Source organism: Bufo bufo, chromosome 1 (genome assembly GCF_905171765.1).
Source record: "Bufo bufo chromosome 1, aBufBuf1.1, whole genome shotgun sequence".
NCBI lineage: Eukaryota > Metazoa > Chordata > Amphibia > Anura > Bufonidae > Bufo > Bufo bufo.
In genome coordinates this window covers 384,707,452-384,851,630 of record NC_053389.1, presented here as the reverse complement: position 1 = coordinate 384,851,630, position 144,179 = coordinate 384,707,452, and the positions used below count along the sequence as shown (strand labels likewise).

The following is a 144,179-nucleotide window of genomic DNA, read 5'->3' as shown; positions in this document are numbered from 1 at the left end:
ATGTTTTTACACCACCCTCACCGTTTCAAAAAAGAGGGTGTGGTGAGGGTGGAGTGTGGACAGGGCCATAGGCCCCAACACAAATATTATCCTTTACATCAGAAACCCGCGTTAATAATGACTGAAAACTACACCAGGTATGGCGCACAGACTGCCATAGGAGGCATTTGCTTTATAAATTAAAAGCCTCCCCTGGCAACACAGGCCCTATGAAGACCGGCGTAGCACATGCCTGTTTTGATAAATCAGAGTAGGTGTGTTTGAATTGCGACAAATGTGGCGCATTTTACAAGTTCTAGCCATTTAAAAGTTCTAGGTGCAATCACATTAGTAACTTTGCCCCAATGCATACCTCCCAAGTGTCTTTTGGAGGGACAGTCCATCTGTCCCTCTTTGACCCTTAAATGTCCCTCTTTTTGACTTGGGGAATTAATGCATAAATGTGCATTAATAAATTTACTAAATTGCTCCTTACTAAACTATCTGTATGGTTTATCCTGTATATTAGAGTCTTATGGAATTAGACCATAAGGCTACTTTCACACTGGCATTTTGGTTTCAGTTTGTGAGATCCGTTTCAGGGATCTCACAAGCGGTCCAAAACGGGTCCGTTTTGCGCTAATGCATTCTGAATGGTAAAGGATCCACTCAGAATGCATCAGTTTGCCTCCATTCAGTCTACATTCCGCTTTTGAGGCGGATACCAAAACGCAGCCTGCTGGTGTCCGTCTGATGAAACTGAGCCAAACAGATCCGTTCTGACACACAAGGTAAGTCACTGGGGACAGATCCGTTTTCACTAACATAATATGGCACAATAGAAAACGGATCCGTCCTCCATTGACTTTCAATGGTGTTCAAGACGGATCCGTTTTTGCAATGTTAGAGAACAGATGCATGCGGTTGTATTATCAGACCGGATCCATCTCTGCAGATCCATGACGGATCTGCACCAAACGTGAGTGTGAAAGTAGCCTAACTTCATTATTTGGTGCAATTTCTACCTTAAAATATCGATAATATGATGATTTATGTGCTAATATTTAAATGGATATTGAAGCGCAAGAAAAAATTGTCCCAGGGGCTCCACATGCTGTAAAAAAATAAAGGAACTTACACTCGCCTAACCGATGCCCAGTTGCTGCAGTTGTGATGGGGGTGAGTAATTATGGTTTGGGCAGAGTTAGAGGCATGGCCTAGTATGAAAAAAATTGCTGCGATGCGTACCGGCATATATTGTCCCTCCTTTGCGATTTTCAAAATTTGGGAGGTATGCCAATGTGTTTCAGTATCTGGTTTTATAGGTGATCCGTTCCCTTTAATATTGCTCGTCCATGTTCTTTCAAAATAAAAGAGTGGAATAAGCCATTGCCAGACTGATCTGGCAGAGGCTTCTTCCAACAGGAATAAAGCATTGGACAGGCTGAAATTGAGCCAGGTTATGACTGGAGCCTTATAACTGCAGGTGACGCCCATACAGGCAGACTAGGAAGTTGCTATGGGGCCCGTGAGTGTGAAGGGCCCGACTTTCCAACCCTACATACACAGCTCCCTTCCTCCTTGCCAGTGCAGCGGCCCCCATCTGCCTTATTCCGCCACCAAACTGGTCAATAAGCAGGTAGATGCTGTGCTCCCTGCTTTGCTTATTGACCAGCTGAATTTTCGGGGCCATGTCCTGACCTGTCCTCCACTTTTCACTGCCTCACCTGCCTGATGCGTCTAGCATCATCACAGCAGCAGAGCACCGAGAGAGTTGGCCCTGCAAGTTCAGCAGAGCTCTACTGCTCTGACCTCCTGAACCACTGACCTGCAGAAGTAGGGAATTGACTCTTCCAGCTATGGTGACCACACAGAGCCGGTACAGACACAGCACTAGGGTCCATTCACACGTCCGTAAGTGTTTTTGCGGACCTGCAAAACACGGACACCTGCAATGTGCGATCCACAATTTGCGGACCGCACATCACAGACACTAATAGAAAATGCCTTTTCTGGTCCGCAATTGCGGACAAGAATAGGACATGTTCTATTTTTTTCAGGAACGGAATTGCGGATCCCGAAAAAACGGATGCGGATCCAGAAAATGCAGATTCGCATCCGTTCCAGCCCCAATGAAAGTGAATTGGTCCACAAATTGCGGAACGAATGCGGACCCAAATTACGGACGTGTGAATGGACCCTTAAGCACACAACAGTGTTCATGGCTGACTGCTGTGTCTGCTGGCTGAGGCTAGGTGTGTAACATATGAGTAGAAGGGACAGGGTTAGGGTCCATTCACACATCCACAAAATGGGTCCGCATCCCTTCCTCAATTTTGCGGAAGGGGTGCGGACCCATTCGTTTTCTAATGGGGCCCGCAAAAGATGCAGACAGCACACAGTGTGGGGTCTGCATCCACACTTCCGTTCCGCGGCCCCGCAAAAAAATAAAATATGTCCTATTCTTGTCCGCAGCCGGCCATGTGCCGGCCATGTGCAGTCTGCAAAATGCAGAGCACACATGGCTGGTGTCCGTGCTTTGCGGAGACGCAAAACAATTGCGGACGTGTGAATGGACCCTAAGTAAGAGTGCTGGTGTGCGTCATATACTGTATGTGTGTGTGTATGTGTATATATATATATATATATATATATATATATACAGTACAGACCAAAAGTTTGGACACACCTTCTCATTCAAAGAGTTTTCTTTATTTTCATGACTATGAAGGCATCAAAACTATGAATTAACACATGTGGAATTATTTACATAACAAACAAGTGTGAAACAACTGAAAATATGTCATATTCTAGGTTCTTCAAAGTAGCCACCTTTTGCTTTGATTACTGCTTTGCACACTCTTGGCATTCTCTTGATGAGCTTCAAGAGGTAGTCCCCTGAAATGGTCTTCCAACAGTCTTGAAGGAGTTCCCAGAGATGCTTAGCACTTGTTGGCCCTTTTGCCTTCACTCTGCGGTCCAGCTCACCCCAAACCATCTCGATTGGGTTCAGGTCCGGTGACTGTGGAGGCCAGGTCATCTGGCGCAGCACCTCATCACTCTCCTTCATGGTAAAATAGCCCTTACTTTCAAAGTTTTCCCAATTTTTCGGCTGACTGACCTTCATTTCTTAAAGTAATGATGGCCACTCGTTTTTCTTTACTTAGCTGCTTTTTTCTTGCCATAATACAAATTCTAACAGTCTATTCAGTAGGACTATCAGCTGTGTATCCACCTGACTTCTCCTCAACGCAACTGATGGTCCCAACCCCATTTATAAGTCAAGAAATCCCACTTATTAAACCTGACAGGGCACACCTGTGAAGTGAAAACCATTTCAGGGGACTACCTCTTGAAGCTCATCAAGAAAATGCCAAGAGTGTGCAAAGCAGTAATCAAAGCAAAAGGTGGGTACATTGAAGAAACTAGAATATGACATATTTTCTGTTGTTTCACACTTGTTTTTTATGTTTATAATTCCACATGTGTTAATTCATAGTTTTGATGCCTTCAATGTGAATCTACAATTTTCATAGTCATGAAAATAAAGAAAACTCTTTGAATGAGAAGGTGTGTCCAAACTTTTGGTCTGTACTGTGTGTGTATGTGTATACACACAGTGGATATAAAAAGTCTACACACCCCTGTTAAAATGTCAGGTTTCTGTGGTGTAAAAAAATGAGACAAAGATAAATCATTTCAGAACTTTTTCCACCTTTAATGTGACCTGTAAACTGTACAACTCAATTGAAAAACAAACTGAAATCTTTTAGGTAGAGGGTAGAAAACAAAAAGAACTAAAATAATGTGGTTGCATAAGTGTGCACACCCTCTTATAACTCTTAATTAGGAGTCAGCATACACTTGCCATCGTTTAAAGTGCCTCTGACTCCTCCATCCTCCTCCTAAAGTTGCCTGACTCCTCCATTACGCGCATGTGAGGGTGTTATTGTGGCCAGTGACTAGGTTGACAGGACGCTGGGTCCTGGATTCCCGCATTTGTTCTTTGTGGGGGTCCAGGATACACAGCAGTCTTGACCTGGATTCGAATATGTGAATTTCTCATGAAAGTTTATTTACTTGGTTATCCGATCATGTGATTCGTCTCATGTGACTATCTATGGGAGGCCGAAACTTACACATGGACATGCGCACACCGGCCGGAGGACAGGCTTGGCCATCTTGGTTGTGGTTCTGGCTTGTCTCTCTGCGCACGTAGCGTCGCGAGACTTGTGTTTCTGACGCATGCGCAGAGAGGGAACGGGGACGCCGCCGGGACCATGATGCCGTCACAGCACGGTGCATCAGCTGATCGTGAGTTTTAACGTGGTGATTAGGGATAACACACCTGCACTAATGAAGGGTATTTAGGGTTTATGCCCTATATTATACACAGTATGAATTATTTTATACACTTCATGTATGTATTGTATTTTGTAACATTGCGGCATAATGTATGTATTTTGTTGAATATGATGAATCACGTAATATATGAATTTTCTTGTGTATGGATAAATTGGCTTAAATTGAATTGTGTAATTGATGCACCTTTAAATTGCATGTTTGCAACACATATGCACATAGCTTGAGAAAGACAGCAACAAGCTGTTGAAACGTGGCTGCTGACTCTGGAGGAATAAACTTTGGTGTGCTGCTGGCCTTCTTTTTCATCTGTATACTACATTGGATCCCGGTGCTGATTCACATTGGCCTGATTTTGCACCCGCTATTGACAGAGTGCTGCATCCTCATTTTCTTCATATATATATATATATATATATATATATATATATATATATATATATATATATACACACAGTGGATATAAAAAGTCTACACACCCCTGTTAAAATGTCAGGTTTCTGTGGTGTAAAAAAATGAGACAAAGATAAATCATTTCAGAACTTTTTCCACCTTTAATGTGACCTGTAAACTGTACAACTCAATTGAAAAACAAACTGAAATCTTTCAGGTAGAGGGTAGAAAACAAAAAGAACTAAAATAATGTGGTTGCATAAGTGTGCACACCCTCTTATAACTCTTAATTAGGAGTCAGCATACACTTGCCATCGTTTAAAGTGCCTCTGATTAACCCCAAATAAAGTTCAGCTGCTCTAGTTGGTCTTTCCTGAAATTTTCTTAGTCGCATCCCACAGCAAAAGCCATGGTCCACAGAGAGCTTCCAAAGCATCAGAGGGATCTCATTGTTAAAAGGTATCAGTCAGGAGAAGGGTACAAAAGAATTTCCAAGGCATTAGATATACCATGGAACACACAGTGAAGACAGTCATAATCCAGTGGAGAAAATATGGCACAACAGTGACATTCCCAAGAACTGGACGTCCCTCCAAAATTGATGAAAAGACGAGAAGAAAACTGGTCTGGGAGGCTACCAAGAAGCCTACAACAACATTAAAGGAGCTGCAGGAATATCTGGCAAGTACTGGCTGTGTGGTACATGTGACAACAATCTCCCGTATTCTTCATATATCTGGGCTATGGGGTAGAGTGGCAAGACGAAAGCCTTTTCTTACAAAGAAAAACATCCAAGCCAGGCTACATTTTGCAAAAACACATCTGAATTCTCCAAAAAGCATGTGGGAAAAGGTGTTATGGTCTGATGAAACCAAGGTTGAACTTTTTCGCCATAATTCCAAAAGATATGTTTGACCCAAAAACAAAACTGCACATCACCAAAAGAACACCATACCCACAGTGAAGCATGGTGGTTGCAGCATCATGCTTTGGGGCCGTTTTTCTTCAGCTGGAACTGGGGCCTTAGTTAAACTAGAGAGAATTATGAACAGTTCCAAATACCAGTCAATATTGGCACAAAACCTTCAGGCTTCTGCTAGAAAGCCGAACATGAAGAGGAACTTCATCTTTTAGCATGACAACGACCCAAAGCATACATCCAAATCAACAAAGGAATGGCTTCGCCACAAGAAGATTAAAGTTTTGGAATGGCCCAGCCAGACCCCAGACCTGGATCCGATTGAAAATCTGTGGGGTGATCTGAAGAGGGCTGTGCACAGGAGATGCCCTCGCAATCTGACAGATTGAGTGTTTTTGCAAAGAAGAGTGGGCAAATCTTGCCAAGTCAAAATGTACCACGCTGATAGACTCATACGCAAAAAGACTGAGTGCTGTAATAAAATCAAAAGGTGCTTCAACAAAGTATTAGTTTAAGGGTGTGCACACCTATGCAAAACCATATTATTTTATTTTTATAATTTTTCTTCCCTCTACCTAAAAGATTTCAGTTTGTTTTTCAATTGAGTTGTACAGTTTATAGGTCACATTAAAGGTGGAAAAAGTGCTGAAATGATTTATCTTTGTCTCATTTTTTTTACATCACAGAAACCTGACATTTTAACAGAGGTGTGTAGACTTTTTATATCCACTGTGTGTGTGTGTGTGTGTGTGTGTATATATATATATATATATATATATATATGTGTATATATATATATATATATATATGTATATATATATATATATATATATATATATATATGTATATATATATATATATATATATATATATATATATATATATATATGAAAAATGGCGGCACTGGCTCCAAAGGAGAGGTACGGGTGCACGTCTCAAGGGGAATGGACTTGTAACCCCAATAAATGTATCCAGAAAAAAGAGCGGCACTCCGGTAAGTAAAAGCAAGTGAACCCTTTATTCACCCAGGTGGTGCAACGTTTCGGCTCCAAACATGAGCCTAACTCAAGCAAAGATACAACTCAAATAATGGTGGTTATATAGGAAAATACAAATCATGTGATCACATATCACCCGGTGGGTGTGTTTACAAATCATGAAAACAATATAGAATACATACATACATATAGTGTCGCATAGTACATAAAAAATACAAATCATTAATAAAAAGCACGATCAGGCGTGCTGAATATATCAAAAGTAGTGCAAAGTTTATATAGGTCAGGTACATCAAACTTGATCAAATAATGTGTCCACACTAATTATACATAAGTGTAAATAATAAAGGGGGAGGAGCAAGGAAGTGGTATCGCAGACATACCCGATCAGCAGGGAGGCTCATTCAGCGCCACTATGTCGGCGTTGTAGACATCTCTATGCGCAGGCGTGGCACAGCACCAATAGCAGATGTTAGACACGCGGGAGACGCTATGAGTCATCAGAGCTGGCCGGCACTCACACGTCACTCGGACGTCATTCCAGTCAACCGCGATGTATTGCCCCATGCGCATGCTGAATGAGCCTCCCTGCTGATCGGGTATGTCTGCGATACCACTTCCTTGCTCCTCCCCCTTTATTATTTACACTTATGTATAATTAGTGTGGACACATTATTTGATCAAGTTTGATGTACCTGATCTATATAAACTTTGCACTACTTTTGATATATTCAGCACGCCTGATCGTGCTTTTTATTAATGATTTGTATTTTTTATGTACTATGCGACACTATATGTATGTATGTATGTATTCTATATTGTTTTCATGATTTGTAAACACACCCACCGGGTGATATGTGATCACATAGTAACATAGTAACATAGTACATAAGGCCGAAAAAAGACATTTGTCCATCCAATTCGGCCTGTCATCCTGCAAGTTGATCCAGAGGAAGGCAAAAAAACCCTGTGAGGTAGAAGCCAATTTTCCTCACTTTAGGGGAATAAAAAATTCCTTCCCGACTCCAATCAGGCAATCAGAATAACTCCCTGGATCAACGACCCCTCTCTAGTAGCTATAGCCTGTAATATTATTACACTCCAGAAATACATCCAGGCCCCTCTTGAATTCCTTTATTTTACTCACCATCACCACCTCCTCAGGCAGAGAGTTCCATAGTCTCACTGCTCTTACCGTAAAGAATCCTCTTCTATGTTTCTGTACAAACCTTCTTTCCTCCAGACGCAGAGGATGTACCCTCGTCACAGTCACAGTCCTGGGGATAAATAGATGATGGGATAGATCTCTGTACTGACCCCTGATATATTTATACATAGTAATTAGATCTCCCCTCAGTCGTCTTTTTTCTAACGTGAATAACCCTAATTTTGATAATCTTTCAGGGTACTGTAGTTGCCCCATTCCAGTTATTGCTTTAGTTGCCCTCCTCTGGACCCTCTCCAGCTCTGCTATGTCTGCCTTGTTCACTGGAGCCCAGAACTGTACACAGTACTCCATGTGTGGTCTGACTAATGATTTGTAAAGTAGTAGGAATATGTTCTCATCACGGGCATCTATGCCCCTTCTGATGCAACCCATTATCTTATTGGCCTTGGCAGCAGCTGCCTGACACTGTTTTTTGCAGCTTAGTTTGCTGTTTATTAAAATTCCTAGATCCTTTTCCATGTCAGTGTTACCGAGTGTTTTACCATTTAGTATGTACGGGTGACTTGCATTATTCCTTCCCATGTGCATAAATTTACATTTGTCAGTGTTAAACCTCATCTGCCACTTATCTGCCCTAGCCTCCAATCTATCCAGATCCCTCTGTAGTAGTATACTGTCCTCTTCAGTGTTAATCACTTTACACAGTTTAGTGTCATCTGCGAAAATTGATATTTTACTATGCAAGCCTTCTACAAGATCATTAATAAATATATTGAAGAGAATGGGGCCCAATACTGACCCCTGAGGTACTCCACTAGTGACAGTGACCCAATCTGAGTATGTACCGTTAATAACCACCCTCTGTTTTCTATCATTGAGCCAGTTACTTACCCACTTACAGACGTTTTCTCCGAGTCCGAGCATTCTCATTTTATATACTAACCTTTTATGTGGTACAGTGTCAAATGCTTTGGAGAAGTCCAGATACACGACATCCATTGATTTGCCGCTGTCAAGTCTAGAACTTACCTCCTCATAGAAACTGATTAAATTAGTTTGACATGACCGATCCCTCACGAAGCCATGCTGATATGGCGTTATTTGCTTATTTCCGTTAAGATGCTCTAACATAGCATCTCTCAGAAAACCTTCAAACAGTTTACCCACAACAGATGTTAAACTTACCGGCCTATTGTTTCCAGGCTCTGTTTTTGGACCCTTTTTGAATATTGGCACCACATTTGCCATGCGCCAATCCTGTGGGACATTCCCTGTCAGTAAAGAGTCCGGAAATATCAGAAATAAGGGTCTGGCTATGACATTACTTAATTCCCTTAGGATACGGGGGTGTATGCCATCCGGTCCTGGCGATTTGTCTATTTTGATCTTTTTAAGTCGCTGTACTTCTTCCTGGGTCAGACAGGACACTTTTAATGGCGAATTTATTTCAACATTCAGCATTTCATCTGACAGTTTATTTTCCTCAGTGAATACATTGGAGAAAAAAATATTTAACAGCTTTGCTTTCTCCTCGTCGCTCTCTGCGACTCCCCCCTCATTACTCTTTAAAGGGCCGACACCTTCAGATTTATACTTTTTAACATTTATATAATTGAAGAACATTTTAGGGTTAGTTTTACTCTCTTTGGCAATTAATCTCTCGGTCTCTAGTTTGGCCGCTTTTATTTGTTTTTTACATGTTCTGTTTTTTTCCTTATAGTTTTTCAGTGCTTCCGTGCTACCCTCCTGTTTTAGTGTTTTATATGCTTTCTTTTTGTCATTTATTGCTTTCTTTACAGTTCTGTTTATCCACATTGGTTTCTTTTTGTTCCTTAACCTTTTATTCCCATACGGTATGTACCTCTCACAATGAGATTTTAGGATGTTTTTAAAGATATCCCATTTTGTGGCTGTATTTTTATTTTTGAGGACTTTGTCCCAGTTAGTTAGGCCTATGGCCTCTCTTAGTTGGCTAAATTTAGCTTTTTTGAAGTTTGGTATTTTTGTTCCTCTCTGTAGAAACGCTCTTTTGAATGATAATTGGAAGGTTATTACTTTATGGTCACTATTTCCCAGGTGTCCCCCAACCTGCACGTCTGTTGTTCTGTCAGGTCTATTGGTTAATATTAAGTCCAGTATGGCCGTCCCTCTAGTCGGGTCCTGAACCAGTTGGGAGAGATAATTGTCTTTGGTTATTGCCAAGAATCAGTTTCCTTTATGAGATATACAAGTTTCAGTTTCCCAGTCTATATCTCGGTAGTTAAAGTCCCCCATAATAACCACCTCATTATGATTTGCCGCCTTGTCTATCTCGTTTAGTAGTAGATTTTCTGTGGACTCTGGTATATTAGGTGGTTTATAGTAGACTCCTATTAGTAATTTATTGTTGTTTTTAGCTCCATGTATCTCTACCCACAGTGACTCCACATGTTCATGTCCCTCACTTATATCTTCACGGAGTGTGGGCTTTAGACAAGACTTTACATAAAGGCAGACCCCTCCCCCTCTCCGGTTTTGACGATCCTTTCTAAACAGACTGTAACCTTGTACATTAACTGCCCAGTCATAGCTATCATCCAGCCATGTCTCAGTTATTCCCACTATGTCATAGTTCTCCTCACACATCCCTAATTCCAGTTCACCAGTTTTATTAGTCAGGCTTCTGGCATTAGTATACATACATTTGTATTTTCCTATATAACCACCATTTATTTGAGTTGTATCCTTGCTTGAGGAAGGCTCATGTTTGGAGCCGAAACGTTGCACCACCTGGGTGAATAAAGGGTTCACTTGCTTTTACTTACCGGAGTGCAGCTCTTTTTTCTGGATATAGATAGAGATAGAGATATATAGATATATATATATATATCTATATATACACTGCTTAAAAAGAATAAAGGAAACACAAAAATAACACATCCTAGATCTGAATTAATTAAATATTCTTCTGAAATACTTTGTTCTTTACATAGTTGAATGTGCTGACAACAAAATCACACAAAAATTAAAAAATGGAAATCAAATTTTTCAACCCATGGAGGTCTGGATTTGGAGTCACCCTCAAAATTAAAGTGGAAAAACACACTACAGGCTGATCCAACTTTGATGTAATGTCCTTAAAACAAGTCAAAATGAGGCTCTGTAGTGTGTGTGGCCTCCACGTGCCTGTATGACCTCCCTACAACGCCTGTGCATGCTCCTGATGAGGTGGCGGACGGTCTCCTGAGGGATCTCCTCCCAGACCTGGACTAAAGCATCTGCCAACTCCTGGACAGTCTGTGGTGCAACGTGACGTTGGTGGATAGAGCGAGACATGATGTCCCAGATGTGCTCAATTGGATTCAGGTCTGGGGAACGGGCGGGCCAGTCCATAGCATCAATGCCTTCGTCTTGCAGGAACTGCTGACACACTCCAGCCACATGAGGTCTAGCATTGTCTTGCATTAGGAGGAACCCAGGGCCAACCGCACCAGCATATGGTCTCACAAGGGGTCTGAGGATTTCATCTCGGTACCTAATGGCAGTCAGGCTACCTCTGGCGAGCACATGGAGGACTGTGCGGCCCTCCAAAGAAATGCCACCCCACACCATTACTGACCCAATGCCAAACCGGTCATGCTGGAGGATGTTGCAGGCAGCAGAATGTTCTCCACGGCGTCTCAAGACTCTGTCACGTCTGTCACATGTGCTCAGTGTGAACCTGCTTTCATCTGTAAAGAGCAAAGGGCGCCAGTGGCGAATTTGCCAATATTGGTGTTCTCTGGAAAACGCCACAACCCCCACCTGTGGACGTCGGGCCCTCATATCACCCTCATGGAGTCTGTTTCTGACCGTTTGAGCAGACACATGCACATTTGTGGCCTGCTGGAGGTCATTTTGCAGGGCTCTGGCAGTGCTCCTCCTGTTCCTCCTTGCACAAAGGTGGAGGTTGTTGCCCTCCTACGGCCTCCTCCACGTCTCCTGATGTAGTGGCCGGTCTCCTGGTAGCGCCTCCATGCTCTGGACACTACGCTGACAGACACAGCAAACCTTCTTGCCACAGCTCGCATTGATGTGCCATCCTGGATAATCTGCACTACCTGACCCACTTGTGTGGGTTGTAGACTCCGTCTCATGCTACCACTAGAGTGAAAGCACCGCCAGCATTCAAAAGTGACCAAAACATCAGCCAGGAAGCATAGGAACTGAGAAGTGATCTGTGGTCACCACCTGCAGAACCACTCCTTTATTGGGGGTGTCTTGCTAATTGCCTATAATTTCCACCTGATGTCTATCCCATTTGCACAACAGCATGTGAAATTGATTGTCACTCAGTGTTGCTTCCTAAGTGGACAGTTTGATTTCACAGAAGTGTGATTGACTTGGAGTTACATTGTGTTGTTTAAGTGTTCCCTTTATTTTTTTGAGCAGTGTATAAACAAAAAATACACAGCAGCACTAGTCCAGTAGTACGGGTGCAAAATCCTCCCAGCCGCAGGCTCAACGGCTAGCAGATAGACATACGTTCAAAAGATGAGGCAGCACTGCAGACATAAAGTGAAAAAATGATGGACCCTTTATTACCCCTCTGCAACGTTTCAACTGCTCAATGCAGTCTTTATCAAGCATAAAACATGGTGTCTCACAGGGGTGTATATATACCCAGAATACATAGCAGCAAATCAAGTGATAATCAATTAATAAATAATATAATCATAAAAACAAGTGCAAAAATACATACAATATCTTCATATAGTGAACAATGTATCAATAATATAGTTTACATGATGTGTTCCAATGTGCAAATCAATAATATTCATAATTAGTACAAACATATACCATAAACTGTGTAAATTGTACTCATTAAAACATCCCAGTCAAATGTTTGGTACAAACTCACATTGGGTCCCGAAGGAGGGGGTTTTACCTTTGCCTTAATTGTGTGAACTGCCCATTTATGATCAAGGGGGACAGATTTATTCACCCTGTAACAGGAACCCACTATGACATTCGTCAATTTTTGACATGTGACAGTACATATGTTGTTTATGTGCTTCGTGTCCATGTGGTCTCCTATATGTTGGGGAGACCACATGTGACATGAAGACACATTTAAACAATCATCGTTTTTCAATCGGACGCAAGAGGAAAGACTTGCCAGTTCCAAAACATTTTGTTGAGGCAGGGCATCGGGAGAAGGATTTAAAATTCATGATATTGGATCAGATCAATCTGTCAAGGAAGGGGGGTGATCGGACATTGGCTCTCAAACAGAGAGAGCTACGTTGGATTCATCGCCTTAATACTCTGAGACCAGTTGGTCTTAACGTCGAGTTTAAATGGAATGTGATATAGATATGGTTCCTCATCATTCTGCTGGTTTTTATTTTTCTTGTCCTGGGTGTGTGACTTCAATTGGTGTCATTTATTGTACATCTAATTTTGACAACTGGATTTAAAGTTATCCTTTTTCTTTTCTTTTCTTTATCTTTAAATTTTTTTCTATCAATGCTTTTGCAGCGGTTTGGACAGATGGCGGATGCGGAATCCTGGGCCTTTTTCTACATGTTGTGGGAGGGAGGTGACTCATGGGGCACAATTATTTTTAGATTAATTATTACTATTGATTACTCTGGCCGCTTGTATAGGGCTTTTTGCAAAGTGAGTGGTGGTCCTAATTTACCTGGTTGTAGAGTCTAGGGGAGATATTGGGTCTGGAGGTGTTTGGGCATGGACGTGTCCTTGACCTCCGTCCCGTTATAGGCCCGTGGTGATGATCATGGAAATGATATAACTACTGGTCTCTCTCTATTTACTCTCAATATGTATGGCATTTATCTTATAGGGCTTTCCCCCTGTGTGTCTTGATACTAAAAGGTACCACGATCGCTCCAGACTATAACCTGAATACAGCGACTAGTTGGGTGTCCTTATCTATTTAATTATGTCATTTAATTTTGACATCCATTCTATTGGTCTTTTGACCTTTTTTCTCTCTGTTGTGCCTTCTGTTTCCCCCTCTCCTTGATGTCATGACTGCGTTGTCTCCTTTCTTATGGCTGGGATTCGCTTTGCCTGCGGTGTGCGTCCGGCTGTTGCTGGGGCAACGACGCCAGTATTACTGGCGGTGTTGGCCTTTGTGCACTTGCCCCTACCCGCTGGCGTGGAGATTCCAGGCGCTGCTCTCGGACTGGTCTCGCGATGGCTGCGTGAGTCATGTGGATGGTCAGGTGATCAATCACGTGACCCGGGTGGCGTCTCCTGGCTCTGTCTGTTTGAGTTGCGGTTGCTAGGTTTCTGGACATGCGCAGTCTGACTTGGAGGAAGCGGATTTTGTCGCCGCTATTCTGTCCCCGCTGAGTGAGTTTTTATCTTTATTAACTATAGCTATTGCTAACACTTATACACAGGTGATGTAACACTGTTTTAATGAGTACAATTTACACAGTTTATGGTATATGTTTGTACTAATCAGGAATATTATTGATTTGCACATTGGAACACATCATGTAAATTATATTATTGATACATTGTTCACTATATAAAGGTATTGTATGTATTTTTGCACTTGTTTTTATGATTATATTATTTATTAATTGATTATCATTTGATTTGCTGCAATGTATTCTGGGTATATATACCCCTGTGAGACACCATGTTTTATGCTTGATAAAGACTGCATTGAGCAGTTGAAACGTTGCAGAGGGGTAATAAAGGGTCCATCATTTTTTCACTTTACGTCTGGAGTGCTGCCTCATCTTTTGAACGTGTGTGTGTATATGTATATATATATATATATATATATATATATATATATATATATATATACACTCACCTAAAGAATTATTAGGAACACCATACTAATACGGTGTTGGACCCCCTTTTGCCTTCAGAACTGCCTTAATTCTACGTGGCATTGATTCAACAAGGTGCTGATAGCATTCTTTAGAAATGTTGGCCCATATTGTTAGGTAAGCATCTTGCAGTTGATGGAGATTTGAGGGATGCACATCCAGGGCACGAAGCTCCCGTTCCACCACATCCCAAAGATGCTCTATTGGGTTGAGATCTGGTGACTGTGGGGGCCATTTTAGTACAGTGAACTCATTGTCATGTTCAAGAAACCAATTTGAAATGATTCGAGCTTTGTGACATGGTGCATTATCCTGCTGGAAGTAGCCATCAGATGATGGATACATGTTCTCATTCTGTTTACGCCAAATTCGAACTCTACCATTTGAATGTCTCAACAGAAATCGAGACTCATCAGACCAGGCAACATTTTTTCAGTCTTCAACAGTCCAATTTTGGTGAGCTCGTGCAAATTGTAGCCTCTTTTTTTTATTTGTAGTGGAGATGAGTGGTACCCGGTGGGGTCGTCTGCTGTTGTAGCCCATCCGCCTCAAGGTTGTGCGTGTTGTGGCTTCACAAATGCTTTGCTGCATACCTCGGTTGTAACGAGTGGTTATTTCAGTCAACGTTGCTCTTCTATCAGCTTGAATCAGTCGGCCCATTCTCCTCTGACCTGTAGCATCCACAAGGCATTTTTGCCCACAGGACTGCCGCATACTGGATGTTTTTCCCTTTTCACACCATTCTTTGTAAACCCTAGAAATGGTTGTGTGTGAAAATCCCAGTAACTGAGCAGATTGTGAAATACTCAGACAGGCCTGTCTGGCACCAACAACCATGCCACGCTCAAAATTGCTTAAATCACCTTTCTTTCCCATTCTGACATTCAGTTTGGAGTTCAGGAGATTGTCTTGACCAGGACCACACCCCTAAATGCATTGAAGCAACTGCCATGTGATTGGTTGACTAGATAATTGCATTAATGAGAAATAGAACAGGTGTTCCTAATAATTCTTTAGGTGAGTGTATATAGAGAGAGAATGATATATAGATAGTGGGGTTTTGCTTTGGTAGATGGGGTAAGCGGGCGCAGTACAGAGGCAAAATACAAGTTCTTAACTCAAAACGTCACCCCCCCCCACCCCCTTTGTTCCACCCTGAGGGGGTGGACACACGCCAAACAATGCACCCGGGACAGGGCATCCACGTTTCCCTGCAACTGGCCAAAAACCATCTGGTGACCCAGGCATTCCTGTCTTTGGCCTGGCTCATCCACTTGAGAGGGTAGTGGTCGGTCACCAGGCGGAACTTTCTCCCCAAGAAATAGTAGCGGAGAGACTCGAGTGCCCACTTGATAGCCAGGCACTCTCTCTCCGCTATACTGTACCTGGTTTTTGCTGGGGTGAGCTTGCGGCTTAGGAAGACAACGAGATGCTCCTCCCAGTTTACTTCCTGAGACAGTACAGCACCGAGGCATACTTCGGAGGCATCCGTTTGTACCACAAACTCCCTCTTGAAGTCAGGCGTCGCTAAAACCAGTGACCCACACAGGGCCGACTTCAAAGTGGCAAAAGCCTCTTCCGCCCGATCATCCCAGCGCACCATCATTGATTTTCGTCCCTTCAAGAGCCCTGTCGAGGGCGCGGCTAGAGTAGCAAAGTGGGGAACAAACCTCATGTAATAGCTCACCATTCCCAGGAATTACTTTATTTGCCTAGTGGTGACAGATCGGGGCCAATTCCGTATCGCCTCAATTTTGTTCACTTGGGGGTTGATGGCTCCGCGCCCAATGACATACCCCAGGTACTTAGTCTCTTCTAACCCTATCGCACATTTTTTTGGGTTAGCGGTTAGCCCAGCTTTCCGAAGGGAGTCCCCTACAGCCTTTCCCAGTCGGTATTGTGGATGACAATATTGTCCAGGTAAGTCGAAGCGTACGGACGATGTGGACGAAGCACAATGTCCATTAGTCGCTGAAAAGTGACGGGGGCGCCATTGCAGACCAAAGGGTAAGACCTTATATTGATACAGCCCCTCAGGCATGATGAAGGCAGTTTTCTGTTCGGCAGCCTCCGTTAAGGGCACCTGCCAGTACCCTTTCATGAGGTCCAAAACATAAAAATACCGGGCTTGTCCTAACCTCTCGATGAGCTCATCCACACAGGGCATGGGATACGCATCGAATTTGGAAACCTCGTTAAGTTTTCGAAAGTCGTTACAAAACCGCAACATCCCGTCCGGCTTGGGTATCAATACTATAGGACTGGCCCACTCACTTTTTGACTCCTCAATGACGTCTAGCTGCAACATTAGCTGCACCTCCTCCGATATGGCTTATCGCCGAGCCTCGGGTACCCTATATAGTTTTAATCAGACTTTTGCCTGAGGCTCAGTGACAATGTCATGCTGGATTATGGAAGTGCATCCAGGGAGGTCTGAGAACACATCTGTGTTCCTGCTGACGAACTCCTTGGCCGCCTGAGTCTGTTTAGAGAACAGGCTGTCAGCAACCGCTTTCCTTACATCAAACATAGGGGCCGGAACCTCTCCCCCTAGAAAACTCGGCCGCGGGCTATCGTCAGTACTGGTCGCCCTATCCTTCCACGGTTTGAGTACATTCACATGGTACACCTGCAATTTTCTCGAGTACCTCGTAGAGCCCCTGCCACCTAGTCAGGAACTTACTGTCCAAGATCGGCACCAGAACCAAAACCCGATCACCTGGGTTAAAGATCCGGACCAGAGCATGCTGATTATAGACCCGACTCTGGGCTCGCTAAGCTGCCTCCATATGCTCCCTAACAAGAGGCAACACTGTCTCTATCAGATCTTGCATCTGGGTAACATACTCAATGATACTTTTATGTGGAGTGGGTTGTTGTTCCCACGCCTCTTTGGCCACATCCAAGAGGCCGCAATGGTGTCTGCCATATAGCAGTTCGAAGGGTGAGAACCCAGTAGAGGCCTGGGGTACCTCTCGCACTGCGAACATGATAGGGCAGAAGGAGGTCCCAGTCCTTCCCATCTTTAGACACTACCTTTTTCAACATATTTTTTTTATGTTTGGTTAAACCGTTCTACCAGGCCGTCCGTTTGCGGATGGTAAACGGACATCCGTAGTTGTTTTATGTGCAGCAACTTACAGAGTTCCCTCATCACCTTGGACATAAAAGGGGTCCCTTGGTCGGTCAGAACCTCTTTAGGTAGTCCTAGTCGGGAAAACATCTCCATTAACTTCTTAGCTATGAGTTTGGCCGAGGTATATCGCAGTGGCACCGCCTCTGGGTACCGAGTGGCATAGTCTAGAATGCCACTTCATGAGTTCATCTGCCAGCCCCTGTGGTTAGAGACACCAGGGCGGTGGGATAGTTTTTTAAGTCTCCATGGATGCACATGACCCCGACTTTCCGGCCAGTATACCCGCTGACCGTACCAGGGGAGCCCTTACTAGGGACACTAGACTCCCTGAGTCCAGCAGAGCCTCCACTCGAGTGTCTCCTACCTCCACCTGGTACAGGTAGTTTAGAGTATTTGGGGTATCTGCTGCACACAGCTTCCTGGCATATAGCGACTGACTGTAGCCATAGTTAGTATCCATGGGTTCTACCTGATGGGGACAGTCAGCTCTTACATGGCCCAGCTCCTGACACCGCCAGCAGACTATCGGAGCCAGGTCCGTAGAGGGTACACCCCAGGTGGGTTTGGTTGGTACAAGTCGCCGGGTCCGGGATCGAGATTTACGGGGTTTGACTGCCCCCTTCCCAAAAGAACCCCTTAGTAGCCTCGTAGCGCTCCACCAGGTCCACCATTTCTAGGGCGTTGCCAGGAGACAGCTGGGCAATCCAGTGCTGGAGAGGGGGTGGCAGAGCCCTCCAGAACATATCAGCCAATAGTCTATCCAGCATAGCCGTGGGACATCACATCAGACTGTAGCCACTTTTGCAAGAGGTGGAGTAAGTCATAATACTGGGTCCTCGCAGGCTCAGCCGGCTTAGGCTACTTTCACACTGGCGTTTCTGGGTCCGCTTGTGAGATCCGTTTCAGGGCTCTAACAAGCGGCCCAAAACTGATCAGTTTAGCCCCAATGCATTCTGAATGGATAAGGATCCGTTCAGATGCATCAGTTTGCCTCCGTTCAGCCTCCATTCCGCTCTGGAGGCGGACACCAAGCAGCGTTTTGATGTCCGCCTGATTATGCAGAGCCAAACGTGCAGCATACGGGTAGGTTACCCGACACTGCTAGATTATATGTGTATTTCCCTTTAAGCCAGTTAGGCCTGTTGCAAGCAATTCTTGTTCCTGTCAGCAGAGGGAGCTCCCAGTTCAGTATAAATAGGCTAGGGCCTAGCCTAGGAAGGGAGTTCAGAAGCTTCTAGAGTCAGTGCTGGGAGAGACAGAGGCAAGTCCAGAAAAGCAAGAGGTACTAAAGATAACAGAGGAGGTACTTGATCATTATAAAACCAAGGATATAAGCCAGAGCTAGGGCATTGGGCCTTGGAGAAGAGTTTCTATGTTCCAGGATCAGTCAGGAATAGAGTGCAAGCCGCCTGTACTGCAAGTCCTGTGTTTAACACTCTGAAGTCACCTTGCTATATATTGCCTGCATCAAATGTATTGAAACCAACTGTCTTCAAAGGAACTGCGCTTCCATCTATGTCCATGTATGATGACTACTAAAGTTGGAGTTCTGTTTTAACATCACGTGGTTCCTCAGTTATTCCTGCTATCAGCAAACGGCGTGCCACCGTTTAATTGGCACTGGCATCACGAACATTACCTATCATTACCTGCCCTTGCAGAGAGTCAGCTGTCTCAGGTTAGTGGTCACAATTGCACTACAACACCCAGGAACACTATTAACCCTATTTTGAGTACGCTGCACCTCTCTTTTGGCGTCACGAACAGGATACGCACGCTTTCTAGTGCAAGAAGCGTGAACTTTGTGCCTTATACAGTTGCCCTGTGACCAAAGTGACAAATTGCCTGTTTTATTAAAGTGGACTTTGTGGACTGAAAAACATACCAAAAGTGTCCCTAAAATCTCCAAAAAACACTGTGCAGTGTTGTGCTATCAAGAGGAAGGAAATCGCCACATCGGAGTGTGGTTTTATGGACTTTTTACAACCCTGCTTGCTGTCAGGGAATGGTGACCAAGATGGCCACCGGCCGCCTGGAGTAAAGTTTCCCGCGCTGCTGAGGACCTTTGTGGGCGGATCCCTTCAAAGACACAGAAAATCCCGCCCCTCGTCATCATCGCACCGCCGCGGCCCGTTTTCTTCTACGTCACCGCGTACTCAGGACGTCCGGGATCTCTCGAGACTTGGCCTGCGCAAGCCCGGCGATACCGGTAAGAACTTGTAACCGGAGGGAAGGGGATTGTTCCGGCCCCTTTAGTCACCAGCGGCCACATCTCAATAGACTAACATGTCAGAACCGGGAGAGCTTGCAGCTCCTAATCATCCCATCGCCCCCAGCATGATGCCCTTTACCATGCCTTACTATTTCGGGGCCCCATGGTTTCCCCGCTACAGAGGAGAGACCCATACCCTGAGAGACTTTAAAGAAAAGTTGCTGGCATTATTCAAACTGTACCCCATAAATGCCGATCAGCAAATGGAAATCCTGCTAGCGCAGCTGGCGGGAGCTGCCCGCAGGGAGGTATTATCCTGGCCTGCTACTGAGCGGAGTACTCTAGAACAGATATTCACCCGCCTCAGGGCCACTTTTGAAACCAGGACTGCCTCAGAGATAAAGATGCACTTCTTTGGCAAGAAACAGAAGTCCGGTGAGTCCCTCCGTGACTATGCCCTATCACTTCAGGAGGCTTTAGGGGCTGTAATTCAGATAGATCCCAAAGAGGCTGATAATCAGGACCAGACCTTGAGGGAACAATTTATCAACGGGGTGTCTAGTGAGCAAATAAGGACCCAACTAAAGATGCTGTCCGCCCAGCACCCTAACAGTACCTTTCTAGACTTTAAAGAACTGGCTATAAAAATTCTGGGGTCAGCAGTATCTCCGGAGTTGAGCACCCTACCTGAGTCACCAGCCTGCAGGCCAAAACCGCTTATCACTAACCAAGCTCAGGCCGGTCAAGCTGTTCAAGCTTCAGCTACCGATACTATCGCCATGCTGACAGAGCAGGTAAATCACCTCACTAAAAGCCTAGAGAGAGTGTGCAGAAAAATAGAGGAATGGGAAAAACCCATAATGTCAGAAGAAGAGTTCCTGTCACCTCTTAGGCCGTTCCCACCTCCATACCAAGAGACTCACCCCAGGGATCCTGGGAGGCGTAATAGAGATCGCAAGAGGCCCGTGTGTACATACTGCAAAAAGGCGGGACACACAGAATCCACATGCTGGCAGTTAAACGGGCAACCCCTGAGGCTGAGGACCACCCCTCGGGAGGTAGAACACTAGGTCCAGAGGATCCAAATTGGATGCCACGGTATGTAGGATCCCATCCTAAAATCAACATAGAGATCAACGGGGTCTCCTTTGAGGCCCTATTAGATACTGGGTCTCAGGTCACTACCATTCAGCTGCCTGCATTTGAAAAGTTCTGGGACACCGACCAATTAACCCAGCCGCCTGAATCCTGGGTAGAGATTATCGCCAGCAATGGCAAACCAGTAAAGATTCACGGATACTGGGAACCCACCCTGCAGGTGGGAGAAGTAACCTTGCCTCAACAGGGCGTGATAGTAGTACAGGCCGGCGACAGAGGAGGACACCCTGTCATTCTAGGCACCAATGTCTTCAAAAACTGTTATTCAGAAATACTTGCCGTATTACATCAGACTTTGCCCACTGCTTCCTCTGCATCCAAGAGGGTAATTCAAAAGACTATTACTGTGTTAAGTGCCCAGCAGAGGTTTGCTAATGGGAAAGGAGAAATTTGTACTGCCAGGATTAGTGATATTAAGCCTGTGACTTTGCCTCCTAATTCTCAAACTCTTTTATGGTGTCGTGCTGTCCTGGGAGTCCAAGGCCGAGATTATCCAGCCCTGGTGGAACCAATCCAGATGGAGGATTACCCTTATGTGAGAGCTGCCAAGTGCCTGGTGAACGTCTCCCAAGGTAAAGTACCTGTCCGTCTGATTAACCTGAGTGATCATCCTGTTGCGCTTACTAAGCATTGCTGTGTTGCCCAGCTGTCCCAGGTGTCCTTCCAAGACATCATTCGTCTTCCAGTAACAGAAAAGCCGCCAGCTGCAGGCAGTGGACGCCCGTCAGTGACCCAGCCACAAGTGCCCTGGTGGGAAGAGCTCCATGTAGGGGACGAGACTACCCCCCAACATCAACAAGAAGGGATCCTACAGCTTGTCAAAGAGCACCACCAGGCCTTCAGTAAACATGCTACTGATTATGGAGAGGTTAGTGCCATACAACACACCATACCTACTGGCTCTCATCCTCCTATCAAGGAGAGATACAGACCTTTACCGCCTACTTCATATCAGACTGTAAAATAAATGATCCAAGAGATGAAAGACTCTAATGTAATCCGGGACAGCCGTAGCCCGTGGGCTGCACCCCTGGTCCTTGTAAGGAAAAAGGATGGTGGTATCCGTTTCTGTGTGGATTATAGGAAAATTAATCAAATAACCCACAAAGATGCATACCCACTGCCCCGCATTGAGGAGTCACTAACTGCTCTGGGATCCTCTGCCTATTTCTCCACATTGGACTTGACCAGTGGCTACTGGCAAGTACCCATGGCCCCTGCAGATAGGGAAAAGACTGCTTTCACCACTCCCATGGGCCTGTTCGAATTCAATTGTATGCCGTTCGGGTTATGTAATGCCCCAGGAACTTTCCAGAGACTAATGGAGCGGTGTTTGGGTCACAAAAACTTCGAAACAGTGCTGCTGTATCTAGATGACGTCATTGTGTACTCAAAAACATATGAAGACCATCTGAAACATTTAGCAGAAGTATTTGAAATCCTTATCAAATATGGCCTGAAGGTAAAGCCATCCAAGTGTCACTTGCTCAAACCTGCAGTAAAATACCTGGGGCATGTGGTAAGCGGAGAGGGCGTGCAACCTGACCCTGATAAGTTAGCGGCTGTCCGTAATTGGCCGGTTCCTACTACCGTAAAGGAAGTGAGGGGTTTCCTTGGTTTTGCAGGCTACTATAGACGGTTTATCCCCCATTTTGCTCAAATAGCTGATCCTATCCAGGAACTCTTGAGGGGGCAACCCAAGAAAAGTCCTAGAACTCCTGTGCCCATTGAGTGGAATGAGGAAAGAGAGATAGCGTTCCAATTGCTAAAAAAGAAACTGACCGAGCCTCCTGTGTTAGGTTATCCAGATTATAGCAAGCCTTTCCATCTTTATACCGATGCTAGCAAGCGAGGCCTGGGAGCTGTGTTAGCCCAAATCCAAGAGGGAAAAGAGAGAGTGATAGCATATGCAAGCCGCTCCCTGAAAGGAGCTGAGAAAAATGACCAGAATTATAGTTCCTTCAAACTAGAGTTCCTGGCATTAGTGTGGGCAGTGACGGAGAAATTCAAAGATTATCTAGCTGCCACCCCGTTCATTGCATTCACTGACAATACCCCTCTGGCGCATCTAAATACAGCTAAATTAGGGGCCTTGGAGCAGAGATGGGCCTCTCGCCTCGCCAACTATGATTTCTCTGTAAAATATCGTGCTGGACGTACTAATGATAATGCTGATGCTTTATCCAGGCTTCCCACAGAGACAGCTCCTGATGATGTGCGAGATGCTTGGGAAGATGTAGAGATGCCGGCCTTCTATAACAAATTTGCTCAACAGGATCAGGCTCGAGCTACCAATGACAGAGCTGCAGTTCCTTCACCCTCCAGTAGGCCTGATCCTAAAGAAGAAAGGTGGGTGAAACTACAGTCTGAAAGTAGAGTGCTGGGTGAGTTGTTGGACTTCATTACTAGTGGCAGAGCCCCTGAGAGGATTCGGCGTAAGAGTGCAGATCCTGAGCTCATCAAACTGTGGAGACAGCGCCATCAGCTCTTCATACAAAAAGGCCTATTGCTACGGAGGAGCTTAGACCCAGTGTCCAACGAAAGAGTACACCAGATTCTCATACCCCGACGAGATGCAGGTATGGTGTTGGAGATGTACCACAATCAATCCGGTCACTTTGGGGTCCAAAAGACTGAGGCTAATATCCGCCAGCGGTTTTACTGGGTGGGCATGAGAGAAGACATTGAGAAGTGGTGTCGGGAGTGTGTAGCCTGTGCCTTAAAACGTAGTGAGCACCATGATCAGAGGGCACCACTGAGACCCATTGTAAGTACCCGTCCTCTTGAACTTGTCGCCATCGACCATGTGAAACTGGAGCCTAGTCGCTCAGGGTATGCTTATGCCATGACTATTATTGACCATTTCACTAAGTTTGTTGTAGCGGTGCCTGTGAGAGACCAGACAGCCAAGACTACAGCCGAACTGTTCTGGAAGCATTTCCTCCTGCCCTACGGATGTCCAGAAAAGATCCTCACCGATCAAGGACCTGCTTTTGAGTCCCATCTGTTCCATGAACTGTGCCGCTTACACAACTGTAAGAAGATCCGGACAACGGCCTACCATCCTCAAGGTAATGGATTATGTGAAAAAATGAATCAGACCTTGATAGAGATGCTGAGGGCCGTACCTCCTGAAACCAGAGGAGATTGGCCTAATCTGTTGCCACAGCTCATGTTCACGTACAATCATACCATCCATTGTTCCACTGGGTATACCCCTTTTTATTTGATGTTTGGGCGCCAAGGGACATTGCCTGCTGATCATTCATTGGACATACATGTACCTGATTGCATTAACCCATTACCTAACACCGACTGGGTTGCTGAGCATCAAAGGCGATTGAATACAGCCAAAGCCATTGTTCAGGAACGTATGGACTATGCTAGGGACCGACAGCAGAAAGACTATGATCAAGCAGCCCATGCAGAACCCTTGACAATAGGGGCTGTGGTATGGTTAAAAAATAACCGCCGTACCAGTAAACTAGACAGTAAATGGGAGCGAAGTCCCTATGTTGTCACTGCAATCCCAAATGTTGGAACTCACACTTATGAGATCACCCGGGAAGGCAGGGGATCCCAAATTGTACACCGAAACCGGTTAAAGCTCTGCCTGACACCAGAACCTAGTGCCGAGAGTTCTAGATCTGAATCCCCTGTGTCAGAGTCATCAGTACCGCCCGAGGATCCTATGCAGGCTGTCAGTAACCTAAGGTATGACTCTGATCCCATGCATTGGCTTCTGACACCATGGTTGAACTTGTTGGTGCCCGCTCCGGCACCTAATGTATCTTCACCTCCAGAAGAGCCGGTTCAAGATGCCCCGGATCCAGCCCCCCTTCTAGGGGATATTGTTGTTCCTGTTGTTCCTGTTGTTCCTGTTGTTCCTGACCAAGGTCTCACTGATGGAGACCCTCCTGTTGCTCCTCTCTCTTCTACCTCGTTGCTAAGGGAAGAGGAGACCCCTGTGTTGAGGAGGTCCACCCGGATGACCAGGGGACGTCCGCCAGTCCGTTTAGGAGACTTTGACTATGCTGGTGGTGTCTCCTCCCGAGCAGTTGCTACTGGTAATACTTTACTTGACATTTGTGCGCAAGAATGGACTCCTCCACGTGAGCCCTTGCCTGTGATACACCCACAGGATACTCCTGGGTAGTTCCGTTAATATACTGCCACCAAAGAAGAATGGACTAGCCTGGTTCACCCTAAGTCCGCTGTGCCAGGTCAGCGGCCGTGTCTAAGAAGTAAGAAGACGCCCCTTTCCCTTGTGTCATTTGTTCATGGAGTTACAAATGTTAAATAATTATTTATCCTATTTATGATGTCATGCTTAAGTTATGTACCATGTTATGCAGGAAGGTGTGTGTGAGTACGAGGCCTTACTCACGTTAAAGTCTGGGGGTGTGCAGCATACGGGTAGGTTACCCGACACTGCTAGATTATATGTGTATTTCCCTTTAAGCCAGTTAGGCCTGTTGCAAGCAATTCTTGTTCCTGTCAGCAGAGGGAGCTCCCAGTTCAGTATAAATAGGCTAGGGCCTAGCCTAGGAAGGGAGTTCAGAAGCTTCTAGAGTCAGTGCTGGGAGAGACAGAGGCAAGTCCAGAAAAGCAAGAGGTACTAAAGATAACAGAGGAGGTACTTGATCATTATAAAACCAAGGATATAAGCCAGAGCTAGGGCATTGGGCCTTGGAGAAGAGTTTCTATGTTCCAGGATCAGTCAGGAATAGAGTGCAAGCCGCCTGTACTGCAAGTCCTGTGTTTAACACTCTGAAGTCACCTTGCTATATATTGCCTGCATCAAATGTATTGAAACCAACTGTCTTCAAAGGAACTGCGCTTCCATCTATGTCCATGTATGATGACTACTAAAGTTGGAGTTCTGTTTTAACATCACGTGGTTCCTCAGTTATTCCTGCTATCAGCAAACGGCGTGCCACCGTTTAATTGGCACTGGCGTCACGAACATTACCTATCATTACCTGCCCTTGCAGAGAGTCAGCTGTCTCAGGTTAGTGGTCACAATTGCACTACAACACCCAGGAACACTATTAACTCTAACTTGAGTACGCTGCAAACGGATCCGTCCTGACTTACAATGTAAGTCAATGGGGACAGATCCGTTTTCACTGACACGGTGCAATTGAAAACGGATCAACCTCCCATTGACTTTCAGTGTAAGTCAAAACGGATCTGTTTGCATTATCATGAACAATGGTAATGCAAACGGATCCGTTCTGAACGGATACAAGCATTTGCATTATCGGTGCGGATCCGTCTGTGCAGATACAAGACGGATCCGCACCTAACGCAGGTGTGAAAGTAACCTAAAACCCCCACTGATGTACCCGCTGGGCCCGGACCAACACATTCACCCCCAGTTTTGCCAAAATCTCACTCTTTACTTTTTGGTAGTCGGCCGCTTGATCATCCAGCAAGTCAAAATACACCCGCTGGGAATCAGATGCCACGAATAGAGCGACGACCTCAGCCCACTGGTCATGTGGTAGCTTTTCCCTAATGGCCACTTTCTCGTACATCGCCAGGTAGGTTTCGATGCCATCTGCGGGGTCATCTTAGGAATCGTGGCACAGACTGCTTTTTGGGCATCATGGACGCTCGAGGTTGCTCCTGCTGTCTGCAAAGCCATCATGTGTTGTAGCAGCAACTGGTTAGTCTCCTGCTGCTTATTAGCCTCGTGTTGCTGCAGGTTTGTCTCTCGCTGCTGCAGATTAGCCTCCATGAGGGCCTTCACAACAGCCCCCATTTTGTTGTGTGGCACTGCTTGTAATACAGCTGGTCTAATGTACGACATATAACCGTGCCTGAAAAATGCAGAAACCAAAAATATATCGGCGTTCACGCCAGTCTCACTGCTCTTGCCCGCATTCTCCACCAATTGTGGGGGTTCGTTCTGGTAGATAGGGTAAGTACGGGAGCAGTACAGAGGCAAAATACAAGATCTTAACTCAAAACATCAGTGTTTATTCACACGTGAGGCAATTGCACAAAACAACATGTAACTTTGCAGTCTTGGTGTTAACACAAGTCACCTTGCTGGCAGTTCTGCCTCCAGTAGTCCACAGCAGGCTTTAGGGGGCATGTTTGCCCAGCATGCAGCTCTCAGCCCTCCAGCACAGCACAAAACTTCAGATCCTAAAAACAGAGACATCTCTGCTGAGCCCAGCTGCCTATTTAAAGGGTTTCTGTCACCCTGCAAAACTCATTTTTTTTTTTTTGGATAGTTAGATTCCTCATAGTGCGATATAGGAGAATATAATGCTCTTACTTACTTTCATGCGGCCGATTCTTTATAAAACGAACTTTTATAATATGTAAATGAGGGCTCTACCAGCAAGTAGGGCGTCTACTTGCTGGTAGCTGCTGCAGAAATCCGCCCTCTCGCCGTGTTGATTGACAGGGCCAGCCGTGATCTCCTCCTCCGGCCGGCCCTGTCAGTAATTCAAAAATCGCGCGCCTCGCGTCATTCGGCGCAGGCGCTCTGAGATGAGGAGGCTCGTCTCCTCAGCACTCCCTCAGTGCGCCTGCGCCGATGACGTCTTCTCTTTCGGTGATGTCATCGGCGCAGGCGCACTGAGGGAGTGCTGAGGATACGAGCCTCCTTATCTCAGAGCGCCTGCGCCGAATGACGCGAGGCGCGCGATTTTTGAATTACCGACAGGGCCAGCCGGAGGAGGAGATCACGGCTGGCCCTGTCAATCAACACGGCGAGGGGGCGGATTTCTGCAGCAGCTACCAGCAAGTAGACGCCCTACTTGCTGGTAGAGCCCTCATTTACATATTATAAAAGTTCGTTTTATAAAGAATCGGCCGCATGAAATTAAGTAAGACTATTATATTCTCCTATATCGCACTATGAGGAATGACAGAAACCCTTTAAGGACAGCCAGGTGCTGCCAAAACCCGGACCAGCACTCAAACTCTGGTCCGGTATTTGACCTCACCTGGCCGGAAATCAGGCCAACCGCACATGCTGGGAGGAAAATACCTGCCTTGCCAGACACAACCCCTCACTGTGTCAATAATTTTATATATATATATATATATATATATATATATATATCAAACTGGTGTAAAGTAGAACTGGCTTAGTTGCCAATAGCAACCAATCAGATTCCACCTTTCATTTTTCACAGCTCCTTTGGAAAATGAAAGGAGAAATCTAATTGGTTGCTATGGGCAACTAAGCCAGTTCTACTTTACACCAGGTTTTTGTTTTTTTAACTGCTTCCTGCTCTTCTATGTAAATGTGTAGCACAGTGATCTCCTTTTGGTGTCGGCTATATAGCTGATACATTGCTGAAACTGACAGGACTGGAACTAGCTCCAGTTCTGCCATTTTAACCCTTAAGATGCTGCGTTTGGACATTACAAACACAATGCACATAAAACAGATCGATGCTGTTCTTATTAGATTACTGTAACCTTTTTTTTAAACTTTTTTTGGGGGGGATTCCGAGTTTTGCTATGGGGCCCCATGATTTCTATGTACTCCGCTCCATTGACTACATAGGCTGCTTGCCTTTACCGGCCAGCCAGCGACGTTTTGCACCATTCAATGAACTCATCAACTAGAGTAAGGCCCCATTCACACGTCTGTGTGTAATAAGGCTACTTTCACACTTGCGTTTGGGGTTCCGCTTGTGAGTTCCGTTTGAAGACTCTCATAAGCGGCCCCGAACGGATCCGTACAGCCCCAATGCATTCTGAGTGGATGCGGATCCGCTCAGAATGCATCAGTATGGCTCCGTTTCGCTCAGCAGGCGGACACCCGAACGCAGCTTGCAGCGTTCGGGTGTCCGCCTGGCCGTGCGAAGCCAAACGGATCAGTCCAGACTTCCAATGTAAGTCAATGGGGACGGATCCGTTTGAAGTTGACACAATATGGTGCAATTTCAAACAGATCCGTCCCCCATTGACTTTCAATGCAAAGTCAGGACGGATCCGTCTGACTAACTTTTAGACTTAGATTTTCTTCTGAAATATAATGCAGACGGATCCATTCTGAACGGATACCATCGTTTGCATTATAGGAGCGGATCCGTCTGTGCAGACACCAGACGGATCCGCTCCGAACGCAAGTGTGAAAGTAGCCTAAGATGGTCAGTGATTCATTAGTGAAGATTTCTATGGAGAATCTGTGTTTGGTCTGTGTCCGTTTTTTGCTTTTCGCGTGTCATCCGTGTTCCACGGACACTGCAAAGCTGAAAATTAATTTTCAGAACATGTCCTCTTAATGGTCCGTGAAACACAGATGGTATCCATGTTGCGTCTGTGTTTTTCACAGATCCATAGACTATAATGGACCTGAAGTTTCAGTAAACGCTGACAAAATAGGGCATGCTTCCATGCTAAAACCATGGAGCGTGCTGAAACACTTGTGTGTGAAAACACACATTAAATGAATGAGTACGTGTGCTGTCCGTGGAGAACAGAGACAGCACATGTCCGTGAATCATTGACGTGAAAATGAGGATAAGTAGGTACTGTAGATTGCCAACTATTTATTCAGAGGTGCTGAATATGATACGTTTACATAAAGCGCTAAGTAGGCACTATTTATGGCATTACTTTACAGTGGGCAAAATAAATGGCAGTATTTCAGATTTGGTCTCTTAGGATGCATTATCTACAGGTGGAGCAGTTTTATACTTTAGGGTGATATCACATCATGTCACAAAAGCCATTGAAAGCCACTGCAAAAGTCAATTAAAATGTATTGCCATTGTTACTTGTTAAGAATCAAGGTGACAATTTCTAGATCTGTATGTAGCACAATTTTATATTACGTACCTAAAAGGTGCTTGCAGTAGTTCCTTGGTCTTATTGTTGTCTGTATTGTAGGTGTGTTTGTTGTGGGTTCAGCTTTCTGTTGCTGTTTTGGGTTTTGTGATTTTCTTACTGTCTAGGTGGACTAAGCAGTTCAGAGTCAGTTTCTGCTAGGTTTTACTGCTCTTTACCTACATTCACTGCTCTCCACCTGTACACCATTGCTATCTGTTCCATTGCTGAAGTCCATCTCTCTCCTCTGTTGCCATCTTCATCCAGTTTTCTGTCATCAATCAGTGAGGTTTTTTTTATTCTTTATTTGTTGCCTGTAAATCTGATATGCTTCGTATATCTTTTTTGACGACCATCTCGTTGTTACGCAATTCTGCTCTACTCAAGTGCTTGGTGTATCTGAGTATCAAGTGCCATAGTTAGGACTTGGGAAAGGCAACTGCTATCAGTGCAGTCACATTCTGCAGTCTAGAAAACAACCAGTGTCGTTACAGTCTTCAGGTTTTTGTGAGAGAATACAAGGGCTATTTGAGGTCGGTATGTACATCTTTTATAGGGGCGCAATAAGGAGGTTGGTGGGGTTCTAGAAGATGACAGCAGTGCTGCAATCCTTTCATTCTCTGGATCGGTGGGAGCCCCAGCGGTCGGACGCCCACCGATTATAAAGAGGTGGTATATCCTAGCGATCACTTTATAAGATGGGAATACCCTTTTAAATGATCTAATTAATTCTACTGCATCTAGAGGAAAGAAGGTTTGTACACAAACAGAGAAGAGGATTCTTTACGGTAAGAGCAGTGAGACTATGGAACTCTCTGCCTGAGGAGGTGGTGATGGTTAGGGATGAGCGAACCCGAACTGTATAGTTCGGGTTCGTACCGAATTTTGGGGTGTCCGTGACACGGACCCGAACCCGAACATTTTCGTAAAAGTCAGAGTTCGGGTTCAGTGTTCGGCGCTTTCTTGGCGCTTTTTGAAAGGCTGCAAAGCAGCCAATCAACGAGCGTCATACTACTTGCCCCAAGAGGCCATCACAGCCATGCCTACTATTGGCATGGCTGTGATTGGCCAGTGCAGCATGTGACCCAGCCTCTATATAAGCTTGGGTCACGTAGCGCTGCACGTCACTCTGCTGTTACAAGTGTAGGGAGAGGTTGCAGCTGCGACGTTAGGGCGAGATTAGGCAGTGATTAACTCCTCCAAAACACTTAAGACAGTGATCGATCTACAGCTGTGGATCATTGAACTGATGCTATTCAATTGCTCACTGTTTTTAGGCTGCCCAGAGCGTTTTTCAGTCACTTTTTTCTGGGGTGATCGGCGGCCATTTTGTGCCTTGTGGTGCGCCAGCACAAGCTGCCACCAAGTCCATTTAACCATCAATAGTGTGGTTATTTTTTGCTATATCCTACATCAGGGACAAGCTGCCACCAAGTCCATTTAACCATCAATAGTGTGGTTATTTTTTGGCTATATCCTACATCAGGGGCAAGCTGCCACCAAGTCCATTTAACCATCAATAGTGTGGTTATTTAAATCTATCCCTAAAAGGGTATATTAGATTCAAGGTGCTGATAGGGTCATTCTCAATAACTTCATACACACGCTACTGTGCATATCCAAGTCTAATTCTGTCCGTAAACGTATACCTGTCACCCAGCGCCTAAATAATAGGCCTCAAATTTATATTCAGCTAAATCTCTGGCTATTGCTGTAGCTGGTTAAGTTATATTGTGTCCGTCAAAGCACAGTTTTTGTTCTGGTTTGAAATACAATTCCCAACCTAGCAATTTCCTAAATTAGTGGTTTCTGCTGTATCAGGCCTACTTTAAATCTATCCCTAAAAGGGTATATTAGATTCAAGGTGCTGATAGGGTCATTCTCAATAACTTCACACACACGCTACTGTGCATATCCAAGTCTAATTCTGTCCGTAAACGTATACCTGTCACCCAGCACCTAAATAATAGGCCTCAAATTTATATTCAGCTAAATCTGTCATTACTGCTGTGCCTGTATTAGTGTAATACGGTACCTAAATAGATAGCCAGATAGTGTTAGGTGTCTGTAAAAAAAGGCCTGAATTTGAATTCAATACATTGGGCCAAATAATATTTTTCTTATTGTGGTGAACGGTAACAATGAGGAAAACATCTAGTAAGGGACGCGGACATGGTCGTGGTGGTGTTAGTGGACCCTCTGGTGCTGGGAGAGGACGTGGCCGTTCTGCCACAGCCACACGTCCTAGTGAACCAACTACCTCGGGTCCCAGTAGCCAGCAGAATTTACAGCGATATTTGGTGGGGCCCAATGCCGTTCTAAGGATGGTAAGGCCTGAGCAGGTACAGGCATTAGTCAATTGGGTGGCCGACAGTGGATCCAGCACGTTCACATTATCTCCCACCCAGTCTTCTGCAGAAAGCGCACAGATGGCGCATGAAAACCAAGCCCATCAGTCTGTCACATCACCCCCATGCATATCAGGGAAACTGTCTGAGCCTCAAGTTATGCAGCAGTCTCTTATGCTGTTTGAAGACTCTGCTGGCAGGGTTTCCCAAGGCCATCCACCTAGCCCTTCCCCAGGGACGGAAGAGATAGAATGCACTAACGCACAACCACTTATGTTTCCTGATGATGAGGACATGGGAATACCACCTCAGCACGTCTCTGATGATGACGAAACACAGGTGCCAACTGCTGCGTCTTTCTGCAGTGTGCAGACTGAACAGGAGGTCAGGGATCAAGACTGGGTGGAAGACGATGCAGGGGACGATGAGGTCCTAGACCCCACATGGAATGAAGGTCGTGCCACTGACTTTCACAGTTCGGAGGAAGAGGCAGTGGTGAGACCGAGCCAACAGCGTAGAAAAAGAGGGAGCAGTGGGCAAAAGCAGAACACCCGCCGCCAAAAGACTCCGCCTGCTACTGACCGCCGCCATCTGGGACCGAGCACCCCAAAGGCAGCTTCAAGGAGTTCCCTGGCATGGCACTTCTTCAAACAATGTGCTGACGACAAGACCCGAGTGGTTTGCACGCTGTGCCATCAGAGCCTGAAGCGAGGCATTAACGTTCTGAACCTTAGCACAACCTGCATGACCAGGCACCTGCATGCAAAGCATGAACTGCAGTGGAGTAAACACCTTAAAAACAAGGAAGTCACTCAGGCTCCCCCTGCTACCTCTTCTGCTGCTGCCGCCTCGGCCTCTTCTGCTGCTGCCGCCTCGGCCTCTTCCTCCGCCTCTGGAGGAACGTTGGCACCTGCCGCCCAGCAAACATGGGATGTACCACCAACACCACCACCTGCGTCACCAAGCATCTCAACCATGTCACACGGCAGCGTTCAGCTCTCCATCTCACAAACATTTGAGAGAAAGCATAAATTCCAACCTAGCCACCCTCGATCCCTGGCCCTGAATGCCAGCATTTCTAAACTACTGGCCTATGAAATGCTGTCATTTAGGCTGGTGGACACAGACAGCTTCAAACAGCTCATGTCGCTTGCTGTCCCACAGTATGTTGTTCCCAGCCGGCACTACTTCTCCAAGAGAGCCGTGCCTTCCCTGCACAACCAAGTATCTGATAAAATCAAGTGTGCACTGCGCAACGCCATCTGTGGCAAGGTCCACCTAACCACAGATACGTGGACCAGTAAGCATGGCCAGGGACGCTATATCTCCCTAACTGCACACTGGGTAAATGTAGTGGCGGCTGGGCCCCAGGCGGAGAGCTGTTTGGCGCACGTCCTTCCGCCGCCAAGGATCGCAGGGCAACATTCTTTGCCTCCTGTCTCCTCCTCCTCCTACTCAGCTTCCTCCTCCTCTTCTTCCACCTGCTCATCCAGTCAGCCACACACCTTCACCACCAACATCAGCACAGCCCGGGGTAAACGTCAGCAGGCCATTCTGAAACTCATATGTTTGGGGGACAGGCCCCACACTGCACAGGAGTTGTGGGGGGTATAGAAAAACAGACCGACGAGTGGTTGCTGCCGGTGAGCCTCAAGCCCGGCCTGGTGGTGTGCGATAATGGGCGAAATCTCGTTGCAGCTCTGGGACTAGCCGGTTTGACGCACATCCCTTGCCTGGCGCATGTGCTGAATTTGGTGGTGCAGAAGTTCATTCACAACTACCCCGACATGTCAGAGCTGCTGTATAAAGTGTGGGCCGTCTGTTCGCGCTTCCGGCGTTCACATCCTGCCGCTGCTCGCCTGTCTGCGCTACAGCGTAACTTCGGCCTTTCCGCTCACCGCCTCATATGCGACGTGCCCACCAGGTGGAACTCCCCCTTGCACATGCTGGACAGACTGTTCGAGCAGCAGCTGGACAGACTGTGCGAGCAGCAGCAGGCCATAGTGGAGTTTCAGCTGCAGCGCGCACGGGTCAGTCGCACTGCGGAACAGCACCACTTCACCACCAATGACTGGGCCTCCATGCGAGACCTGTGTGCCCTGTTGCGCTGTTTTGAGTACTCCAACATGGCCAGTGGCGATGACACCGTTATCAGCGTTACAATACCACTTCTATGTCTCCTTAAGAAAACACTTAGGGCGATGATGGAAGAGGAGGTGGCCCAGGAGGAGGAGGAGGAAGAGGGGTCATTTTTAGCACTTTCAGGCCAGTCTCTTCGAAGTGACTCAGAGGGAGGTTTTTTGCAACAGCAGAGGCCAGGTACAAATGTGGCCAGACAGGGCCCACTACTGGAGGACGAGGAGGAGGTGGAGGAGGATGAGGATGAAGCATGTTCACAGCGGGGTGGCACCCAACGCAGCTCGGGCCCATCACTGGTGCGTGGCTGGGGGGAAACGCAGGACGATGACGATACGCCTCACACAGAGGACAGCTTGTCCTTACCTCTGGGCAGCCTGGCACACATGAGCGACTACATGCTGCAGTGCCTGCGCAACGACAGCAGAGTTGCCCACATTTTAACGTGTGCGGACTACTGGGTTGCCACCCTGCTGGATCCCCGGTACAAAGACAATGTGCCCACCTTACTTCCTACACTGGAGCGTGATAGGAAGATGCGCGAGTACAAGCGCACGTTGGTAGACGCGCTACTGAGAGCATTCCCAAATGTCACAGGGGAACAAGTGGAAGCCCAAGGTGAAGGCAGAGGAGGAGCAAGAGGTCGCCAACGCAGCTGTGTCACGGCCAGCTCCTCTGAGGGCAGGGTTAGCATGGCAGAGATGTGGAAAAGTTTTGTCACCACGCCACAGCTAACTGCACCACCACCTGATACGGAACGTGTTAGCGGGAGGCAACATTTCACTAACATGGTGGAACAGTACGTGTGCACACCCCTCCACGTACTGACTGATGGTTCGGCCCCATTCAACTTCTGGGTCTCCAAATTGTCCACGTGGCCAGAGCTAGCCTTTTATGCCTTGGAGGTGCTGGCCTGCCCGGCGGCCAGCGTTTTGTCTGAACGTGTATTCAGCATGGCAGGGGGCGTCATTACAGACAAACGCAGCCGCCTGTCTACAGCCAATGTGGACAAGCTGACGTTCATAAAAATGAACCAGGCATGGATCCCACAGGACCTGTCCATCCCTTGTGCAGATTAGACATTAACTACCTCCCCTTAACCATATATTATTGTACTCCAGGGCACTTCCTCATTCAATCCTATTTTTATTTTCATTTTACCATTATATTGCGGGGCAACCCAAAGTTGAATGAACCTCTCCTCTGTCTGGGTGCCGGGGCCTAAAAATATCTGACAGTGGCCTGTTCCAGTGGTGGGTGACATGAAGCCTGATTCTCTGCTATGACATGAAGACTGATTCTCTGCTGACATGAAGCCTGAATCTCTGTTATGGGACCTCTCTCCTCTGCCTGGGTGCCAGGGCCTAAAAATATCTGACAGTGGCCTGTTCCAGTGGTGGGTGACATGAAGCCTGATTCTCTGCTATGACATGAAGACTGATTCTCTGCTGACATGAAGCCAGATTCTATGTTATGGGACCTCTCTCCTCTGTCTGGGTGCCGGGGCCTAAATTATATGACAATGAACTGTTCCAATGTTGGGTGACGTGAAGCATGATTCTCTGCTATGACATGAAGACTGATTCTCTGCTGACACGAAGCCAGATTCTCTGCTATGGGACCTCTCTCCTCTGCCTGGGTGCTTGGGCCTAAATATCTGACAATGGACTGTTCCAGTGGTGGGTGACGTGAAGCCTGATTCTCTGCTATGACATGAAGACTGATTCTCTGCTGACATAAAGCCAGATTCTCTGCTATGGGACCTCTCTCCTCTGCCTGGGTGCCTGGGCCTAAATATCTGACAATGGACTGTTCCAGTGGTGGGTGACGTGAAGCATGATTCTCTGCTATGACATGAAGACTGATTCTCTGCTGACATGAAGCCAGATTCTATGTTATGGGACCTCTCTCCTCTGCCTGGGTGCCGGGGCCTAAATATCTGACAATGGACTGTTCCAGTGGTGGGTGACGTGAAGCCTGATTCTCTGCTATGACACGAAGACTGATTCTCTGCTGACATGAAGCCAGATTCTCTGCTATGGGACCTCTCTCCTCTGCCTGGGCCTAGATATCTGACAATGGACTGTTCCAGTGGTGGGTGACGTGAAGCATGATTCTCTGCTATGACATGAAGACTGATTCTCTGCTGACATGAAGCCAGATTCTCTGCTATGGGACCTCTCTCCAATTGATATTGGTTAATTTTTATTTATTTTAGTTTTATTTTAAATTATTTCCCTATCCACATTTGTTTGCAGGAGATTTAACTACATTTTGCTGCCTTTTGCAGCCCTCTAGCCCTTTCCTGGTCTGTTTTACAGCCTTTTTAGTGCCGAAAAGTTTGGGTCCCCATTGACTTCAATGGGGTTCGGGTTCGGGACGAAGTTCGGGTCGGGTTCGGATCCCGAACCCGAACATTTCCGGGAAGTTCGGCCGAACTTCTCGAACCCGAACATCCAGGTGTTCGCTCAACTCTAGTGATGGTGAGTACAATAAAGGAATTCAAGAGGGGCCTGGATGTATTTCTGGAGTGTAATAATATTACAGGCTATAGCTACTAGAGAGGGGTCGTTGATCCAGGGAGTTAGTCTGATTGCCTGATTGGAGTCGGGAAGGAATTTTTCCCCCTCAAGTAAGGAAAATTGGCTTCTACCTCACAGGATTATTTTTACATTCCTCTATCTAGATTAACTTGCAGGACAACAAGCTGAACTGGATGGACAGATCTTTTTTCAGTCTTATAAACTATGTATGTTAATGCCTCTAGGGAAATATCACTGCATACAGATTTGTGATAGCATGGGAGCTGTATGAAGCCCTGTGCTATGAGCTCCCCCTAGTGGTGAATGCAGGAAGACACATTTATCATGCAATTCTTGCTGTGTCAAATGAAGCAGGGGATTTACAGTTCTGGATCAGAGAAACTGAACTGACCCCTATTTGAAACCTATTTAGATGAAATAACATTACATCTTAGGTTAGCTTTACCTTAAACAGCTTCCATTAAGCTCTTCACCATAAGGAACCCCACTCCCTTTAAAGAGGTTGTCCAATCTCAGCCTTTCATGGTCGAGATGAGAATAACCACAGTAACCAATAGGCCAGGGGAGTTACGGAATTGACCAAGCGGCCGACACTCTGCAGTCTCCATAACTCCCATAGTTATGTAGCTTGCCGTACTATGCTGTTTGAGTAGCTCTCATTCGCTGCTATGAGAGTTATAGAAATACCAGAGTGTCATCCGCTTGGATGTTTCCATAAGTCCGTCCATCCTTTTGGAACTGCTTTTGTCTCTGTAGGGATTTATGGATTTTTATTTAACCCTTACCGGACCTCCACTGTACATCTTTAAAAATGGCGCCGGGTCTCGCAAATGCTGCAGGCGCCATAACCACTGGGATTCCGCTGTTTTACACAGCAGAAGCACGGGGTAATGTCTGTAATTAGCAGTAATGCCGATCGAGGACATTTAACCCCTCAGATGCCTTGGTCAAATGAGACCATGGCATCTGGGAGTGCTATAACTGGGAGCTGTGTGCTTCCTGGCTGCCTTTCTCTGGCTGAGATCGGGGAAAGTGGCCGTATACTAATAATAGACCTAAGCCTGTACAAGGCTTACGTGACGATTACTGGTATATTCCCATGCAGGCCTGTAGGTAGCAGCACTGCATTAGAATATACTGAAATCAGTATTCTGTATTGAACAGATATGCAGTACAAAATACAAGACATAAAAAAGTTAAAAAAAGAAAAAGTTTCAAAGAATATTTAAAAAGTATAAAAATTTAAATCACACCCATTTCTCTAGATTTAAAAAAATACATAAAAAAAAAAATATAAAAATATTTATCCAGTACGGCGAACAGTGTAACGGAAAAATCGAAATGGCGGATTTGCCATTTTTTGTCACTTCACCTTCCCCAAAAAATTTGAATAAAAAGTGATTTAGAATAAAACTTAACATTTAATTAGAATATTTAGAAAAATAGGTCCCAAGATAAGAGATATCAACAAATTATATAAATATACAGTCGGAGCACCACGGCGGTATGCCAAACAGATGTAGATAGTGCCAAAACCAAATATACACCAATGTAAGATGCTTGGCGGCACCAAGATAATAACCGGTTGGTCCTACCGCTCAGATGGGGTGTTCCAGGATCAGCAATTGTCCGGCCGGTGTTAATAGATATGCACACCGTTGCTGACGGCAATTGCGTAACACAGGGTGGTTTGCAGAACTGGCTGGCCCTAGAAATACCCTAGAACCCTACACTGGCATATGTGACCGGATGACGGAGACCCGCCACCAGTCACCTGCAGGAACCTCACCCTGGAATTGTGCGCCCTAGAAAGCCCTTGCTTACCTGGTCTCCGTCATCCGGTCACATATGCCAGTGTAGGGTTCTAGGGTATTTCTAGGGCCAGCCAGTTCTGCAAACCACCCTGTGTTACGCAATTGCCGTCAGCAACGGTGTGCATATCTATTAACACCGGCCGGACAATTGCTGATCCTGGAACACCACATCTGAGCGGTAGGACCAACCGGTTATTATCTTGGTGCCGCCAAGCATCTTACATTGGTGTATATTTGGTTTTGGCACTATCTACATCTGTTTGGCATACCGCCGTGGTGCTCCGACTGTATATTTATATAATTTGTTGATATCTCTTATCTTGGGACCTATTTTTCTAAATATTCTAATTAAACGTTAAGTTTTATTCTGACCACTTACTACATAATTTTTCTGTTTGACTCAGGTGGTCACCCTCATTATCTAAATTGCTATTTTTTAAAAAGTGATTAAAAAAAAAACACACACACTCCATGGTATCAATAAAAACTACAGATCGTCCTGCAAAAAAGAAGTCCTCACACATCTCCATAAACATAACAAAAAAAAAGCGTGGTCAGAATATGGCAATGAAAAGAAAAACTATTTTATCTAAAGTTTTTCTTTTTTTTCCATTATTAAAACACAAGAAAAACGATATATGTGGTATTGCAGTAACTGACTTGGAGAATGAATGTAATATTTTATTGCAATAGAGAATGCAATAAAAATAAAACCCATAAAAGTGTGGTGGAATTGTGGTTTTTCCCAATTCCATCTCATTTGGAATTGTTTTTCTAGCTTCCCACTACATTATACGCAGTAGTATATGGTGCCATTTAAAAGTACATGTCCTGCAAAAAACAACCCCTCATACTTCTGACTCTTCAAGGAAAGAACCTTTTATGTGGCACACAAAGGGCAATGACAGTCCCTTAGGCCTCTTGCACATGAACGGTATGCCCTCCGGTATCTTCGCTCACTAAGTTATAGTAGGCGGTGTCTGCCCTTGTTCTGTGGGCGTCTCCTTCTCCTAGGCTGTAGCGCTGGCCAATCGCAGCGCACAGCTCACAGCCTGGGAGAAAAAAAACTCCCAGGCTGTGAGCTGTGCGCTGCGATTGGCCAGGGCTACAGCCAAGGAGAAGGAGACGCCTAGCAGAACAAGAGCAGACTCCGCCAACTATAACTTAGTGAGCGAGGATACCGGAGGGCATAACGGGAGAACGGAGCGGCGCCCAGGGGTAATAGTGTTGTGGTAAATATTAATAGTTGTAATCCGCTCGCATCAAAGTTTGTGTAAGGAAAAAGGTGAATCCCTTCTCTCAGCCCCGGTCAGAGACAAACCCAGGTGTTGATTGAAAATTCTGAGCAACTCCTCCGCCCTCCTCAGTCTGCTCACCTTTATTTACTAACAAAAGGTGTAAAAGGGGCTGGCCCAAGACAAGGATACAGGAAGTGATAATATGCAGGAAGTAATGTCAAAGGACAGGAATAGTAAGTGCAGTGAGATCCCTGGGTGCCGCTCTCCATGGCAGCATACTTAGTTCACAATGTTTTTCAAGGTGAAAGGTCCTCTTTAAGGGAACATAAAAGCAAACAAATATCATAGTAACATAGTAAGGCTAAAAAAAGAGATCCGTCCATCCAGTTCAGCCTGTTAGGGCTCATTCACACAACCATATGGCTGTGTTCCCCGTATTGCCGACTGAAAATTGCGGGATGCAATACATGGGCAGCCGTTGCGTGAAATCGGGGCTGAGGATGCGGACGCATTGACATGAATGGGTCCGCTAAATACTGCAAAAGATAGGACATGTCCTTTCTTTTGCGGAGCGGAAGCAAGGATCGGAAGCCCATGGAAACACTCGGAAGAGCTTCCATGGGCTTTTGGGTTCGTGCTTCCGCACTGCAAAAGATAGTTGCAGTCTGCAACACAGGCACGATGACCATATGGCCCTGTGAATGACCCCTTATACTGCAAAGATTATCCAGGGGAAGGCATAAAACCCTGATGAGGCAGAAGCCAATTTTCCTCATTTTAGGGGAAAAAATTCCTTCCCGACTCCAATCAGGCAATCAGAATAACTCCCTGGATCAACGACCCCTCTCTAGTAGCTATATCCTGTAATATTATTACACTCCAGAAATACATCCAGGCCCCTCTTGAACTCTTTTAGTGAACTCACCATCACCACCTCCTCAGGCAGAGAGTTTCATAGTCTCACTCCTTTTCTATGTTTGTGTACAAACCTTCTTTCCTCCAGACGCAGAGGATGTCCCCTCGTCACAGTCACAGTGCTGGGGATAAATAGATGATGGGATAGATCTCTGTACTGAACCCTGATATATTTATAAATAGTAATTAGATCTCACCTCAATTGTCTTTTTTCTAAAGTGAATAACCCTAATGTTGATAATCTTTCAGGGTACTGTTGTCCCCCCAATCCAGTTATTACTTTAGTTGCCCTCCTCTGGACCCTCTCCAGCTCTGCTATGTCTGCCTTGTTCACAGGAGCCCAGAACTGTATACACTACTCCATGTGTGGTCTGACTAGTGATTTGTAAAGTGGCAGGACTACAGTATGTTTTCAGCTCATTGGTAAATTTGTTCAGGTCTTTTGCTGCGTTTACATTCTGCGATCAAGCACACACTTGCTTGCTCGTTAGTGCTGCTCGTCCTCATATAGCTACATTGTTTCTGGTCAGAAGATCACAGTTTAGGACACATGATCTGCTGCGCAGAAACAATAATTTAGCTGTCCACATGGATGATTGTTTCACCCGATGACTGAGCGTTGATCTGCGGCACCTTGATGGGCTGATTATCGGGAACGAGCCTTTGTAGGAATGTTCGTCCCCAATAATCTGCCTGACAATTGAGCAGTGAGCCTGTCTTTACATATCAATCTGATATGTGGGAAAAAAAGCCAATGAATCTTATTATGAGCAGAATATAAAACAAGGTGTGTATTTTAAGAAATATCTGTGGGCACTATACTGCGTGTTATATTTCTGGGTTTCCTGTAAGCCCAACTTGCTTTGTACTGTACATACATTTGTGCTTTGTCTTTGAGCCCGAGAAAGAATTCCCAAGAACGGTTTCGTTTTCCTTGGTAACTGTTGCCATGGTAATATAATGGGAACAGAGTGGCACATACAGTACATTTGTGTGTGTGTGTCTGTGTGTTTGTGCGTATATAAATATATATTTATACACTTCTTATTTATGGCTAGGATGAATTGTAAGTTCCGTAGCTTTATTAACGCTCTTAACCTGCACAAGAGGAGAATTGTGATTTGTAAGAGCTTTACATAATTAGATCTCTATTTGAATCATTTACTATACAATAAATTATGCTGAATGAAAGCTAAAGCTATTAACAATTACATTCAGGCATCTTGCAGGAGGGACTACATTTAGTAGCAATCCAGTAAGATGGTGTATGTGAAGCACATAGATCTTCCATCACTCACGGCAACATGGCACATACACTGCAGAGTACAGCGTCAGTTTAAAGAGGTATACACATTATTTAAAGGGTTTGTCTCACTTCAGTAAGGGTGGGTTCACACTAACGTTAGGGATTCCGTTATGACTTTCCGTTATAACATGGTTATAACGGAATGCCCAGACAGAATGCAAAACGGAAGCCTTTAAAAGGCATTCTGTTTGCTTTCCGTCCTAATAGAAGTCTATGGGAAAGCATAACGGATCCGTCTGGGTCCCGTTATGCAAGACGGAAAACAAAGTCCTGTCGACAGGACTTTGTTTTCCGTCTTGCATAATGGGACCCAGACGGATCAGTTTTGATTCCCATAGACTTCTATTAGGAATTAGGACGGAAAGCAAACGGAAGTCCTTTTAAAGGCTTCCGTTTTGCATTCCGTCATAATACAAGATCCGTCCTTCCATCTTATGGATTCCGTTATAACCATGTTATAATAGAAAGCCATAACATAATCCCTAACGTTAGTGTGAACCCACCTGTGGCGAAACCGACCTCGCCACTGGGTTTTGGAGAGGACTGGCTGCTGGCCTCTTGCCCCAAGATTATAGGCCATATACTAACTTTTAAACCCCTGAACCTATTTAAGTGAATTTTGGATAGGTTTGTCCCCACGTTATACTGTTTGAATTAATGTAAGTTATATGTATGGCCAATGTAAACTCACAAAGTTGTAACAATCTATAATAATTGTAACTTGTCAGCTTGGGAGGAAAATGCTGGGTGTGTTTCTATTGTGCCATTGTCCCATTGTGTGTTTAAATGGTGATGTCTGTCCTGTTGTATCTACATGTGTATTGGCGATCTCCCTTTGTTCTGAGAGATAATTGGATTGCTCCTCAGGTTGTCTCCAGACAGAGGGGAGGAGACCATGATGCATTGTGGGGATATGTTGTCCTATGTCACAGTCTTCATTCTGGTCCTCTGGGGGCATGAACGATTGGTTGCTGTAGTTACATTGTATGTGTTGTAAATTACTGATTGGTTGTATTTCAAACCCTTGTGGGCAGTACTATGTTTGTGGTTTATGAATAAAAGAGGCTGTACGTGAAGTACAGTCAGACCACTGCTTGACCCTCAACACGGAGCCTTGTCTCGTTATTGGGGGGATTCACTGTATGCTGTTAGAAGACCGATTGCCAGAAGTGTAAGCTGACCCCTGTTCGTCTGCTAGCAGCTATTCGTGAGGTTCCAGTTTGGAGTGCTATTTTGTATCCAGTTCGGGAGTTGGTGTCCTGCAGTAGCTGTGCCTGTCTCTCAGAAAGGGGCTTATCGCCTAAACGGATTTTAACCCCTTGTCTGCGGAAACGGTCCGTTACATTGGTGGCAAGCAGCGGGATCGTTCCTACAGCCAGAAGGACAGCTACAGGAGACACCATTTCTGTGGATTCTACAATTTAAGGACAATGCATGTCCCAGTACAGCGTCCCTGACAGCAGCAGGATGGAACCAGCAGTGTTATACGAGGAGGAGGACCTGGATGGCCGGGATGCATTAAGGAAAGGCATCTGGTACCAGGCCCTGGATAATCTACAATACCAGCGGGGTGAGAGTCTCCCCAATGAAGAGCAGCGGTTGCAGAAGCAAGTGGCCCTGCGGATGCCCTTCCTGGGAGAGCAGCCCCTGGAGGAATGGGTGAAGGAACTAGAGCACCGGGTATGGCAGGAGCTATGGCTGGAGGATGCCTACCGGGCGCTTTGGTGGTATATGGCACAGTATATACCCTGGACAGCCGAACATGACAAGCCAGAGGGAGAGGAGTTTTATGGTCCTGGCTTGTTATGGGAGTCCTTTGCAGAGCCTGACTTCGGGAGCCCTGTACAGTCCAGACTTCAGGACATTTTCTATGAGAGGGAGGCTAAGCATAAGTGGGATGACACCCATGAGGTAGAGCAAGACCTGGCTCACCTAGCAACCCTGGAGTGGGAACTGGAGCAGGACTACCGAGATCTCTTCCACTCCATTGAGAAGGCTCAGCAGGACGGTAAGGTGACAGACCCAGATCCAGACCCATTCAGCTGGGCAGATATTGTAGAGTGTTACTGGGAAGGACCCCAGGTGGCCGGTAGAGATGGGACCGAGGTCTCTCCACCGGTCCTGCGGGGAATTGGGAGCCCAGTCTCCATTCCCCAGCGGCAATGTGGAGTGCAGGGAGAGGAGCGCAGCGCCCTCCCTCCCCAGCGGAAGGCTGAGTTACAGGGGGCAGAGGTAGTTGTTCCTGCCCCCCAGCAGCAGAGTGATATGCCGGGAAGGCAGTGTGAAGTGCAGGGAGAGGAGAGCAGCGTCCTCCCTCCCCAGCGGCAGGCTGAGGTACAGGGGGCAGAGGTAGTTGTTCCTGCCCCCCAGCAGCAGAGTGATATGCCGGGAAGGCAGTGTGAAATGCAGGAAGAGGAGAGCAGCGTCCTCCCTCCCCAGCAGCAGGCGGAGTTACAGGGGGCAGGGACAGTCGGTCCTGTCCCCCAGCGGCAGAGTGTCCAGCAGGGAAAAGAGAGCCCAGTCTCCTTTCCCCAGCAACAGGACACTGTATTGGGAGCGGAGACGGTCGGTCGCCCTCCCCAGCGGCTGGAAGTATGTATGGGAGAGGAGCTTGTTACCCCCTCTCCCCAGCGGCAGCTTAACGCACCAGGGGGAGACAGTAAGCCCCACAACAGTGCAGATGGGACCGTGGTCTCTGCACTTAAAGCACAGGGGGTAGAGAAAGTCGGTCTCCCCCTCCAACAACCAGGCTCCAACCAGGCTTCTTCCGTGGTAGCGCTGGCACCAGGGCAGAGTACCGCTGATACCTGCCCACAAAGCAACCTCCACTCCAAGCCAGGGAGCAACACAGAGACCGAGAGTACCAGCTTCCAACATAACCTTGGTGGACTTACTGGACAGAGACAGGCTACTAAAGTCAACAGGTCCAGTATTTGGTTGTGGGTGGGCTGCCAGACTAACTCAGGTACCGACCGGCGTGAGGTCAAGTATCTGGTTAGTCTTCCCTGGGGGGGGGAGATGTGTGGCGAAATCGACCTCGCCACTGGGTTTTGGAGAGGACTGGCTGCTGGCCTCTTGCCCCAGGATTATGGGCCATATACTAACTTTTAAACCCCTGAACCGATTCAAGTGAATTTTGGATAGGTTTGTCCCCAAGTTATACTGTTTAAATTGATGTAAGTTATATGTATGGCCAATGTAAACTCACAAAGTTGTAACAATTTATAATAAGTGTAACTTGTCAGCTTGGGAGGAAAATGCTGGGTGTGTTTCTATTGTGCCATTGTCCCATTGTGTGTTTAAATGGTGATGTCTGTTCTGTTGTCCTCACATGTGTATTGGCGATCTCCCTTTGTCCTCAGAGATAATTGGATTGCTCCTCAGGTTGTCTCTGGGACAGAGAGGAGGAGACCATGATGCATTGTGGGGATATGTTGTATTTGTCCTATGTCACAGTCTTCATTCTGGTCCTCTGGGGGCGTGAATGATTGGTTGCTGTAGTTACATTGTATGTGTTGTAAATTACTGATTGGTTGTATTTCAAACCCTTGTGGGCAGTACTATGTTTGTGGTTTATGAATAAAAGAGGCTGTACGTGAAGTACAGTCAGACCACTGCTTGACCCTCAACACGGAGCCTTGTCTCGTTATTGGGGGGATCCGCTGTATGCTGTTAGAAGACCGATTGCCAGGATTGTAAGCTGATTCCTGTTCGTCTTCTAGCAGCTATTCGTGAGGTTCCAGTTTGGAGTGCTATTTTGTATCCAGTTCGGGAGTTTGGTGTATCCTGCAGTAGCTGTGCCTGTCTCTCAGAAAGGGGCTTATCGCCTAAACGGATTTTAACCCCTTGTCTGCTGAAACGGTCCGTTACACCACCCTTAATGGCATTTATCATGTAGAGAAAGTTAATACAAGCCACTTACTAATGTATTATTATTATCCATATTTGTTGAGGGAAGTGTCATATTCCAGTATATATATGTATATATGCCCTGACATATATGCATATATATGGGCCCTTTTTCTGGGCCCATCCAGGTAGGATGTGTATGCATACATAGAGATGTATGTGTGCCCCCTTGGCATCATACATCTCTATGTATATAGGGTATATTATAGGGGCGGGTTTCAGGGGTATGGGTACATATATATCTATAGATGTGTCCCAGACATCTGTGGATATATATGTACCCCTATGATGTGTCAGTATTTAGGTGGGCTTATTCCTGCCCCCTATGTGTATGTTATGTCCATTCATATATGTTTATAGATGTGCCTCAAGCATCTATAAACATATATGGCCGTAATCCCGCTCAAAATGCGCCTGCTGGGGGGGGGGGGGGTTGGAGGAGACCGACAGTTGGACAATTATGTCCAATGTCGGCCTCTACAAAGGACAGAGGATCAATAAGATCCTCTGCCCTTTGTCACCATCATCGGCCGCGCCGGAGATGGTGCGCCTAACAGAGACATGGGAACAAAGAGTTCCCATGCCCCTGTGGGTGGCTGACCTCCGGCGCTGTAATTACAGCGCCGGAGATAGGCGTCCGCTCCACCGGCAAGAGGATCAAAGGATCCTCCCGCCTGGAAGCGCGCTCCGAGATCCTCGGGCCGGCGCGGTGACGTCATATCACCGCGCCGGCCCACGTGTTGAGGCCGGCGGTGCGCATGCGCACGGCGGCAATGGTGGAACTGGGAGCTTAAATAGGCTGGCGGCGCTCCGCTCAGGAAGCAGGTAAGACCACCCGGAGCAGGAAGAAGCATCCCCTGGACATACGAGCCCCCCTGGACAACGAGCATTACACCGCTAAGTATCTATATCCCCCTGCCCTATACCACCAACGATCCCCTGCTATATTCCCTGATTCCCCTGCATTAACCCCTATACCACAAACGATCCCCTGCATTCCCTGCATTAACCCTTATACCACCAACGATCCCCTGCTATATTCCCTGATTCCCCTGCATTAACCCTTATACCACCAATGATCCCCTGCTCCCTGATTCCCCTGCCCTGCATTAACCCTTACACCGCCAACCCCTGTGTTCCCTTGGTTTCCCCATATAACCCTTGGTTACCCTTACCTTCCCCTGCAGCTCATTTACCCTTACCCCTGAACCCTTGGTAACCCTTACCTTCCCCTGCCCTGAGCCTAATCCCCCTGTGTTCCCCCAGGATCCCTCATATTCCCCGCTACCCTGGTATTACCCCTGAACACAACCCTTATACCTATCCTAGTATTGCCTCTACCCCTGATACCCCTTCCCGGCTGCCCTGCTTACCCCAGCAGCAGCAGTGTTTATATTTACCCCTTGTTATTCCCCATAGGGAGAGTATATTGACAGGATTGGGTGGGCTTCTGGTAAAGTGTATGTGTATTATTGTAATTATAGTTAGATACTGGGAAGGAATTCGGACTGTGTTAGCATAGTCAGAACCGTATTAGTGTGTTGTTATAGTGTGTGTACTTATATTGCTGTGTGTTGCCATAACTATATATATCTATTCCCTTGATATAGATATATATAGTTATAAACATAAATATTCCTTTGTAGTAGTAAGGCACCGCAGCAATAGTTGTAGTGGTTGTTGGTAATGTATTATTAGTGTATTACCTGTGTTATGTTCTGTAAGGATTAATAAATACTGTATTATTTATACCTATTGTGTAACGTGTGGTTACTAAGCGGTAGTTAGTAAGGCGCATGCAGCTAGTTTAGTGATTAGCGTAAGGCAATCAGTAGTGATTTGTTGTTAATTTAGGCATAAATAGGCGGAGTCATCACTAGACGACTCACGCCTATTTATGAATATTAATTATTGATATTTGCATAAATATCAATAATTAATATCCCCTTTAACAATATTGCTTCCTTTGCTGGCTGGATTCATTTTTCCATCACATTATACACCGCTCGTTTCAATGGTTACAGACCACCCTGCAATCCATCAGTGGTGGTCGTGCTTGCACAATATAGGAAAATGCACTAGCCTATGTGTGCTCCCATGGTCCGGACCACCAGAGAGGCTGACGCTTTCTCCTATAGTGTGCAAGCACGACCACCACTGATGGATTGCAGGGTGGTCTGTAACCATGGAAACGAGCAGTGTATAATGTGATGGAAAAATTAATCCAGTCATCAAAGGAAGCAATATGGAGAATCACAATACATTAGTAAGTGGCTTGTATTAACTCTCTCTACATGATAAATGCAACTTACTGAAGTGAGACAAATTTAGGGATTTGGCATATCTCTAGGATATACCATGATATTATAATTAGTGAGATATGACCTTTAGGACCCCCATGGAAACAAAGGAACAGACATCCCTTCAACAATTTTCCTGCACACTGGTACCCCCAGCTGTTGTTCAGGGTAATGCACCACAACTCCGCTGACTTGCATGGGAATTCAAGCCCCTTTATTCCAAGGATGTGAGGATACTAGCAACATACCATTGGAAAACAATATGCAACAAGACAACCTTTTATCAAAGGGTTTTCTGACAGTTTTATACTGATAAGTTATCCTCAGGGACCCCCTGCCGATCGAGTGAGCGTTGCGGCCTCCTCACAATTTACCAAGCACAGTGTCGTACGTTGTATAGGGTCTGTGCTTGGCATCGCAGCTCAATCTCATTCACTTAAATGGGGCTAAGCTGCTCCTAGGCCATGTGACTGATAAATGTGACGTCACTGGTCTAGAGTAAGCTGCAAGAAGGCCAAGGCACTCACAGGAACACTGGGCCTCCTCAAACAGCTGATTGGCTGGAGTCCTGGGCGTCGGACCCTCACCAATCAGATACCAATGATCAATCATGAGGATAGGTCATCAAATATTTGGAAAACTCCTGTAAACACAAGCTGATCCAGCTTCTCTAACCCAACCTAATTAGCAGGGAGGCCACATCTGGCTCTAAATTTCAAAGCAGATGAATAGTCAACCATATAATACAGTGACATACCAGTTCTCCCGGAGCTGCTCTCCATTCTGGCTCATACAGGTGGGTACTAAACAGGAATGTCCACAGCATTCAATAAGCATGCTGCCACCACACAACTTGATGAGCAGCTTTCACCCTCACCTAGTGTGTCCTTCCCTTGTAGATTGTAAGCCCTCATGGGCAAGGTCCTCACCCCCTCTGCAGCAGTCTGTTAATAAGTTCATGATTATTGTGCTTGTTTTGGTTTATATTATGTATGTATACCCCCTTTTAGATGTGCAGCATCTTGGAATTAATGGATCTTTAAAAGATTTTTTTTATTTATTATTATTTTACCATCTGGCATTCCTTGCATGCCTAGTGTTTTGTTTTTTAGAGGAAAGTATGTGCCGCCCTGTAATATCACTTCCTCTGTAGAATTGTATGGGGGGGAAAAATGCCATGCAAAAACACCTTTAAAGACTGTAAACCCTTTTTTTGTTAGGCACCAGTAATAAAACTGTTTAAATTGAGGTCTATGGGAGCAAACAAAAGCAAAAAGAGTATAAGGATGACCCCCTTTTTAGGGACAAAAATGGATATAGAGACAAGCTATTCATATGGACCCCAGACCTCATATCAAGAGATCTCCTGCACGATGACACCTCCTAGAATCACATATTGGCAGGGGGCCATCCATAAGCTTCTTTCACACGGGCGAGTTTTCCGCGCGGGTGCGATGCATGAGGTGAACGCATTGCACCCGCACTGAATCCAGGCCCATTCATTTCTATGGGGCTGTGCACATGAGCGGAGATTTTCACGCAGCACTTGTGCGCTGCGTGAAAATCGCAGCATATAGTATATTGTGCGTTTTTCACGCAACGCAGGCCCCATAGAAGTGAATGGGGCTGCGTGAAAATCGCAAGCATCCGCAAGCAAGTGCGGATGCGGTGCGATTTTCACACACGGTTGCTAGGAGACGATCGGGATGGAAACCCGATCATTATTATTTTCCCTTATAACATGGTTATAAGGGAAAATAGCATTCTTAATACAGAATGCATAGTACAAGAGGGCTGGAGGGGTTAAAAAAATATATATATAAAACTCACCTTAATCCACTTGTTCGCGCAGCCCGACTTCTCTTCTGTCTTCATCTTTGCTGTGCACAGGAAAAGGACCTGTGGCGACGTAACTACGCTCATCATATGGTCAGTCACATGATCCATCACCATGGTAAAAGACCATGTGATGAACGCAGTGATGTCATCAAAGGTCCTATTCCTCAAAGAAGAAGACAGAAGAGAAGCCGGGCTGCGCAAACAAGTGGATTAAGGGGAGTTAAAATATATATATATATTTTTTTAACCCCTCCAGCCCTATTGTACTTTGCATTCTGCATTAAGAATGCTATTATTTTCCCTTATAACCATGATATAAGGGAAAATAATACAGTCTACACAACACCTAACCCAAACCCGAACTTCTGTGAACCAAACATGCCGATTTTTCTCACGCGCATTCATAATGTTTTGCACTCGCGCGGAAAAATCGTGCATGTTTCCGCAACGCACCCGCATCTTTTCCTCCAACGCCCGTGTGAAACCAGCCTTATACTCTTTTTGCTTTTGTTTCATTCCCATTGGTAACACTGTATATTATCGTTGTGTGGTAGTTTATCTGGTTGTATACTCAGTGAATCATATGTGATAAACCTCTTGACCCCGTTGAGCTGTAGTCGCTCATAGGAGGTGTGTCTAGGCTATACACGCCAGTGGGCATACATACCCACAGATTTGCAGGTGATTTTCCATCTTACTGATTTACTTCTTATGAGCAGAAAAGGGGGCCAGGAACTGGACACTGATGTTGAATGTTTCCTCTTTTCTTTAAACACCTATATTATCAGTTCTGGCATTAATATCAGCACTATTGACTATGTGAACTATCTGTCATAAATTTAAGTAGTGATCATGTTTAGCCACCGGTAGGACCCACGTGAAATTTCAGTAGGTGAATGATCCCTAAACTTTCATATGTGCTTGATTAGTGTCACCTTGCAAGTGACTACCGTTCTATTCATTGGTAGCCACGACACTAGCTCCTATGTCTGGTGTCAGATCTTCCCCTTAGGCCTCAAGCACACGACCGTTGTTTGGGTCCGCATCCGAGCCGCCATTTCGGCGGCTCGGATGCGGACCCATTCACTTCAATAGGGCCACAAAAGATGCGGACAGCACTCCGTGTGCTGTCTGCATCCGTGGCTCGGTTCTGCGGCCCCGCTAAAAAATATAACATGTCCTGTTCTTGTCTGCGCTTTGCGGACAAGAATAGGCATTTATATTGCCGGCGCCCGTTCCGTTCTGCAAATTGCAGACCGCAAAAAACGGCAGTCGTGTGCATGAGGCCTTATTAACCACCTCCCGACCTGGATGCGTCCTCCGGGCGGCCAGGTTATTCCTCCTGGACGCATCGGCGCGTCCTCTCGCGAGACGCGAGATTTCCTGTGAACGCGCGCACACAGGAGCGCGCGTTCACAGGATCGGAAGGTAAACGAGTTCATCTACAGCCTGCCTGCGGCGATCATTCACTGGCAGGCTGTAGATGCGATTTTTTTAACCCCAGAAAGGTATATCAGACGCTGTTTTGTTAACAGCGTCTGATATACCTGCTACCTGGTCCTCTGGTGGTCCCTTTTGCTTGGATCGACCACCAGAGGACACAGGCAGCTCTGTAAGTAGCACCAAGCACCACACTACACTACACCCCCCCCCTCCTGTCACTTATTAACCCCTGATCACCCCATATAGACTCCCTGATTACCCCCGTCAGGCTCCATTCAGACGTCCGTATGTGTTTTGCGGATCCGCAAAACACGGACACCGCGGATCCGCAAAACCCGGACACCGGCAATGCGCTTTCCGCATTTTGCGGATCCGCACATTGCCAGAACTATATAGAAAATGCCTTTTCTTGTCCGCAATTGCGGACAAGAATAGGACATGTTCTATAGGCTCTACAAAAAACGCAGTGTTCGCCCGATCAGGCCTGATCTTGTGCGCACACTTGTGTTCAGTCCGCCCCACCGCAGTGACAGAATTTTTTTTTTTTCTGATCACTGCAAAAACACCGTAAAATTGCTGCGGCGCTATAAAGATCACTTTTGAGGGGCATTGCGAGTTCATAGAAGATTTGTTTTATTTGGCACAAGTTAGCGGAAATAGATTTTATATATTTTTTTTCTTACAAAGTCTCATATTCCACTAACTTGTGACAAAAAAAAAAAATCTCATATGAACTCACCATACCCCTCACAGAATCCAAATGCGTAAATTTTTTTAGACATTTATATTCCAGACTTCTTCTCACGCTTTAGGGCCCCTAAGGCTCCATTCACACGTCCGCAAAATGGGTCCGCATCCGTTCCGCAATTTTGCAGAACGGGTGCGGACCCATTCATTCTCTATGGGGACGGAATGGATGCGGACTGCACACAGTGTGCTGTCCGCATTTGCGGAGAGCGGCCCCGATCTTTGGGTCTGCAGCTCCGCAAAAAGATAGAGCATGTCCTATTCTTGTCCGCAGCTGCCGGGCGGGTGTGTGCCGGGCGGGTGTGTTGCGGATCCGCAATTTGCGGGTCCGCAACACAGCACGGACGTGTGAATGCAGCCTAAAATGCCAGGGCAGTATAAATACCCCACATGTGACCCCATTTTGGAGAGAAGACACCCCAAGGTATTTCGTGAGGGGCATGGAGAGTTCATGTAAAATGTAATTTTCTGTCACAAGTTAGTGGAATATGAGACTTTGTAAGAGAAAAAAAATATATATATATATCATTTTCCGCTAACTTGTGCAAAAAAAATATAATATTCTAGGAACTCGCCATGCCCCTCACGGAATACCTTGGGGTGTCTTCTTTCCAAAATGGGGTCACTTGTGGGGTATTTATACTGCCCTGGTATTTTAGGGGCCCTAAAGTGTGAGAAGTAGTTTGGAATCCAAATGCGTAAAAAATGCCCTGTGAAATCCTAAAAGTACTCATTGGAATTTGGGCCCCTTTGCGCACCTAGGCTGCAAATAAGTGTCACACATGTGGTATCGCCGTACTCAGGAGAAGTAGGGCAATGTGTTTAGGGGTGTATTTTTACATATACCCATGCTGTGTGTGAGAAATATCTCTGTAAATGACAACTTTAAAAAAAGTTGTATACAAAGTTGTCAATTTACAGAGATATTTCTCTCACTCAGCATAGGTATATGTAAAAATACACCCCAAAACACATTGCCCTACTTCTTCTGAGTACGGCGATACCACATGTGGACACTTTTTTGCAGCCTAGGTGCGTAAAGGAGCCGAAAGTCCAACGAGTACCTTTAGGCTTTACGGGGTTGCTCACAATTTAGCCCCGCCCAAAATGCCAGAACAGTAAACACACCCCACAAATGACCCCATTTTGGAAAGTAGACACCCCAAGGTAATCGCTGAGGGGCATATTGAGTCCATGAAAGATTGAACTTTTTGTCACAAGTTAGCGGAAAGGGAGACTTTGTGAGAAAAAAAAAAAAATAAATCTATTTCCGCTAACTTGTGCCAAAAAAAATAAAACTTCTATGAACTTGCCATGCCCCTCACGGAATACCTTGGGGTATCTACTTTCCGAAATGGGGTCATTTGTGGGGTGTTTCTACTGTCTGGGCATTGTAGAACCTCAGGAAACATGACAGATGCTCAGAAAGTCAAAGTGCGTAAATTAATTTTTTTGCACCATGGCTTGTAAACGCTATAACTTTTACCCAAACCAATAAATATACACTTATTGCATTTTTTTTTATCAAAGACATGTAGAACAATAAATTTAAAGAAAAATTTATATAGAAATGTAGTTTTATTTGAAAAATTTTACAACAGAAAGTGAAAAATTTCATTTTTTTGCAAAAATTTCGGTCAATTTTGATTAATATCAAAAAAAGTTAAAATGTCAACAGCAATGAAATACCACCAAATGAAAGCTCTATTAGTGAGAAGAAAAGGAGGTAAAATTAATTACCGTGAATAAACCGTGAAAGTAGTGTAGTGCAGACTTGTAAAAAGTGGTCTGGTCATTAAGGGGGTTTAAGCTAGGGGAGCTGAGGTGGTTAATCCCTTCACTCATCCGTGTTGTTATATGGGCTGTTTTCTTAACCAGGCTCGTACAGTATAGTCATCTATATACTCACGTTTAACTTCATATTGGTGATCCCGAGGAGCATGCCGCTTATTGTCAATGCAGGGGAGGCGAGTCTTCTTTTAGCCTTCCCGGTCTGATTGGCTGGCCTGCAGGGAGGCTCCTCCTGGTGGATGTGGCTATTGCCATTTAGCAGAGGCACTTGGCGGCCGCGCTATGGCCGTCACAGTGCAGGAGGCTATGTGGGATCGTGCGCATGCCATCAGTGGCGCGTGATTCATGTTACATTTAAATCATCTCCGCTTATACTCCTGAAGAATTGCTGTGGTTACAGCAAAGAAACGCGTCGAGTTAGGAGAATTTTTACCAACAGGATAGCCTACAGTGTGAGGGGTTGGTAGGGAAAGTTACCTGGTCTAGGGAGCTCCAGCAAGTCCAGTGTACCTTAGCTCTCAGGAGAGACAGATTGGGCACGGATTATTTTGCTCATGGATGCCTGATCTTTGGTGTGTGTGTGAAGGTACCCCTGCAATAAATATCTGCGTGCTGACACAGTATATGGCTGTCAGTAACAAGTGGGTGATGCTTGCGTGCATAAATCTGGGCAGCCAAGCATATCACATTAGGGGTTCCACACTATCCCGTACCCTCACTTTTTAACCTACTTACTAGGCAGATAGCCATTTAGATATTCTTGATACCAATGAAAAAAATTGGGTTTTTCATTTGCAACGCTATATACCTTTAAGTTAACCCTTCATTTTTTGTTTAGTGTAAACACAATATCCATTCTTCAGTTAACTACTACAAAAAATGCCTAAAAATTCACCAAAAAAAAACAAAACACGCTGCCGAACAAAACTCTACAAAAACATGGCCTAAAATTCTATTTATTCTTTACTATAAGAAATATAACAGAAATCTCTGCCACAAGATGTAGTGAGTGTACACGTTTAAGGCTACTTTCACATTAGCGTTTTTCTTTTCCGGCATAGAGTTCCGTCACAGGGGCTCTATACCGGAAAAGAACTGATCCCCATGCATTCTGAATGGAGAGTAATCCGATCAGGATGTCTTCAGTTCAGTCATTTTGACTGATCAGGCAAAAGAGAAAACCGTAGCATGCTACGGTTTCATCTCCGGCGAAAATAACGGAAAACTTGCCTGAATGCCGGATCCGGCATTTTTTTCCATAGGAATGTATTAGTGCCGGATCTGGCATTCAAAATACCGGAATGCCGGATCCGTCCTTCCGGTCTGCGCATGCGGAGAACTTTAAAAATGAGAAAAAAATAAATACTGGATCCGTTTTGCCTGATGACACTGGTTTTGCCTGGTGACACCAGTCTGAAAAATGCCTGATCAGTCAGAAAAAATGTCATGCGTTTGCATACAGTTTGCCTGATCAACGGAACTGCCTGCCAGAATCCAACAACGCAAGTGTGAAAGTACCCTAAGAAGGACCTGGATGCCTTTTATTTAAAGTAAAAACATTACAGGTTATGGGTCATAGATTTCTGGAGATGGGATGTTGATGCAGGGATTTCCTATGATTGCCATATTTGGAGTCGAAAAGGATTTTTTTCCCCCTCCAAATATGTGCCAATTGGCATCTGCCTCAGGGCTCATGCACATGGCCATGTGTGAATGGGTCCGCATCCGTGATACGGGGTGTACATGGCCGGTGCCTGTATATTGCGGACTCACTTTTTGCAGGCCGCAATACAGGCACGACTAGGCAACAGCCGTGTGCATGAGCCCTTACAGGGATTGTTTGTAGAGATGGCCCGAATAGTTCGTCGGCGAATAGTTCCCGGCGAACATAGCTTGTTCGCGTTCGCCGCGGCGGGCGAACATATGCGATGTTCGGTCCGCCCCTTATACATCATCATTAAGTAAACTTTGACCCTGTACCTCACAGTCAGCAGACACATTCCAGCCAATCAGCAGCAGACCCTCCCTCCCAGACCCTCCCACCTCCTGGACAGCATCCATTTTAGATTCATTCGGAGGCTGCATTCTCAGTGAGAGGAGGGACAGTGCTGCTGCTGCTGATTCAATAGGGAAAGCGTTAGCTAGGGCAGTGTTCTGTGTCCACAGACTCATCTGCTGTAAGGACAGCGTCCTGACAGCACCCCAAAAAGCCCTTTTCAGGGCTGGTACATCAGTCTGCTTTTTATTTTTTATATATATATATTGCAGTTGCCTGCCCGTGTGTGAGAGGCTGCAGGCTCAGTCACAGACAGTACTGTGTGCACACCATTCATACAGGGTGTGACAGAAAATACCTCGCAGATAAAAAAAAATTCTATGTAAAGCGAACCTTTCACCTCATTTTCACTTTATAAACTAGCAACAGTACCTTATAGATTATCTTCAGTGTGTTCTTATACATGTTAGTGCCGCTTTCCTGCGCTGTTTATTCTTAAAAAAATCGTCTTATAAAGTTTACATTTCCTGCTCCAACAGTCACGCAACAAGTCAAGGGGGTATCCCTTCCCTCACCTCTGGCTGTACCTCCCCTGCCCTAACCCCGCCTCTATGCTCTGTAATTGACAGAGCCGACTGTCAATTACAGAGCATAGAGCCGACTGAGCCGGCTGTCAATTACAGAGCATAGAGCCGACTGAGCCGGCTGTCAATTACAGAGCATAGAGGCGGGGTTAGGGCAGGGGAGGTACAGCCAGAGGTGAGGGAAGGGATACCCCCTTGACTTGTTGCGTGACTGTTGGAGCAGGAAATGTGAACTTTATAAGCCAATTTTTTTAAGAATAAACAGCGCAGGAAAGCGGCACTAACATGTATAAGAACACACTGAAGATAATCTATAAGGTACTGTTGCTAGTTTATAAAGTGAAAATTAGGTGAAAGGTTTGCTTTAATCTTTTTCTGTGTTAAAGCAGCCCTAAATTAGGGCATTTTAGATACACTCTGGTGTTCCGGATCAATGTACCCCCCCAGGGGTTAATATCCACGCGTGGCTGAGAGACTGAATACTGACACAGAAGTTGGTCAAAGCAATCTCTAACTTTATTTAAATCAGGTAAGCCGTATTATACATCTTCAGAAGAGGGCAGTCCTCACTGAGGCTTAAACATTGTTTCATTGGTCAAAAAGGAAGAGATAAGAGAGAGGACATTATACACCTACATTTGCGCAGTGAATACCACTTTGGAATGTGAACTAATGTAAACATCTCGTTACCATCGCCATTTTGGAATGGCTTCTATTCTAACAATAATACTGCATACGTCATATGTGACACTTCAAAGAGGTGCTTCTCTATAGGCAGTGAATAATATATATCATCAAGCCATTTGATTGGCTTACGCATCTCTACCACACTCTATGGGACACCTGCAAGAAGATGAGAAATCAGACACTTCTTACAGCCCAGCATTTTGCCCCCCTCTCTCTCCTCTCTAGCCTTGAAACAAAGAGAGGGATGGGGGGGGGGAGGCACTTGGAGTAGAAAAAGTTTAACTCATTACAGTCCTAGATATACAAAAAATATAGAATAAAATTCACACATCTTTAACAGTCCCCCTTTGAATTTCATTCTCTCCCTAAACCTAACCATCTGTCCCAATGCTCCGCCTCCTTTTCACCAGCTTCCACGACAAGCCATCCCTAGTGAACAGCCTCCCGTGACACTGGATTTGAGCACGGGGAAGTCAGATGATCTTTCCCTAACCGGCGTTGACATTATATGGGGGGACTGGAGGTCATCAATGCTTCTGATTTTCTGGATCGATGTTTTCATACAATTTTCCATATTCTTTTGAGTCAAGATCAACAGTCACACAAGGGAAAACCAGTCTCAACACTTCCTTGAAATCAATCCAATTATGCTTTCCTTTGAGCTTCACTGTGCTTGTGGTCAACAACACTCGGAATGGACCATCAAACCAGGGTTTTAGGACTTTCTAACGTGTCTTTTATTACCACCCACTTTATCAAAACCTGGAAGTGAAGCAAAAACTCGAAAATGTACTTTAGTCAAATGCTTGTACAAAACTGATCACATAATCTGTCAGACAACCATGTTGCATCTGAAGCTGCTGTGGGAAATAAAATCCTATCCTAGGGGCTGACCCAAAAAGGACCTTATAGGGACAAAGGCCTGTCTCACGGTTAGGCATATACCTTACTAAAAGAGGGCTACCAGCAGGCACTTTAAGGCTTCTGAATCTTTAACTTAGTGTCCCGTTCAGTTCCTTTTCCCTACTCTACGCTGCTTTGTGGATGGTACGAAGCATGTAAGGCCTGTCCTACATCCAAAACCTTCATCATCTCCTGCATCACTTCACCTGTGAAGTGAACACCTGTGTCACTTTCAATGATCTAAGGTACCCCATACCTGCACACAACTTCGGCCATAATCTTTTTTACTTCTTTCGGTACGGTTTTGGCCATCCTGAAAACAAGTCACATATCATACATGCCCACCTTGTGTAGTTGAAGGTAGTCTTGTAAACGTTGAAACAGATACAAAAAGCAAGACGTGTTTCTTGGGTACCTTAACCACCTTGCCCACGTTGTTGTGGGCACAACCGTTTATCCTTGAGTATGTCTGACTGTTACAGTGCTGAACCCTGGGGCGTACCATATGCTACGTACTAAATCACACATCAGTTTTTGTCTGGTGCGTCACTCCATGGGTTGCCTGTGCCATCGTGGATTAGAGGGACCTGGGAAGGTAAAGTTTCCCTTCTTATTTGTAGTCCCCCCTTTTCCATCCACCAGTCCCTTTCCTCCTTCCCCATCTGGTTCTGTAAGGTCTTAAGAACTTTCGGGAGACAGGAGGAGTTCTTTCAGGGACCTGAACTGTGGCCACTTAAGACAGGGGTCTGCTTAGGTAATTTGGCAGCCATTTTTGCCGCCTGATCTGCCGTGGCTTTCCCCTTTGGCTCCTCTGCATCTGTTTACAGTGGCCTTTCGTTGCTATCATCACCTCTCATGTTAGTGACAAGAGGGCTTCCATCAGAGACCTCACTGCTTCCCCATTTTCGATGGGTTTACCTGAAGCGATCAAGGAGTCTCTGGCTTTCCATGTGGGCCCATAGTCATGGGCTATCCCAAAGCACACCTGGAATCAGTGTAAATGTTGGCTGTTTTCCCATCTACATATCTGCAAGCCATCTTCAGAGTCTTTTAGCTCCACTTCTTGAGCAGACATGTGTGGTAGTTCACGTTTAATCACCACTGCCCAACCTGTGTAGTACCTGCCATCCTGGCCATACCTCGATCCATCCACAAAGAGCACATGATCTAGATTACCTAATGGCTGATTTACCAAATCCCACTACCTCTTGTGACATCATCTGCAAACAGTCAGGAGCCTCTTCCTTTGAATCTGGAAGAAAAGTTTAAAGTGCGGTGCCCTAACTCTTCCCTCCCCCCTTGGTCCAGAGGCAACAGGGTGGCTGGGTCCAAAGTATTACACCTTTTGGAGAGCAACATTGTCAGGCAACAAAATGGAACACTGCATTCTCAAATAACGGGCAACAAAACAATCATTTGGATTGTACGTTCATCAGGATAGATGTAATATCACCATCACTTTGTGGTTCAGAACTATCTCAGAGCTTTCATCAAGCACAGCTAATACAACTACTACTGCTCTGATGCAGAAAGATGCAGAAAGGGGCACCTCTGGCCACGGGATCAAGTCTGACTGAATAATATGCTACGGGGCGTTATTGCTGGCCATGCAGTTGGGTGAGGACAGCTGAGTCATGGCCACTCACTTCATAACAATACAATCTAAATGTAATAATCTGATAGTACATTGTTGGGGAACACAAAATTGCCAGTTCTAGGCATAAAAAGCATCTACCACCTCATCTGTGAGGCGGTGGGGACTAAAGGACAGATCAATCACAGTGGAGTGAGTAGGGCTAATGGGAACCTGAGCCAACAAGGTGTGTGTATCGGGCACGATGTGGGTGTTAGAAACTGTGGCCTCATTAACGGCATGTAGGTCATGTACCATCCAATGGTGAGTGGTTTTGCTTTTCTCAGCTTCTGGGAGTACTGATACAAACATGGACCAGGGAATTTTATCACCAATGGCCAACAAACAAAGTTCCTGGTCGTTGAGGGCACCTGTAAGCTTCACAGTGCCGTCCTCCTGATGTGAGATACCAGCATGTACTTTTGCAAGCAAATCTGCACCTAGGAGGCAACAAGGGGCGTTACCACTGACCAGCAAATGGGCAAGCGCATCTTGGTTAGGGGCAAATCTAATATGGATGGTCTCTGTTAAAACTTCTACCCCACTTCTGTCCACTTCTACCCAAAGACTGGTGTGCTTGGAGTGTAAATCAGGGGAGGCCATGTTTGCTGTGCACAACTGTCTTGGCTGCTCCAGTATCAATCAAAAACGGGACTACTTCTTTATCACCCAGAGTAAGGGATATCATTGGGCCAGACTGAATCTGCTAAAAATGTTTAAAAGTAGAGCCGATACTGGATTTCCTGTTTCCTAATCTTGATCTAACTCCCTCCCCCCTCCCTGTCTTTGTGTTCTCCTTATGACAACAAAACATGGGTGTCTGTGGGGGCGGACAGTGATCCGGGCATGGTCAACAGTGTGGACGAGGAGTACCACACACAGCACAACACTCTCTCTTCTGGGATCTGGGTCCCACAGACTCTGCAGGCCCATCGCATCAGGGCTGAAGCAATACCAAAGGAACACTACCTATGGTTGGCACCACTGAACCACCCAATGCCGCTTGATGTTACTCTGCATTTTGGCTTACAGAAGTATCCAACTTTCCCTATCGCGGAATTAATAGACTGGAAAACAATACAGGACTTCTCATCTTCCATGGGAGTGTCTTATAACTAGGGGATGGGCACAAGGGCTGTCGTTGTCTGTAACGTCCACCCCTATCCTCCTCCGTCCGCTCTGAGTCATCTAAGTCCACCCCTTTCAGTCGGACGCTGTGGTCTTCCTTTTGTCTGTTAGTAATGTGCTAGCTATCTATAAGAACAGAGCTCTGATGTTTAGCACAACACTTAACATGTAACACGTAACTTCAAACATTGAAACAAACAGATCTGACAATACAGACATGAACACACAAAGGACCCATAAAAACTTTTCATTGACTTCGATATAAAAAAATGTACAGCTTGATCAATGCTGTTGGCACCAATAAAAACCCCAAAACTTCCAAGAAAAAATAAAATAAAATCCTCAATGCGCATATTATTTAAAAAACAAATACCGTATTCCATACGCATTCATATACATTTTCATTAACAGCTCATAATCAGTCTTCACACATATTCGCCTCAATTACAACTCAAAGCCACACCCATTCACATTCCACTGAATCATTTATGTCTTCCAACCCACATTGTTTCATCCCAAAACTTGCAGCACAGACAAACAGAGATAGCCACACCACACACAGAATTGCTGATGGTCTGTCGCTGTAAGACAATATACATGTTATATAATGATACAGTCATTTTGTTAAAAGCTGGATTCCCACAGTACACTGCTTGGGAAAGAAGAAAGAAGATTATTGAACAATTCTTTGTCTTCTATAATAATAATAATATTACACATATAACATCACTTACTCAATACGATTCTCTGCCCCCATTTTTCCCTCCCCCCATTTTCCTGCTCCTCTTATCTCAGGAATGTTTCTGACACTGCTCTGTTTTCTCACTCGTTAAAACTCCCCCTTCAACATCACCGGAGTTCTGATGCCCTCAGTCTGTAAGCTCTAACTTCAGTTTCTTACAGATTTTCATCCCTGTTGCCAGCCGGGCGACCTTCTGTCCGGGGCCACACTTTCTCTAACATTCTTTGTCACATTTTAACTTTCAATTCTCCATATCACATCATATAATCTCCCTCTTTATAATACTGGGACTGACCCATCTTAACAACAGTATTACAAACTGACACACACACAAAACAGAGGAGTGATCAGCACCTTTAACCCTTTCCTCCGCAGACAAAGGATTCACCCTCCCCACTGGTTTGCTCAAATCTGACTATCACGTCTGACTAGTCAGCCGGGACTCCCCGCACGTCTTCCCCAAAACCAGGGGTCAGGCCGGGCTCCGTCGCATCTTCCTGGGGGTCAGGTCAGGTAGAGAATATCACCGCAGTCTTCCATTAGATCAAAAAGGTCATGAGAGGTTCTACCATCTTCCTAGGGTCAGGTCAGGTAGTCTCTGCAGTCTTCCATTTAGATCAAAAAAGGTCATACGGCTCTACACGTCTTCCTGGTCAGGTCTGCCGGAGTTTCTTTGTCCCACAACTCGGCGCTACAGCGCCCCCTTCCAAACCAGGAGGTTACGGTCCCCTCCCTTTGTCTGTGCTTTTACCGTCTGTGCTCAACTCACTCCTCGCATATATCACACACAAAACATATACACACCAGAGTGATCTATGATTTCAGACTATCGTTCTATGGACCCCAGGCTTTCAGCATTACAGCCGACTACTATACTTACATGGGTACCACCCCACAGCGGACTGAGCTATCTGAGCATGACGAAGTAAATAGCAGAAAGGCAGATGAGATAAAAAGTTTTCTCACCTTTCTTTGAGGTTGCAATCCTCTCCCCTCTGCCGTTCGTCAAGCTCAGGGGCCCGTCTTGTCAGCTGTTTGATGCTACATTCGCCCTTGGGGCCCCACATTGGGGGCCATTTGTTAAAGCAGCCCTAAATTAGGGCATTTTAGATACACTCTGGTGTTCCGGATCAATGTACCCCCCCAGGGGTTAATATCCACGCGTGGCTGAGAGACTGAGCACTGACACAGAAGTTGGTCAAAGCAATCTCTAACTTTATTTAAATCAGGTAAGCCGTATTATACATCTTCAGAAGAGGGCAGTCCTCACTGAGGCTTAAACATTGTTTCATTGGTCAAAAAGGAAGAAGAGATAAGAGAGAGGAGATTATACACCTGCATTTGCGCAGTGAATACCACTTTGGAATGTGAACTAATGTAAACATCTCGTTACCATCGCCATTTTGGAATGGCTTCTATTCTAACAATAATACTGCATACGTCATATGTGACACTTTAAAGAGGTGCTTCTCTATAGGCAGTGAATAATATATATCATCAAGCCATTTGATTGGCTTACGCATCTCTACCACACTCTATGGGACACCTGCAAGAAGATGAGAAATCAGACACTTCTTACAGCCCAGCACTTTGCCCCCCTCTCTCTCCTCTCTAGCCTTGAAACAAAGAGAGGGATGGGGGGGGAGGCACTTGGAGTAGAAAAAGTTTAACTCATTACAGTCCTAGATATACAAAAAATATAGAATAAAATTCACACATCTTTAACATCTGTGATATAATCACAGTTGCAAGCCTGTGTGTGTCAGGCCCACACAGACTGTATTGTGGCCACTGGCTAGTGGCTAGGCCTCCACTTATACCGTTACAGGGTGTCACTCACTCACAAATACCTCGCAGATAAAAAAAAATTATATTTAATCTTTTTCTGTGATGTAATCACAGTTGCAAGCCAGTGTGTGTCAGGCCCACACAGACTGTACTGTGCCCACTGCCCACCACTTATATAGGGAGGCACAGTACCTTGCACGCATAGTAACACTTATCTAATAAAACAGGCAGAGGCAGGCCACACCGCAGGGGCCGTCGTGGTGCTGTAATTTCCACTGGCCCTGGAATAATGCCCAGTGTTCAGAGGCCATGTACCCTGAACCCAAAAAATTCAGAGAAAATAGTTGACTGGCTTACACAGGACACCCAATCTTCAAAAGCTTCCGCTAAGAACCTTGACGCACCATCCTCCTCCAGCTCAGCTTTGGTCACCTGCTCTCAAGTTACCACTCTCCTGCCCGCCGCCACCACCACCACCACCACCACAGCCGCTTCACTTGATCCCTCAGAGGAGTTATTTACAAATCAGTTGGATAAAATTAGTGATGCGCAACCATTATTGTCAGAGGATGGAGATAACAGGGATATGTCTCAGTCAGGCAGCATTACACACATGGACGTACAGTGCGATGATGATGATGATTGTAACGGACCGTTCAGCACACAGCTCCGTTCAGACGAAATTCCCCTTTCCAATGCACAGGCAGTTACTGCAAGCACCAGTCTGCCGAACTGCAAACTACACGAATACTGGAAACCGCGGAACAGGAAAAGCATACAATCGGCTTACACTCCTGGCAATCAGCATACAATCCAATTCACCCAAGAACGAGACAACACTTTGTTTTGAGGTCAAGCAGAACTGACTGTACTTGCACGTACAGCCTCTTTTATTCACAATCCACAAACATAGTACTGCCCACAGGGTTTTGAAATACAACCAATCAATATATTACAACACATACAATGTAAGTACAGCAGCAAATCGGACACAATGGGACAATGGCACAATAGAAACACACCCAGCATATTCCTCCCCTCTGTCTAGGAGATAATTGAGTCAATTTCTGTATCTACACAACTATCTCCTAAGCTGAAAAGTTACACTTCTTATAAATTGTTACAAGTTAGTAAAAGTTAGTAAAAGTATCTTAAAGGGCAGGAGGCTGGCAAACAGCCCCCTCCAAAACACCGTGGCGAAGTGGCTTTCGCCACAATGATGTTGTACCCGCTGCTGCTTCCTTTGCTGAGGTGTCTGATACAAGTGAAGTGGTTGATGATGACGATGTGTCCGTGGATGCCACGTGGGTGCCTGCTCGAAGAGAAGAAGAAGAAGGGGAAAGTTCAGAAGGGGAGACAGAGCGAAGGAGGAGACGAGTTGGAAGCAGGGGGAGGTCGTCGCAAGGAGCTAGTGGCACAGTCAGACAGCATGTATCGGCACCCGGGGTCAGCCAGACAGCACGCCAATTAACACATGCTGTTGCCACCACCAGAATGCTGTCATTGCAAAGCTAAGCAGTGTGGCATTTTTTTTGTGTGTCTGCCTCTGACAACAGCAATGCCATTTGCAACCTGTCCCAAAAGAAACTGAGTCGTGGGAAATCCAACACCCACCTAGGTACAACTGCTTTGCGAAGGCACATGATCGCACATCACAAACGCCTATGGGATCAACACATGATGACGAGTAGAAGCAGCACACAAGCTCAAAGCCACCATCCTCCTCCTGGTCCAGCATCTTCAGCCACGTCAACCACTGCTGTCCTCCTTGCCCTCTTTCAACCACCCGCCACTCCGCCTCTCACCTTCAGCAGTTCCATCTCATCTGCCCAGTCAGGTGTCTGTAAAGGAAATGTTTGAGCGTAGGAAGCCAATGTCACAGAGTCACCCCCTTGCCCGGCGTCTGACAGCTGGCTTGACGGAACTCTTAGCCCGCCAGCTTTTACCATACCAGCTGGTGGAGTCTGAGGCCTTCAAAAAATTTGTCGCTATTGGGACACCACAGTAGAAGGTACCTGGACGAATTTTTTTTTCAAAAAAGGCAATCCCAAACCTCTACTCAGTGATTGAAAAGGAAGTCATGGCATCTCTGGCATACAGTGTTGGGGCAAGGGTCCATCTGACCACTGATACCTGGTCTGCAAAGCACGGTCAGGGCAGGTATATCACCTACACTGCGCATTGGGTCAACCTGCTGACGGCTGCCAAGCATGAAATGCGTGGCTCTGCAGCAGAGTTGGTGACACCGCCACGACTTGCAGGCAGGCCTACTGCCACCTCCTCTACTCCATCCTCTTCCATAACCTCCTCGGCTGAGTCCTCTTCTGCTGCGGCATCTGGCTGCACATCAACTGAATCCCCCCAGCTCCCCAGGGGCTATTCCACATCCCGGATACGACAGTGTCACGCTGTCTTGGGGTTGACTTGCCTGAAAGCAGAAAGCCACACTCCTGTCCGCCCTGAACGCACAGGTGGATCAGTGGCTGACTCCGCACCAACTGGAGATCGGCAAAGTGGTGTGTGACAATGGAAGCAATTTGTTGGCGGCATTGAATTTGGGCAAGTTGTCACATGTGCAGTGCATGGCACATGTGTTGAATCTCATCGTACAACGCTTTGTGTCTAAGTACCCAGGCTTACAGGACATCCTCAAGCAGGCCAGGAAGGTGTGTGGCCATTTCAGGCGTTCCTACACGGCCATGGCGCACTTTTCAGACATTCAGCGCCGAAACAACATGCCAGTGAGGCGCTTGATTTGCGACAGCCCGACACGTTGGAATTCAACACTCCTAATGTTCGACCGCCTGCTCCAACAAGAAAAATCCGTCAACGAGTATTTGTATGACTGGGGTGCTAGGACAGCCTCTGCGGAGCTGGGAATTTTTTTGCCACGTTACTGGACGCTCATGCGCAATGCCTGTAGGCTCATGCGTCCTTTTGAGGAGGTGACAAACCTAGTCAGTCGCACCGAAGGCACCATCAGCGACCTCATCCCATTTGTTTTATTCCTGGAGCGTGCCCTGCGAAGAGTGTTGGATCAGGCTGTAGATGAGCGTGAAGAGGAAGAGTTGTGGTCACCATCACCACCAGAAACAGCCTTGTCATCATCGCTTGCCGGACCTGCGGCAACGCTGCAAGAGGAGTATGAGGAAGAGGAGTCAGAGGAGGAATGTGGCTTTGAGGAGGAGGAAGACCAACCACAGCAGGCATCCCAGGGTGCTCGTTGTTGTCACCTATCTGGGACCCGTGGTGTTGTACGTGGCTAGGGTGAAGAACAGACCATCAATGACATCAGTGAGGACGAGGAACGGGAAATGAGTAGCTCGGCATCCAACCTTGTGCAAATGGGGTCTTTCATGCTGTCATGTCTGTTGAGGGACCCTCGTATAAAAAGGATGAAGGAGAACGACCTGTACTGGGTGGCCACGCTACTAGACCCACGGTATAAGCAGAAAGTGGCGGAAATGTTACCAAATTACTGAAAGTCAGAAAGGATGCAGCAGTTCAAAACAAAACTAAAAAATATGCTTTACACAGCTTATAAGGGGGATGTCACAGCACAACGGGAATCTAACAGGGGAAGAGGTGAAAGTAATCCTCCTCCTACCACGACCACGGCGGCAAGGACAGGATGCTTTACAGATGTGTTGTTGATGGAGGACATGCAGAGCTTTTTCAGTCCTACACATCGCCACAGCCCTTCGGGATCCAGCCTTAGAGAACGACTCGACCGACCCCGCTTCAAGTGTCCTGTCAGAAAGGACCTTCAGTGCAACAGGAGGCATTGTCACTGACAAAAGAAGTCGCCTCAGTCAAAAAAGTGTTGATTACCTCACCTTCATTAAGACGAATGAGGCATGGATCCCGAAGGGACTGACAGTGGGGGATACGTTTGACTAACAAAAGGCCTGATGACATGCCTTGGCCTCAAAATGGTCCCCACGCTGCTGTATTTAATGTCTGCATACCGGATGACTTTCGTGAATTCTCCGCCACCAACTAGGGTTCAAGCCGCAATGTTTTAGTCACCTTTCTGCCTTGAAAACATAAATTTTTCCGGCCGCTGCTACAACAGCGGCTGCAACAATAACATTATTTTTCAGGCATGTGTACATGCCTAATTTTTCTGGCCTCTTGTGCTGCACTGTGGCTGCAAAAACAAAACAAAAAAAAAGGCCCATACAAGTGTCAATTCCCCTTCGTGATCGTTACCTTGTTGTGGTGAAGGGGCTTGCATATCACAATGAAGCGATCATCACCTCTATGAGTGTGTTGGCAATGTTGCCACACCCCAGATGATAAGGCCGTTGCTTCATTATGATCAGACCAAAAGCGATCGGCTGGATAATTTTTCATAGAAAAAAACATAATTTTTTATTTTTTTTAAGTTGTATGGGTGGGTTTTTAATACATAAAATAAAAAAATCAAAATAAAGTCTCTTAATAGTTTATTAGAAATAATGCAGACAATTTAAAAAATCCCCATCAATTCCAATACAAAGCAAGTACAAAGCTCAGAACTAAATTATTCCAGGATGTCGTAATGGTTCGTTAATTCGACAATGGTTAATCAATTCGACACACGTCCCCGGATAGGGGACGTAACAGGGATTAAACTGATAGGAATAGTACTAGTTAAGACACCACTCATATAGGGTGTCACAGCACATTGCTCCGTGCACGCGCAGTGCCCCAACTTGGGAGTAAGAGGACCGACCAAGCTGCTTTTTCCATCTCCCGGTTCCTAAAATCAATTCAGTTTGGTGTATCAGAGTTTGGTCTGTCCCTGTGAAGGCAGTCAAAAGGTACCCGGCCTAAAAATTTTTTCACAAAAGGCAATCCCACCCTGATATGGGACGTAACAGGGATTAAATTGATGAGAATAGTACTACAGAAAATACCACTCATCGAGTGTGACAGTAAATTGCACGGGGTAGACGCAGTGACCGTGGCGTGGATTCAAACAAAGGGGAGGGAGCCAGCATTTTTTTAACCCTCTCCCCGTTCGAAAAATCAATCTAATAAATGGTTCCCATATTGGGGACCATACAGGGATTAAACTGATGAGAATAGTACTACAGAAAATACCACTCACGGGTGTGACAGTAAATTGCACGGCGCAGACGCAGTGACCGTGGCGTGGATTCAAACAAAGGGGAGGGAGCCAGCGTTTTTTTAACCATCTCCCCGTTCGAAAAATTCACCTTTCGGGGACCCTTGGTGTTGTACGTGGCTGGGTGGAGGAAGAAACCTTCAATGACATCAACGGGACATGGCTAGCTTGGTATCCAACCTTGTGCATATGGGAAGTTTGCGGTTGGGCAAATGGACTGTTTGCGGTTGTTTGCGATGCATTAAAAGGGGAGTTTGGTCTGTCAATGTCTGTGAAGCGGGCGTAACCCTTACACTACCTGATCGATACAACATCATACCTGATCGTATACACACACTGGATGTTTTAAACCACGTTGTTCAAAAAGATTTTGGATTGTTAGGTGATTTATGCCCTTTATGGATTAAAATCCAACTTTGCGTCAACTATGTAATTTTCCATGGGAGTTTTGCCATGGATCCCCCTCCGGCATGCCACAGTCCAGGTGTTAGTCCCCTTGAAACAACTTTTCCATCACTACTGTGGCTAGAAAGAGTCCCTGTGGGTTTTAAAATTCGCCTGCCTATTGAAGTCTATGGCGGTTCGCGAACATTTGCAGAAATTCGCGTTTGCCGTTCGCAAACTGAAAATTTTATGTTTGCGACATCTCTAATTGTTTGCCTACTTTTGGATCAACAAGGTAGGATCAGTTAGACTGGTTAGACTTGATGGACTTTTACCAACTATGTTACTAATAAATTACAACAATGGTTGAAATCTCTATTGCAAAAATATAATTGGTGCTGACCTGCCCAACTTCTCCAGTAAATTTCCAGTCACTGAATGCAGGCCGTATATACAATTCTGGAAATGTCATTCACTGCTACAGTTCCAGTGACTACATGATTGCCAGGTGTCTGGTAGTTGCAGAAGATTCTGCATCTTTGCAGACCAAGTCCAGCTCTGGAGTGCATATCAGGATACTGTAGATTAGCAATTAAAAATATGTTAAACTGTCCCCTATATACAATGTATATAAAAATAGCTAAGGTACAACTGTATCTGGTGTGACCCTCTTGTGCAGTAACTGATGATTAGTTCTGCAGAACGTCTTGGAGGAATTGTAGCCAGTTCCTCTGTTATAATGGTGTGTTTTCCCCATGAACTGCTTGCTTCAGGTCCTTCCACAACATTTCCATTGTATTAAGGTCAGAACTTTGACTTCACCATTCCAAAACTTTAACTGTATTCTTCTTTAACCATTGTTTGGTAGAAAGACTTGTATGCCTAGGGTAATTGTATTGCTGCATGATCTATGTTCTCTTGAGATTCAGCTCCTCGACAGATAGATGTCCTGACATTTTCTTTCAGAATTTGCTGGTGTAATTCAGAATTCATTATTTCATCAATAATGGTAAGCCATCCTGGACCAAATGCAGCAAAACAGGCCTAAACCATAATACATTGATGGGATGTTTTTTATGCTGGAATGTGGTGTTTTCCTTTATCTAAATATATTGCTTCTCATTTAAACCAAAAAGTTATATTTTGGTCTCATTCATCCACAAACTGTTCCATTAGCCTTGTGACTTGTCCACGTGTTCTTCAGCAAAGAACATGTGGACAGGCAGCAATGTTCTTTTTGGAGACAGGCAGCAATGTTCTTTTTGGAGAAGCTTTCTCCTTGCAATCCTGCCATGCACACAATTGTTGTTCAGTGTCCTCCTGATGGTGGACTTATGAACATTAACTAGTGTGAGAAAGGCCTTTAGTTGCTTAGAGGTTACCTTGGGTTCCTTTGTGACATTATAGACTATTCCACATCTTGCTATTGGCATGATCTTTGTTGTTGACCACCCCTAGGGAGGGTAAAATTGGTCTTAAAGCTTCTCCATCTGTACACAATCTGATTGTGGATTGGTTGAGTCCAAACTCTTTAGAGTTGCGGACAAGAATAGGACATGTTCTATTTTTTTCCGGAGCCGCGGACCGGAAGATCGGGGGTGCGCTCTGGAAATGTGGATGTGGACAGCACACTGTGTGCTGTCCGCATCCATTTCTGCCCCATAGAGAATGAATGGGTCCGCACCCGTTCTGCAATTTGCGGAACGGATGCGGACACATTCAGGGACGTGTGAATGCACCCTAACTCAACGCTATATTACCACTGTCCTCACAGGAGAGAAAGTAAAGCAACTTGGCAGCAGCCATGTGTATTAAGGCTGTGTTATTTGTCAGTTTCCAAAAATAAATTTATGTGAAGAACCTGAACCTGTTTAGTACTATTTATTGGGGAAATGCCGGATGTGACACTTTATAAAGGGGAACTATAACTGTCTCCGTTTACGAAGCAACTCTAGGTGGCATATTTTTAATATTTAGATCTGCTGCCTAGCACTGTTTAAGGGGAATTCTGTGAAATGCTATATTGTTTTTACAAGGAACTCTGTCTGTCAGGGACATAACTGCCGACGATTAAAAAAACCCTCAGGCAACCCCTTTAAGAGTTGTATAGAATACTGACCTATACTGGCCAGACAACAGACCAAAAGGACACTCTTTTGGCTTTTAACTGGCTAATGTAATCCTAAGGACATGTTTCCTGTGTACAATGGACAGCTTTCCTGGAGTACACATTAAACATACATCACAGACGTGATATGAACCCAGTCTATATATATTCTCACACGTATAAATATACATAACACATATACATTATACACATATATTCAGTCTCATATACACTGTGTGCAGAATTATTAGGCAAATGAGTATTTTGACCACATCATCCTCTTTATGCATGTTGTCTTACTCCAAGCTGTATAGGCTCGAAAGCCTACTACCAATTAAGCATATTAGGTGATGTGCATCTCTGTAATGAGAAGGGGTGTGGTCTAATGACATCAACACCCTATATTAGGTGTGCATAATTATTAGGCAACTTCCTTTCCTTTGGCAAAATGGGTCAAAAGAAGGACTTGACAGGCTCAGAAAAGTCAAAAATAGTGAGATATCTTGCAGAGGGATGCAGCACTCTTAATATTGCAAAGCTTCTGAAGCGTGATCATCGAACAATTAAGCGTTTCATTCAAAATAGTCAACAGGGTCGCAAGAAGCGTGTGGAAAAACCAAGGCGCAAAATAACTGCCCATGAACTGAGAAAAGTCAAGCGTGCAGCTGCCAAGATGCCACTTGCCACCAGTTTGGCCATATTTCAAAGCTGCAACATCACTGGAGTGCCCAAAAGCACAAGGTGTGCAATACTCAGAGACATGGCCAAGGTAAGAAAGGCTGAAAGACGACCACCACTGAACAAGACACACAAGCTGAAAAGTCAAGACTGGGCCAAGAAATATCTCAAGACTGATTTTTCTAAGGTTTTATGGACTGATGAAATGATAGTGAGTCTTGATGGGTCAGATGGATGGGCCCGTGGCTGGATTGGTAAAGGGCAGAGAGCTCCAGTCCGACTCAGACACCAGCAAGGTGGCGGTGGAGTACTGGTTTTGGCTGGTATCATCAAAGATGAGCTTGTGGGGCCTTTTTTGGGTTGAGGATGGAGTCAAGCTCAACTCCCAGTCATACTGCCAGTTTCTGGAAGACACCTTCTTCAAGCAGTGGTACAGGAAGAAGTCTGCATCCTTCAAGAAAAACATGATTTTCATGCAGGACAATGCTCCATCACACGCGTCCAAGTACTCCACAGCGTGGCTGGCAAGAAAGGGTATAAAAGAAGAAAATCTAATGACATGGCCTCCTTGTTCACCTGATCTGAACCCCATTGAGAACCTGTGGTCCATCATCAAATGTGAGATTTACAAGGAGGGAAAACAGTACACCTCTCTGAACAGTGTCTGGGAGGCTGTGGTTGCTGCTGCACGCAATGTTGATGGTGAACAGATCAAAACACTGACAGAATCCATGGATGGCAGGCTTTTGAGTGTCCTTGCAAAGAAAGGTGGCTATATTGGTCACTGATTTGTTTTTGTTTTGTTTTTAAATGTCAGAAATGTATATTTGTGAATGTTGAGATGTTATATTGGTTTCACTGGTAAAAATAAATAATTGAAATGGGTATATTTTAGTTTTTTGTTAAGTTGCCTAATAATTATGCACAGTAATAGTCACCTGCACACACAGATATCCCCCTAAAATAGCTAAAACTAAAAACAAACTAAAAACTACTTCCAAAAATATTCAGCTTTGATATTAATGAGTTTTTTGGGTTCATTGAGAACATGGTTGTTGTTCAATAATAAAATTAATCCTCAAAAATACAACTTGCCTAATAATTCTGCACTCCCTGTATATATATATATATATATATATATATATATACAGCTTGACAAAGGCCTCATTGAGTAGGCCGAAACGTTGCTGGGGAATATAGTTTGGGGTCTTCACCCTGTCACCGAAATCTGGAAGTGCTGCCTCGTTCTTTGGAAAGTATATATACAGTACAGACCAAAAGTTTGGACACACCTCATTCAAAGAGTTTACTTTATTTTCATGACTATGAAGGCATCAAAACTATGAATTAACACATGTGTAATTATATACATAACAAACAAGTGTGAAACAACTGAAAATATGTCATATTCTAGGTTCTTCAAAGTAGCCACCTTTTGCTTTGATTACTGCTTTGCACACTCTTGGCATTCTCTTGATGAGCTTCAAGAGGTAGTCCCATGAAATTATCTTCCAACAGTCTTGAAGGAGTTCCCAGAGATGCTTAGCACTTGTTGGCCCTTTTGCCTTCACTCTGCGGTCCAGCTCACCGGCAAACCATCTCGATTGGGTTCAGGTCCGGTGACTGTGGAGGCCAGGTTATCTGGCGCAGCACCCCATCACTCTCCTTCATGGTCAAATAGCCCTTACTTTCAAAGTTTTCCCAATTTTTCGGCTGACTGACTGACCTTCATTTCTTAAAGTAATGATGAGCACTCGTTTTTCTTTACTTAGCTGCTTTTTTCTTGCCATAATACAAATTCTAACAGTCTATTCAGTAGGACTATCAGCTGTGTATCCACCTGACTTCTCCTCAACGCCACTGATGGTCCCAACCCCATTTATAAGGCAAGAAATCCCACTTATTAAACCTGACAGGGCACACCTGTGACGTGAAAACCATTTCAGGGGACTACCTCTTGAAGCTCATCAAGAGAATGCCAAGAGTGTGCAAAGCAGTAATCAAAGCAAAAGGTGGCTACTTTGAAGAACCTAGAATATGACATATTTTAAGTTGTTTCACACTTGTTTGTTATGTATATAATTCCGCAAGTGTTAATTCATAGTTTTGATACCTTCAGTGTGAATCTACAATTTTCATAGTCATGAAAATAAAGAAAACTCTTTGAATGAGAAGGTGTGTCCAAACTTTTGGTCTGTACTGTATGTATATATATATATATATATATATATATATATATATAAAAAATAGATTTAAAAAAAATGGGCAGCATTCCAAGAAGTAAAAAATTGAAAAAATACTTTATTGCATGTCCTTTTTGGGTAAATAAAGTATTTTTTCAATTTTTTACTTCTTGGAGTGCTGCCCATTTTTTATATATTTTTTACCTATTTGGATTGGCTTATATCCATATTGGGCTTGTTGCACCCTTTTGCTTACACCAGGGACGGTGCTGCCACTTTGTTTCTCAATATATATATATATATATATATATATATATATATACACACTGCTCAAAAAAATTAAGGGAACACAAAAATAACACATCCTAGATCTGAATTAATTAAATATTCTTCTGAAATACTTTGTTCTTTACATAGTTGAATGTGCTGACAACAAAATCACACAAAAATAAAAAAATGGAAATCAAATTTTTCAACCCATGGGGGTCTGGATTTGGAGTCACACTCAAAATAAAAGTTGAAAAACACACTACAGGCTGATCCAACTTTGATGTAATGTCCTTAAAACAAGTCAAAATGAGGCTCAGTAGTGTGTGTGGCCTCCACGTGCCTGTATGACCTCCCGACAACGCCTGTGCATGCTCCTGATGAGATGGCGGACGGTCTCCTGAGGGATCTCCTCCCAGACCTGGACTAAAGCATCTGCCAACTCCTGGACAGTCTGTGGTGCAACGTGACGTTGGTGGATAGAGCGAGACATGATGTCCCAGATGTGCTCAATTGGATTCAGGTCTGGGGAACGGGCGGGCCAGTCCATAGCATCAATGCCTTCGTCTTGCAGGAACTGCTGACACACTCCAGCCACATGAGGTCTAGCATTGTCTTGCATTAGGAGGAACCCAGGGCCAACCGCACCAGCATATGGTCTCACAAGGGGTCTGAGGATCTCATCTCGGTACCTAATGGCAGTCAGGCTACCTCTGGCGAGCACATGGAGGACTGTGCGGCCCTCCAAAGAAATGCCACCCCACACCATTACTGACCCAATGCCAAACCGGTCATGCTGGAGGATGTTGCAGGCAGCAGAACTTTCTCCACGGCGTCTCCAGACTCTGTCACGTCTGTCACATGTGCTCAGTGTGAACCTGCTTTCATCTGTGAAGAGCACAGGGTGCCAGTGGCGAATTTGCCAATCTTGGTGTTCTCTGGCAAATGCGAAATGTCCTGCACGGTGTTGGGCTGTAAGCACAACCCCCACCTGTGGAAGTCGGGCCCTCATATCACCCTCATGGAGTCTGTTTCTGACCGTTTCAGCAGACACATGCACATTTGTGGCCTGCTGGAGGTCATTTTGCAGGGCTCTGGCAGTGCTCCTCCTGTTCCTCCTTGCACAAAGGCGGAGATAGCGGTCCTGCTGCTGGGTTGTTGCCCTCCTACGGCCTCCTCCACGTCTCCTGATGTACTGGCCTGTCTCCTGGTAGCGCCTCCATGCTCTGGACACTACGCTGACAGACACAGCAAACCTTCTTGCCACAGCTCGCATTGATGTGCCATCCTGGATAAGCTGCACTACCTGAGCCACTTGTGTGGGTTGTAGACTCCGTCTCATGCTACCACTAGAGTGAAAGCACCGCCAGCATTCAAAAGTGACCAAAACATCAGCCAGGAAGCATAGGAACTGAGAAGTGGTCTGTGGTAACCACCTGAAGAACCACTCCTTTATTGGGGGTGTCTTGCTAATTGCCTATAATTTCCACCTGTTGTCTATCCCATTTGCACAACAGCATGTGAAATTGATTGTCACTCAGTGTTGCTTCCTAAGTGGACAGTTTGATTTCACAGAAGTGTGATTGACTTGGAGTTACATTGTGTTGTTTAAGTGTTCCCTTTATTTTTTTGAGCAGTGTATATACACTGCTCAAAAAAATAAAGGGAACACAAAAATAACACATCCTAGATCTGAATTACTTAAATATTTTTCTGAAATACTTTGTTCTTTACATAGTTGAATGTGCTGACAACAAAATCACACAAAAATTAAAAAATGGAAATCAAATTTTTTAACCCATTGAGGTCTGGATTTGGAGTCACACTCAAAATTAAAGTGGAAAAACACACTACAGGCTGATCCAACTTTAAACTAATGTCCTTAAAACAAGTCAAAATGAGGCTCAGTAGTGTGTGTGGCCTCCACGTGCCTGTATGACCTTCCTACAACGCCTGTGCATGCTCCTGATGAGGTGGCGGACGGTCTCCTGAGGGATCTCCTCCCAGACCTGGACTAAAGCATCTGCCAACTCCTGGACAGTCTGTGGTGCAACGTGACGTTGGTGGATAGAGCGAGACATGATGTCCCAGATGTGCTCAATTTGGATTCAGGTCTGGGGAACGGGCGGGCCAGTCCATAGCATCAATGCCTTCGTCTTGCAGGAACTGCTGACACACTCCAGCCACATGAGGTCTAGCATTGTCTTGCATTAGGAGGAACCCAGGGCCAACCGCACCAGCATATGGTCTCACAAGGGGTCTGAGGATCTCATCTCGGTACCTAATGGCAGTCAGGCTACCTCTGGCGAGCACATGGAGGGCTGTGCGGCCCTCCAAAGAAATGCCACCCCACACCATTACTGACCCAATGGCAAACCGGTCATGCTGGAGGATGTTGCAGGCAGCAGAACGTTCTCCACGGCGTCTCCAGACTTTGTCACGTCTGTCACATGTGCTCAGTGTGAACCTGCTTTCATCTGTGAAGAGCACAGGGCGCCAGTGGCGAATTTGCCAATCTTGGTGTTCTCTGGCAAATGCGAAATGTCCTGCACGGTGTTGGGCTGTAAGCACAACCCCCACCTGTGGACGTCGGGCCCTCATATCACCCTCATGGAGTCTGTTTATGACCGTTTCAGCAGACACATGCACATTTGTGGCCTGCTTGAGGTCATTTTGCAGGGCTCTGGCAGTGCTCCTCCTGTTCCTCCTTGCACAAAGGCAGAGGTAGCGGTCCTGCTGCTGGGTTGTTGCCTTCCTACAGCCTCCTCCACGTCTCCTGATGTACTGGCCTGTCTCCTGGTAGCGCCTCCATGCTCTGGACACTACACTGATAGACACAGCAAACCTTCTTGCCACAGCCGCATTGATGTGCCATCCTGGATAAGCTGCACTACCTGAGCCACTTGTGTGGGTTGTAGACTCCGTCTCATGCTACCACTAGAGTGAAAGCACCGCCAGCATTCAAAAGTGACCAAAACATCAGCCAGGAAGCATAGGAACTGAGAAGTGGTCTGTGGTAACCACCTGAAGAACCACTCCTTTATTGGGGGTGTCTTGCTAATTGCCTATAATTTCCACCTGTTGTCTATCCCATTTGCACAACAGCATGTGAAATTGATTGTCACTCAGTGTTGCTTCCTAAGTGGACAGTTTGATTTCACAGAAGTGTGATTGACTTGGAGTTACATTGTGTTGTTTAAGTGTTCCCTTTATTTTTTTGAGCAGTGTGTATATAAATATCTTATATATACACACACAAACATATATACTGTTTCATATACACATACAGACACGTATATACAGTCTCATATACACACAGGAACATATTTACAGTATCATATAAACAAAAACACAATGTAGCAGCACTCTGCAAATACAAATAAAGTACAATAATGTCATCATTCTGGAAAATATTCTGGTGCAAATGCTAGGCTCATTTTATAAATATGAAATTCTTGGCAGATCCATTTTGTACAAAATTATTTGTGCCCATCTGCCGGCGTCAAGGTGCTGTCTATAGGACAGAAACCTAACAGTAAATGCTACCTGTTATGTGCCATACTGGCCTCCGTTAAATCCAGGGAATGCAGGTCCAACAAGCATGCTGAGCCCACTCTATACCTTACCTCTCCTGGTGCAAGAAGGATTCCAATGAATGCAGGGAGAGCAGGCTACAGCTTTTTACTTGCACTAATTAAAATCAGCCTAGGGCATTGATAGTTAACCATTTACAGACCGAGTGCCCAAACCGCAACCCAAACCCACGTATTTATCGCAAAGTGCCAACACAGCAATTTAACCTGAATACTACAGTCCAATATACACTGCGTGCAGAATTATTAGGCAAATGAGTATTTTGACCACATCATCCTCTTTATGCATGTTGTCTTACTCCAAGCTGTATAGGCTCGAAAGCCTACTACCAATTAAGCATATTAGGTGATGTGCATCTCTGTAATGAGAAGGGGTGTGGTCTAATGACATCAACACCCTATATTAGGTGTGCATAATTATTAGGCAACTTCCTTTCCTTTGGCAAAATGGGTCAAAAGAAGGACTTGACAGGCTCAGAAAAGTCAAAAATAGTGAGATATCTTGCAGAGGGATGCAGCACTCTTAAAATTGCAAAGCTTCTGAAGCGTGATCATCGAACAATCAAGCGTTTCATTCAAAATAGTCAACAGGGTCGCAAGAAGCGTGTGGAAAAACCAAGGCGCAAAATAACTGCCCATGAACTGAGAAAAGTCAAGCGTGCAGCTGCCAAGATGCCACTTGCCACCAGTTTGGCCATATTTCAGAGCTGCAACATCACTGGAGTGCCCAAAAGCACAAGGTGTGCAATACTCAGAGACATGGCCAAGGTAAGAAAGGCTGAAAGACGACCACCACTGAACAAGACACACAAGCTGAAACGTCAAGACTGGGCCAAGAAATATCTCAAGACTGATTTTTCTAAGGTTTTATGGACTGATGAAATGAGAGTGAGTCTTGATGGGCCAGATGGATGGGCCCGTGGCTGGATTGGTAAAGGGTAGAGAGCTCCAGTCCGACTCAGACGCCAGCAAGGTGGAGGTGGAGTACTGGTTTGGGCTGGTATCATCAAAGATGAGCTTGTGGGGCCTTTTCAGGTTGAGGATGGAGTCAAGCTCAACTCCCAGTCCTACTGCCAGTTTCTGGAAGACACCTTCTTCAAGCAGTGGTACAGGAAGAAGTCTGCATCCTTCAAGAAAAACATGATTTTCATGCAGGACAATGCTCCATCACACGCGTCCAAGTACTCCACAGCGTGGCTGGCAAGAAAGGGTATAAAAGAAGAAAATCTAATGACATGGCCTCCTTGTTCACCTAATCTGAACCCCATTGAGAACCTGTGGTCCATCATCAAATGTGAGATTTACAAGGAGGGAAAACAGTACACCTCTCTGAACAGTGTCTGGGAGGCTGTGGTTGCTGCTGCACGCAATGTTGATGGTGAACAGATCAAAACACTGACAGAATCCATGGATGGCAGGCTTTTGAGTGTCCTTGCAAAGAAAGGTGGCTATATTGGTCACTGATTTGTTTTTGTTTTGTTTTTGAATGTCAGAAATGTATATTTGTGAATGTTGAGATGTTATATTGGTTTCACTGGTAAAAATAAATAATTGAAATAGGTATATATTTGTTTTTTGTTAAGTTGCCTAATAATTATGCACAGTAATAGTCACCTGCACACACAGATATCCCCCTAAAATAGCTAAAACTAAAAACAAACTAAAAACTACTACCAAAAATATTCAGCTTTGATATTAATGAGTTTTTTGCGTTCATTGAGAACATGGTTGTTGTTCAATAATAAAATTAATCCTCAAAAATACAACTTGCCTAATAATTCTGCACTCCCTGTAGTATATCTTCTATGTACTTTATCATTTAACTACAATAGCTTACCTACATTCAATGCACTGTCTGTTCTGTTCATAGTGCATATTGGTACACCTAAGACTTTTTCCAGGGTGCAGGTGCCCACAGAGAGGGCTCTGAGTGCTGCCTCTGGCACCCATGCCATAGGTTCGCCACCACTGGCATAGAGGCAGATAGGCTGGTCAGGAGTGCAAGACCAATGGAGTCAGCCACACCTCCAGTGCAGACTGCAAGGAAAAGGGGGGTCAGTCAGCACATCACAATGCACAGGTGCATGTTGCCATACAGTCTCATATACACAGACATATATACACAGACATATATATATATACGGTCTCATATACTGTATATGTAGATAGCAGGCACCCTCCCCCTCTTGTTCTGACTGAGCAGTTTGTCCTACATGTGCAACGCGCCACCACACCCAGGGACCTGTCGCGTCCCAGGTTTAGTGGAAGGCCGAGTGGTGTGTTGCGGCCTATATATCTCTTTATGTGTCACGGTGCTCCTACCAGGATACAGCAGGACCCCAGGCTTTGGCTCTGTAGCATTAAAAAGGGGAATAATTGAGGGATAAAGGAAAAATTACGTCCAGATCTTGTGATGAAATTCAATGGCAGCTTTACTTGAATAAACTTTCATCCAAACGATTTGCAGGCTTTGTCTTGGTTCCAACAGGCTTTAGCATAAACTGGCAGGCAAAGTCAACTCTCTCTCTCTTTATCTGCTGTACTGATAGGCTTGCTAAATTACTTCACTTTCTTTCTTTATGCTGCGCTAAATTCTGCTTAAGTCTGGTTTCTGTACTTCTGATCTGCTCTGGTAACGTTGGATGGGGTGCCGTCAACTGTTATTCCCCTCCTGACACTCAGTAAAACTTATCTTCAGCTGAAGAACTCTTTCTCTTGCCAATTTCGCTTATGGTGGCCGAAGGACTATTCCTCTTGCCCCTATGGCTTCCAGACATCTTTCTTCATAGCCAGTATAGCTGAGGGTGCTCTGGCTCACGTAGGCATGCCTGAGCATGCCCCTTCTCAAGCTCCTCCTTTCTAGCTTAGAACTAGAACTAACTGGAAACTTCTGCCCCACCCTTCTGGCAGGAAAGAGGACTGGCCCACATCTGCTCAAAGGGGGGGAAATGGAATGATGAGTTCCATTCTATCTAAATATAGCCCTGCCATGTATGCTGCCACCTGCTGGTGAACTAGGCACATTACATGTAATAAACAGTTGCTAATAAGCATAGCATTGCACAATGTAGAGGACCTAGACAGAAATACACAGTTGACATTTATGTTAGACTATTAAAGATAGTAGCTGGATGTAGGAGTGGTAACACCACTCCGGGGTGTTACACATGGACTTGTGGAGCAGTATGAGGAGAGGAACGGTAATGCAGCAGGGCACACAGGCCATTCAATAAGTGGGACCTCCTGTCTGAGGAGAGAAAGCACCTTCTTTCTGAAGCTCTTACAGCAGATATTAGCTATAGGGCACTGCATGACAGACAGAGCAGCCCAGGCCCCCCTGAAAACCTGGGTCCCGCAAGAGCCGCAATGGGGTAGTTACGTCTCTCCTGTCCGTAAATATGTATGGAGGAAGTCTGTCTGCTACAGTTTATGGAACGACTAGCCATCATTGCTTAAATGGGTATTCCCATGTTATAAAGTGATGGCATATCCACAGGGGCAGACTTGCCATTTCTGGGACCCCAAGCAAAGTTATATATGGGGGCCCCTGTCGCACCTCTAAGCTCCATCCTGTAAGTTCCACCCATAGCACTGCTATGTTCTGCTCCATCACACCACTTATATGGTGACCCCTTATTTGCCCCCTCCATACAGAATAATGCTCCCTTACGTGCCTCCAGCACCAGGGCCGGTACAAGGCAGGGGCCGAAGGAGCGGGTGCCCTGGGCGCTACCATTTGCGGACAGGAGGGGGGCGCAGGTGAAGTGCCAGCAGTGTACAGCTTCACTGTACCACATTAGCCAAGCGCCACTTGCTGTGCTTGCTGTGCTGAGTGCGCTCCTGCACCCGCCTACACCGTCCACACCAGCCATGTCAGCGCTGCTCCTTCTCTCCCCCTATGAATTTTGTGCCGACTGCGCTCCTGGCTCGGGCTCCCTTTCCTCCTCTGCGTTTCCTCGCCCCCCCCCCCCCCCCCCCCCCATGGAGGATTCATTTGGTTGATACCACCGGCGTGCGCCGTGTGACGTCACGCGGCTCACGCCGGAGGCGAGGTGTGAGAGAGGGAGGACTCGCGCAGCCTACAGGGAGCTGTGTCGGCGCGTGAAGAACAAGCCACGAGGAGCCTGCCTTCACTAGCTGCTACTCACACACAGACTGTAAAAAGTAAGAAAATAATGTAATACAAATAACAAACTAATTTTTTTCTTAAAAACGGGGGGGGGGGGGGGCGCAGTTTGCCATCTTCGCCCTGGGCACCAAATGGCCTTGTCCCAGCCCTGTCCAGCACACTATGATGCCCCCATACAATATGATGCTCCCTGATGCACCTCTGACAGTATAATTCCCCTACATATGCCCCTTATACAGTATAAAGAACGCTGCTGTGTGCCCGCACAGGGCATACTCACCACGATGAACGGTGCAGAACTGTCACTGCAGCAGGCATGATAATGTCACTTCATCAGACCTACCCACGCCAAATCACTGGTCGCAGAGTAAATGGAGGAGCAGGGATCTGATGGCTCCCTGCTTCACCATTGCATTCAACTGTATCCGATTCCTCAGTTCAAACTGGTGCTGCTGCCAGGGGGGCCCCACGGCCAGGTGCACCAGTGCTTGGCTTGCATAATGACCAAAACCACCACTGCATATCGCTAGGATTTACCATCATGTTATCATTGGTGAGAGTCTGACTTCTGGGATCATCACAATCCTTTAAAAATGAATGGGCTGCAATGCAGTGAATGAGGCTCTGCTGCCATTTTTCCAGGTCACTGCCTCCCAGAGGTTGGGTGCCCAGCCATTACCAATGTCATAGCCTCGCTCTGTGTTGGTTAACCTCCGGCACTCCAGCTGTTGCCAAGATGTACACTTGCTTGGCTGTTCTCCTGAGAAATGAATGGAGCATACTGGGAGTCGTAGTTTCACCACAGCTGGAGTGCCAGGTTAGCCAGCAGTGCCCTAGCTTGTGTATTAGGCAGGTGCCATCCAGCAATGTGCAGCATCTTCTTTCTAATCTCAGGAGATTAAACTACCCTATATGCAGCAGGTATGAGCTGCCATATTTGCCAGCCCTGACACCTACACAGGCGCAGTTACTGAAATGTGCCCACACACAAGCAGCCCTTGAGGTGGGCAGCGATAGGTGTCCTGGACCTCTGTGTGACTGACCAGCAGCAGACATGCATCAGAGCGCCATGTTATAAGCCCTCTTCCCTCAACACCCCCACTTTGTGCTGCCTGCGAACGTCGTGATTTCCTGGTTACTCTGTTACCATGACAACAGCTGCTAGCAGTGTAATGAATAGGAATCCGGCGACACATGCCAGCACATACAGTGCACGTGTGCCACACACACACACACACACACACACACACACACACACACACACACACACACACACAGGGGCAATACACCCCCGGGCACGGCCCCCCCCCCCCCCCCCCCCCAATTTATTCAGTGCAGGGAGGGGAGGAGAGTGAGGGAAGGAAACCTGGGGACTGGGGACACAGACAGTTCATCCCCTCCCTCTGGGGAAAAGGGAACCCTATGTGGCTGCTGCGTATGACAGGGACACAATTAGAGGTAACGGGGGAGTGGGGAGAGAAGCTAGACTGGAGCTAGGTACAACACAGAGCAAGGCAGCGCATGGCAGGTCCAGCCTGAGGGGAGAGGTAAGAAGGGGACCCGAGGAGGGAATTCCGTCAGGGACTCCCAGCTGCCCCCTGCACCGGTGGTGGGTGGACTTCACACAGCCTCAGTCGCATGGAGTGTGCCACCAGCCTCACACACAGGAGCTGCAGACGAGAGCGCAGCCCGGGGAGGCACACATCTTCACCAGCCAAATCTGGGGGAGGGAGTTGTAGGAAGGAGGAAGACAGACTGTCAGCTCAGTGTACCAGGCAACAAAAGGCTGGCACCATTCTGTCTGCCTGCAGAGCTCTGCCTACTACCTCAGGTACCAGGGAACCTCTGCAGAGGGAGGGGCACGGGGATGAGGGTGCTGTATGATTGGGGACACAGGCAGAGGTGAGTTGGATGAGAGGGGAGATTGTGCTTGTGTGTCACTCACAGCCCATGTAATGGAGGTAGATGGCTGGGTGATGGGCAGCTATTGGTATACAGCCTATACATATGCCCATGCAGTGGTGCATTCAGTGCCGGGGTCTCCCTGTTGCTTCTGCACTCCTCGGCTGCTATTGCATGTGCTATGGATGTGGTGCCTCAGACATTGATTTCTACATGGATGGGGATATTTTGGCAGCTGGCATCTTGCATACATGTACATGCCACCCTTATTACATGGGCCTCATGTAGAGATGTCTCTTCCAACACTGTACCCCATGAATGCTATACGCATTGCACATCGCCTTCCCACATCTTCGCTGCATTGTGTAACTTTGCATCCTCTGTGCCTTTGTGTAGACGTTAGCTCTTCTATTATGTGTATGATTAGTAATCTTTATGCTGTTTATTACATTCTAGAACCAAGGGATGTGTATTGTCTTCTAATTATTTGTAGACTCCTCCTACCACCGTCTTATGTTCCCAGACAGACATCTATGGAAAGTTTTGGTCATTGTGTTTTTAGACCTTTAGACTGGATGTTTTTTGGACTAACTGCAGAAGAGGAAATGTATTATGAAAGGACCTCTTTTTTTTTTTAACTCAAAAACAAAAGTATATGGGTGAGGCTGGCCATGCACATCAGATGGCAGTCGGCCGAAGGAGCAACCTCCTCAGTCACATAAATTCTCTCCAGTGTGCATGTGGCCTCAACGGAGAGGTGAGGATCTCCAAGATCAGAGGAGAGCAAAATGCAGTTGACAGCCAACTGCCTGATCCTTACTCGCCCAACATCTGGCCTCAGGAATGAGTTGGGGGCCCCACACTCAGTGGTCAGCCTGTCAATCCGAAATCAGTGGGTTCAGCCAACATTTTTTCTAATGTGTATGGCCAGCTTGAATTCAGACTAAGGGGATCTTAGGGAGTAGGCAGATTTTTGTTGTTCTGTCTAATTGATGTGCATAGTGGTGAAAAACCCTGTGGCCGTATGTAAAAACGCAGCCGTGGGTAATGTGCCATGCAGTGAGATATGACTTGCAGTCTAACAGCTGTGGTGTGTCAGGCATGATCACAGGATGTGACGTCACCCACGTGCCACCACAAGGTTTGGAAAATAGTGGCCAAAGGAAAAGGAATGAATATCAACTTGCTTCTTTTTATTATAGCTTATATATAGCTTAAACAAAAAGGAAAACTAACTTAGTAAATGGCCATATTCTGGTCAGTATTTTTCATCAGAATCTGTAAGAGACAACCAGGAGTGGAAGCTACAGGGAGAAAGTATCTTGGAAGGATTTGTACCTCCTGGTTTTTGCTTTGACTGGGCAAATACTGACCATGTAAAAGTGGTCTTAGAGGAAGTTCGGAGCCTCCGTCATAGAGTTCTACAAAAATATTTGCATGCAGCACTTTTTTCTCTGCTAAAAAAATGTTCTCCAGAACGGAAACCAAATGGATCCCATTATAGTCAATGGGATCTGTTCGGTTGCATTCGTATCAGTTATGTGCCGAATCCGGCGCTTCTGTTATTTCCATTCTTTTGCTCCTATAATAGAACGGAAAATAATCGCGGTAATGTGAACGAGCCCTTATCCTAATTATTTTGGCTGTTTTTTCTGTTCAGTACTGTGCTTTGCCTGCAATTGTATACTATTCGAAAATGAATGCCATGGGGCCAAATGTCTTGAGCTGCTCTCTGCTGTTTGATACAATGAAGATGTACTGTATTACTCCACCTCAAGTCTTATTTCATCTTTTTTTTTAGCAAATTATTTGCTATAGGGGCTTCAGAGGTACAAAACTGGGCCCTACCATCTGGCACATAAAACAATGGCACCATAAATAGATGTGATGTATCATGCCAACTGCACAATGATGTAATCACTCTCTATGGAGTGAATGCAAATTAATGCTTTGTTTTTACATTTATATCCTGTACAGTGTGATCTATCTAATTTATAGTGCAAGTAATATCAGCGAGGGCCTAGATGTAGCATTTGCAATGGGGTCCAAAACCCTTAAGCTAGGCTTTCATTCAGACTTATTCATTTTTTATGTTCTTTTTAAAATGTTCTGACATTAGTTTTACATTGGTAAGTGGAAGAGTCAAGCACTGCGGCCTCTTCGTTGGCTGGTGATGTCACATCCATTGGTCACATGACCTTTGAACGGGATTTAGCTGCGATAAAAGGGGTTGTTCCACGAAAAATATTTTATAGTTTTCAAACCAGCACCTGGATCTGAACACTTTTGTAATTGCATGTAATTAAAAATTTTGCATAGCCACTGAGTTATTTAATAAAATGTATCTGTATAGCGCCAACTGTTTTTATCTTATTTCTTTGTCCTGCTCGCTGAGAAGGCCGCACATGCTCAGTTCATCCTTTAACTGCCTCCTGAGCTGTGATAGGGAGAGCTGAGACACGCCCCCTGAGCTGCAGCAGAAAAGACACTCCCCTTTAGCTGCCAGCTTGAAATAAATGTAGCAGAGCAATGAATGGGGAGATCTCTGGATCCATGTGAGGTACAAGGCTGGTTCTAACTTTGTTAGAAAGAGATTGGCATGTACTATATGATGTGGGATTTTCATTTTTTACATTAATCATGGGATAACCCCTTTAAAAGCAGAGCCACTATGCGATGAATGGCGCTGTGTCTGGTAAAGTTTTCAACAAGCAAGCACTGCTGCCACTTCAAAAAGCTAATTGCCGGAGGTGATGGTGGGGGAGTCAGACCCTCACCAATCTGATATTTCTGACCTAACCTGAGATTATCAATGGGTAAGTCCTGGAAAACCCCTTTAAGTTGACCCTACACATTATAAAAATGTTAACCAAACTCTCTTATTTCAGTGAGACAAGCTCTCCATCTAGCACACCCTCATGAGGATCCCAAACATCTCTCCATTCGGACACTCTCAGTCTCTCTCTTTGTCCACCATATCTTGCCTTCACAACGCTGATACAGCTTCTGTTTTTTTCAACACCACAATTACTTCAGTCCTTGACCCTATCGCCCATCTCACACACAGCAGAACTCGTCATGTCAAACGACAACCCTGGCACCCTTACCAGAAAAAAAAATGGAGACATGCTTCCAGGGCTGAAGAACGACACTCTAAGGAGGACTTCATGACATACAAACCAGCTATTCTCATCTTCAAGTCTGTACTCTCCTCTTCTTAATCGGAATATGTCAATACTCTTATATCATCTACAAACAATTGACAAAATCTGAGAGAGCCTCAACCAACAATCTCTGCATCCCCTACACAGCTACTTGGTGCTCTTCCCACTTTACCCAATTTACCACCATTAAGGTGGTAAATAAGCATTCCACCTTAATTTCCAAATCACACTGTGCCCTTGACCCAATCCCATCCCACCTCATCCCTAACCTAACCACTATAGTTATCCCTGCCCTAAATGACCTATTCAACCTATCATTGGCCACTGGTGTTTTCCCTTCCTTTTTTTAAAAATGTCACCATAACACCCATACTCAAGAAGCCCTCCCTGGACCCAACCTTTTTATTTTCCCACTTCTCATCCCACTCACTCTTTGATCCGATACAATCTAGCTTCCAACCCACTCAACTGTAACTGCCCTAAGACAATTTGCTAGCTGCCAAAGCTAAACGTCATTACTCTGTTCTACTTCTTCTTGACCTGTCCTTTGGTATTGACCTGTCCTTCCCTCAGCATCAAACAGAACTTTCAGCTTTTCCCATTCATATACCTCATCTTGCCCTCTCTGTGTTGGTGTCCTCAAGGCTCTGTCCTGGGTCTCCTACTTTTTTCCATTTATACTTTCAGCCTGGGACAGCTCATAGTGTTCCATGGTTTCCTGTACCACTTCTATGCTGATGCGACTCAAATCTAGCTCTGTGGCCCAGGTGTCCCTTCCCTTCTATCCAGAATCCCAGCATGTCTATCAGCTATATCTTCATTCTTCTCCTCCTGCTTCTTAACCCTTTTGCTACCAGCGACGTACATTTATGGCGCTGGAGCGATGGGTAAACATGGCGCCCGCTTGCGCGTGTATCGGGCACCATGGCCATCGGGTCTCCACTGTTTCAAAAAGCAGAGTCCTGCGGCTAATGACTGCGACCGGCAATAATGCCGTCCGTGGTCATTAAAGCCTTCAGATGCCTTGATCAAGTATGATCACGGCATCTAAAAGCTTCTTACTGGCATCGGTTATTGGTTTCAATACGCTAATTTTTTCTGAAAAGAACCAGGGTATTGAAGCTGCAATTCGTATTTTGGCCAGCAGGTGGCAGGCCAACATAAGAAATGAGCAAATTGCTCTCATCATGGATCTATAAGAACCACGATGGTTCAGAATAAAAAAAAAAATTGTTTTGTAGCCTCAAACATGAGCTACAATACCATAAACAAATTGTTAAAGATATAAAAAATATGTAAAAATTTAAATCACCCCCCTTTCTGTAGAATACATTTTTTTATATGAATATCATGGGCATCACCGCATCTGAAAATATCTGTATTATTAAAAAATAACTAGATTTTTCCAATATGGTGAATTGCTTCTCTTACCCCAATTTTTTTTATAAAATGTGATAAAAATGGTATCAATGAAAACTACGGATCGTTCCACAAAAAATGAGCCCCCACACAGCTCGGTAGATATAACTATAAAAAAGTTATAGGGGTCAGAATTTGGTGATGTCCAAAAATTTTTTTTTTACATACGTGGTATTGTTGTAATCGTACTGACCCAGAGAATGAAGGGCACAGTTCATTTTGGCCTCAAAGGGAACACCGTAGGAAAAAAAAACGTAAAACGGTGTAGGAATTGCATTTTTTTTTTTATTCCACCCCATTTCGAATTTTTTTCCTGCTTCCCACTACATTAAATACCATATTAAATGGTGGCATTAGAAACTACAACTTGTCCCACAAAAAATAAGCCAAAAGACCATCTAAATAAATACAGACCCTCTAAATACAGATCCAGGCTAGACACCCTAAGTATAGACCACCAAACCAGACCCAATAAATACAGACTTGATGCAAACCTGTAAATAAATTCATACCCCCTTAAATACAGACTTTATAAACTAATGCGGAGACCCCAGGACAGTACCCGTAGACTTACAGTTTGCAGCTTATACTCCTTTGGCTTGAGGACCTGCAGAGGTCATGTAACAATGTTCAGGTCCTTCTACAGGTTTTTTAGATCACTGCACATAGCAGCTTTGTTGTGGACGCCCAAACTGCCACTTTTTAGATAGCTATCTAATGTGTATGGCCACCTTAAGAATTCAGTAATTAAAACAAAGATGGATTCGTAATTCCAAATTACCTAGTTGCCATATGCCAACATATAATTAGTTGTATTTAGAAAGCCATCAGAGTTTGAGAATTTTTACCATCTGCATTGTGTTTTTTTTTAGTAGATGAAACTGAATGACAGCGGAGAGAAGTAAAAGAAAGTGACCCAAAAGCACTTTTGTAATAAAAAAAAAACCTACATTAGGGTACTTTCACACTAGCGTTTTTCTTTTCCGGCGCTGAGTTCCGTCCTAGGGGCTCAAATCCGGAAAAGAACTGATCAGTTTTATCCCCATGCATTCTGAATGGAGAGTCAGTCCTTCAGGATGCATCAGGATGTCTTCAGTTCAGTCTTTTTGACTGATCAGGCTTTTCAGAAAAACGTAGCATGCAGTATTTTTACCTCCGGCCAAAAAGCCTGAACACTTTGACTGAACGCCGGATCAGGCCTTTTTCCCATTGACTTGCATTAACGCCGGATCTGGCGCTGTGTGTTCAGTCAAAACGGATCCGGCTTTTGCATGTTAAACCCGAAAAATGTGAAAAAAAAGTTAAAGTCCATAAATGGCGGATCCGTTTTTTCCAATGCATTTTTTCATTGTGATCAAAATCCTGATCAGGATTCAAATGTAATCCGTTTTCACACGTTTTTCCGGATCCGGCGGGCAGTTCCGGTGTCGGAATTGAACGCCGGATTAAAATAACGCTAGTGTGAAAGTAGCCTTAGTAAATAGGAATGTTATAGCATAAGGGTGATCGCTTGCCCCTGGACATTCTCACAGCATCCAGTGTAATAATAATTTATTTTGAAGGCAGAAAAAAGACAGTTGAGCCTGTTACTCATTGTAACGTCACAGGCCAGCAGTTCAACATGGCAGAATGTCTCCTGACGTGTAATGCCTAATCATCAGTGTAACTCAGTATCGACACAAAGTAATGTTACATGGTAGTGCCTCCCAGGACATCATCCATGAAGCAAGATGCGCCTTAGGCAGCAGCTTCCCTGGTGGCAGCATTTAAGCAATGTACGTTGTCTGAGCAAAACGTATGGATCAGTAATGGAGCTTTCCTGTCACAGACAGCCTTCTTCTCTGCTCATCTGTAATGACAGAGCTTGCTATAGGGATCGACTGGAACAAGTTGTAGCATCTGAAAGGCTGTTCACATGGAGCCTTCTGGCAGCTGACAGTGGAGGGAAAGTCTCCAGAGTGTACAGTCGTGGCCAAAAGTTTTGAGAATGACACAAATATTAGTTTTCACAAAGTTTGCTGCTAAACTGCTTTTAGATCTTTGTTTCAGTTGTTTCTGTGATGTAGTGAAATATAATTACACGCACTTCATACGTTTCAAAGGCTTTTATCGACAATTACATGACATTTATGCAAAGAGTCAGTATTTGCAGTGTTGGCCCTTCTTTTTCAGGACCTCTGCAATTCTACTGGGCATGCTCTCAATCAACTTCTGGGCCAATTCCTGACTGATAGCAACCCATTCTTTCATAATCACTTCTTGGAGTTTGTCAGAATTAGTGGGTTTTTGTTTGTCCACCCGCCTCTTGAGGATTGACCACAAGTTCTCAATGGGATTAAGATCTGGGGAGTTTCCAGGCCATGGACCCAAAATGTCAAAGTTTTGGTCCCCGAGCCACTTAGTTATCACTTTTGCCTTATGGCACGGTGCTCCATTTGAAAATGCATTGTTCTTCACCAAACTGTTGTTGGATTGTTGGAAGAAGTTGCTGTTGGATGGTGTTTTGGTACCATTCTTTATTCATGGCTATGTTTTTGGGCAAAATTGTGAGTGAGCCCACTCCCTTGGATGAGAAGCAACCCCACACATGAATGGTCTCAGGATGCTTTACTGTTGGCATGACACAGGACTGATGGTAGCGCTCACCTTTTCTTCTCCGGACAAGCCTTTTTCCAGATGCCCCAAACAATCGGAAAGAGGCTTCATCGGAGAATATGACTTTGCCCCAGTCCTCAGCAGTCCATTCACCATACTTTCTTCAGAAGATCAATCTGTCCCTGGTGTTTTTTTTGGAGAGAAGTGGCTTCTTTGCTGCCCTTCTTGACACCAGGCCATCTTCCAAAAGTCTTCGCCTCACTGTGCGTGCAGATGCGCTCACACCTGCCTGCTGCCATTCCTGAGCAAGCTCTGCACTGGTGGCACTCTGATCCCGCAGCTGAATCCTCTTTAGGAGACGATCCTGGCGATTGCTGGACTTTCTTGGACGCCCTGAAGCCTTCTTAACAAGAATTGAACCTCTTTCTTTGAAGTTCTTGATGATCCTATAAATTGTTGATTGAGGTGCAATCTTAGTAGCCACAATATCCTTGCCTGTGAAGCCATTTTTATGTAACGCAATGATGGCTGCACGCGTTTCTTTGCAGGTCACCATGGTTAACAATGGAAGAACAATGATTTCAAGCATCACCCTCCTTTTAACATGTCAAGTCTGCCATTTTAACCCAATCAGCCTGACATAATGATCTCCAGCCTTGTGCTCGTCAACATTCTCACCTGAGTTAACAAGACGATTACTGAAATGATCTCAGCAGGTCCTTTAATAACAGCAATGAAATGCAGTGGAAAGGTTTTTTTGGGATTAAGTTAATTTTCATGGCAAAGAAGGACTATGCAATTCATCTGATCACTCTTCATAACATTCTGGAGTATATGCAAATTGCTATTATAAAAACTTAAGCAGCAACTTTTCCAATTTCCAATATTTATGTAATTCTCAAAACTTTTGGTCACGACTGTAGTGCTCTACTATGAAGTGACCCTGGTAAATGGGAGGTGCCATTGGCTACTGATTACCTCTCTGTTTTATATATATATATATATATATATATATATAAACTTCACTTCTATTTGTAACGTAAGAAGAAAAGAAGGAGAAAATATTTAAAATCCCAGCCTGCTATTACTGTTTTAGGATATAGTGGAGTGTGCTTCCGCCTGCAGTTGTATAGGACTAATAATCTATTCATTTGTTGTTGAACTGTATATACTAGCGATAGTAAGCTATCAAAAAGTACCAATGGTTCGCACTCTGCCCGCCTGGTTAGCTGAGCGGAGCAAGTGCAGGGCAGGAGCTGACATAATAGATCGCTCCTCTGCCTGTGCCCGCTCTGCTAAAGGCTGATATAGCACTTACTTATATACCAGTCTTTAGCAAGCAGCACTGGTACAGGCAGGAGCAGCGCTGTACTATGGAGCCCCTGCCTATACAGCTCCTACAGTACGGCCGCAAGGGCAAGAGTCCTTACTCCCATACACATGTAAGGGTGTATGGATACTAAAGCTTGAATATTTTGCATGAAAAAGTGAAAAGTACACTGCAAATATTGTTAGCGCATTTTCTATAGGTTTTAATAAAGTACACTTAAGGGTTTAGAATACACTAATGAATTAAGGAAGCAATTTATGTTGCATTCCCAGAAACACTTAATTATCTATAATCTTGCACCTGCGAGCTACTGGAATTTACCTTGGCTTGGCTTTGTTAAACCTCCTCAGTCAATTTAGTATATTAGTATATTTTTGTTAAACATACATTTAAAGGTGTAACCAGCAAGATGGCTTCAACGGTCAGTATTTTGCATCAGCCAAAGCAACTAGCAGGACCTACAAAGAAAAGGTCTAAGGGCTCGTTCACACAAACGTGTGATGCCTGTTGCTGTATTGCGGACCGCAATACACGGGCCCCGTTCCATGTGCATTCCGCATCACGCATTCACTTCAATGGGTCCGGAGATGCGGATCGGAAGCACGGAACGGAACACTACGGAAGCACTACGGAGTGCTTTCTGGGGTTCCGTTCCATGCCTCCGCACTGCAAAAAGATAGAACATGCTCTATCTTTTTGCGGAACGGAGGGATCGCGGACCCATTCAAGTGAATTGGTCCATGATCCCCATGCGGCTGGACACGGTCGGTGCCCGTGCATTGCGGACCGCAATTTGCGGTCCACAGCACGGGCTTCACACGGTCATGTGAACGAACCATAATGAAAAGACTTGTGTTTATTCTATGTTTGGGACTCCTTGTTTTGGCATCCAAGTACTGATGAGAAATACTGACCATGTGAAAATGGCCATAGAGTAGGTCTTGACAAATCTTTCCCAGATTTTAGTTGACGACTCCCTCTTAAAGGCTAGTTCACATATCTTGGTTACAATGCAGTTATAATGCGTTTTTCCTCCAAAAGCCAAATTTGATCTATAAGAATTTTTTTTTTTAGTAAAATCAGACATCATGTAGTACATGACTACCTTTCTAACAAAGCTAGAACCAGCCTTGTACCTCACATGTAGGGCTGCAGCTAACGATTATTTGAATAATCGATTAGTTGTCGATAATTTCATCGATTAATCGGGGAAAAAACACCAAAATGACAAAAAAAGGGGTTTATATGATTTTACTTGAAAAATGTTCAAAGGCCATATTAATACAAATTGTGGATGACACTGTTATGGGGGATCTGTGAATGGCACACTATTATGGGGGATCTGTGGATGACACTTTTATGGGGGATCTGTGGATGACACGGTTATGGGGGATCTGTGGATGACACTGTTATGGGGGATCTGTAGTTGGCGCTGTTATGGGGGGATCTGTGGATGGAGCTGTTATGGGGGGGATCTGTGGATGGCACTGTTATGGGGGAACTGTGGATGGCGCTGTTATGGGGGATCTCTGGATGGCACTGTTATGGAGGGTATCTGTGGATGGCACTGTTATGGAGGGGATCTGTGGATGGCACTGTTATGGAGGGGATCTGTGGATGGCACTGTTATGGGGAGGGGGATCTGTTGATGGCACTGTTATGGGGATCTGTGGATGACACTGTTATGGGGGATCTGTGGATGGCACTGTTATGCAGGGGATCTGTGGATGGCACTGTTATGGGGAGGGGGATCTGTGTATGGCGCTGTTATGGGGAGGGGGATCTGTGTATGGCGCTGTTATGGAGGGGATCTGTGGATGACCATGCTATGGGGGGGATCTATGGATGACACTATATAGCATATTATGTTATATGTGTCATCCACAGATCCCCCCATAACAGCGCCATCCACAGATCCCCCATAACAGCGGCATCTACAGATCCCCCTCCCCATAACAGCGCCATCCACAGATCCCCCCATAACAGCGCCATCCACAGATCCCCCCCATAACAGCAACATCCACAGATCCCCCATAACAGCGCCATCTACAGATCCCCCTCCCCATAACAGCGCCATCCACAGATCCCCCCATAACAGCGCCATCCACAGATCCCCCCCCCATAACAGCGCCATCCACAGATCCCCCATAAAAGTGCCATCCACAGATCCCCCCCCCATAACAGCGCCATCCACAGATCCCCCATAAAAGTGCCATCCACAGATCCCCCTCCCCATAACAGCCCCGGTCCGGCAGTAACTTTTACTTTAACTTTAAATCAGCGCATCTTTATTACCTTACAATGAAGCTCCAGTAACAGGCAGAGCGGGCGGCGTCGCGTAACGTCACTCACGTGACGCGCCTACTCCGCCCACTTTATGAATGAAGCAGGTGGAGCAGGCGCGTGACGAGAGTAAGTGATGTTACGCCGCCGCCCGCTCTTCCTGTTACTGGAGCTTCATTGTAAGGTAATAAAGATGCGCTGATTTAAAGTTGAAGTAAACCGGCCGCTCTCGCCCGCATAGCAACGAATCGGCTGATTATTAGATAACGGGATTCGTCGACAACGAATCCCGTTATCGAATATTATCGATAACTTTGATTAATCGTTGCAGCCCTACACACATGGATCCAGAGATCTCCACATTCACTGCTCCAATTGCTCTGCTAGATTATTAGAGCCTGGCAGCTCAGGGGATGTGTCCCTTCTGCTGCCGCTCCCATCTTGTAATTGCCACAGCTTCTAACAGAACATATGGCTGGTGGCAGTTGAAGATTTAAACTGAGCATGTTCAACCAGCTCCGTCAGGTGGACAAGAAATAAGGAAAAGAACAAACAGCAGGTGGCGGATATATTTGATTGAATAGCTCAATTACATTTACATGCAATTACAAAAAGTATTCAGATCCAGGTGCTGGTTTGAAAAATGTCGACTATGTGTCCTTTAAGAGGGCACTTAATAATGATTACAGATGAGCATTTACACACATCACCATCTACATTTGTTCTAAATTTGTTTTGGTATTCATATAAAAAACGACACGTCACATGCTGCATGTCGACTATAGATCAAATCATTTGAGTTTACATAACACGATGCTATAAATATAAAGATCAATAATTATTTTTATGTTCACATTAATGATGTTTCACAAAATCTCACCTATATATGTTTAAAGGGGTTTTCCAGGATTTTAATATTGATGACCTGTCCTTAGGATTGGTCATCAATATGAGATCGGCGGGGGTCCAACACCCGGCCCCCCCACCGATCAGCTGGTTGAAGAGAAGGCAGCGCTCCGTGCAGACAGCCGTATGCTGTCTGCAAAAATACGGATGCGTTTTTTTTTGCAGACAGTTCAGCATGTCCGCAAAAAAATGGATTGCATTCCATTTTTTTGCTGATCCATAGACGTCAATAGGGCCATGTCCTGATTTGCACTGACAAGTATAGGACATGTTTAATTTTTTGAGCCGTCCAATGGAAGAAAAGGGCCCCATAGAAGTGAATGGGACAGCATCTAATCCGCAAAAAAACGGATCCGCATTTTTGCGGACAGCATACGGCCGGCCGTCTGAATGAGCCCTTAACTTCATTGTTTACCTCCTCGCCTGCGACATTGCAGCCCTGAGCAGGTGTGATTACAAGAAGCCGTCCCATTCAAGTGTATAGGAAGGAGCCGTCCCATAGAAGTGAATAGGACGGCTTCTTAACCTGCTCACCGCTGCAGTGTCTATGGCGAGGAGGTAAACCATGAAGGGAAGGCTGCACTTGCATGGAGTGTGGCCTACTCTTCAACTAGCTGATCGGCAGAGGTGCCAGGTATCGGACCCCCGCTGATCTGATATTGATGGTCTATCCTGAGGACAGGTCATCAATATTAAAATCCTGGAAAACCCTTTTAAGGGTACAGCCACACAACCAGGTTTCCTAATGCAGGTTTGGGAGCCAAAATCAGGAGTGGATCATAAAATTCTTCTCTTTTTTTAATTCAATCCTGATTTTGGCTTCCAAAACCGCATTAGGAAACCTGAGCGTGTGGCTGTACCCTCATTGTGCCCTTCTCGCTTTTTTGCGTAATCAGACCGATTGTCTGCTTGTGTGTGTGGGCCTTTATATTTGTCTATTACATGTTACTGTTTCCATCTCTACTAAGGGTGCCGATACACAGTTTGGCATAGCTGCTGTAACTGCATGTGAATTACCACTAATTGCCTCAGTTTCGCTGCAAATACAGGTAAAGCACATTGAAAACAATTAGTGGTAATCTTCACTCGGTTACAGCAAGCTGGTTGCGCCCTCAAAGGGATTTTTTTGGACTTTCCTTAGGATATCCAGGGTATTCAAGGGAATGGGAGCAGTGCTGTGGTAACCAGGCCCAGTCACTACACAGTTGATAAAGCATTTTAAGGCCGGGTTCACATCATCGTTTAACCTTCTGTTCCATCAGAAGAATCAAAAAAAACAAAAAACGGATCCTGTATTTGAAGCATCCCTTATGCTCAGTTATGCATATTTGGCATCCATTTTAGCCATTTCCATCTGAGAGCTGTTATTTTAGACAGAAAAAAAGTCCTGCATGCTGGACTTTTTTTTCACCTAAAATACGAATCTCAGACAGAAATGGATAAAATGGATGCCAGATGTGCATAACTGAGCATAAGGGATGCTTTAAATACAGGATCCGTTTTTCCTTTATTTTTCTGTACTGATCAGAAGAATGGAAAAATAAACGGTGATGTGAACCTGGCCTTACTCCAGTGTCTGAACTTCTGAAACAGCTGATCAGCAGGAGTCCCGGGAGTCAGATCCCACTGACATATTTATGCCTAAGGCCTGTGGTCTGCAAAGTGTGAATCTGCAAAATTCGCCATCCTTGTTGCATTCGTTTTTTTTGCTGACCTATTGACTTCAATGGGTCCATGTTCCCCATTTTGCAGCCAAGTTTCGAACATGTTCTATCCTTTTTGTGGAAAGGACATACGGATGTGAAAAGCACACAGATCCTTATTCTAATGATAGGTCATGAATAAGTACATGTATAAGTACAGAGGTCATGAATAAGTAAGTAGGAGCCCGCAGAGGCACATTTACTAAGGGACTTGCGACGATTTTAGGCATAAAATCGTCGCAAGTCCCCTTTTCTAACAGGCCACGTAACACATGCCTTGTCATAAATTAGACTAACAGCAATACAGAGGGGGAAAGTTAGACCGGCATAAAAAGCCAGTCTTAGTAAATATGCCCCACAGTGCTTTCATGATCTGATCCAGCAGGGGTGGTCGCCTGTGTGAGGAAAGCTGAAGCCAGATGTTGTCAGTTACTACTAGCTTTATGCATTTGTTCTTGAAAAAAGTCCTATTTGGCAGGACCAATTTTTTAGTCACCATGGTGACTGGGCTCTTCCCAGCTCTGCTACAGAACAGTTTTAAAATGAAAAGAGGTAACCCCTAGCCTTGTCTTTTGAGGACCAGTACAATCATAATTAATAAAAGTAGCACCGAGTCCTCTTTATGCTGCCGCCATATGATCATAAACTAAACCAGGTTATTTTCTAAGAAAGAAATAGTCTGAAGGTAGATGTTACTGACTAAAGACAGAGATTACTTTTGTTCGGAAATCTGTTCTATGACGCAGGCTTCATTGGAAGCACAAGTCTATTTGTGTCCCTGCATTCATCCTGTTTCTATTTACACAATGCTACTATCACGACCTTGTATAATGCTACAAGTGATACAGACTGGCGAGGATCTATACAAGCACAGTATGACCCACCACTACCACTGGCCTACCCTGTGGTGTATATGCACTAAAATGAACACAGAAGGGTTTGTGGCTGACGCTTTACAGATTTCTGTAAAGGAAAATAAAAATAGGAAGAACAGTTCTATTACTAGGACTTCAGATTGTAGAATTAATTCAAGCCGTAGACTAGATTGATAAACACCCCTAAATAAATTTACACCCCAGACCAGATCCCAAAATAACTTCAGACCCTTGACCATACCCCTAAAATGAAAGGGGTTTTATCATCTGGGACATTGGTGGCACCTATGTCCAGAACAGGCTTCCGAAAGTGAAAGAGAGCGCACTGCATGTGCTCTCCATTCACTTTTGTCGGAGTTCCAAAACTAGCGAGCGGCCGTTCGGCTATTTTCAGAAGTCCCACAGAAATGAATGGAGAGCAGTACGCTCAAATGTGGACAGTACACCACTCCATTCACTTCTATCGGACTACCGGAAATAGCCAAGCCAGTGCTCACCTATTTTTGGCAGTCCCTTAGAAATTAATGGTGGGCGGCCATGCATGCGCAGTGCACTTTCCTTCACTTTGAGTTCTCAATTCTAGAGATAGGTGTGGGACCCACACCTATGTGCCATTGGTGGTATATCCTAGCGATATGCCATGAATGTGTCATGTGAGAAAACCCCTTTAATTCAGATACCAGACCTCAAAATTAATCAGACCCCAGATCATGGGTGTAGGAACCCCCAAAAATCTGGGGGGGACAGCATTTTTGCTCGCTGGGTATAAACGTACAGTTCTGAAGACTCAGGGGTGCTGGTTCAGGGCCGATCCTACACGGGGTGCAGTGGGTGCCCCGCACCCCAGCGCTGTCACCCGAAAGGCACCGAGCGAGCCGCCGGGACTTTTTTTTTTTTTTACTTTTTTTTTTTTTTAAGCCGAGCCGCCGATTCGCCGAGGAATCTGCGAGCCGAGCGGGATGTCAGTGACGACCAGTGTTCCCTCTAAGCTGCGCGGGTGGGCGGCCGCGCAGCAATTATTGTGGCCCCGCCCCGCTCACAATTTTATAATGCCCGCTCACTCAGCTGTGCCGGCCCCCAGCTGATTCCCCCGCTGTTTTGCTGGCTGACGCCGCCCGCCGCACGGTCAGTTCATTTACAATACCTGGCTGTGGGCTGCCGGTGGGCGGTGGCTAGTATTCAAATAGGGGGGCGGAATTTTGGACCCGCCGGAGGCAGAGAGGGAGTGCGTGCTGTGCGGCGCAGGCTGAGGTCACGTCACGTCACGTTACGCTACATCTGAGTACCCTGCGCGCCTGGCCGCCTGCTAGCTGGTGAGGTGAGGGCATATAAAAAAAGAAGTATGTACCCCCCCCTGTCCCACAGTGCTACGAATCCTCTGTTGTCCCCTGTATTACCCTGATACCCATCAGTTATATAATATATCTGAGGGGTATCAGGGTAAATTATACAGGTGGTAATATAACTAGGGGTATCAGGGTACATGAGGGGTAATATAACTGAGGAGGAGGGCTAGGCTACTATCAGACATTATACAGGGGTAATATAACTTATCTTACCCCTCACCCCTGTATTATGTCCCTGATAGCCCTCCTCACTTATATTACCCCTGTATAATGTACCCTGATAGATACCCCTTAGTTATATTACCCCTGTATAATGTACCCTGATACCCCTCAGTTATATAATATAACTGAGGGGTATCAGGTTAAAATATACAGGGCGGGTAATATAACTAAGGGGTATCAGTGTACATTATTATACAGGGGTAATATAACTTATATTACCCCTGTATAGTGTACCCTGATACCCCTTAGTTATATTACCCCCTGTATAATTTACCTGATACCCCTCAGTTATATTACCCCTGTATAATGTCCCCCATAACAGTGTGTGTTATCCACAGGTCCCCCATAACAATGTGTCATCCACAGATCTCCCATAACAATGTGTCATCCACAGATCCCCCAAATTATTTTAAAAACCTGCTGTTTCTCTAGATGACCTTATGTTTATGGTAGTGGTAATAGAGTCTCAATGGTCTATAAAAGCAGCTACACTATTTTTACAGACCTTTGAGACTCTATTAACACTACTATTAACTATTAACATAAGGTCATCTAGACTAGAAAAAGCAGGTTTTTAAAATTCTTATTTTTCCCATTTAGGTGTTAGAGCAATCTAATTAAAGTTATGTTTTAACACCTAAAGAGAAAGAAAAAATAAATAAAAACCTACGGTTTCTCTAGATGACCTTATGTTGATAGTAGTGTTAATAGAGTTTCAATGCTTTGTAAAAATAGTGTAGCTGCTTTTATAGACCCTTGAGACTCTATTACCACTACTATCAACATAAGGTCATCTAGAGAAACAGCAGCTTTTTTTAATTATTTTTTCCTTTAGGTATTAAAGCAATCAAATGAAAGTTATGTTTTAACATAAGGGTCAGAAACTGGGTTTTGACTAAGTTATTGTCAAAGCAAATTGGTGGGGCTGAAGTTGGGGGCTGAAGTTGTTGCCATAGAAACATTGTAAAGGGGAGGAGTTAGTAAGATAACCACGCCCATGTGGGGGCGCCAGAAATATTTCTGCACCCAGGCGCCTGTGACCCTAGGATCGGCCCTGTGCTGGTTGGCTTGGCCTCAGGGGTGCTGGCTGGCTTGGCCGGGCAGAAGGAGTGTGGAAGACTGTGAGGCCTTTTTCTCCAAGCTGCTCCGGATCAGTGCTCTGGGCTCCGGGCTGGAAGTGGGCACAATAAGAAAAAAATATTTTTCATTACACCTCAGGTCAGACCACCAATCAGACCCCCAATGTTAATCAGACCTCAGCTAACAGCCCCAATAAGATCCCCAATGTTAATAGGACCTCAGGTCACACCTCAGCTCAGACCCCAATATGAATGACCCCCAATCAGACCTCAGATAAGAGCCCCATGCCTCATAGCAGCCCCCAGTGCCTCTCCAGCAGCCCCCAGTGCCTCTCATCAGCCCCCCAGCGCCTCTCATCAGTCCTCCAGCGCCTCTCATCAGCCAGTAATAACAGCCCCCCTCAATCATGTGCCAGTAATAACAGGGCCCCCCCAATCATGTGCCAGTAATAACAGGGCCCCCCCAATCATGTGCCAGTAATAACAGGGCCCCCCCCAATCATGTGCCATTAATAACAGCCCCAATCATGTGCCAGTAATAACAGGGCCCCCCCCCAATCATGTGCCAGCAATAACAGCCCCCCCCCCCATTATGTGCCAGTAATAACCAGGCCCCCCCATTATGTGCCAGTAATAACCAGGCCCCCCATTATGTGCCAGTAATAACCAGGCCCCCCCATTATGTGCCAGTAATAACCAGGCCCCTCCATTATGTGCCAGTAATAACCAGGCCCCCCCATTATGTGCCAGTAATAACCAGGCCCCCCCATTATGTGCCAGTAATAACCAGGCCCCCCCATTATGTGCCAGTAATAACCAGGCCCCCCCATTATGTGCCAGTAATAACAGACGCCCCCCCCCCCCAATCATGTGCCAGTAATAGGGCCCCCCATTATGTGCCAGTAAAAAAATAATTAACACTTATACTTACCTCTTTGGAGCGATGGGATGCAGGACTCTTCCGGCCTGTGTCCCGACTCCAGGGCTGTACGGGTCAGGCGGCGCGATGACGTCATCGCGCCGCCTGTGCCGGCCTCTGATAGGCTGCCGGCCTAGTAGTGCCGGCAGCCTATCAGAGGAACAGGAAAGGGACACACCTCCCTGCCCTGCTCCTCCGCAGCCTTCTGTTTGTATCGCTGTCCTGAGGACGGCGATACAAACAGTCAGATCACTATGGAGATGAGCGCTTCGCTTCCACAATGGAAGCGCTCATCTCAGTGCCTGCCCCGCCGCCGCACACACTGCCACTGGGGGGGATTTGACCAAGCCTGTCCCCCCCGCGCATTATTTCCTGGGGGGGATCCGTCCCCCCCGCTTCCTACGCCCATGCCCCAGATCATACTCTAAAAAATGATTCAGTTATTCAGACCCTCAACCTGAACCCCTAAAATGAATTCAGATACCAAACCCTAAATAATTAGTCATATACCAGACTTCTAAAATAAATCAGAGCCCAGAACAACCCATATACTTAATCAGTCAAAACAGACCCTTAAAAAATAATCAGATCCCTGACCAAACTTGTGTTTTTTTTCCAATTTCACCCCATTTGGAATATTTTACCAGCTTACCACTACGTCATAGGCAATAGTACCGTATTTTTCAGACTATAAGACTCATTGGACCATAAGACACACCTTGGATATAGAGGAGGAAAAAGCATTTTTCCTCAGACCTCAGATCAGACCCCTATTCCTCCACAGACCTCAGATCAGATCCCCAAGCTCAAATAGACCTCAGATCAGACCCTTAAGCTCCATCAGACATCTGTATCAGACCCCCATTCTTCCTCAGATCAGACCCGCATGCTCCATTAGACAAAAAAAAAAAAATTAACTTACCTCTCCTGCTCTGGACAGCATGCTCTTCCTGCAGTCACAGCTCCCTGGTCTTCTTTCTGGCCCTGCACTGCGATGTCGCACAGCGTCAGGTCACAGTGCACGCCTACGTGACAGGTTATAAAAACCAGTTTTTTGGACAAATAGAGCCACAGTGAAGTTTAATAAGGCCAGTTTAGGATTATTCTTATTACTCCGGACATGAGCATATGTTTAGGTTATAGGGGTAAAATCTCATGACAGAATCCCTTTAACCACCTCAGCTCCCCTAGCTTAAACCCCCTTAATGACCAGACCACTTTTTACAATTCTGCACTACACTACTTTCACGGTTTATTGCTCGGTCATACAACTTACCACCCAAATGAATTTTACCTCCTTTTCTTCTCACTAATAGAGCTTTCATTTGGTGGTATTTCATTGCTGCTGACATTTTAACTTTTTTTGATATTAATCAAAATTGACCGAAATCTTTGCAAAAAAATGTCATTTTTCACTTTCTGTTGTTCTACATGTCTTTGATAAAAAAAAATGCAATAAGTGTATATTTATTGGTTTAGGTAAAAGTTATAGCGTTTACAAACTATGGTGCGAAAAAATTTATTTACGCACTTTGACTTTCTGAGCACCTGTCATGTTTCCTGAGGTTCTACAATGCAGTAGAAACACCCCACAAATGACCCCATTTTGGAAAGTAGACACCCTAAGGTATTCGCTGATGGGCATAGTGAGTTCATGGAAGTTTTTATTTTTTGTCACAAGTTAGCAGAAAACGATTTATTTTTTATTTTTTTCTTACAAAGTCTCATATTCCACTAACTTGTGACAAAAAATAAAATTTTACATGAACTTGCCATGCCCGTCACGAAATACCTTGGGGTGTCTTCTTTCCAAAATGGGGTCACTTGTGGGGTATTTATACTGCCCTGGCATTTTAGGGGACCTAAAGCGTGAGAAGTAGTTTGGAATCCTTTGCGCACCTAGGCTGCAAAAAAGTGTCACACATATGGTATCGCCATACTCAAAAGAAGTAGGGCAATGTGTGTTGGGGTGTATTTTTACATATACCCATGCTGGGTGAGATAAATATCTCTGTAAAAGACAGCTTTTCCAATTTTTTTATACAAAGTTGTCATTTTACAGAGATATTTCTCTCACCCAGCATGGGTATATGTAAAAAGACACCCCAAAACACATTGCCCTACTTCTCCTGAGTACGGCAATACCAGATGTGTGACACTTCTTTGCAGCCTAGGTGCACAGAGGGGCCCAAATTCCAATGAGTATCTTTAGGATTTCACAGGACATTTTTTACGCATTTGGATTCCAAACTACTTCTCACGCTTTAGGGCCCCTAAAATGCCAGGACAGTATAAATACCCCACAAGTGACCCCATTTTGGAAAGAAGACACCCCAAGGTATTCCGTGAGGGGCATGGCTAGTTCCTAGAATATTACTTTTTTTTGGCACAAGTTAGCAGAAAATTATTTTATTTTTTATTTTTTTCTTACAAAGTCTCATATTCCACTAACTTGTGACAAAAAATAAAATTTTACATGAACTTGCCATGCCCGTCACGAAATACCTTGGGGTGTCTTCTTTCCAAAATGGGGTCACTTGTGGGGTATTTATACTGCCCTGGCATTTTAGGGGACCTAAAGAGTGAGAAGTAGTTTGGAATCTAAATGCGTAAAAAAATGCCCTGTGAAATCGTAAAGGTACTCATTGGAATTTGGGCCCCTTTGCGCACCTAGGCTGCAAAAAAGTGTCACACATGTGGTATCGCCGTACTCAAAAGAAGTAGGGCAATCTGTTTTGGGGTGTACTTTTACATATACCCATGCTGGGTGAGATAAATATCTCTGTAAAAGACAACTTTTCCCATTTTTTTATACAAAGTTGTCATTTTACAGAGATATTTCTCTCAGCCAGCATGGGTATATGTAAAAAGACACCCCAAAACACATTGCCCTACTTCTCCTGAGTATGGCGATACCACATGTGTGACACCTTTTTACAGCCAAGATGCGCAAAGGGGCCGGAAAGTCCAACGAGTACCTTTTAGGAGGGCATCTTTAGGCATTTGGATTCCAGACTTCTTCTCACGCTTTAGGGCCCCTAAAATGCCAGGGCAGTATAAATACCCCACAAGTGACCCCATTTTGGAAAGAAGACACCCCAAGGTATTCGCTGAGGGGCATATTGAGTCCATGAAAGATTGAAATTTTTGTCACAAGTTAGCGGAAAGGGAGACTTTGTGAGAAAAAACAAAAAAAAATCAGTCTCCGCAATCATTACATGTATGGCCATCATTAGGAGTTTCTGCTATTCTCCTTAGGCCTCATGCACATGACTGTTGTTTGGGTCCGCATCCCAGCCGCCGTTTTGGCGGCTGGGATGCGGACCCTTTCATTTCAATGGGGCCGCAAAAGATGCGGACAGCACTCCGTTCCGCGGCCCCGCAAAAAAAATATAACATGTCCGCTTTGCGGACAAGAATAGGCATTTATATTGCCGGCGCCCGTTCCGTTCCACAAATTGCGGAAGTCAACATGGGCGCCTTCCGTTTTTTGCGCATCCGCGGTTTGCGGACCGCAAAAAAACGGCACGGTCGTGTGCATGAGGCCTTATATTGAGCATACGGGTAATGAGATTTTTTTTTTTCGTTCAGCCTCTGGCCTGAAAGAAAAAATGAACGGCACAGATTTCTTCATTCGCATCGATCAATGTGTATGAAAAAATCTCTGCCAAAAAATGTGCAAAAAAAAAAAAAGCTGCGATCGCTAATAAAGATCCAAAAAGCTCAAAAGTGATCTTTATAGCACCGCAGCGATTTTACGGTGTTTTTGCAGTGATCAGAAAAAAAAATATTCTGTCACTGCGGTGGGGCGGACTGAACGCAAGTGTGCGCACAAGATCAGGCCTGATCGGGCGAACACTGCGTTTTTTGTAGAGCCTAAGGTGACCCTAATGTACTGATATAGAAAAAGGCTGTAGATCAACTTGTTTACCTTGCAATCCTGTGAACGCGCGCTCCTGTGTGCGCGATTTCAGAGGAAATCTCGCGTCTCGCGAGATGACGCGCCGATGCGTCAAGGAGGAATAACCCGGCCACCCGCAGGACGCATCCCTGCGTTAGGCGGTCGGGAGCTGGTTAAGTAGCAAACAATGCTGGTTGTTCACAAGACTACAGAACTGGACTTCACCTACAGTTGCAAGAAAAAGTATGTGAACCCTTTGGAATGATATGGATTTCCGCACAATTTGGTCATAAAATGTGATCTGATCTTCATCTAAGTCACAACAATAGAAAATCACAGTTTGCTTAAAGGGCTTCTGTCACCCCCAAAACCTTTTTTTTTTTTTGGGCTTGTTAAAATCTTTATTTAATGACTATTCCCTATATAGGGATCTTACCTTTGTCTGTGGCTTCTTTTCCTTAAAAAACGATCTTTTAAAATATGCAAATCGCTTCACTACCAGCAAGTAGGGCGTCTACTTGCTGGTAGCCGCCGCAAAAAACCGCCTCCTCCTCCTGTTGATTTACAGGGCCAGCGAGCGCTCTCCTCCTCCGGCTGGCCCTGTCATAATTTCAAATCCCGCGCCTGTCTTCATTCGGCGCAGGCGCTCTGAGAGAAGGAGGCTCGCCTTCTCAGCACTCCCTCAGTGCGCCTGCGCCGATGACGTCACCGAAAGAGAAGATGTCATCGGCGCAGGCGCACCGAGGGAGTGCTGAGGAGGCGAGCCTACTTCTCTCAGAGCGCCTGCGCCGAATGAAGACAGGCGCGGGATTTGAAATGATGACAGGGCCAGCTGGAGGAGGAGAGCGCTCGCTGGCCCTGTCAATCAACAGGAGGAGGGGGCGGTTTTTTTGCGGCGGCTACCAGCAAGTAGACGCCCTACTTGCTGGTAGTGAAGCGATTTGCATATTTTAAATGATAGTTTTTTAAGGAATAGAAAAAGAAGCCGCAGACAAAGGTAAGATCCCTATATAGGGAATAGTAGTTAAATAAGGATTTTAACAAGCCCAAAAAAAAAAAAAGGTTTTGGGGGTGACAGAAGCCCTTTTAACTAATAACACACAAACAATTCAATGTTACCATGTTTTTATTGAACACACCATGTAAACATTCACAGTGCAGGTGGAAAAAGTATGTGAACCGTTGGATTTAATAACTGGTTGAACCTCCTTTGGCAGCAATAACTTCAACCAAACGTTTCCTGTAGTTGCAGATCAGACGTGCACAATGGTCAGGAGTAATTCTTGACCATTCCTCTTTACAGAATTGTTTCAGTTCAGCAATATTCCTGGAATGTCTGGTGTGAATCGCTTTCTTGAGGTCATGCCACAGCATCTCAATTGGGTTTAGGTCAGGACTCTGACTGGGCCACTCCAGAAGGCGTATTTTCTTCTGTTTAAGCCATTCTGTTGTTGATTTACTTCTATGCTTTGGGTCGTTGTCCTGTTGCAACACCCATCTTCTGTTGAGCTTCAGCTGGTGGACAGATGGCCTTAAGTTCTCCTGCAAAATGTCTTGATAAACTTGGGAATTCATTTTTCCTTCGAGGATAGCAATCCGTCAAGGCCCTGACGCAGCAAAGCAGCCCCAAACCATGATGCCCCCACCACCATACTTCACAGTTGGGATGAGGTTTTGATGTTGGTGTGCTGTACCTCTTTTTCTCCACACATAGTGTTGTGTGTTTTTTCCAAACAACTCAACTTTTGTTTCATCTGTCCACAGAATATTTTGCCAGTACTGCTGAGGAACATCCTGGTGCTCTTGTGCAAACTGTAAACGTGCAGCAATGTTTTTTTTTGGACAGCAGTGGCTTCCTCTGTGGTATCCTCCCATAAAATCCATTCTTGTTGAGTGTTTTACATATCGTAGATTTGCTAACAGGGATGTTAGCATATGCCAGAGACCTTTTTAAGTCTTTAGCTGACACTCTAGGATTCTTCTTCACCTCATTGAGCAGTCTGCGCTGTGCTCTTGCAGTCATCTTTACAGGACGGCCACTCCTAGGGAGAGTAGCAGCAGTGCTGAACTTTCTCCATTTATAGACAATTTGTCTTACCGTGGACTGATGAACAGCAAGGCTTTTGGAGATACTTTTATAACCCTTTCCAGCTTTATGTAAGTCAACAATTCTTAATCGTAGGTCTTCTGAGAGCTCTTTTTTGCGAAGCATCATTCACATCAGGCAATGCTTTTTGTGAAAAGCAAACCCAGAACTGGTGTGTGTTTTTTATAGGGCAGGGCAGCTGTAACCAACACCTCCAATCTCATCTCATTGATTGGAATCCAGTTGTCTGACACCTCACTCCAATTAGCTCTTAGAGATGTCATTAGTCTAGGGGTTCACATACTTTTTCCACCTGCACTGTGAATGTTTACATGGTGTGTTCAATAAAAGCATGGTAACATTTAATTATTTGTGTGTTATTAGTTTAAGCAGACTGTGATTGTCTATTGTTGTAACTTAGATGAAGATCAGATCACATTTTATGACCAATTTGTGCAGAAATCCATATCATTCCAAAGGGTTTACATACTTTTTCTTGCAACTGTATATCAGTTACCATTCCGGGTACTAACAATGCCTCCTGGTACTTAGATACCCCCAGAACTGTATAACAACCAGATGGTCACAAAAATAATATTATGAAGCACGTATCAACACTGGCAGGTAACAAATATGCACAAATAGCTCACAGATAGATGACCGGAACCGAATGATGATGGCACAAACGCATGAAGGAGATGGCAGTCAGACAATGACAGCTGGATGATGATGGTATACAGATTGAGAGTAGATCAATGACCAGAAGTCACACGACATTATTTCTGGAAGAGTAAAAATACTCCTTGTACAATTTTTTAAAGTATTTTTAGCCAAGGAGAAGTATGAAAATTGCTGTAATTCAAATGAATAATACTTAGGCATACATATTTTAAGGGCTTGTTAACATGTTTGTTGGAGACTCTGTTCAGGGCCTCTGTCACCGATTCTTTCAAAAAGGCCAGACAAAAAAAGCCTTGCATGCTTTCACTTCCAGCCTATGACTGTGCAAGTACTGCAGAGAAGCCTGGGAGCCACAGCATGGCACAGGCCTTCCCGCCACTGTCTGCCTTACACAAACCCTACTGCCCTACACCTCTACACGGCCGAAGGAGAAGACAATACTCCTATCCAAGAAACAGGCCGGGATGATCACAGCAGACAGCGGAGGATCAGAGTTGGTAACCCAGCAAAGTTCATACACCGGTAGATAGCGAAGGCACACAGGTGGCTTCAGTTTTTTGCGGATCCGCGGTTTGCTGACCGCAAAAAACGGCACGGTCGTGTGCATGAGGCCTTAGTCAGGAGCTGGACAGAGAGCAAGAGGGAAAGATTAACTCTAGCAGTACCACAGAGAAGTTACTGAGCACTAATACCCCAATACACAGAGGGTGAGTAGAGCAGGGATAACAGAGCAGCGGTGGACACGGGCTGCCAGTGTAACAGAGTTTTTAGTTGTTTATATACAAAAGAAGAGAAAAAAGCTGGTATCGATGGTGCCAGAGCTGTTAGTACTTTCAGTAGTTTCTATATATATCTGTAGATATGGTCCGAGCAAAGTTAAATAAGGTAATTGTGAACAAGGCTTCTGGTCCAATTGAATTACACCCAAGAGTTCTTAAAGAACTCAGTTCAGTTACTGCTGTGCCCCTGTTAATAATTTTTAGATTCTGTAGGGACGAGCACAGTGCCAAGTTACGGGCGCAAAGGAAATGTACCCATATAAAAAAAAGCTCTAAGGCCTCTTTCACTCGGGCGTTGCGGGAACATTCTAATGCGTTTTGCACTCGCGTGAGAAAAATTGCGCGTGTTGGTACCGAAACCCGAACTTCTTCACAGAAGTTCGGGCTTGGGATCGGTGTTCTGTAGATTGTATTATTTTCCCTTATAACATGGTTATAAGGGAAAATAATAGCATTCTGAATACAGAATGCATAGTAAAACAGCGCTGGAGGGGTTAAAAAAAATACAAAATAATTGAACTCACCTTAGTCCACTTGCTCGCGTAGCCGGCATCTCCTTCTGTCTCCTTTGTTGAATAGGACCTGTGGTGAGCATTAAATACAGGAACAGGACCTTTGATGACGTCATTCCGGTCATCACATGATCCATCACCATGGTAAAAGATCATGTGATGGATCATGTGATGACCGGAATGACGTCACCAAAGGTCCTGTTGCTGCACAGAGATCAGATGAAAACAGAAGGAGATGCCGGGCTACGCGATCAAGTGGACTAAGGTGAGTTAAATTTTTTTAATTTTTTTTTAACCCCTCCAGCAATGTTTTACTATGCATTCTGTATTCAGAATGCTATTATTTTCCCTTATAAGGAAAAATAATAATGATCGGGTCTCCATCCCGATCGTCTCCTAGCAACCGTGCGTGAAAATCGCACTGCATCCGCACTTGCTTGCGGATGCTTGCGATTTTCACGCAAGCCCATTCATTTCTATGGGGCCTGCATTATGTGAAAAACGCACAAAGAGGAGCATGCTGCGATTTTCACGCAACGCACAAGTGATGCGTGAAAATCACCGCTCATGTGAACAGCCCCATAGAAATGAATGGGTCGGTATTCAGTGCGGGTGCAATGCGTTCACCTCCCGCATCGCATCCGCGCGGAATACTCGCTCGTGTGAAAGGGGTCTAAGTCTATTATGGCCAAATAGTTCTATTACAACCTCATCGGTCCACAGCACATGTTTCCAAAATGCATCAGGGTTGTTTAGATGTTCTTTTGCAAACGTTTGATGCTGAAGTTTGTGGTGCGGACACAGGAGAGAATTTCTTCTGATAACTCTTCCATGAAGGCCATATTTGTGCAGGTGTCGCTGAACAGTAGAACAATGTACAACAACTCCAGAGTATACAAAATCTTTCTCTAGGTCTTTTGCAGTCACCCTGCAATCCAGCAGAGGTGGTTGTGCTTGTACAGTCGTGGCCAAAAGTTTTGAGAATTACATAAATATTGGAAATTGGAAAAGTTGGTACTTAAGTTTTTATAATAGCAATTTGCATATACTCCAGAATGTTATGAAGAGTGATCAGATGAATTGCATAGTCCTTCTTTGCCATGAAAATTAACTTAATCCCAAAAAAAAACTTTCCACTGCATTTCATTGCTGTCATTAAAGGACCTGCTGAGATCATTTCAGTAATCGTCTTGTTAACTCAGGTGAGAATGTTGACGAGCACAAGGCTGGAGATCATTATGTCAGGCTGATTGGGTTAAAATGGCAGACTTGACATGTTAAAAGGAGGGTGATGCTTGAAATCATTGTTCTTCCATTGTTAACCATGGTGACCTGCAAAGAAACGCGTGCAGCCATCGTTGCGTTGCATAAAAATGGCTTCACAGGCAAGGATATTGTGGCTACTAAGATTACACCTCAATCAACAATTTATAGGATCATCAAGAACTTCAAGGAAAGAGGTTCAATTCTTGTTAAGAAGGCTTCAGGGCGTCCAAGAAAGTCCAGCAAGCGCAAGGATCATCTCCTAAAGAGGATTCAGCTGCGGGATCGGAGTGCCACCAGTGCAGAGCTTGCTCAGGAATGGCAGCAGGCAGGTGTGAGCGCATCTGCACGCACAGTGAGGCGAAGACTTTTGGAAGATGGCCTGGTGTCAAGAAGGGCAGCAAAGAAGCCACTTCTCTCCAAAAAAAACATCAGGGACAGATTGATCTTCTGAAGAAAGTATGGTGAATGGACTGCTGAGGACTGGGGCAAAGTCATATTCTCCGATGAAGCCTCTTTCCTATTGTTTGGGGCATCTGGAAAAAGGCTTGTCCGGAGAAGAAAAGGTGAGCGCTACCATCAGTCCTGTGTCATGCCAACAGTAAAGCATCCTGAGACCATTCATGTGTGGGGTTGCTTCTCATCCAAGGGAGTGGGCCCAAAAACACAGTCATGAATAAAGAATGGTACCAAAACACCCTCCAACAGCAACTTCTTCCAACAATCCAACAACAGTTTGGTGAAGAACAATGCATTTTCCAGCACGATGGAGCACCGTGCCATAAGGCAAAAGTGATAACTAAGTGGCTCGGGGACCAAAACGTTGACATTTTGGGTCCATGGCCTGGAAACTCCCCAGATCTTAATCCCATTGAGAACTTGTGGTCAATCCTCAAGAGGCGGGTGGACAAACAAAAACCCACTAATTCTGACAAACTCCAAGAAGTGATTATGAAAGAATGGGTTGCTATCAGTCAGGAATTGGCCCAGAAGTTGATTGTGAGCATGCCCAGTCGAATTGCAGAGGTCCTGAAAAAGAAGGGCCAACACTGCAAATACTGACTCTTTGCATAAATGTCATGTAATTGTCGATAAAAACCTTTGAAACGTATGAAGTGCGTGTAATTATATTTCACTACATCACAGAAACAACTGAAACAAAGATCTAAAAGCAGTTTAGCAGCAAACTTTGTGAAAACTAATATTTTTGTCATTCTCAAAACTTTTGGCCACGACTATACACTATAGGAAAAAGAGCTGGCCTCTCTGGTGGCCGGTACCGTGGGAGTGCACATAGGCTGGTGCTTTTTCTTATAGTGTGCAAGCACGACCACCGCTGCTGGATTCCAGGGTGGTTGTAACCATGGAAACGAGCAGTGTATAATGTGATGGAAAAATGAAGCAAGCCAGCTAAGGAGGCGATATGGACAATCACAATACATTAAGTAACTTTCTCCACATGATAAATGCCATTTGCTGAAGTGAGACAACGCCAAATATATAACTGGCCTATACAAAAATTATGGTGAAAAGCTGTTCAAAAGACAAGGGAAAACTGCCTCTGTCTGCAGTTAAAAAAGTTCAGTCTCCAGAGGCATCAAGGCTTCTTCATCATAAGAACTGTGAATCTGGAACAGCGGACGCTTGGCCTAGATGAATTCTTAAAATTAAATTACATTAACCTTTTAAGGACTGGCGCCACACATGTTTGGTGGAAGTCGTCACAAGCGGGCGCCTTAGCTGCCGGGTATCTGGTGTTTTAAACAGCAGAAACCCGGGTCTAATGTTTGCCAATAGCAGACATTTAACCCCTCAGACGCCATGGACAAATGTGACCATGCAAAATATTGTGTAGATGTCTCGGTTTCACTCCCCTTTCCTACAATTTACATTCCACCAATCCCCTGGTTAAACATGATGGACTTGTGTCTTTTTTCAACCTTATTAACTATGTAACAATTAACAGAATCCACAAAACAGATCTAGATTAGGACAAGGAATACTGAGGATTCTGGATACAGATGCACTGTGAGCTATGTGAAGTTGTGTAGCAACTTCCCCAAACAACGTTCATAAGCAGGAGATGATGAGATACTAAGGAAATCCCTGCTGCTTTTAGCAGTTTCACTGCAATGCTATTCTGACCTAAACCTAGAAGGATTATTTTTTAAATGGTAGTCTGACTATACAGTCTTGTGAAAAAATTAGGACACCCTTTGAAAGCATGTGGTTTTTTGTAACATTTTTAATAAATGGTTATTTCATCTCCGTTTCAACAATACAGAGAGATTAAAGTAATCCGACTAAACAAAGAAAACTGAAGAAAAGTCTTTTCAAGATCTTCTGTAAATGTCATTCTACAAAAATGCCTATTCTAACTGAGGAAAAAGATAGGACACCCTTGCCCCTAATAGCGAGTGTTACCTCCTTTGGCTGAAATAACTGCAGTGAGACGGTTCTTGTAGCCATCTACCAGTCTTCGACATCGGTCTGAGGAAATTTTACCCCACTCCTCAATGCAGAACTTTTTCAGCTGTGAGATGTTTGAGGGGTTTCTTGCACGTACAGCCCTTTTCAAGTCACCCCACAGCATCTCAATGGGATTCAAATCTGGACTTTGACTTGGCCATTCCAGGACTCTCCATTTCTTCTTTTTCAGCCAATCTTTGGTTGATTTACTAGTATGTTTTGGGTCATTGTCATGTTGCATGGTCCAGTTCCGCTTCAGCTTTAATTTTCTAACTGATGGTCTCACATGTTCTTCAAGCACCTTCTGATACACAGTAGAATTCATCGTGGATTCTATGATGGTGAGCTGACCAGGTCCTGCTGCAGCAAAGCAGCCCCAAACCATGACACTTCCACCTCCATGCTTCACAGTTGGTATGAGGTTCTTTTCTTGGAATGCTGTGTTTGGTTTACGCCAAACATGTCCTCTGCTGTTGTGTCCAAATAATTCAATTTTGGACTCATCTGTCCAAAGAACATTATTCCAGAAGTCCTGGTCTTTGTCAACTTTATCGCTGGCAAATGTCAGTCTGGCCTCGATGTTTCTCTTGGAAAGCAAAGGTTTCCTCCTTGCACACCTCCCATGCAAGTTAAACTTGTACAGTCTCTTTCTGATTGTAGAGGCATGTACTTCTACATCAACAGTAGCCAGAGCCTGCTGTAGTTCTCGAGATGACACTTTAGGGTTTTTGGATACCTCTTTTAGCATCTTGCGGTCTGCTCTTGGGGTGAACTTGCTGGGGCGACCAGTCCTGGGCATGTTGGCAGTTGTTTTGAAAGCCCTCCACTTGTAGACTATCTTCCGGACAGTGGAATGGCTGATTTCAAAATCTTTTGAGATCTTTTTAAATCCCTTCCCAGACTCATAGGCTGCTACAATCTTTTTTCTGAAGTCCTCTGACAGCTCTTTTGCTCTCACCATGGTGCTCACTCTCACTTCAACAGTCAGGAGCACACCAAACTAAATGTCTGAGGTTTAAATAGGGCAAGCCTCATTCAACATGCAGAGTAACGATCTACTAATTATGTGCACCTGGTGTGATATACCTGTGTGAGATCTGAGCCAATTTAAGAGGGAATACATGTGAGGGTGTCCTATCTTTTTCCTCAGTTAGAATAGGCATTTTTGTAGAATGACATTTACAGAAGATCTTGAAAAGACTTTTCTTCAGTTTTCTTTGTTTAGTTGGATTACTTTAATCTCTCTGTATTGTTGAAACGGAGATGAAATAACCATTTATTAAAAATGTTACAAAAAACCACATGCTTTCAAAGGGTGTCCTAATTTTTTCACATGACTGTATTACACATTGTAAATACAGTATATACACAGTGCTCATCATTACTAAATGCCATCTATGAAAAGAGTGACCCAAAAGTGATTTTCAGATTTGCCAGTGCATCTAAATGATGAGTTGCTAACCAATGTGCGTATCAACCAAATTTGGAATAAGAGAAATATTTGCTCATCTCCATGAATCATAATGGAGAACGGGGTCCCCAAACCTTGACACACCTCCACACTACTATGGCTGCTGTATGCGTTTCTACCTGTACCAAATACTAATACAGTGTAGAGCCATGTTCCTCTAAATTAATCCACACTCTCAAAATCTATCCAGATCCCAGACCAAAAAAAATCTCAGATCCCAGACATGACCACATTCTTTAATTACCAGCCCAGGTCCCTGTGTCCTCTTCTCCTTTGGCTGTTGCTGCACTAGGTCCTGACATTTTCAAGGGGAGAAAAGACACTGGAGGATCCTTAATGTGAGGATGCCACCATAATCATTTGGATTTGATTTGTATCATGTCATTGAAATCCAATAAATAATGGCCTATTATGCGTGCTATCTACAAGTTGTATGCCTCTGACAACCATGCTAGTGTCTTCAGACTTGTACTACTCATTCTCTGCAATGTGGTTTCCAGAAAACAAATACAAATAGATTGATAAATACCCCCACTGTGTTTGGCCCCAAGGGCAGTTTAGTCAGTGCAAGAAACAACATCTTTACCATAGGCCCTATGCACACGGCCGTTGCCCGGCCGTGGCCGTATTGTGGCCCGCATACAGCGGGTCCGCAATACACGGGCTCCGGCCATGTGCACCCCGCATCACGGATGCGGACCCATTCACTTGAATGGGTCCGCAATCCGGGAGGTGCGGTGCTGAACGGAAGCACGGATCGGAACCCCACAGAAGCACTATGGAGTGGTTCCGTGGTATTTCTGTCCGTGCTAAACATGTTCTATTTTTTACAGTGCGTATAGGTCACAGACTCATTCAAGTTGAATGGGTCTCGATCTATCCCGGCTGCTGCATGGATGTTGCCTGTGCATTGGGTACTGCAAATGGCCGCACAACGTTCGTGTACAAGAGTCCTTAGGCTCCATTCACACGTCCGCAATTGGGTCCGCATCCGTTCCGCAATTTTGCGGAACGGGTGCGGACCCGTTCATTCTCTATGGGGACGGAATGGATGCGGATCTTCGGGTCCGCAGCGCCGCAAAAGATAGAACATGTCCTATTCTTGTCCGCAGCTGCGGACAAGAATAGGCATTTCTATAGGGGTGCCAGGCTGGTGTGTTGCGGATCCGCAATTTGCGGGTCCGCAACACACCGCGGACGTGTGAATGGAGCCTTAAGGATATATATCTGTAACAGGACCATGAGGTTCTGGTTGCCAACTTCAATTCTTTATTGAACCTGTTGCAGATGCCTTCAAAATGCTTGCGGATTTTGTTGCAGAATTTTCTACAACTAAAAATCTGTTTCATTGACCTGAATGGGGTTTGCAGAAATCCATGTGCTGGCTGCCCCATTGACATGAATGGGACTGATTTCTGGTCCCAGACAATTCTGCAACAAAATCCGCAGAGTGTGAAGGCACACTAGCAGTCATGCTGCACCACCTCTGAAAGGCTCTGGACAATTTTGAATGAGTTGTTTTATTATTGCATTATACTTATTTTGAGTTATTTATCAAATTGGTCTTTATTAAAAATTTCATCCATGTGTCTTCTGCAGCCTGCATCTTTTCACGTACTTTGCAGGCTGCTCTGTCGCCTTCACAGTGAAAATTATCCGAGAATCTATCTGACAGCTTTGTTTAGCTTTTGTCTCTGCATTCCTGAGATTCAATTTTAGTTCTTATCAATTCTTTCTTTGTCAGCTCTGTCTGCCAACTACTGGTAAAGAGCTGAGTTTGGGGTCTGGCTCGATTCATGTGAATAGCACTTTACCATTCACATATACACCAATGAAAAGTCAGTGGGAGGACGGTTAACTATGTGATAGGGAAATTTAGATTGAAAGCACTGATTTCAGTTTTTGTACTGTACTGCAAAATATGTTGGTCTTACAAGTTTGAAAAGTTAGGAGTTGAAACAGAATCCTAATGACAGAATAAGGCTACTTTCACACCAGCTGCACAGACGGATCCGCACCTATAATGCAAACGATTGTATCCGTTCAGAACGGATCCGTTTGCATTATGAAGAACAAAGTCAAAACTGATCCGTCCTGACTTACAATGAAAGTCAATGGGGGACGGATCCGTTTTCAATTGCACCATATTGTGTCAGTGAAAACGGATCCGCTCCCATTGACTTACATTGTAAGTCAGGACGGGTCCGTTTGGTTCCGCATCGTCAGGCGGACACCAAAACGCTGCAAGCAGCGTTTTGGTGTCCGCATCCAGAGCGGAACGGAGCCAAACAGATGCATTCTGAACGGATCCTTATCCATTTAGAATGCATTGGGGCTGAACTGATCCGTTTTGAACCGTTTGTGAGATCCCTAAAACGGATCTCACAAACGGAATTCAAAACGCCAGTGTGAAAGTAGCCTAAGGCCTCATGCACACGACCGTTGTTTTGGTCCGCTTCCGAGCCACAGTTTTTGCGGCTCGGATGCAGACCCATTCACTTCAATTGGGCCGCAAAAGATGCGGACAGCACTCTGTGTGCTGTCCGCATCCGTTGCACCGTTCCGTGGACCCACAAAAAAGAAAAATAGCATGTCCTATTCTTGTCTGTTTTTCGGACAAGAATAGGCATGTCTACAATGGGCCGCCCGTTCCGTTCCGCAAATTGCGGAAGGCACACGGACGGCTTCCGTTTTTTGCGGATCCGCGGTTAGCTGACCGCAAAAAATGGCACGGTCGTGTGCATGTAGCCTAACAGCATCATCTCGCTGTCATATTCCAGTGATACTCCACATTATCCCCATGGTGTGACATAAGGACATGTGGTGGCCTGACAAAGGTCTGAGGACTGGAAGTGTGTACCACCTTCATGAGTTCCTGCATTACAGTGCAGAGTTTTTGTGCATATTTACCTGTTTTGACCTATAGCAGGCCACGAATGCACCATATATGTAAATCCACAGCATGCGCTCAAGGCTGGATGGATATTTCAGCGTGTCCACGCGGTTTTGTGAACTTCAGGCACAGATTTTTATTGTGAATTCCACAGTGTGGACACATGGCCAAACATGATTAGTTTGTAAGTTCAATCCAAATATTCAAACTATTCATGTGAATGTCCATTGTAAAAAAGTGATGTACAGAAGACTTATGCCTCTTGCACACGACCGTATGTATTTTGCGGTCTGCTAAAAACGGATTTGCAAAAAATATTAATGACGTATTTTGCGGAACGGAACAGCTGGCCCCCAATAGAACAGTCCTATCCTTGTCCGTAATACGGACAATAATAGAACGTGTTCTATTTTTTGGCGGAACGGGAATACGGAAACAGAATGCACATGGAGTACCTTCCGTTTTTTTTTTGCAGACCCATTGAAATGAATGGTTCCGTATACGGTCCGCAAAAATAACGGAACGGAAACGGAATGAATATTTGTGTGCAAGAGGCCTTAGGGGATGTTCACACAATGGATTTTGAAAACGCGCAAAAAAAAAAATCAATGCAGAATCCACACATTTTTTATAGCCAATGAGCGTTCACTTCAACGCAAAGCTGCATTTTCAGCTCAACATTTTTTGTCATGGATTTGGGCATGCTGCTTCTTTTTCACACATGCAAATGCTGCTTCCCATTGAAGTGAATGGGAGTCTGTTTTGAGGCATTTTTTTCAGCTGATTTTGAGGCAGAAACGTTCCAAAATCAGTGGCAAAAAGAGGCAGATGGATGTACATCCCAAATATGGCATCTTATTTGGTGACCAGAACACTCTGCATTAAAACTTGATTCTTATCAAAATGGCAAAAAGCAAATAAAATCTTATAACAAGAGAGATAAAGATCTGTGCGTCAGGTCAAATGTCTCCCCTGTATAATTTGTCAATTCACATCTTGATCTTGAATAACAGGGTTTTTGAGTACTAACATTCAGACCTCATGCACACGACCGTGGTGTGTTTTGCGGGCCACAAACCGCGGATCCGCAAAACAAGGATGGCGTCCGTGCGCATTCCGTAATTTGCGGAACGGCACGGACAGCCTTCAATATAAATGTCTATTCTTGTCCGCAAAGCGCGGACAAGAATAGGACATGTTATATTTTTTTAGTGGGGCCACGGAACAGAGCAACAGATGCGGGCAGCACAAGGAGTGCTGTCCGGATCTTTTGCGGCTCCAATGAAGTGAATGGGTCCGCATCCGAGCCGCCAAAACGGCGGTTCGGATGCGGACCAAAACAACGGCCGTGTGCATGAGGCCTCAGTGAAATGTTTCTAAATTGATCGTGGAAAAAAATAAGGACACCCAAATGTAAAATTTCTAGACTTTTTACCGGGCTTTTCAGGCTCCTGATATTGATGACCTATTCTCAAAAAAGGTCTTTACTATCCGATCAGTGAGGGTCCTAGACCTTAACCCCCACCAATCAGCTGTTCCCTGCAGCCTCTGGCGCCGGATCTAGCAGTTTGAACGGAACAGGATTCACAGCTCTGTTCAAATTGTGGTGGCGGGATTACTGCAGCTCACCTACCATTGATGTAAAAGTGCTAGTTCCAGCATTGGAGGCTGCAGGGAACAGCAGATTGGTGGCACTGTGGTGTGTCATACCTTCGCCAATTAGATATTAATGACCTATCCTGAAGACAGGTCATGAATATGAGGGGCCTGGAAAACCCCTTTCACTGTGGACTTTCACTAGTGGGTCTTCATGCAAACAGTATGTAAAAGTCACTGAACAAAAACAATAGAAAATCGAGTACTCGAAGAACCAGAATCATTTTCTTGCTATATGGTCCACTTTTAGTTCATCTTTAAAGGGGTTGCGCCATTTAATGAACTTATCCCCTAACCACAGAATAGGGAATAAGCAATGATTGGTGGGAGGTCTCTACCGATCATGATGTGCTGGTATGATTGGAGTTGCATGTCAAGCATGCGCGATGTCATTCCATGCATTCTCTATGGGGCTGATTACAGCAGTCCTTTAAGGGCAACGCACATGCTCAACCTGCCACTCTATTCAGACTGGAGAATAGCGATCCTGTTCCTTGTGATTAGTCGGTCTCCCAGCAGTCATCTCCTACTGATAGGATGCTTAGCTCCTATCCTGTGTATGGAGAATAAGTTCAAATGTTAGAACAACACCTGTAATAAAATTGAGTATTTTTATTTTGAAGCCAGAGTTGGGGTCTGTACAATTATGCCGAAACCACCTAAAACTGACTCTGACTCCACATGGTTCCACTCATGTTCATCAGGTCTGATGCACCTGATTGTACTTTTAGATGGTTAAAGTAGTGATTGTCCCCAAAAGAAAATGACACATCCTTGCACAGTCAATTAGTTTTTCTCTTCAGTTTTATCATCTATATTTTTATACACTGTTTGAATGAAGATCAATCACTGATATGTCCACAATTACCGCAGTATGAAAAAAATAACTTCAAATGGCTGGATTTGGATGTAAATAATCTTGAAAAATCTGCGTTTTTTTAGCTTTGGAAAAGAACCCTTAAAGGGAGTGTTTCAGCAGTTTTGTCAATGCAAACTTCTAACTACAGACATAGTAAGGGGATGGGGACAGGAGGTAATACATACATCTGCCCCTGCTTGTAATCAATGGACTGCTGTAAAAATGAACTTTTTAATGCCCTCCACACGTGTCCCACAGGCTGCAGTGCTTCAGGCTCAGTGTATGAGCAGCTCCACAGCCCGTCCCCTCTGCTGTGTGACACTTGTAGCATCCAATCAGAGGCAGTTACTCACAGGAGGGGACAGGGAGCCTGAAGCACTGCAGCCTGTGGGCCTCCCCAGGTGCACTTGCCAGAGTGGTGCGCGCAGTATTCACACTTCTTTTATAGTGCTCCATTGATAAAAAGCAGGGATAGAGGTATTTATTGCCCCCTGTCCACTTTCTGTACCATCTGTTTTGCATTGACAAAACTGCTGACAGCCTCCCTTCAATAATATGTAGTTTACAAACATACTCAGGGCCAATATGAACTGTACTCAAATAATTCTTAAATCTTTATACTGCAGATTACTGGGGTGTATCTGTTACTTATGATGAGTGACTGGAGATAATTTATTCCTGGGTATTTATCCGACTGTCTTGAGTCTTCACTAAAGAACAGACAGTGTTTCACCTTTTGATTTATATAGCACTAGCTCCAAATGTGGAGGTCAACCATCAGAAAATCACCATTCCTATTGTTGAAATTGAAGGGATTTTCCAAGAATTTAATACTGATGACCTATCATCCGGATAGGTCATCAATATCAGATCGATGGGGGTCTGACACCTGGGACCCCCAACGATCAGCTGTTTAAGAAGGCAGAGGCGCTTGCAGTAGTGCTGTGGCCTTCTTCCACCTTTTCATAGTCTAGTGACTACACATTCATTGAAGTGAATGGGGTTGGGCTGCGATACCAAGCACAGCTGCTATGCAATGCTGCTATACAATCTACAGCGCTGTGTTTGGTAAGCACGGAGAAGGCAGCAGCGCTCACAGGAGAGCCGGGGTCTTTTTAAACAGCTGATCGGCAGGGGTGCCAGGTGTTGGACCATCACCGGTCAGACACTGGTGACCTATCCTGAGGATAGGTCATCAGTATTAAAGTCTTGGAAAACCCTTTTAAGTTTGTTAAACATATTTTTCAAAGAGTCCGACACCCAGAACTCTCACCGATCAGCTGTTTCAGCCTGCTCTAGCGCCAGTAAACATTAGTGTACGGAGCGGAAGCAGAAAATAAAACGAAAAATTGATTAGAAAAAATATATATACTTTGTGGTTTATATTGTTATATAGTACATATTGTAATATTGTATGTTTTTCTTTACAGATAAGGTACTTAGAAAATACATTCTGGAAAGACAGTTTCAAGACAATGCCAGAAGAGAATGTGCTTTATGGACGCTTACACATCTTTATGGACATCATTAGAAGCCCTTTAACTGGTTTCTAGTTATATATAAGACAGTCTTCTGTAATCAAGCAATATGCTTACCGCCATAGAACTGGCTGATCTTCAGAACCTGTGCACACCACAGCAAGCACTCGAGTTGTAGGGTTGCCAAATGACAGCTGGCCATAAACATAGGCATCCCAGACTGTCCAAAAGAAACATTTGGTGAATAATGAGATTCATGGGCGGAAAAAACCTAAAGAACACGGCACAATATGAAGAAAAGTAACACCATGGATAACAAGATTACAGAAAGGAAGAGCCAGGGATGATATGCCATCTTTGCACAAAGAATACCTGACGCTGGTGCCCCCATCTGTAAATCTGCAGTGCGTGTTTGGGGGTTCCTGCCCCTCTGTATGGCAGAATAAGATGGTTATGTCTCAGGGCACATACACTTTCCTCAGTTGTTTTGCTGGATTTTGGCTTATCTGGGGGTTCATAGTATTGCTGTGCTGTCTCTGTAGTTTTCTTAGGCGACGCATGAAGCGACGCAGGGAGGAGAGGCTGCGGGAGCAGAGTTTACGTTCTGTACAGATTGAGCCACTTCAGTATGAGGAATATGTCAGCAGCCCACGCATCCCTGTGGCACACAGAATCCGTGCACAAGCCGCAACTCAGCCACCACCATCAGCAGCACAAGCTCGACCATGGTCAGCCACCCGCAGGAATGGTGAGAGGGTGAAAGACAATATCATTAGATTTTCAATGCTGTGTGAAGGAACAAAATAATATTATTCTTTTTGTTTGTTCATAGGGCCTACCCCAAGTGCTGCAAACAGGGACATTCCATCCATGAGTCAAGGTGAGAATCTTCTAGATCTGAAAATATGCTTCTGGGGAATAACAAGTATTTACTAAAACGTAAAGGTAACAAGGATTTACAGTGAGGAACAGAAGTATTTGAACACCCTGCGATTTTGCAAGTTCTCCCACTTAGAAATCATGGAGGGGTCTGAAATTCACATTGTATTTGCATTCCCGCTCTGAGAGACAGAATAAATAAAAAATTTCAGGAAATCACATTGTATGATTTTTAAAGAATTTATTTGTCTTGCACTGCTGAACATAAGTATTTGAACACCTGAGAAACAGCAAGAATTCTGGCTCTCAAAGACCTGTTACTGTGCCTTTAAAAAGTCCACCTCTACTCCACTCATTAATCTAACTTAGTAGCACCTGTCCACCCCACAGTCAGTCAGACGCCAACTACTACCATGGGCGAGATAAAGAGCTGTCAAAAGACACCAGAGACAAAATTGTGGACCTCCACAAGGCTGGACAGGGCTACGGGGGAATTGCCAAGCAGCTTGATGAAAATAGATCAACTGTTGGAGCAATTGTTAGAAAATGGAAGAGGCTAAAGACGACTGTCAGACTCCCTCGGACTGGGGCTCCATGCAAGATCTCACCTCGTGGGGTATCACTGATGATAAGAAAGGTGAGCTGGTCAATAACATGAAGAGAGCTGGGACCACAGTTTCAAAGGTCACCGTCGGTAGAACACTACACTGTCATGGTTTCAAATCATGCATTGCATGGAAGGTTTCCTTGCTCAAGTCATCACATGTCCGGGCCCGTCTGAAGTTTGCCAATGACCATCTAGATGATCCAGAGGAGGCATGGAAGAAAGTCATGTGGTCAGAGGAGACCAAATTAGAACTTTTTGGTCTAAACTTCACTCGTCATGTTTGGAGGAAAAAGAAGGATGAGTTGCATCCCAAGAACACCATCCCTACTGTGAAGCATGGGGGTGGTAACATCATGCTTTGGGGGTGCTTTTCTGCAAAGGGGACAGGACGACTGCACTGAGAGGATGAATGGGGCCATTTAATATGAGATTTTGAGCAACAACCTCCTTCCCTCAGTCAGAGCATTGAAGATGGCTGGGTCTTCCAACATGACAACGACCCGAAGCACACAACCAGGATAACCAAGGAGTGGCTCCATAAGAAGCATATCAAGGTTCTGGAGTGGCCTAGCCAGTCTCCAGACCTAAATCCAATAGAACATCTTTGGAGGGAGCTGAAACTCTGTGTTGCTCAGCGACAGCCCCGAAACCTGACAGATCTAGAGGAGATCTGTGTGGAGGAGTGGGCCAAAATCCCTGTTGTGGTGTGTGCAAACCTGGTCAAGAACTACAGGAAACGTTTGACCTCTGTAATTGCAAACAAAGGCTTCTGTACCAAATATTAACACTGATTTTCTCAGGTGTTCAAATACTTATGTTCAGCAGTGCAAGACAAATAAATTCTTTAAAAATCATACAATGATTTCCAGAATTTTTTTTAAATTCTGTCTCTCACAGTGGGGATGCACCTACAATGTGCATTTCAGACCCCTCCATGATTTCTAAGTGGGAGAACTTGCAAAAATCACAGGGTGTTCAAATACTTCTGTTCCTCACTGTATGCCCGCACTGACCTGTTTCCCTGGATCATAACAGACTGGCAATGTTGTCCTTCTATATTCTGGCTGAAACAGCATAAGATAGAAAAATAATTTTGAAAATCGCTCATGCTTTATACAATTAACCCACAGGGGCATCCGTTGCATGCTCAGATGAGCTCAGCACCAGTACACCTTGCTTCACTGCGCATGTGCCTCATGCTTTTGGAGGGGCCTTGTTATTATGTACCTGACCTATAGAACATCTGTCAAGTCAGGATGAGGAATGGTCAGTGTGACTGTTCAGACAACCAGCTCCACTACCATGAGTACTTACAGGTCAGATGAATATAGCACCCAATGGGGAAGATTAATCAAAATGGTGTAAAGTAGAACAGGCGTAGTTGCCCATAGCAACAAATCAGATTCCACCTTTAATTTTCCAAAGGAGCTGTGAAAAATGAAAGGTGGACTCTGATTGGTTGCTCTGGGCAACTAATACCGTTCTACTTTACACCAGTTTCATAAATCTCCCCCAATGTTTTTTCTGTTTTACACTTTATTGTCCAGAATATGGAAGGACATCCTTGTCAACCTGTCATGTCCTGGGTAACAGGTTGCTCCTCCTGACAGGTTCCCTTCAAGCTACGATCTCTGTAACAGTGTATTGTGTGGACATGAAACTGTGTTGCAGGGTAGCAAAGCACTCACAGGCCCGTGTTCTGTCAGCTAGGTTTAGCATATAGAGCTGAGGACATGTGTTGCTAGATCGCTGCTAGCACATCCACAATATACATTTCCCATAGCTCTGAGTGCTTTTATTCAGACAAAAAAACGATTTTATATATATATGCAAATGAGGCTAGTAAGGAGCCCCACAGTTAGACTGCCGTAATCTTGCGCATGTGCGAGTACGTCGCATGTCAGTGCTAGCATAGTGTCATAACATCATCAGCACATCTAAAGGGGTTTCCCAACTATACACATTAAGGCTACATGCAAACGACCGTATGTGTTTTGCTGTCCGCAAAAAAAGAATGATGTTCCGTATGGCATCCGTTTTTTTTTTGTGGATCAGTTTTTTTTGCGGATCCATTGTAATAATGCCTATCCTTGTCCGCAAAATAGAAAAAAATAGGACATGCACTATTTTTTTTTGCGGGGCAACAGAACGGACACACACGGTGTGCTGTCCGCATTTTTTGCGGACCCATTGAAATGAATGAGTCCGCATCCTATCAGCAAAAAAAACGGAACGGACACGGAAACAAACAACGTTCGTGTGCATGTAGCCTTAGGCTGAGAGCTAATGGTGCAGTAAGTAGTTTCATGCCTATTTAAGGCCTCCTTTTAATGTTGTCTGTACACCTATACAAAATTACCCTCTGTTCTCTAACCAATGAGGGGTATTCCATGGAAACAGGAAGCTTGGGAAATACTCTTTGGGTTAAGATTCTCAACCATGTTTTTTTTTTCTTTTTACAAAGTGAAATTAATATGACCATAAGAGAAAGGAGTATGTGTTGCTTCATTCCTGTCCAACCCCTTTTTCCCTTTTTTTCCTGTCAGTTCACTGACATTTCTGAAGCCAACAAGTTGTGAGCCGTGCTTCCCTAGCTTTCAGTCCCTTTCACATGAGCTCTTCTGCTTCAAAAGAAGGGGAACCGCAGCTTGGCAGCAGTGATGCCATGCTTTTCCTAAGCTTCTATATTAACCACTTAAACCCTTACGCTTGTGGTAATACTGTGCACAGAGCTGTAGGGGCCACGGTGCAGTATTACAAAGTTATTCTCCACTGAAAGTCACACTTCATATGCTATAAATATACATCCCTAATTCCAAAAAGGTTGAGACGCTGAGTAATATGTAAATAAATGTAAATAAAAACAGAATGCAATGATTTGCAAATCTCAGACCCATATTTTATTCACATGAAAAAAAATTAACTCATTTAAAACTTGATGGCAGTACCCCATCTGAAAAAAGTTGGGAAAGGGGCAACAAAAGGCTGGAAAAGTAAGTGGTACTAATAAACAGATGGCTAAGTAGGCGAAGAAAAAGGGATTCTCTGGCGGTACTGCAAAGGAGTTATCTGCGGTGTTCATGTACATGAAAGATATAACTTTATTGATGACAGATCAAGGTGTTTTGGGGTCGGACCAAGCCCTTTGTCAGTTATGTACACTAATCTGGCAGCGCCACCAGAGAATCCATTTCTTCTTCTACTTGGCCATCTATTCACTCAGGAATCTCGATACTGGCAGGAAGCGAGTGGCCGCAAGGACTCCTCATTGTTACACGTACTATAAGCTATTGTGCGCTCAGCACAATGCGATCAGGTGAGCAGCTCTCCTTTCTCCCCTTAGCTTTACCGACCCAACAATCCTTCATATCCAGCTCTCCTCTTGCCTCTCCATAAGCACTATTAAAAAACAGCTGGAGGGGCAGTTTGCAACAAAGTAACATGAATGTGAATAAAAACAGCACATTAGAGAGGCAGAGTCTCTCAGAAGTAAACATATGCAGAAGTTCACCAGTCTGGGAAAAACTGCGTCAAAAAATTTAGGAACAATTTTAGAAAAATGTTCCTCAGCATAAAATTGTGAAGAATTTGAATATCCCACCATCCACATTACATAATGTCATCAAAAGCTTCAGGAAATCTGGAGAAATCCATGTGCGCAAGGACAAGGCTTCCGGTCAATATTGGATGCTTGTGAGCTACAGGCCCCCAGGTGGCACTACATTAAACAGGCATGAGTCTGTACTGCATCATCCATCACAACCGCATGGTTTTACAGAAGAAGAGTCATGGTGCTCACCTGGCCTGGCTGCAGTCCAGACCTTTCACCAACAGAAATCATTTGTTGCATCATGAAACAGAAAATTCGGTAAAGAAGTGTCAAGACTGTTGAGCAGCTAGATACCTACATCAGACAAGAATGGGACAACAATCCTCTCCCAAAACTCCAGCAATTGGTCTCCTCACTTCTCAGATGTTTAGACTGTTGTTGGGGTTGTAATTTGCGGAACAAATGTACCTTAAAGGGGTTATCCCATGAATAATGTAAAAAGTGAAAATCAGACATTATATACAGTAGCCCATGACAACCTCTTTCCAAGGCCTGTTTCACATCTTCATTTTGCAGAACCGTGAGTGCCGGGTGCTGCCTGAATTCCGTTCGGCCCCATTCACAACGAAAAAAATAAAATAAAAACTGTGCTAAAACAATCATTTTTTTGTCACCTTACATCCCAAAGTGCAACACTAAGCGATCAAAAGGCGTATGCCCCCCAAGATAGTACCAATCAAACCGTTATCTCATCCCGCAGAAAATGAGACCCTAACAACCTGCTGCATAAAAATATCACATGAACTAACCCCTCAGGTGGACACCGTAAAAAAAAAATCTAATAAAAACTGTCAAAAAAAACCAATTTTTTGTCACCTTACATCACAAAAAGTGTAATACCAAGCGAACAAAAATTCATATGCACCCTAAAATAGTACCAATTAAACCATCATCTCATCCTGAAAAAAATCGCCCAAAAAAAAACTATGGCTTTCAAAATATGGAGACACTTAAAAAAAAATTTTTTTTAAATGGTTTATTATGTAAAACAAACAACCCAAAAAAGTTGTCATATTTGGTATTGTTGCATCCATAACAACCTGCTCTATAAAAATAGTCAGATGTCAGATGAACATTGTAAATAACAAAAAATAAAAACTGTGCCAAAACAGCTATTTTTTGTTACCTTGCCTCACAAAAAATGTAATATAGAGCATACAAAAATCATATGTACCCTAAAATAGTACCAACAAAACTGCCAACTTATCCCATATTTTCCAAAATGGGGTATTTTTTTTTTTTTGGGAGTTTCTACTCTAGGGGTACATCAGGGGGTCTTCAAATATGACATGGCAACTTAAAAATATCCCAGTGAAATCTGCCCTCCAAAAACAACATGGCGCTCCTTTCCTTCTGCGCCTGCCGTGTGCCCGTACAGCAGTTTACAATCACAAATGGGGTGTTTCTGTAAACTACAGAATCAGGGTAATAAATATTGAGTTTTGTTTGGCTGTTAAAGGGTTAACAGCTTTGTTACTTTAAATAAAATGGATTACAATGGAAAATCTGCCAAAAAAGTGAAATTCTGAAATTTCATCTACATTTTTCTTTAACCTAAAGGGTTAACAAAGATTGTAAAATCAGTTTTGAATACCTTGAGGGGTGTAGTTTCTTCGGACCTAAACTGATCCTTGAAAAGTGGGTTTTGGAAATTTTCTGAAAATTTTCAAGATTTACTTCTAAAATTCTAAGCCTTCTAACGTCCCCAAAATATAAAATGGCATTCACTAAATTATCCAGACATAAAGTAGACATATGGGAAATGTAAAGTAATAACTATTATATGAGGTATCACTATCTGTTTTAAAAGCAGAGAAATAGAAATTTGGAAAGTTGCACATTTTTCAATTTTTTTGGTAAATTTGGGATTTTTTTTTTATAAAAATGAAAAATATTGACTGAAATTTACCACCATCGTGAAGTACAATGTGTCACAAGAAAACTATCTCAGAATGGCTTGGATAAGTAAAAGCGTTCCAAAGTTATTACCACGGCCTGGTCCTTAAGGTAAAAAATGGCAGGGTCCTGAAGGGGTTAAAGTGCAGAGGGTGCAGCAGTAGCAGAGAGTGCTGAGCCTCTGGGTGTAAAGGCAACCCCCCATTTCTCATATCGGCTTATTTGCATATGTTAAAACATAATTTTTCTTAGCAATGTGGGCACATATGAACATGGGGCCAACACAGATGCCTTCAGCACATGCAACAGATCAGCCAGTTTCATAGGTACCAGGTGACAGATGCCCTTTAACCCTTAATGTCATAATTTGCTTCTGCTATAAGAGCTAGAGCTTCAGTGTTTTGGCTTTCCAGTGATACCAGGCTCAGTATTCTAAGTATAGTATTTGGGGTGCAGCACTTGTTTGAATTTGGAAAGCAACATGATTTATGTTTATTCTATCTCTCTCCCTTACCTTTCAGCATACGGTTCCTTCCGTGTCCAGTAGTGCATGACATTGTACCTTTGGTATTAGCTAAATTCTATACCCACTTTTCCTTTGTTTTCAGCACTTTATGCTTCTTATTTAAACAGTATGACACAGGAGCATCTCTTTTTACACAGTGTATGGACAGATTAATACTGTCAAAAGGTGACTTCTGTAGAAATGCCCCTGATACCTAGTAAAGCTATTTGCCTCTTGGGAGTAAAAGCAAATGAAATCCTATTGACATAGAGAAGTAAGGTCCTCCTTTTTTGCAAGTATACAGATGAAATAAACCTTTTCACGTCAGATACTATCCATGTACCTCTGCATTTCAAATACAGTCTTGGGATACAGAATTGAGGGCCTCGTGTCCAGATTCTTTTGCGGTTGCAGAACTATTGAGATGAAGCAGGGAATCTTATATGAATATTCACTATGGAGCAAAATTTGGATTGTAGACAACCACCCACCCATTCAGAGGAGGCAGCAGTGCCACGGGCGGGTGCAAGTGGTGTCCATCTGTCGTTTTGGATTGCTGGCGGCTATATATAGCATAGACCTTAGTTCTCTCAATGTACTGTACACTAGCAAACAAGAGTTTGGACATACTAAAATGTTTTTTTGAAAGAATTGCAGTATAAACTTTATGGACAAAATTATTGGGACACGTAAGAGATTATTATTGACATCTGTTTCAAAATTCCTAGGCATCAATGTAGAGTTTGTCCCCCTTTGCAGTTAAAACAGCTTTTGCTCTTCCGAGATGGCTTTCTACAAGATTTTGTAGTTTGTCTGTGGGAATTTTTGCCATTCATACAGAAGATAATTTTTGAGTTGATGTTGGGTTTTAGGGTATAGCTTGCTGTCTCCATACAATTTAATCCCAAAGGTCTTTGATGGGGTTTAGGTCAGTGCTCTGTGCAGGACAATCAAGTTCTTCCACACCAAACTCGCCCAAATATGCTTTTATGGACCTTGCTTTGTGCACCGAGGCACAGTCATGCTGGAACAGAAAACAGTCCTTCCCAAACTGTTTCCCCAATGTTGGAAGCTTACAGTTGTCCAAAATGTCTTGGTATGCCGAAGCATTAAGATTTCCCTTCATTGTATCTCGACGCCACTCTCGTTTCCTGGCTACAGTCAATCCAGTTCAGAGGCCTCAAATCCCTCAAAATCCCCACAAACTACATCCTTTTTTGCGCCAGCTAAGCAAATGTCTTTAATAAGGCATTTAGGCCTTATGACTACCCCATAGACCTCTTGCCTGGCACCAATCCTCCACGTTGAAATATCCTCTGTCCCATCCTTATACCAACACCATGTGTATCTGTAAATCTTCTTCCACTGCTGGAGCTGAGTTCTTCTTTGTCAAGAAGAAAGATGCTTCTCTATGACTCCTCATAGATTACTGTGGTCTGATTAAGATCATAAATATCTGAACTCTTCAGCAGGATCCTTGGGGCAAAGGTCTTCACTAGACTTGTCCTGCGAGGTGCATATAGCCTGATCCACATTTGGAGGGTGACAAGTGTAAGACAGCTTTGACAACCAAGATGGTGATTACAAATACCTTTATCATACCATTTGATCTTCATAATACCCCAGCAGTATTCCAGATCTATTCCCTTGACTTGACATCTAATCAGAAGCATACCCACGCTGTCTTGCAACAGCTGTGATGTTAATTCCACATTACTTACACTCACCGTAGCTATCTCAGCTCTCCAGGCCCTTAAAGTGGCTTTTCAGGCCCTTAGGCAAGTCTTCTCCTCTGCCTCTATCATGCATTGTTCTATTAGAGACTACAAGCTACTCGCCTTCAAGTTGACTTTGGAGTAATAGAGACATCTGCTGGAGGGTGCTTGTCATCTGGTGCTTATATCTGCCAATCATAAAAATGTAACTTACTTACAGACTGCCCAACATCTGAATCCTCATCTGGCCAAATGGTCTGTCTTCATTGCCTGCTTCAGCTTCCTTCTCCACTTCTGTCCAGCAGATAAAAATATCAAGACGAAAGCTTTCTCTCAATCCTTTGATCCAGCAGAGCGCATCACTGAAACTCAGCATATTATTGACCCTACTCAAAATGCCTCAGATGCTCCTGTTCATGTGAAGGATATTCCTCCTGCAAAAATTTGTGTCTCTATGGCTCAGAGCAGACAAATTCTTGCCTGGAGTCATAAATCCAAAGTGGCGTGTCATTCTGAGTTTGTGAGACTGTGGATTAAATGTCCCATTATTATTGTGGGCCACACTTTACCAAGATGAGTTCAAAAATATTTTAATTGCCTCCTGTACCTCATGTACACAAATATAATTGCCTCCTGTACCTCATGTACACAAAATAAATAATCCCAGCAGAGACCCACTGACCTTCTCATATCTGTGCCTGTGTTATATTCTCTGTGGCAACATATACAGTGGGGAAAAATAGTATTTGAAACACTGGCGAGTTTTCCCACCTACAAAGAATGGAGAGGTCTGTCATTTTTATCGTAGGTTCACTTCAACTGTGAGAGACAGAATCTAAAAAAATAAAACCCAGAAAATCACATTGTATGACTTTTAAATAATTAATTTGCATTTTATTGCATAAAAAAAGTATTTGATCACTTACCAACCAGCAAGAATGATGGTGCTCACAGTGTCACAGTCATTACCGCTGGCTGTGACCTTCTGTCTATGCTCTCGCTGCAGCTCTGTTCCTGTGTGTCATTTGTGGTTCTTAATGGGTTAACTCTCCTGTGTGTCTATTAGGAGTTAATCCTCTCTGTCTGCTCCATGGGTGTGGCCTCTCTGCTGCACCCATGGAACCTGTATATAAGGCTGAGGTTTCCTCAGTTCTGTGTCAGCTCTCCTGGTGTGTGTTGTCTTGTCCTGCTCCTGTTTGTACTCACTCTCCCATGCTGCTGACCCATGGGATCCCTGTCTGTCTGTGCTCTGTGGGTTTCCTACTTGTTCATTCCCGTCCTCTTTGACATCCTCTTTTCTGTCTTTCTGTTATCTGTTCTGCCAGTTATGTTTTAGTTACTTTGTGTGTATTCATATGTCTGTGTTCAGCAAGCCTTTGCAGCAGAGTGGCATGCGCAAGGCCATGCAGTTTACTACTGGTGGAGCAAGTCCTTCTCTGCTCATTGCCACTCCTGCTCCCTTGCGTGAACTCCTGCTTGTATTATTAGTTGCCCTGTTTTGTATTTGCCTGTCTGTTATGTTTGCCTATGTGCCGTCGGTACCTTCTGGTACCTGTTGTCCATTCGTTCCTGCTGTCACTGTCTAGTTCACGCTCCAGAGTGGACCCTGGCAACTTCCTGCGGCAAAGCCTAACCCTACCTTCTGGGGCCCTAGTGAATACCAGGAGTTGCTTAGTCACGCCCCTCTGGAGTATTAATAGACAGTGGCGCAGTGGGGGTTTTCTCCCACTGTGCTGACGGTACATAGAGCTCATGTTTTGTCTGTGCTGCCTTCCATGTTTTTGTTTGTGCAATAAACTCTTATGTGTCTGTACCTGATTTCCGTTTATTGCTTGACGACACGGTGGTCTTTCTTGGGACCTCCAACTCGTGACACACAGACTTGTTAGTCTTTCTTTAAGAAGCCCTCCTACTTTGCATTTATTACCTGTAATAATTGCACCTGTTTGAACTCGTTACCTGTATAAAAGACACCTGTCCACACAATCAATCACACTCCATCCCCTCCACCATGGCCAAAGAGCTGTCTAAGGACACCAGGGACAAAATTGTAGACCTGCACAAGGATGGGCTACAGGACAATAAGCAAGAAGCTTGGTGAAAAGGCGAAACTGTTGGTGCAATTATTAGAAAATGGAAGAAATACAAGATGACTGTCAATCTTACTCGGTCTGGGGCTCCATGCAAGATCTCGCCTCGTGGGGTAAGCATGATTCTGACAAAGGTCAGGAATCAGCCCGGAACTACACGGGAGGACCTGTCAATGATCTGAAGAGAGCCGGGATCACAGTCTTAAAGATTACCATTAATAGCACACTACGCCATCATGGATTAAAATCCTGCAGGGCACATAAGATCCCCCTGGTCACGCCAGAGCATATCCAGGTCTGTTTGAAGTTTGCCAGTGACCATCTGGATGATCCAAAAGAGGCATGGGAGAAAGTCATGTGGTCATATGAGAGCAAAATATAACTTTTTGGTATCAACTCCACTTGCTGTGTTTGGAGGAAGAAGATGAGTACAACCCCAAGAACACCGTCCTAACCGTGAAGCCTGGGGGTGGAAACATCTTACTTTGGGAGTGCTTTTCTGCAAAGGGGACAGGAAGACTGCAGCGTATTGAGGGGAGGATGGATGGGGCCATTTATCATGAGATTTTGGCCAGCAACTTCCTTCCCTCAGTAAGATCATTGAAGATGGGTTCGTGGCTGGGTCTTCCAGCATGACAATGACCCAAAACACACAGCCAGGGCAACTAAGGAGTGGCTCCGTAAGAAGCATTTCAAGGTCCTGGAGTGGGATAGCCAGTCTCCAGACCTGAACCAAATTGAAAATCTCTGGAGGGAGCTGAAACTCAATGCAGCCCAGCGACGGAAGATCTGGAGAAGATCTGTTTGGAGGAGTGGGCAAAAATCCCTGCTGCAGTGTGTGCAAACTTGGTCAAGAACTACAGGAAACATCTGACCTCTGTAATTGCAAACAAAGGTTTCTGTACCAAATATTAAGTTGTTTTTCTATTGTATAAAATACTTGTTTAATGTAATAAAATGCAAATTAATAATTAAAAAAATCATACAATGTGATTTTTTTAGATTCTGTCATAGTTGAAGTGTACCTCTCCATTCTTTGTAGGTGGGAAAACTTACAAAAGCGCCAGTGTATCAAATATTTATTTTACCCACTGTAGGTATGGATGTCATTGCATATTTACCTCTTTACTCTGGTTGTACTGTAATCTGGGTGGTTGTAGACCGTTTCTCCAAAATATGATTACGGCAATACCAAATTTGTATAGATGCCGTGATTGTTGCTGAATGCAGCATCTGAGGGATTACTTGACGGGTCTCAGCATGATCGCCGTTCCCCATCATTGTAGCTGGGTGCCTGCTGTATTATGCAGCCAGTAACCGCCGCATAAGGAGCGGGCTCAGCTTAGCTGCCGGCTCCATACAATTCCCTGCGCATAATGCCATACATAATAAGGCAATGTGCCTCACTTTAAGGCTCCATTCAGACGTCCGCACTTTGTGTCCGGATCCTTTCCGCAATTATTACCGTTCCGGGTGCGGACCACTTCATTTTCAATGGGGACGGAAAAGATATGGACAGCACACAGTGTGCTGTCCGCATCCGCATTTCCGGTCCGCGGCCTTGAACTTCCTGTCCGCGGCTCCGCAAAAAAATAGAACATGGCATTTCTAATGGGGTGCCGGCCTGGTGATTTTCGGATCCGCAAAACACTGCGGCCGTGTGAATGGACCCTGAAACAGTCACACACCATAAAGTACATACCTGTATAGACTGCAGGAAACCTTCTTCAAGAAAGATCTTACTGGAAGCTGATGAGTTAAAGGAACTATCGGTAACAAGTGGATGTTATTGGTCACATGGCAATGACATCATCAAAGCTCCTTTAATTTGTCAGGATTCAGCAACGCGAGGACGCGGTGCTTCCCCTATCTCCTGCCCTCGAATTCTCCGCCCTCTTTCCCTCCCTGACACTTGCCCATTAGGCCACAAAGTGTATTCCTTGGTGGCAGTGGCCAGCCACATCATAGTGAGGAGGGGGGCACGCTCTCCCTGCTTCTCCACTGTGCGGCCGCTTATGAGAACACGGCGTGCAGGCTGCATCATGCACACTTCATGCTCTATGATAATGACTGATAGTCAGCTGCGCAATAGCAACACTTATACACTTATGGACCATATACTTTGTAAAGTCATATATTGGTGACAGGTTCCCCTTACAGGGGCTTTTCCCCATCTTCATTAACATCCTTTAAAATAATCATATATCAATTTTGCAGAATAAGATGGGGCCCCACCACCTCGTGTAAGATTACTAGTGTAAAACTAAAATAGCAGTATAAGTAGCAGTAATTAAAGGTATGTATAATGCACCATATATCAGAAAACCCAATTTATAGCAAAAAGTCAACATATTGTTATTCCCCCAAAGGTACAATCTACTTTCAACTGACTGACTCTTCTCCCCCCACCCCCAAGCTCTTGGCCCTAAAGCAAATGCTATGGCTGCTATGGATATAGTTACACCCATGGCTGATACGTGCAGTGCTCATGTTCTATTGAAAATAGGCAGTTTGAACAAATGCCTGGCGCCTCCGTCTAACAGGACACCACATGATCAGCAGATGGGACACCATGCCATATTATTGAAGCCGGAATATCGAGGTGACGTGATCACAGCCCAAATAAAAAGTTGGATGTAATAAGTTATTAGTGAGACACTTTCAGTACACTGATTTCTACAAAACCCAATTAATGTGATTTTCTTTTCTTGAACCAGAGTGTTCCTTTAGTAATCCTTAGGAACTTTTTTCTGCGCAATGTGACATTATGTTGATGAAAAAGTATTATTCCTTAAATTATTGTGTATATTATGATGTAATGCACTTTGCATGGATTTTAACGTGCAACCTCTATTTGTATTGGTTTTACAGAACCAGATTTGTCTCAGCCACCATGTTATGAAGAGGCATTGCTGATGGCAGAACCACCGCCACCATATAGTGAGGTCCTGACTGACACACGAGGTATATATAGGAAGATCCTGAGTCCTTTTCTCACTGTTCAGGACGAGCTTGTGAAACCAGAACAGGCCCTGAGCCATAAACAACATCTGTCAGGACCACCTCATACTCAGCCACTTCCAGGAGCCCTAAGTTCACCAATTTCAACAAATCCTCCTCAAGAAGCACAAAGGGTGAGACGACCTTCCTGGTCAGGCTCGGAAATTGGAAGTGGGGGTCTACACAGACTACCTAGGGGCTGCCAGCTGATCTTCCCAATTCCTCTTCTGGGCAGGACTACAGCTGTTTGAAACAACATGCACAGTTGGATCATACAGTATATCATATAGCTGCTGTGGTCAAAAGAACATATGTAAGGAACTGGGTGGGCTGTGAACATCACAAATGACCTTGTAGAAACATAGATGATCAGGGTTTAAATTTGATTATTAACCATTAAATGACACAAAACCTTCTAAAATACAATTCATCAGATGCACTATAATTATTTAATAGACACTGTGGATTTTAAGGACCGCAAAAGTGCATCTAGTATGCTTGTACAGCCCTCTGAGAATACACGTTCAGCTTGGACCTGATTTTGAAGATGCCCATGTTCGACTCTAAGAAGACTCATACAAACTGAAAGCCATCTTTCTTGAATTATTTATTTATATTTTTTAGTTGCACCTTTTTTTGTGGGATTAAAGTTTGGCGGCCGTTGTGTATATTTATGAAGCTGCTGGCTAAATCATGGGGTCCATTTCTGTATGTTGTACATACCTGTGTCTAAGAGAAGAATCTGTTCTCCATAGCAAAATGTTCAATACATTTAATCCAAAAGGGCTTCACATTGAACAATTTCAGTGTCATGTGTAAATGATAAAATGATATGCCATGCACCACTTCAGTGCTGTGGATGCTAAAGTGACCTGTCCAGTCATACTGACAATTTCCTTTTATATTATTCATATTTTAAATCAAGATTGATCATAATTAGACATCTTTGAAATCCTAAAGCTATTTCCAGTTATAGGAGAAAACGCTCTAAATAAACTAAAATTAAATAGGTAATTGTGAAAAGATAAAGCTGTTAGTTGTTGTCCTGATGGCAGAAGGCTATACTATAAAACTAGATTTTTTCGTTACTTTGTGATTTTAATATAAATTGCCAGCAGTAGTGATGGGTAAGACCAGTTTCAGTCAGCCATGAAACAGCCACATTTCGGCATGTGTTGCAACCACAATACCCAGACTTCCTGCTGTTCTACTAATCGAGAGTTGGTAATCTAAGTTTGGTTAGGCACACCCACAGGAGGGCACAGGGGTCGCAGCAGAAATGCAGCACCCTAAACATGTCAAGTCAGCCAAAACAAATAAATGCCTCTATAGAAATAAACCCCATTGAACAATCTCACATTCATTGTCCATTAATGACACCTTAATTAAGCAGAGGCTAGATGGAGACACTTACCCTAGTTTCTGCAATCTTGCAGTGATCCATTGCCTTGTGATAGTGCAAGGTGGCAATCTGTGACCGATTAGGATCCACCACTGTCAGTAGAACTTGGAGTATGCAGCATCTTCATCCAACAGGGAGTCACATCCCTTAATCCACTATGTCATAAGCAACACCATGGATTGTCAGAGCAGAGGCATACTTGGAAATCACAGGGGCCAAGAAGAAAAGTTAGAAAGGCCCTTTTCTTCAACAAAAAGTGAGTGATTGCTAGACAGACTAAAGCACAATATATGCCTGTATTCATGCCTGGATCATTATCACAAAAAATGTTGCATGCTTAGTTACATAGCCCCAGCCACCAGGGGTCCAACAGCAAACACCAGCAGCACCCAGAATCAGTGAATAACAAAAAAAAGCAGGTAAGGCTTTTCTTGCAGGCAGGTCCATAGAAAATCAGTAGACTCGGCATGATGTGCTTACTGGCCAACCGAGCTTTGACATTTTCTGCGTCAGCTAATTCTAGGTGGGTACTGCATTGGACACCAGCAACTGCTACTCTGTTATGGTGGACAATTTTTGCAGATGTAGCAACAGGACATGTAGACATATGGGTTGCCTAAATTGAATTATTTCCTGAGGAACTATCACTTTGGTTTTGACTGGATGTGGACACAGAATGGCAGATTTATCACCAGATTATTCAATGTGGCTGTACTTTCTGCTGTACTTTTGGCAATGAAAAGTGCTACAAAACAGGAAAAAGTCAATGGTGGAGATTTACTATTCAAAATGCACCAGAATTATGGAGCAATTTTCACCAAAGAAGTAGCCTACATGCTTTGCACCACATTTATTAACTGTTTTAGGCACTTTTTGTGACTCATGAGGGAGAGCGACATGGCCTACTTTTGACATTGTGCAACAAAAAATACACCAAAATTGTGATGCATTTTTCTAGGCGTACTAAATTAACACATAAGTATTGTAAAGTTAGACTAGACAGTCTAAAGATATACTAAATTTATTATCCAGCATCAGTCACTGTTTGAGACTTTGTGTCTAAATGTACATTGTGGGGTAATTTATCAAACTGGTGTAAAGTAGAACTGGTTTAGTTGCCCATAGCAACTAATCAGATCCCACCATTTTGGACAGCTGCTTTGGAAAATGAAAGGAGGAATTTGGTTGCCATGGGCAACTAAGCCAGTTCTACTTTACACCAGTATGATAAATGACACCCTGTATTGCTATTAGGCAGTATTAGTAAATCTGAACCATTATCTCAGTGTCAGGGATCAGCAACCTCTAGCACTCCAGCTGTTGTAAAACTGCAACTCCCAGAATCCTCCTTTCACTTCTGTGGGAGTTATAATGAACAGTTGAGCAAGTATACATGTTGGAAGTTGTAGTTTAGCTGGAGTGCTAAAAGTTGCTGACTCTTGCTGTAAGTGAAACCAAAAATAATTGCCAAGCTTATGCTCCTATCAAGGCTTGAGTAAATCGAGCTTCAGATCATAGATATGGAGTCTATTCATTCAAAAACTTTGGTGTTAATGCTGTTTCTATACAGTATTAATCCTCATTTACACGTCAGTGTTTTGGTCAGTGATTTCCAACAGTGATTCTGACCTTAAAAAGTCTCAAAATAGGGCTCTGTGGGTTTATTTGTGCAACCATTTTGTCTTTTTACATCACTCCAGTTTTGAAAAGTGGCTGTGGTTATCCTGTGATTTAAAGGCTATGTACAGATGTAAGCCGTGTACCGGGGTGGGCTCCCCAGGATACAGCGAAGAGGAAAACAACTCCATCACCAGCTTTTGCCAAAACAGAATTTTACTTAAACGTGGTAATGAACACAACCACAAATGCTGGGAACATACAATAAATTTACATACACCCAGCCCAAAGGTTGAGACCCTTGTGCTGTACAGTGCGGCGCCCTCCGATGGATGCAAGAGGAAAGTGTGATAATTAACCTACTGGCAGGAACAACTAAACTGCCACACCTTACCTATTATTACCCTAAAAAACAAGAATAACTGGGCGTATGGTGTGGGCTAGCCTGCGGTGCAGCACAACGGCTTACAATCTTACAAAGCTCTACAGAATCCTCCTCCCATAACTGGTCCTGTAGCATGTGCCAAAGTATTCCTCCTGAGCAAAACGCCAGCCTGGCTTGAGTTTGTGGGAAATTTATCAGCTCTCCAGTGTGAAATGTCACTTTAAGTTATGGAGTCCTTGCAATGGACAGTAGCAACACTTGTGGCCTGACACAGAGACCCCGACTAACTAACTACAGGCCTGGTCTTAGTCTCTAGGTGCCAACACTGTAATGAGTTGCGTGCACGATCTTACTGACCCGGGTTTGCTCTGCATCCGCTGGTGACTCTGAACAGAACAAATGCCTTTCCAACAAGCATGCGGTCCCGCAGTGTATGTAGCTTTGCTCCTAAGCTCTTATCAGTGTTCCTGGAAGCAATCCTCCTTCCTCTGGACAGGATCAGGGTCTTGGACAAAATCAGCTTCACTTAGCTGTAGCTCTGCTTACTGATGTATGCTCCCATACCTGGATGCCGTCGGATTTTCAGCTGACACAGTTCCACAGTCTCAGCTCCCACTAAGATGGCTGCTTCCTCTCTCTTCCTCTCCAGGTTCTGTGTGTAACTCCACCTCTCATGAATATGGAAATATGCAGTCTGTAGCTGTGTTTAGGAAACAGCGGCATCTTGTGGCCAAACAGCAGAATGTCAGTCCAGATAATTTAATTTAATCTACACAAAGTGTTTAGACCAGGAGAGCTGTTTCCCCATCTCACACACCTTCGGAGGCAGCCTGATGCAACAGAGTGAAAATTCTAGAGAAACTGAAGCCTGCACAGAGACAGGGGTACAACATTTTTAATAAAGACCAAGTGAAGAAATGATTTTGAGTACAATGCAATAATAAAAAAAATTGCCTAAAAGTGTACATAGTGTAATGACCGGCGTCACGCACAGGGACGAAAAAAGGGAAAGCCCTGCCCAAGGGAGATGGAAAGGTGGTGACCCCTAACTCACCTTGCGGCTGGCACCTGACTGCCCTGACGCCCCTAGACGGGTTCCTCACCCGTGGGGTGATCACGTGCCTAAACCCTGGCTTTCCCTAAAATGAGCCCTAGATAGTGAACGGCCCGGTGGGATCGCTAGTCCGCACCACTATCACTAAGAGGGGAACACCAGGGAGAGGACAGACAAAACAGACAAACACATACACCCAGGTGGGCGATCACAATAGACCACAAAGGTCCAACAGGGATCCGGAGGGTAGCGTTCTGGACCAACTACCAGAAAACGCAGCAACACAGCTCCAGAAGGTCAGAATAGATGTCCAGGCAGGAAGTTCTATCTCTGGCAACCAGAGAAGTGTGAGAGAGGAATATAAGGAGGATTGGGAGTGCTGGACAAGGAACAGCTGAGGAGAAAGAGCTACGGATCCCTGAGTGAGCCAAAAAGGTTTGCAAAGCAAACCCAGAAAGCTACCATAAGGAAAACAGCCAGGATTGTAAACAGCGCATGCAGCGGGCGCCATAGCTAGAAATGGCCTTGCGGTTCGCCCGGCGAGTCATTTCATGACTCCAAGCACTCCAGTCGACACCATAACCGCCACAGAACCCACGAACCGCCGAAGCTTGGTTGAGGTCTCGCCGTCTCCTACCCACCCTGGACCTACGACAAGGCTCCAGGCTCCAGTGGGTGAACCTCTCCTAAATCCAGAGAGCAGGAACAGCTCTTACAAGAGCTAGTAGTTATAGCCAGGGGAGTATAGCAAATCTTCAGCGTATAGCAATCCCCAGTGTTGATCAGTTACCCAAACACCAGCCTCAACATGATGAAGGGTAAAACAGGAACTCTTTATTGAACACACAGCATTGACTTATATACACATGACATACTGAGGACATGACATAGCAGCCAATCCTGTACAGTTTAAACACAAAACTAACCCTATTCAACAAACACACTGGCATTGTCTTTGACACAATCAACAATTAACATGCAAACAGATATCTTCACCCCCTCTATAATGAATGAATAGGGGACGAGGAGACACATGTGATGGGATTATCTCCTGAGTGTATCATAGGAGTTGGCTGCTATTATAATCAACTATCTTAATCCCATCACTAACACAATCAGTGGGAGTCTCAGTGCAGAGTTAACCCTTTTTGTGTTGCTGACTCCACACCATGCCTTTTTAATGGTCCATAGGAAATATGTGGCATATAAATTACACACATAAATCAGGGTTCATAATTCCTTGTAACCCCAAAAGGTCTGAGGGGGTCTCCATTGTTCTCTCTCCATAGTCTGTAGGAAGGAGGCTAGCCCTCAGGCTACTCCAGCAGCCCCAGTGACGGTTCAGTCCGTCACACTTCTTCCACCAAATACTGATTGAGGGCTGCGATACACCTGTTTCCGCCAAATTCTGATTGAGGGGTGCTATATACCTGTTTCCGCCAAATACTGATTGAGGGGTGCCATATACCTTCTTCTACAAAATACTGATTGAGGCCTGCAATACACCTGCTTCCACAAAATACGGATTGAGGGGTGCCATATACCTGTTTCCGCCAAATACTGATTGAGGGGTGGTATATACCTTCTTCCACCAAATACTGATTGAGGACTGCGATACACGTGCTTCCACAAAATACTGATTGAGGGGTGCCATATACCTGTTTCTGCCAAATACTGATTGAGGGGTGCCATATACCTTCTTCCACAAAATACTGATTGAGGGGTGCCATATACCTTTCAGGAAGAATAATTTTGTTAGTGCTTAGCAGCAATAGATCCGAGGTTCCAGCGGCTGTGGGTCGCCCTTTTAAGGGCGGGTGCCCGGAATACAGCCTGTTAGGGTTCTCTCCACGACCAGGTTATTTAGGGATAGAACCTAGGCCGAGCAACCCGTAGAAATACCCTGTTGAAAGCGACCCCTCTGACACACTGCCGCCTGACCAATGGGACTAGAGCTGCCAGCTATACCTGACACACTTCCAATAAAGCAGTGCAATAACAGCATTGTTTTTGTATAGTGTCACAATATTCTAAAAATTTGATGAAATAAAAGTTATGTTTTAAATAACTACAATAAGCCAAACTCAGCTCAATAGTGAAAATTAACGACACCTCTGAGTAATCATACACTAGGTCACGACTATTGACTTCCTGACCCTGAGTATTTATCCATTAGTAATAATCAAATTGAAACGCTAATGGCAGGTTTCCTTGCAACAAGTCCAGACTTGGAAGCATGGGCAACAGAAGCAAAAAGTGTCTTCTCTGAAACAGAGTACGTTCAGACTACCTCTTCGAATAGTATAAAAAACATCTTCAAGGATTTGACAGGGGCCTACAAAGACCTTATAGTGTCCTGGTGGGAAATAAAATCCCTAGAACACTATTTAAAAGAAAATATTGTACCAAAAGGCCTCAGAATCAATCTTACTCCAGCTGATAGACTTAGAAATACTAGCTTAATAAAAAAGTGGGAAGAGGAAGCTACAGCCAGTTCACATAGATTCATGCACCTCCTCCTTGAAGAAGAAAAAGTGAATCTTGATTCCAAACGAAGAAAGGTGAATAGCCTTAGGGAGCAAGCACTCAAATTCAAAGACGAGGCACCATTTCAGAAAAAAGAGGAATACCTTCAAAATACCGTAGATAGATTTCAGTATATGGTCAGGGAACGTAAACACCAACAATATCTTCGAGACTCCACTGAATTCGAAGGAAACAGAGCATATCTATTCCTTAATAAAAGTATACAAAGGGAGGTACAAAGTGAGGTATCATCATCGGAAGCTGAGGGTTCAGAAACTGAACAAAGTAGGACAAGTAGAGGGAGAAGACAGAGAAATAGAGGCAAGGGAGGTAGGGGACAGACAAGAGCAGGCTACAGAAAAGGAAGTTATCAAACATGCAGCCAAGCGGACCCCTCACCCTCTGCATCATCCTCTACTTTTTTAGCTCAACCCCCCATGCAAGCTCCTTACCAACTCAGGAACAAAGTGTAGGGGGGGCATTAGCTATTACAGGTAATAAAATGGAAATTGTCAACCTCTCCTCCCATAAACTATCCGCTGATGAAATGTCCCTATTAAATAAGGGCCTATCCTTTGTCCCTACAGTCCCACATGACACCTTTGAGTGGAGCAAAGATATAGCCCTCTTTGTAAGTAAATTGCTCTGGCATAAGCACTTTGCATTACAAGATAAAAAGAAGTGTGATGAATTAAGTATGAATACCCAGGAACTTGAGGCCACTATGATGCTTGTAAATCTGCTAGAGGAAGGACAAAAGGATAGGACTGAGGGCCCATTCACACAGCTAAAACTTAAAAGCACACAGATGCCACCCCCTCTACCAGATTCAAACATATCCATTTTTTACAAACTGGTATCCAGAGACCTTGAGCAAATCCAAGCCACTAGAGGTAGG

General features: G+C 44.7%; 1 protein-coding gene across 2 annotated transcripts; it reads left to right on the top strand.

Moving 5' to 3' along the window:
- Positions 1 to 30,216: 30,216 nt before the first annotated feature.
- PRR7 (proline rich 7, synaptic) lies at positions 30,217 to 137,128 on the top strand. Of its 2 annotated transcripts, none has more exons than XM_040415675.1 (4): positions 30,217 to 30,244; positions 121,948 to 122,743; positions 122,828 to 122,875; positions 136,169 to 137,128. In XM_040415675.1, exons 2-4 carry the CDS (start codon positions 122,344 to 122,346, stop codon positions 136,546 to 136,548), a joined length of 828 nt encoding a protein of 275 aa, XP_040271609.1. In that variant the 5' UTR covers positions 30,217 to 30,244; positions 121,948 to 122,343; the 3' UTR covers positions 136,549 to 137,128. The 2 variants fall into 2 exon arrangements, with proteins under 2 accessions (XP_040271609.1, XP_040271607.1); XM_040415673.1 differs by lacking the exon at positions 30,217 to 30,244 and adding an exon at positions 84,064 to 84,106.
- The last annotated feature ends 7,051 nt before the right edge of the window (positions 137,129 to 144,179 follow it).

Coding starts and splice junctions, on each gene's coding strand:
- PRR7 (XM_040415675.1), top strand. CDS start 122,344: ATGCCATCTTTGCACAAAGAATACCTGACGCTGGTGCCCCCATCTGTA. Junction 122,744..122,827: donor GTCAGCCACCCGCAGGAATG/GTGAGAGGGTGA, acceptor GTTTGTTCATAG/GGCCTACCCCAAGTGCTGCA. Junction 122,876..136,168: donor CATTCCATCCATGAGTCAAG/GTGAGAATCTTC, acceptor TTGGTTTTACAG/AACCAGATTTGTCTCAGCCA.